General features: G+C 39.1%; 9 protein-coding genes across 13 annotated transcripts; 4 read left to right on the forward strand and 5 right to left on the reverse strand.

Moving 5' to 3' along the window:
* Positions 1–10,937: 10,937 nt before the first annotated feature.
* On the forward strand, positions 10,938–33,598 carry dsg2l (desmoglein 2 like). Its single transcript, XM_066681860.1, has 14 exons — positions 10,938–11,062; positions 15,568–15,690; positions 18,169–18,324; positions 19,380–19,521; positions 19,840–20,006; positions 20,764–20,898; positions 21,141–21,326; positions 22,129–22,394; positions 23,127–23,269; positions 23,782–24,003; positions 25,393–25,623; positions 25,987–26,114; positions 26,303–26,650; positions 27,345–33,598. Exons 1-14 carry the CDS (start codon positions 11,015–11,017, stop codon positions 28,338–28,340), a joined length of 3,291 nt encoding a protein of 1,096 aa, XP_066537957.1. The 5' UTR covers positions 10,938–11,014; the 3' UTR covers positions 28,341–33,598.
* A 4,079-nt stretch (positions 33,599–37,677) lies between these two features.
* On the forward strand, positions 37,678–55,305 carry prkacbb (protein kinase, cAMP-dependent, catalytic, beta b). Its single transcript, XM_066681861.1, has 10 exons — positions 37,678–37,988; positions 45,861–45,922; positions 46,040–46,168; positions 46,714–46,812; positions 46,904–46,986; positions 47,072–47,198; positions 49,373–49,468; positions 49,580–49,702; positions 50,645–50,809; positions 51,998–55,305. Exons 1-10 carry the CDS (start codon positions 37,943–37,945, stop codon positions 52,121–52,123), a joined length of 1,056 nt encoding a protein of 351 aa, XP_066537958.1. The 5' UTR covers positions 37,678–37,942; the 3' UTR covers positions 52,124–55,305.
* A 924-nt stretch (positions 55,306–56,229) lies between these two features.
* exosc4 (exosome component 4) lies at positions 56,230–58,789 on the forward strand. The gene is made up of 3 exons (XM_066681808.1): positions 56,230–56,506; positions 57,319–57,525; positions 58,357–58,789. Exons 1-3 carry the CDS (start codon positions 56,336–56,338, stop codon positions 58,714–58,716), a joined length of 738 nt encoding a protein of 245 aa, XP_066537905.1. The 5' UTR covers positions 56,230–56,335; the 3' UTR covers positions 58,717–58,789.
* A 2,888-nt stretch (positions 58,790–61,677) lies between these two features.
* Positions 61,678–70,765, reverse strand: sharpin (SHANK-associated RH domain interacting protein). The gene is made up of 8 exons (XM_066680312.1): positions 70,351–70,765; positions 69,457–69,631; positions 67,743–67,832; positions 67,132–67,273; positions 66,932–67,022; positions 66,416–66,731; positions 65,506–65,606; positions 61,678–64,445 (listed from the first exon to the last, which is right to left on the reverse strand). The coding sequence occupies exons 1-8, from the start codon at positions 70,501–70,503 to the stop codon at positions 64,317–64,319; spliced, it is 1,197 nt and encodes a 398-aa protein (XP_066536409.1). The 5' UTR covers positions 70,504–70,765; the 3' UTR covers positions 61,678–64,316.
* A 2,015-nt stretch (positions 70,766–72,780) lies between these two features.
* On the reverse strand, positions 72,781–86,460 carry gpaa1 (glycosylphosphatidylinositol anchor attachment 1). Of its 3 annotated transcripts, none has more exons than XM_066680173.1 (13): positions 86,324–86,460; positions 84,507–84,596; positions 83,594–83,773; positions 83,359–83,470; positions 80,939–81,086; positions 80,575–80,676; positions 78,388–78,584; positions 77,449–77,645; positions 76,896–77,049; positions 75,322–75,393; positions 75,014–75,210; positions 74,720–74,890; positions 72,781–74,394 (listed from the first exon to the last, which is right to left on the reverse strand). In XM_066680173.1, the coding sequence occupies exons 2-13, from the start codon at positions 84,578–84,580 to the stop codon at positions 74,151–74,153; spliced, it is 1,848 nt and encodes a 615-aa protein (XP_066536270.1). In that variant the 5' UTR covers positions 84,581–84,596; positions 86,324–86,460; the 3' UTR covers positions 72,781–74,150. The 3 variants fall into 3 exon arrangements, with proteins under 3 accessions (XP_066536270.1, XP_066536268.1, XP_066536269.1); XM_066680171.1 differs by having other exon boundaries at positions 86,384–86,421; XM_066680172.1 differs by lacking the exon at positions 86,324–86,460 and adding an exon at positions 85,450–85,578.
* A 3,520-nt stretch (positions 86,461–89,980) lies between these two features.
* On the reverse strand, positions 89,981–95,246 carry LOC136707633 (lactose-binding lectin l-2-like). 2 transcript variants are annotated; one of them, XM_066681819.1, is made up of 6 exons: positions 95,125–95,246; positions 94,798–94,824; positions 94,152–94,297; positions 93,213–93,287; positions 91,375–91,483; positions 89,981–91,296 (listed from the first exon to the last, which is right to left on the reverse strand). In XM_066681819.1, exons 1-6 carry the CDS (start codon positions 95,183–95,185, stop codon positions 91,226–91,228), a joined length of 489 nt encoding a protein of 162 aa, XP_066537916.1. In that variant the 5' UTR covers positions 95,186–95,246; the 3' UTR covers positions 89,981–91,225. The 2 variants fall into 2 exon arrangements, with proteins under 2 accessions (XP_066537916.1, XP_066537914.1); XM_066681817.1 differs by having other exon boundaries at positions 93,213–93,347.
* A 4,472-nt stretch (positions 95,247–99,718) lies between these two features.
* On the forward strand, positions 99,719–110,032 carry LOC136707686 (alanine aminotransferase 2-like). Its single transcript, XM_066681902.1, has 10 exons — positions 99,719–99,806; positions 102,421–102,529; positions 102,873–103,003; positions 103,109–103,352; positions 103,615–103,694; positions 104,753–104,886; positions 105,756–105,930; positions 106,165–106,320; positions 108,335–108,447; positions 109,921–110,032. The coding sequence occupies exons 1-10, from the start codon at positions 99,774–99,776 to the stop codon at positions 110,009–110,011; spliced, it is 1,266 nt and encodes a 421-aa protein (XP_066537999.1). The 5' UTR covers positions 99,719–99,773; the 3' UTR covers positions 110,012–110,032.
* Positions 110,033–110,096: 64 nt separating this feature from the next.
* Positions 110,097–124,624, reverse strand: dhx30 (DEAH (Asp-Glu-Ala-His) box helicase 30). Of its 2 annotated transcripts, none has more exons than XM_066681996.1 (20): positions 124,450–124,624; positions 123,354–123,481; positions 122,888–122,998; positions 122,237–122,400; positions 121,038–121,152; positions 120,732–120,881; positions 120,263–120,415; positions 119,018–119,503; positions 118,530–118,913; positions 116,906–116,981; positions 116,572–116,676; positions 115,750–115,925; positions 115,251–115,457; positions 114,949–115,030; positions 114,187–114,380; positions 113,666–113,816; positions 113,340–113,497; positions 112,249–112,352; positions 111,898–112,037; positions 110,097–111,304 (listed from the first exon to the last, which is right to left on the reverse strand). In XM_066681996.1, the coding sequence occupies exons 1-20, from the start codon at positions 124,616–124,618 to the stop codon at positions 111,045–111,047; spliced, it is 3,513 nt and encodes a 1,170-aa protein (XP_066538093.1). In that variant the 5' UTR covers positions 124,619–124,624; the 3' UTR covers positions 110,097–111,044. The 2 variants fall into 2 exon arrangements, with proteins under 2 accessions (XP_066538093.1, XP_066538092.1); XM_066681995.1 differs by having other exon boundaries at positions 116,906–116,984.
* Positions 124,625–127,202: 2,578 nt separating this feature from the next.
* Positions 127,203–143,961, reverse strand: wrnip1 (WRN helicase interacting protein 1). The gene is made up of 7 exons (XM_066681568.1): positions 143,248–143,961; positions 140,447–140,641; positions 136,457–136,698; positions 129,273–129,487; positions 128,424–128,579; positions 128,180–128,259; positions 127,203–127,955 (listed from the first exon to the last, which is right to left on the reverse strand). Exons 1-7 carry the CDS (start codon positions 143,821–143,823, stop codon positions 127,674–127,676), a joined length of 1,746 nt encoding a protein of 581 aa, XP_066537665.1. The 5' UTR covers positions 143,824–143,961; the 3' UTR covers positions 127,203–127,673.
* Between the last annotated feature and the right edge of the window lie 218 nt (positions 143,962–144,179).

The raw sequence follows: 144,179 nt of genomic DNA on the forward strand, positions 1-144,179 counted from the left end.
GGAGGAAACCCACGTGGACACAGGGAGAACACACCACACTCCTCACAGTGTTATTAGAACAGCTGTTGGAAAGTCTGCTTGTCCCAGCACTTTGTTTGTTAACCTACTCTGTTGTGATCTGTTCAGCTAGGTTAGTATCTCAACTCCTTACATAAAAAATCACAAATAAATGAGCATATAAATACATATAAACACCTCAAAACATGTTAAGAGTCACCATGGTGGTACATAATAAACATTAACAATAACTTTTTTAATAATAATTTCCTTCATTTTAGTTTACCTGTACCTGTCCTGATATTAGATTTGTTTCATTGTTGTTGTATAAGCCAGTTTTTACTTCCACTGTCATTGTTTGCACGGACAACAACAGATTGACACATTAAATAAATTGCGTGTATGTAATATCTTCATTAATTTGTTTGTTTGTTTGCCCATTGTACATACACTAGATTGCCCAAAGTATTCACATCTCCCATCCAAATCATTGAATTCACTGACTACATTGTGCCAAGTATAAAATTTGGTGGCAGGGGGAATTATGGTGTGGGGTTGATTTTCAGGCGTTGGGCTTGGCCCCTAAGTTCCAGTAAGGGAAGTCTTAACACTTCAGCATACCAAGAGATTTTGGACAATTTTGTGCTCCCAAATTTGTGAGAAGAGTTTGGGGATGGTCCCTTCATGTTCCAACGTGACTGTGCACCAGTGCACAAAGCAAGGTCCATAAAGACATGGATAAGCGAGTTTGGTGTGAAAGTACCTTTGGGATGAATTATAGTGGAGACTGTGAGGTAGGCCTTTTCGTCCAGCATCAGTGTCTGATCGGAAGTTCTACAAGAATTCCCATAAACACATTCCGAAACCTTCTGCGAAGCCTTCCCAGAAGAGTTGAAGCTGTCATAGCTGTAATGGGTGGGCCGACATTATATTAAACCCTATGGATTAAGAGCGGGATGTCACTCAAGTTCCTGTGCGTGTGAAGGAAAGCAAACAAATACTTTTCGCAATATAGTGTATATAAACATCTTAGAGAAATTTGCATTCAGCCATCACAGCAACAATGAAGTTGGGAGGTGATGTTGCGTGATTCGTTATGGAACACTGTTATAATTCAATGAAATGCAATTATACTGATCCACAGTGCGGCTGATGGAGAGTGATACCCCTCTGCCTGACACTTAGCCTTGGGTGTGGTTGGCATTTCACTCTATTGGTAGAAAAATAAATGCTTCTCTAAGGAGATTATACAAACTATGTGTGCGCATTTGAACACCTGTGTCAGCAATGGATGCACCTTTCATTATGTCAGTCACAAGATAAAAGGAGTCCCCACAAAATCTGGATGTTGTACGTAATATAGTTTGTCATAACAGCCAAATAATCAGTCTAAAGCACAATCGTCAAGTCAGTCTAGAATTTAAGAAGTTGAAAGTTTCTTTGCCTTTCATAAGAAGACAAGGCAGGGAGTGGCTACCGCTTGTGTTTGATCTGCAAATATTTTCGTGTCAGTAGTAAAGCAGCATGACAGATGAAAACAAAACTGCACTCAGTGTCCTCACATAAACTTCTACAAAGTTTAAGCTTTTAGTAACCTGTCTACACTGGAGGTGCTTTAACAGATACCTTCTGTGTTCAGACACCTATTGGACATGATGAAGCAGTCGTCAAACTAAAATCATGACAAATGCTTGAACAGAACTTCAACAAACAACAAGGTATTTCTAAAGGCATTCATTTAATGGTATGTTATCATGCTAGAAATGTGTGTGTTGGTAGTCTCCTACCTATGTCTTGGACACATTCCAAAACAACTTGGCAAACCTCTGTCTAAATGTCATCAGACTCATTTACATGTAGCATTTTTTCCCACAACAACTGGCATAAACTATTATGTTTTTCAGTAAAAGCAATGATAAAAGGCATTTGAATGCTTAAACGTTGTATGCGAGCACCTTTCTCCCCTGTCTGAACAGTCCTGTTCCGCACGATTAGTTTTAGTTCTTGTTCCATGAAATAAAAATGAGCTTTTTATTTAAAATACATTTCTCAGTCTGTTTGTTTATTGAGTGGGCCTTCCTAACTTCACGGCAAGTGGCTCTTGTGTCCTGTCAGTACTACAGACAAAATGGGGACCTCCCAGCAGAGACATAATGCAGCACAGTAACTGTTTTAAACAGGACAAAAACTATATCCATGCGTTTATCCACACACACTATCCACAACAGAGACTTTGCTAAATTTATAAATGATGTTGAACTTGAAACACCACTGGGAGGAGAGCGGAGATGAACACAACCCATGCCACTGAGAGACTTTGCTCTTCCTGTCTGTCTCAAACAAATCATCTGTCTTAATAGTCTTAACTTCAAATGAATGAATTGAATGTGTTAAAGTGTGGATAGAGTTTTTACCCTGTTTAATACAGCCACTGTGCTGCTGTACGTCTCTACATTCTCTGTTGGGAGGTCCCAATTCTGTCAGTAATACGGTCCAGAAACAAGATCCACTGAGCTCTTTACTGGTTTGCCAAGCTGAAAAGTCCTGGTTTACAGTAAAATTTTCACAGCTCTCTCAGTTAATATACAGATGCAGAAATAATAGATAATAATAAATGAATGTATGAATAAATAATATGAAATTAAATAAATGTTGTACTGTGGAAATACAGAAATAAATTAATTTGTGATATATGTCTCTTTTCTTTTTCACTCTAAGGAGGTGGGAACATTCTTAATTGTTTGCATTCTACTAAAGGTGTGTCACAAAATTCAGACAACTCCTTTCATCCTATGTGTTCTGATCTAGGCAGACTACAAAAAAGGGACTGGGGTGTTTTAAAACACATATTAAACGTTAAAGCTGTCTCCTATAGGACCTATATGTTTAGTAATATAGTCTTTTATTCTCTGATTATAGATTTGAAAGCATTGATGTGGGTATTAAAAACTATACGTACAGTATTCATTAGAGAGCAGTGTTAAGTGTTAAGTTTTACTGAAAATTGCTATTTTTTACGATGTTTGGTTCCAAAATACATATACATACATTCTGTGTGCCTTTCAGTTGCAGTGCAACAGGTATTGAGGTCACGAATATTGAGTCACTTAATGGCTAACCCTTTTTCTAGAGAATAATAACTTGTTGATGACTACGGAATTCCTTTTAATGAAAGTGAAGAGCAGGAAGTGATGTGTTTGTGTGTGTGTGAGTGTGTTACTCTGTATGTGTGTCTCACCAGTGAGTAACTACAGGTGTAAATCAGCAGCTCATTCAGCAGATATTCAGTGGTCACCCACGTCAGCGATATTGAGACTGTTGGGAGTTATCTAAATGCGTACATCATGCACGTCTAATGTGGAATCCTGTTTTTGCTTTTACTTTTTTTGTTTGTTTGTTTTCAGTGTGTATTCTGTTAGTTGTTTGAAAACATACAGGAACTTCACACATTACACAATAAAACTCATCATTTATAATTATAATTTCAACACATTCATTCATTCATACACTTTCTGTAACTGCTTCATTATTTTTCAGGGTCTTGGTAGTTACAGAGCCCACAACCCAAGGACCCTGGAGCTGTTTGATAGTGACACTACCTGTAGCTCCAGCATGTCGCCCAGTATCCAACCATTACTCAAGAAAAAGTCAAAACAATCATGGTTATACTTTAGCAATCCTGTTTAACTGCCATTGTTTTCCTCACATTCATGTGTTTCTTCTACTTATGGTTTGTTATTTATATTGGATCATTTTAGGTAGAATGGAGGCACCAGAATGTAAACACTGCTCCACTTAAAGTGGACAACAGAATGCAACTTTACTTAAAGATGGAAAATTTGAATAAGAACGTGTAGAATAAAAAAGCAATTTGAGCTTCATTTATAGATAAAATCTGCATAAATAGTAACTCTATGCTGAACGAGTCATAAGCTGGTAGATTTAAGTTGCATTTCTGTGAAACTGCCACTGAAATATAGCCAAGAGTCCACTACACACCAAGTACAATCTCATTGTGTACAGAATTAGTTTTATTTTTTCACAGCCAGTGTTCTGTTAAATAAAAACCCTCCCACCTACAACTGAATGCTGACTAGGCCTTCTATAGATGTTAATCTAATTTTGCTTGAGGCTTTTGATCCCCAACATAAGGTGAAAGTTAATTGATACAGCGCATCTAGGAAAGATTGAGGTTTTGGGTGAGGTTTCTAATAAATTACTGTGAATGTTATTCATAAACAGGTTAACCACATCTGTCAAACTACCTGGAGACAGCAATTTATTTCCAGGCAACAAATACAGCAAACAAGCCCCTGATATATTTCAGTCCGTTTATATATTATTCCTCAGAGGTTGTTACTGCAATTTTGCTGTGTAATTAAATTGCTTTGATGTAATCACATCATACCACAAAATCACATATTATACTATTAATATGATGCACAAAAGTGTTTTCTGCCTGCTATAAAAAATATTAGGGACTCCTTCACATTTAATCCATTCACTGTTTTAAAGGGCTCATAACGTCAGAATTTCAGTATTGCTTTCTCTTTTGTTAAAAGACAGATGTGGAATATTAACATTTTTCATCTTTTCAAAACTCCTTTCCATAATATGGAATATAAAATGCATAATCAGCCAGTAAATTTACTCTGAATAAATAAAGAAAAGAAACACTGTAGTACAAAATGCAGCATGCTTCTCTTTCAAATCCTGTCACTCATTCACTCATGGACTCCTCCAGCTGTATCCAGGCAGTGCCAGTTTATTGGGAGGAGGGGCTTGGGAAGGAGGGCTGAATGTGTACTGGTTTTCATTGGATATTTTCAATCAGCATTTTACGCTCATTGGTCTTTACTGAATTACCTACTCCAGACTTATATATATATATATATATATATATATATATATATATATATATATATATATATATAGTAACCAAGTAATGTGGAAATTGAAAATTGAATGTTTTGAAGCTGCTTGCTTCACCTTGGACGCTAGGTTTGCTGATCTATTCTTAGGAATTTCCTGTTCCCAGCACTGTGTTCTATGTTATTTGATGCTGCGGAACATTAGCCGTTTTTTTAAGGTCTCATCGAGTTCAGGGGAATGTTGAACCAAAACTGATAATAACAGCTGTGATATGAGCACGTATTACCTATTTATTTGTCCATCACTAAAGGATACTAATGCCAAACACAGCTTGTACATGCTACAACCCTCACAAGTCATGTTTCAGATTAACACATTGCTTTTATTTGTTCAGCATTTTGTCTCCATGGCAAAAAGGTGTGTTTTTCCTGATAAGACCTTGAATAGACTATGAGGCTACCCAGAAACTACAGTATAAAATATTATCCCACTCTCATAACACCAGGGTGGGGCAGTCCTGAGCAGTGGATGATCATTAACCCTGAAAAGTGCAGATGTATTAGAGTAAATGTACTATAGTAACTCGCTATAGTGAATAAAGTTAGTAAACGTAGCTTCTTTTGGGTGACTTACAATAAATGAAGTTATGTTTACTGCTGACTACTGCATCAATGTGCACTCACAGTGTGTATAATATTCATAGAAAAACATGAACATGAATGAAGGCCCTGGAGCCCCACATGAGCCAAATTCATAACGCTGAAAAGCAAATGCTTAAACAGTTAAAGAGAAATTATAATCAATTAAAACTCCACAGAAGTGTTTCAAGATGTGTATGCCATCTGGGACTTTGGAGAGTTAATCATTTATTACAGATTTTATGACAAGGGCTCTACTGTGCAGTGTAGATTTTGATTAAGAACGCTAATTTTGCTTCATTCAGCAAATGACAATGCTGTGATTGTGCAAGAGCTTGACTCTAATCGCAAACTCTGCATTATTTAAAAAAATGTAAAAACATGTCTGTTTTGCCCTTCATCGTGGAAATGGATCTTTGGCCATGTTGTGTTTACTGCAACAGTTGAGTTAATCATTAAACCGAAGGCAGGCAGACATACAAATGCTTTCATAACTGAACACACCTTAGTCAGTACCCTCATGTGAGTAATAACTGACCTGCTGGAGGAAAAAAAACACAGAGTAGACGACGAAGTTCAAGATGAAGTTCACGATTGTAAAAAAAAACAAAAACACTTTTTTATAAAATTCAGAAGATGTTTCCTCACTGTTTGCTAGCTCTCCAGTCTGTTTGCGTGCTCGAAACTGAGTTTATGAAGCCCCAGTGTCTGTAAATTAATTCAGGGTACAGGGATTTGGAGTTTTTAGAGAACTGAAAGAATTCCAAATGTTGAAAAGCATAAACTGAAATGAGGATTGCTCTATTCCTGCTCCATAGGTGGGCTATATTTACTTACTTTTGCTGTTTCAGATCACTTAATGTGGAGATAGCTAACTGTGTTACAAAACTATGCAACCCGAGTTACAGATGAGCTTCTGTGATAATTCAGACAATGAATAAACGGTTACCCACAGGTTAAACTTCAGCGACATACAAACAACAGTCATTTGGGCTTTTAAAGCCCATTCAAGACTATTTTTTTTCAACTGGATGAAAATCCACAAAAAGGTTCGAAAAGGTCAATTTTCATACAATGCACCAATGAGAAAATATGATACATTTTTAACAATACATACAATTGCAATGTTGTGAGACACTTTCCACAGTGTATTGTAAAATAAATTACTTGTCAAAACATTTCATTTTCAGTGATTTCATAGAAAATGTGTCCCCAAATGGCTATTCATACAAAACTATTTTACGAAGTATTTAGGAAGAGCATCCATAGACATATCATTGGAGTTTCATAATGAATGTTAAGCCTGTCAAATCAGTTTAGCCTCTATTGAGTTGTCCATAATTTCCCATTTATAGCTTTGGCCAAAGAAGCAGCATCTAAATGATCACCTAGATCTGACTTGAGATGCTGAGAGAAAGCTATCTAGCTATTAAATTTACGCCTATAAGATTTCACGTACCAAAATTGATATGCTGCCTCAGACTCCTGACTGGAATAACATTCTGAAGCTTCATAAAACTTGAGTAAAGTACACAAGAGTTATAAAAGTGGTCAATTAAATGAATCTCTGGAGAGGTTGATTTGTATAAGGTGGCCATCTTGTTTTTAATTTTTTTTTTATTGAATTATTGAACATCAGACAACTGTTGACATTTTGACACTTAGATCAAGAAAGGGTGAAAATCCAGGGAGTAGTCTGCAAAGGTAAGTTTAATAATAAGTAAAAGTTTAAATAATCAGTGGCACAGACAGACACTCTCTATCTATCTGACTGTCTCTGTCTAACATGTCCCTTCACCCACCCACATATTCTCACTGGGCTGTGAAAGAAATGGATGACTAAATTCCAAGTGAAGCCTACCTTTGTGTTATCTTACATCCACACCCAGATAACAATTCCTATCACTGTAGAGCTCAGACATACACCCAGGAAGGAGAGAGTGAATTTATTACAACAGACTCACCAGCGAAATGACAACATGCCCGCATCATCCACAGACACACACCCCACCCCATTAACACACCACGTCTTTACAAACTCACACACACTTTGTAGGTTCTCATGAATTAAACCTCCACCCAGGCCCTGAGAGCATTTGTGTATTTGTAGCAAAAATATATAAAGTGTGGTTTCACAAAAAATCATATTCTTCACAGGATACTAAAGTTTCAAAAATGGAGTCGGTCTCAGACAGCCTGGATTAGCATGAGAAACTGTATCTGGTAAAAGAGATAACACACCTGGGGTAATTTTTGGCACATTATTGGTAGGGATGGCACTGCACAATGCTCCATTGGAGGTCTTCAGGGCCCTTGTACAGGAGGCTCCATGAAGCATGAAGAGGTGAGCTTTCCATGTGGAGTCTATTCATCCTTCTAACACACACACACACCCAAAAACACATACAAAAAAAATCTGTTTTGAAACAGCCCTGGTACAGGACCCTCTTTCAAGCCCTAAAAAGAGGATTGTTCTGAGGACCCTCTACAAAAAAGAAGACTACCCCTCCCCCCATCTCTGGCCAGATGAAGTTTTTGATGTAATGTTCAGTTCTGGAAAGAACAAACCACTCAGCTCCACAGATAAGTCACTCTCTTCAAAGAAAAAGGATGACCTTAATGTATTCAGTAAGACGATTGTTGTGTGATTTCCCAAATGCAGAGAAAAAAGAGAGAGAGAGAGAGAGTCCAAATCGTTTTTAAATTGATTTACAGTGCAGAGACAGTGAAAGATGAATGAGACTCTTGTGCGAGAGTAAGGGAGTGAGAAATAGTGAAAGAGAAACTAACAATGACAAACAGTCAGAGAGAGAGAGATGGGGGTCCTGTTCAGTGGTCAGTGTAGAACATTTGGCCCGTATTCACTTTCCTGTTAGCAGCTAACTGAGCTGCAGGAATGTCTCCAGAACTGGTGAAGTTTGACACCCAAGTGAGCAAAATCTAGTCTGATTTCATCATACAGGGTCTGCCGATGAGTAATAGATATCTGTTTCTGGAAGTTGTGTATTTCCTCTGATACTCAACCCTCTTTATTTCTTCAGCTAGCAATAGAGGCTCTACGATAATGACAAATCTCTGGAGGACAATAGGTGACAGGAGAGGGAATAGCACAAAAATGGTAGATAGGTATAAACATATCCAACAAAATACAAATACTACACAATGCATCCAAACATCAAGAAGCAACAATGGACGCTTGAAAACCCATATCATCAGAGTCCAAACAAAAACACGTATCTCCGTTATTGTTGATTTTTTATTTTACTACAAATCAGCTGTTCATCACATTGTGTGAAAATGCAATGAAGAATGGACCAATAGAAATGCTCTGAAATGATCCGGAATAAAAATGTTTAGTTACTATTTTGGAGATACTTTTTTTGACACCAACAATATGTAGCTGAGTGAGATAGCAGCAGTGTATCCTGGGAGCTGTGCATTTATAAGCTGTACTCCCCTCCCTTTTCTCCCACGCACATAAAAACACATGTAAACACACACACACACACACGCACAGACCCACAGAGCTCAGACAGTGCTTCTTAACAGCCATGAGAGTGAGAGACACCACATCTTTCTCACTTCTAAACTCCACCATACTGTATACAATATACCCCATACACTCTAAAAATAAATGTGCTATGACAGGTTCTTTGAATGATGCCATAAAAGAACCGGTTTTGGTTCCACTAAGACCCATTTTTTCTAACATGCTTCATTAGATAAAGAACCTTAAGATAAGTTTCTTTACACTCATACATGTCTTAAATAAACAATACTGTTTTTCCTGAACGAGTCTCTACTGGTAAAGAATGAGGCAGTATCTTCTTGTTTTGGAAGCCGGGCAACAGCAACATATCTTTCTTAAAATCATACTGAAGCCACATGCATTTCCCCCTTCGCTGAAATTCGTTTTTATTTCATTGTTACTATTGTTGTCCGATTATTTATTTGTTTATTTATTTTAATGTATGTTTGCATGGAAATTAAGCTGGTTTGGTCTGGGCAAGAGGCATCTCTAGCAAGAGTCTTGGCATTTTTATTGGCTACATTGTTACATGACATGGCCACGGGCACCTGACAACAGCAAAGTTCAACTTCTGGCCACAAATGTAAGTATTTCACACTCTTAAACAGCTAATATCATCATAACATTCTGTTCCTTTAGAAACGTCCAACTGAAGAGACCGGATTTAAAAGCTAGCATGTTTCTGTGGTCTTTATTGTCAGATGGGTTCGGAATGCTTTGCAAAACAAACTCTTATTTTCTTGCATTTGCAAATTGATGGTCAAGAAAATGTGAAGCCATATGCCAAAATGGACAAGGGTTCAACTTTCAAAACTGGATTAAATTAGTTATGTGTCCCCAAGTCCCTGCATCATTACTAATTATTATTGTTAAAACAAAAGGTGAAATAACAATGGTAAATATGTGCCAACTTTATCCATGTATTTTTGAAAAAACAAATCGACCTACTGCAAATATTTCTGACTTATTACTGCACACTCGCACTTATAATTATTTTACTCTGGTTACATTTATTGCATTTTTTTTTTTTGTATTACTGTAAGTATTTTATTTACTTACTGTATGTGTTTTCCCAGTAAACAAGGAACGTCCCTGGACGTTCAAAATAGGTCTAAAAGTAGTCTGTCTCTCAAGGACATATTTTAAACATCAATGGACGTCCAAAATACGTCTAATAGTCGTCTTTTCAATGTCTGTGTTTGGACGTCTTCAACTTTCATTTTCAACCTTAAGAGAACGTTGATTAGGCGGCAGTCATTACGATGTTGAATCAACGGCTAAATGTTTACTGGGTTATTGCAATTTTGAAAGTTCCACCACTGACTTCATTCATTCATTATATGTAATATAATGCTTATCCAGTTCGCGATCGGTCCAGAGGCTGCCTGGAATTATTGGGTTCAAGGTGGGAATGCACCCTGGAGGGGGCGCCAGTCCGCTTGGGTTTCCTCCCACGGTCCAAAAACACACGTTGGTACGTGGATTGAAGACTCAAAGGTGTGTGTGCTGCCCTGTGAGGAAACCGGAGCACTCGGAGGAAACCCACGCGGACACGGGGAGAACACACCAACTCCTCACAGACAGTCACCGGGAGCGGGAATCGAACCTACAGCCTCCAGCCCACAGGAGCGGGACGCTACCTGCTGCGCCACTGTGCCGCCCCCACCTCACATTATAGATCTGTAATGATTTTGCCTTCCTTTCTTTTTTAAATTATTTACTGTGCTGCTCTAACAAGTGATTTTTCCCCTCGGGGTTCAATCAAGTTATGGATGGATGAATGGATGAATCTTTTCATAATTTGAAGGTAGAGCCATTTCTGACCTAGCAGCCAATCAGAGCGTAGGAGGGCGGGGCGTGTCTGAAAACGAGTGGAGAATGAACCCAGTTTAATACGGACCTACAGCGGAGTTCAGCAGTCAATAACTCAGAGGACGGAGGAGTACGGAGAGAAGTTGGATATATTTTGGAGAGTTAAATGGCGACGTTGCTTGTGTTCATCTCTGTAGTCGTCCTCACAACGACGGTGAGTAACTACAGTGTTTACTGTGGGAATGGGGTTTCGTGAAAGTTATTTGATGAAAATTCTGTTCGTTTTGGGACCGTTCACGGCTGAGATCGACGTGGCCGTTTGCTTGTTTGTAACTTTCTATCGTAAGTGGCTCGACGTTTCTGGGGTTGCTCAGCATTTCTCATGGATTATAGCATATTCCAGTTAGCACCGTTATCAGAGCAATATTAGTCCTCAGGAGAGGGCAGTGTTTCCCGAGTGAATCGTTTATTTGACTGTTTTCGCGCTGTAACACACCCATTTTTGTTTTTCAGCTCATATTTTTTTAAAATAATTTTGACATATTTCAGTCAATATCTGTATGTATACAATAATTTTAATACATTTACAAAAATTATATGTACTGAAATCCATGGCTCATGTAGCAGTTCAGAGCTATGATATCGCTTTATTTTTCGTCAAATTTTCTAACATTCTTTATTTCTTTAACTATTATTTAAATATAGAATTAAATTTTAAAAATGAATAAAAATAATTCTCAAGCTCTTATGATGTTAAAATGGATTATATTGTCTTTTTTCCCCCTCAGTAAAATTAGGAATATATTATTAAAGGTGTATCTTAGCAACTGTAATGTATTCCAATTTTAGTCCATTTCATTGGCCCTCGCGGTGAGTCCTAAATGCTTGATAAACTTTTAAATGATTTAAAATCAGTCAGTGCCTCTATTTGAAAGAATAAGATTTTATCTGCATTTTGGGTTGTTTTGAGATATCGAGCGTCAAAGGACCGAGTTAGGGTTGGACATTTTTATGGTAGAAACTTTTTTTTGTTTTCTAGCAAAGGTGAGTTCAAAAAGTAAAATAAATAAAATAAAATGTTATATTAAATTTTAAATAATATTTTTTAAATTTGACAGGAAATGTATACGTTAATAAAAAATAACTTAGTAAAATGTGCAAACTTATAATTCCAAGGATGTGAATAATATAGAATCAGTTTTATATAGGTATAACAATAATATAGAATAAAAATTCTGGCCATCAATATTATGTCTGTACTGCTTCTGAGACTTCAGTACAATGCCAAACTATTAGGCAACTTCTATTTTTTAAATTTAAAATCATTCAATATTCTATAATAAGTATGCTTCTTGTATACAATTATATATAATTACAATAAAGACAAAAACATAAAAACAGTAAAATGAATTATTTTCTAAAAAGTATTAATCTGTTGTGAGCGAGTGTGTAAAGTTTGCTTGATCGTATGGATTTGTTAAACCAACAGCACACTTGATTTAACATAATTAAGTATTTATTAACCAGTTTGGGATAATAACCTCAAATTATACTGGATTTCCATGAGGAGAGATTTGGAAAATGTTAAATCACAAATTTTTTGTTTTTCTTATTTAATTATCTCTTAACTGCCCAAATAAATTGCTATTTAAATGTAATATTCTCAAGTGTCTAAAACTTGTGTACTTTATTTTCTTTAAAACATCCCAAACACACAACAAAACACAGAGTGTAATTGATGATGTTCCTAAGGTGTGGTAGAGTATGAGTAGTTGGGAGCATGATAATCTGTTTTAAATTCTCAAAAGTTGGTATGGCATAGTGGATAACACTACTGACCTCCTTAGAGCAGATGTGTGATTCCTCACTCAGGCATGGATGCCATGCTTTACCAGTAAGGACATTGGGTAAGACTCAAAATGCTCCTAAATGTTTGTCTGTGGCTCTGGATAGGCCATAAGCTGCTATAAATATACATCAGGATTTTGTACAGTTATTAAAAAAGAATTAGAAAAGAAAACCAGTAAATGCCCGTTTGATTAGGTGATATCTGAAATTGTACATGGATCATGCATGAGAGCCATTGTGTTAGAATAAAAACAATTAAAACTGGATTAAAAAAAGAATCAGTTTGAACCAGGTGTTACATGGTGCAGTGAGGGAGCAGATAAATTACTATATTTTCCTGGACTCTGACCCGACAGGATCATAGGTGAGTAAACCGGCATGGCATGGCTAGTATTGTAGCAGTACAGAGAAAATCTGAGCCGTGGACAATAATATTTTTAGTCAGTGTCAGTAGAAACTGATTCAGAGTCACCCTCATATCAGTATATTTTCTGAATATGTTTATTTTATATGTTATCTCCATATGATCAGTATGGTGAAACACTGCTCATTGTCTACAGAAGATTACTTAATACTTACGGAGTGTAAAATGTTTTTAATTGAATGAGCCTGTTATCGGCTCTGCTATAACCATTTATGATCGTTGCTACTCAATATATCAATGTGCATGATTTTTATTGTTGTGATCTATATCTTACAGGAAAGTAAGAGTTATTTTTTATACCGATTTTAGGTGTGTGTTCTTACACAGAGTGGGCTACAAAAGTCCTGAAAACCTGAAAATAAACAACAAAACCATCAAAATATTATGTTATTTTATATTATATTATATATTATATTATGAAATTTTTATAACAGAACGTAATATAATGTAATATAAATTGGTGGTATGCTGGCACAGCAGGTAGTGTTGTTGTCACACAGCTTCAGGGACCTGGAGTTCCGGTGTGACTGTCTGTGAGGAGTTTGTTGTGTTCTCCCTGTGTCCACATGGGTTTCCTCCGGGTGCTCCGGTTTTTTCCCACAGTCCATAAACATAGTTGGTAGGTGGATTGGCGACTCGGAAGATTGTCCATAGGTGAGCATGTGTACATAGCCACTGGGATGCATCGTGTTGCAGTGCCAGTTCCAAAGCCAGGATAAATACGGAGGGTTGTGTCAGGAATCTGGCATAAAAACTCGATGGTTGATCCATTGTGGTGACCCCTGATGGGAGGGATAGTGTTAGGGGGATGGAGCAGCCGTATGGAAGCAAATCTGTCTCATCAGACTTTGAAATATTACCACCTTTGAATTTGTAGCACTGAATTTTCCTGCTTTTGAATTTAAGTCTTCCGATTTATACCTCTGAATATTTTGCTTCGAAATTATGCATCTGAATATAATTGCTCTTGAATTGAACTCGTGAATTTTCAAGAACACGTTTTCACTGTTATTTTTCAAGGTTAATAAGTTCAGATAAAAAAATTCAAACAATATATTTCGAAGTTGCTCAAATTCGGTAGACGAAATTCATATACCAAAATACGAGTTACAAAAAATTCAGGGTACACATCCGGGACACCAAGGATGAGCAATCAATTCATTAGGATTTTCGCTTTCACCTTAAATGCTGCACTAGTTGGATTCTGTCGCCGCTAGATGGCAAAATACAAACACAACTTCCATACCGTAGAAAATCTACACGTTTAGCTTCCTTCTGCGGATATTATCTCTTTATTTCAATGTGTCTCAAAAATCTGAAAGGCTCATTTAAGGCACAATATAACAGACTATTGATATCCTGAAGATGAAGAAATTTTACTGTGGAATTTTTGTCATGGCCCTGTGAACATAGCATGTGATATGACAGAATATGTGGAACCATGAACTTTGGAGTATAGTTGTAGTGTACCGTGTAGTTTTTCCACGGTATGGAAGTTGTGTTCGTATTTTGCCATCAAGCGGCGACAGAATACAACTAGTGCAGCATTTAAGGTGAAAGCGAAAATCCTAATGAATTGATTGCTCATCTTTGGTGTCCCGGATGTGTACTCTGAATTTTTTGTAACTCGTATTTTGGTATCAGAATTTTGTCTACCGAATTTGAAATATATTGTCAACTTCGAAATATATTGTTTGAATTTTTTTGAGCTTGAATTTTTTTATCTGAATTTATTAACCTTAAATAATTACAGTGAAAACATGTTCTTGAAAATTCATGAGTTCTATTCAGGAGCAATTATATTCAGATGCATAATTTCGGAGCAAAATATTCAGAGGTGTAAATCTGAAGACTTAAATTCAAAAGCAGCAAAATTCAGATGCATCATTTCAGTGCAAAAAAAAATTCAGTGCTACAAATTCAAAGGTGGTAATATTTCAAAGTCTGATGAGACAGATTTGCTTCCATACAGCCGAAAGAAGAAGAATATAATATAATGAAATATTTTTGTATTAAAGTTTAAATATCAATCAACATTGACCTGCAAATTGTACAAAAATGTTATATTTTATTTTATGAACATGTAGTTTTTCTTGTAAATATATGCTTATTCTAAATTGATGTCTGTGCCATATTTAAGACTGTGTCACATCATCTTTCATTGTAATGTTTATAGAACACAAAGGGCTCTTTAGTGGGGACTACATACGTGAACATGTTTTATGTGACCCTGGAGGCATTCCTTTTGTACAGTTAAAACAAAAAGTAGTAGCCTACTGATCAATGCACATTTTATTTGTTGCCTCCACAAATTCATCAACTAATCCATTAGGAATTCATCCTATTGTAAATCAGTCAAAGTATTGAAATCTGTTCCCATCTGATTAAAAGTCTGCTTAAGTAAAAGTCCTGTATTAATGATTGTACAAATGTGCCCCCCCCAACAGATAATCCAGGTTGAAAGTAATGGAGGACAGCAGATACTCAAGAGACAGAAAAGGGAGTGGATCATCCCTCCAGACAAGCTGCTAGAGAATAAGGACTACACCAGAGATAAATCCGTTGCCAAAGTAAGATCTTTATGACTCACTGGACAATTGTGTTTATTAAAATGGTGACTTCTGCATGAGGCTAATGAGAAGCGTGTCATGTTCCTTCACTTTTATTCTTACAGAGAAGCACATTCAGTCAGAACATTTAAGGGGTTCTTTAAAATTAAAGTGGTCTTTTGTTTCCATCAATGTTTTCAGAATTTCTGCATAATTTAGTGGCTGATATATGAACAAACTAAAATGGCAACCAGGGGACATGTCAACACAAAACCCTGTAGCAAAACTACCATAAGACAATTTCTGAAGCATCCAACTCCATATTTAATAAACATTTCAGGATAATTATTTTCTGTGATGTAACTGTTAGAAGTTTTAATCACTTTGGATATCAGCTTCATGTTAAATTTACTGTGAAATTTTCTGTCTTAGTAAGCTTCTCTACAAGGGATCATTTCAGGTCAAACCACTATGGCATTGTTTCATTTTTAGCCATTAAGTTTTCCTGACATTTTTGAAACATACTTTAAAGATATAGCCCTGTGCAGTCTCAAGATTCTGAGCTCAGAAGCTAAAATAGCTCACGTCATGGTACAATGGTAAACCTTAGCTATGCTAACATTTAGCATAAACAAGCTTAAAAATATCCTTCGTCAACTGCTTTTCCCACTTAGTTGTTTTTCCAGCCCAACAGCTTACAGCACATCAAGCTAAACAATGTTATCAATGTTTAATCTGCTCTAAAAAATATATATATATATATATATATATCTCATCTCTAACTTTCACTTCGTAGCAGAAAACCAAGGCTGAATCTCACATATTCTGCCCTCACTCAAGCAAATAGTGTTTATATTATTTAATCTTAATTTAATTACACACTTATTAGTCGGCTAACTCAGTTAAGGGGTAAAACAAAATGAAAACATACCCTGGAGGTGTGGTTTTGAGACGGAATTGATGCATGTTAGATAAAGCCACGTATGACGAATTATGAGTCAGAGACTAGCACAATTTGCTGCTGCTGCCTTGCAGTAACCTTTGGAAATGCCTGCTTATGATTTTGTAGGTCTGTTGCATGTCCTGATATATATTTGTGTGATTATATGTTAGAAATAAAATGTATACCTTTGGAATATTTAACTTTGCAACACTACTAAAATAATGAAATAACGAACAAAATAAAGAGTGATTAAATATTAAAATTTAGTCAACAGTGCCCTTGTGGCTGGTTAATAACTAAAACAAACTGAGATTACAAATACAGCTATTGCACACCTTTACTTTTTTTTTAAATGACATACACCAGATTCAAAAAATCAGAAGTTGGGAGTTAACAGATGAGTTGAATCAGTGTTGCCCCTGGAGTTCCCCCTAGTGTAATCCATTTTACAACACTGTTCCAAAATCAATAGGGACAGGAAGAGAGAGGGAATGGTTTCCTACCCGCCTCCAGAAGTTACATAGTGCAGTTTCTGCAGTGCTAAACTCAGGGTAGCAATGACAGAGACTCTGTTCTCCCTATTACAGCTCAGTGGAGCATCACAATGATTTTGAAGCTGTAATTTTAAGGTAAAAATATATTACTTAATGAATAAATTGTGTTTGAATTAGATACGTTTGAGCATGCTTAGTTCAGCCAGCTTTATATTTAGACTTGACTGCTTCCTTAACTACACATACAAAGTCATTGTGTCCCAAATTACAGGTGATATCAATACAAGCTCAATAGAACAACTACCAGGCACTATTTCAAGAAAAAATGTGAAACAAGAAAAGTTTTTACTAAAAAAAAATTTGTGTGGTCTCACAAATAACAAAGCAGTACACCAACAAAACATGAAATTTACCACCACAAAAATATAACTGCCTGAACAAGTAGGATTAAAATAATGAAATTTTTGCTCATTACTATATTGAAAAAAAATAGTAGAGGTAAAAGTGTTATGATTTTAAAATTCAGGAAGGTTTACATATATTAATGTTTAGGTCAGATACATTTATCCAGATATATACATGTGCTTGAGGAAATCTAACGAGTTAATGAAATAAACTGTGCATTTATTGGTCATTGTATAATATATAATGAAGTGTGCCTTTCACAATTAAACACATCTTTGGCAAAGAACACACACATGCAAGGCAGTGGGCAGCCATCCCTGGCACCCAGTGGACCGTTGCTGTGGTTTAGGGAGGAAGACTGTACTGTTTCTTCATTCCACTTCATTCCCAATTTTCCAGCCAGTGAAGTGGATCTTTATATGTATCATTATAGATACACTGTGATCTTCCAGGCCCAAGCCCACTTCTCTAACCATTAGACCACAGCCCCACCAAAGTTAGATTGTTTTGAGATATGAACTCTGATCGCTGGATTCAGTGTCCAGAGTTTTAACCATTGTTATCCAGCTCTGTAACAGTGATTTGTCTTCTGTTCTAGTCCTTTTGTGTGCAGCTAATATGTCTAGTAGCTATGTAAGTCCATGTATTCTATTTCAGATCCGATCGGACGAGGAGACCAGGACATCTATTCGGTACTCTCTAAAAGGACATGGAGCAGACAAAGACCCAGTGAATTTGTTCATTGTGGATACAGAGACAGGCTTAGTGAGAATCACCGGACTCTTAGACAGAGAAAAAATTCCTAATTACACCGTAAGTGTCTCTTATCTATTACACAATGGCCCTGATTTTTTTATTGTTTTATTTTTTTTTTTTTTTTACATTTTAAATACTGTAATACTATAATGTGGTGTATTGACCAAATTGGGTAGTGAGTATAGGTACTTAGTTCTCATCCAAATTTTATATATATATATAAACATAAACAAACTGGACAAAAGAAGTATTAACAAAACTAGATGGGTTAAAACTGCCTTGTTATGAAATGTTTATTCCAGTAATTGTCTCTGACAGAAATTTCCTTGTACCCATATCAAATGCCACAAGTTGCCATGTTGTATCCTATAATAATGAAGGAATGTGGGTCATTCATTTTACTTCATTATGAAAATTGTGTACTAATATGACACGTATTCCTTCATTATTTATAAGTCACAATATGCAGCATGTTTTCACTCTATAATGTGACTTTTACAAAAGCTCTTCGACTTTTTGTACAAACAATGTTTACCCTTTAAGTTAACACTTTCAATGAAGTGCAGTTATATGTCTTTGTAAGCATACATATAAACTCTAATAATGCTTTAAAAGGCTTTTATAAACAGCTATAATTATTTTGTGACTATTTTGTATAGAGGTTACGTTCCATGTTCCAAGAGCCAGTTTAGCCTTTTATCACTTTATTTGAAGCACTCAGTGATGGCTTTTGAAACATTCATAATATATCAGTAATTGTTAGTACATATTTTAGGCGTTTTATAATTATGCGTAGCTTATTATTCATTTAAAAGGCTTTATAATGAATAGTGACACTTGTGTATAAGTTAAAATATATTTAATTATCGCTCATTATAAGAATTTTACGAGGCATTATTAGAGTCTATGAGTACACTTACAAGCATTATTACCATTATTACAAATAGTTATAACCACATTTATAAAGACTTAAATAAAGGTTTCTTAGAATGTGTTACCACATTGAATTTTTATACATTTTGCACCTAAACAGCAATTAAATATAAAAAGTGTGTTCTCTGTTTAGAAGGAAATATGTAACATATGTAAAAATGCTGTGTGTCCCTAATTAGCTCTGGGGGGAAGCCAAGTTCCTGAATGGTAGTTATGCTGAGAAGGACATTTTGCTGCGAATCCAAGTCGTGGATGTGAATGACTGTGATCCCGTGTTTAATATGCAACCCATTGGTGAAATCTATGAATTGAGTCACACAGGTGGGAGGATTAATTGTTTGATTTATATTTACATTTATGGCATTTTGCAGATTTATTAGACTTTTTAAATTACATGTTTCAGATGTGAACATTCATATGTAATTTTAAAGAAAATGGGGGAATAAATATAACAAATATATAGAAACTTTTAAATTCATTCACTTAGATTAAGGGTAAAATGCCATTTTATAAGTTTGTTTCCTGTAGATGATTAGGTTAATTTATTTGTATGTGGAAAAATAAGGACCAATGCTATCCAAAATTGTGAATACAACTATAGGACAGTTTTGTAATTGCTCATTTTTTGTTTCTTCCCAGATACCTATGTCATTAACATCACAGCTACTGACGAAGATGACCCTAATACAGAACATGCAATGATAGCCTATAGCATTGAACAGCAGAAACCAACTGGAGACATGATGTTTAAGATTGATCAAAGCTCTGGCAGGATCTTTGTCAGGAGGAACACTCTAGACAGAGAGGTGAGAGCATCCACAAAAAAACAAGAACAAACAAACCACTCTTGTTTAGTCAGTGTCGACATTCTAGTTTTCTAATGAGTAATACTGAGGGTTGACGTAAAGAAGCATTACACTAAACCCACAACAAAGGAGAACATTGGGCTGAATAGTTGAAGGGCTGGAAAAGGTCTTCAGTTGGGGTCTGGGGTCAGAACCTAATGAAGGGCTGAACCCAATAAACAGATTTTGGATCAGATTTATCAGATCTCACTACTACAATTCCTATTATTAACTTGATTAGTATCATAAAAATAATGGAGGAGATATGGATTCAAAGAAGCCTTTACTGAGAAAACTAAATAGATTAAAGAATATAGAAAATGTCAGACCAAACAAGGAAGTTGCCGGTATACAAAGTCTAGGCCTCAACATCATGTTTAGGTGGTGCAACAGGTTGTGGGTTCGAGCCACGCTCCGGTTGACTGTGAGGACTTGTGTGTGTTTCTTCTGGGTTCTCCGTTTTCCTCACACAGTACAAAAACACACGTTGGTAGATGGATTGGTTACAGATGTGAGTGTGTGAGTGAATGTGTGAGTTTGTGGCACCCTGTGAAGGACCTGCGAACGACCGTGACCCTGGATAAGTGGATAAGCGGTTACAGACAAAGAATGAATGGATCACGTTAATTCTAATTTTGTCTATTACTCTATGGGTTAATATTTAGATTCATGGCTGTGTTTACAAGGTTTGTAAAATATGACTTCTCTCATTTAACAGTTACAGGATAGATACACACTTATCATTAAGGGCTCAGACATGAACGGAAAACCAGGGGGAAGGACAGCATCAGGCACAGTGATCATCAACATTCTGGACGTCAATGACAATGTACCCACTTTGAAGAAGACCACTGTAAGACTATTATGCTGTTTTCTAAAACACACACCCACAAGAATTGTTATCAATTTTGGAATTGATATCTGAACGTATAAATTCCTAGATATAAATATTGTCATCTGTTCCTTTGGCATTCAATAACTCTACAATAAACAAAACTGATGTCATGGATAAAACTATCTGACACACCAGAACAGCTTTCCACTAAACAACTGAAATGTCTGTGTGATGATGTGGGATATGTTTTGTGTTTGCAGTATGAGGGCAGTGTGGAAGAGAATGTCATGAATGTGGAAGTGCTCCGGATTCAGTGTACTGATCTTGATCAGATTAACACGGATAACTGGCGAGCTGTGTACAGCATAATCTCTGGGAACGAGGCTGGTTACTTCATCATCACCACAGACAACAAAACTAATGAAGGAGTTCTGACTATTACAAAGGTTAATATTTTATAATGCAGATCAACCAAACGGCAATATGTTAGAGATAAGCCGTAAGTGAGTGCACATTACTCTGATTATATCTCACAGAACGGATGTTTTAGGTACACAACAGATACATACATTTGTACATCATCTTTTCCACTTTTCCATTTCAGGGTCGCGGTTACTGCGTACACAACAGAGTTCAAACTTATTACCTGTGATAAAATCAATATAAAATATGTGCGTTCCATGATTTATTGCTATTACAAGACTATTAAATATGATTAAACACATCACTTATTTGATAAATAATTCAAGTTTTATCAAGTTTCTATTGAAATTCTCAATAAGTTTGATGTGTCACATGACCCTCTTCCCATAGAAAAAACAAAAGTTGGATCCAAAATGGCCGACTTCAAAATGGCCGCCATGGTCACCACCCATCTTGAAAAGTTTCCCCCCTCCCATATACTAATGTGCCACAAACAGGAAGTTAATATCACCAACCATTCCCATTTTATTAAGGTGTATCCATATAAACGGCCCACCCTGTATTTAACTTTTTATAAAAATATAACACACAGTTCCTTCCTCAAATACAGGCATCCCTAGTAAAAGTCAAAATATTTATAAACGTTTCAGAAAATATTTATATCATTGGATGATTGAGTTTTTTTCTTTAAATAATTAAACTTTTAAAGTACACACATTAAAAAGATCTAATAATGCTGAAATGTATCTTTAAACAAGTTCTGTCTGTGGGACGTACTTCCTCTTAATAAAACATTTCTTTTTGTTTTTTCTTTTTAATCAAAAGCAAGTAGACTACGAGGAGCTGAAAGAGATCAACCTCCAAGTTACAGTCTCCAACAAAGCAGCATATCATTCCTCAGTGATAATTAGAGAGCCCCAGACTTACCCGATAAAGATCAAAATTACCAACCAGCCTGAAGGTCCTCGCTTCCAGCCCACGGTCAAAGTCATCTCACTGTCTGAGGACAGCACCACCATCAACATGAAGAAAGTCATAGCAACCTATACAGCTATAGACAGCGATACACTGAAAACTGTTACCAACGTCAGGTGAGTCAACGATGGCTGACAGTAACTGGGTATAGAAATAACAAGACAAGTACATTGCAACTGTGCACGTTTTAGTTGTTGATTTACAGAGTTTAACAGAGTTGATTTCTAATTAAATATTATGTCATGAAAGTTAGCAAATAACGTTTATGAAAATGATTGTTTGTCATTTTAAAATGGGTTCTATAAAGAGCAAATCAAATAAGATGAACAACCAAACTGTTTTAAGTTGCAGAAATACTCATTTTGTGTTTCATAAAGCAGCTACCACAAATAGGAGCAGCCAATTTTAAAATAGGTTTCTTACAGAATCTCTGATACATCAGAGCCAGTAGGTGTCAGTTTAATGGGGTTAAACTGAAATGGCTGGTTGCACATTTAATATATTTTAAATATAAGGAATGAGTAAGAATATAAGTCAAGCAACAATTACATTTTATAATTACTTACTTGAGTGATCTTTCAAATCACAGTGCATCAACAATAAATGCAGATTTGTTCATCTTCTATGCAATGTTAAAAAACATATGCACACAGATTTTTTATAATTTACACAAATTTAACTGGACATCACCAGATTCTCAGAATGGCTCCCTGATGAGAGGTTCAAAAAAAGGGATATTTTCTTGAGAAGTTGTTTACATTTTGTATGATCAAGTTGATAATTTGAGAACATGGCAATAACTTTACACTAAATCTAAAATTGTAACTGATATCACTGTGTCATTGTAGGTATGCAAAAGGAGGAGACATTGACAACTGGTTGATCATTGACGAGAAAACAGCTGAAATCAGACTCAACAAAATTCCAGATCGAGAATCTACATTCCTGGTCAATGGGACATACTACGCCAATATCATTTGTATCACAAATGGTATGTAAGTCAATAATAGGATATATAAGATACATGTGGATTGAATCTGGCGACTTGACTGTCTTAAATCATACTCTGGAATAAGCAAAAAAAAAAAAAAAAGAATAATAATTCAACTCCTTTCAATTTGTAGATTTGATCAGTGTTTAAAGAAATAGAAGTAAGGAAATGATCAATGCTATAACATCGAGATCTACATGCACAGTATTGTTTCAGCTATGATTACTGCACTTTGTGTGGTCATTCATTTCTGTTGAATTTTGAAGTTTTCTGAACGTTCTTCATTTTGGTGTAAGTTTGTATGAGGACAAATTTCATCTACATCTACATTTAGGAGAATCTCTATTTCTTCCGCTATTATTACACATTCAAGAACGTGCATCTCCTGTTCAGAAGTTTTCCTGGTTTTCTTGGTATTTTTGCACAGTTAAAACATTATGTATGCTTAGCAATTGTGAATATGAACACTCTGTCTTGTCTCTTGTCTCTGTCTGAATATGTATTTCCTATAGATCATCCAATCAAAACCGCAACAGGGACCATTGCGATTCAAGTTGAGGATTTTAATGACCATTGTCCAATTCTGACCAACTCTGCTCAGAGAATTTGCTACAAAGACAGCGTAGTGTTCATCACGGCAACTGATGCTGATCTGTACCCCAATGCAGAGCCTTTTGACTTCAGAGTAGTCACCAAGAGCACAAAGGAGAAATGGAAAATTGAGCATGTCAATGGTAAACACAAGAACTTTTTAATCAAATGCATTTTACTATTAAATATATTAGCCCTAGGGGCAGCCGTGGCTTAATTGTCAGAGGAACAGCCTTGGGACCGGAAGGTTAACAGGAAATTGGGGGTGGGGGAGTAAAAGAATAGCACTGTCTCCTCCCTCAACATCCATGGCTGAATTGCCCTTGGGTAAGACACCCAATGCTGCAGTGCATTTGTGATTGTCTGCTACAGATGGGATAATTTCAGAGGACAATTGTTGTTTTTTCTTTTTTTTAATTAGCCAGTTGTATGTTACAAGATAACTGTAAAGTTACGGTTTGTCCAAAAGCATTCAGCATTTGTGCAGCAGACAATTAGACTAATATTTATCCATGTTTCCATAGTTCAGCTTGAGTTTCATATTTTAACATCTAAGTAATCACAAAAACATATTTTGAACCATCAGTTCATAAAACCTTCCTCTAAGTCTCAGATACCTAGTTCTGTTTTTCAATTAAAAAATACTTGTTTTACATTCCAAACTAAATTCAACCTTTGCATAGTACTCTGATCTTTCTTTTTTTTTTTTACTACAAATTTTGTTGTATTAACTACGGTTTAACACATTTTCACTGAATCATTTATTTACTTTTAAATAAAGCTAGTCCTCTATATATGAGTGAGTTCTCCGCATTGTAGTCAGCCGACAACAAAGAGCACTGTATGTTAATAAACATTGGACTGGCTTTGAGTGTTGCTACGAAATGAGTTACTGACTGAAGGAGGAGTAGATAGTGGGAGATGGTGGAGATGGATTATCAGCAACAGGAAATAGAGGGCAAGCTGTAACACGTCATGTAAATGGCACTGGTTCAGGTTAATGGCAAGATTCATGTTTATACGCCCTCTTGCGGAACCTATCTAGTGATATAGTGTCTACTTTCTTTTCGTCACAGATGAGACTATGACACTTCATTGCCTCATTTAAACAAATGGAAACCAATGTTTGCATCTTTGAAAGTTTGCAAGTTGAAAGTTCATATGTAGAGGGCTTGCTGTAGTTGAAAGCACTTTATGGTTGGTGACTAACTAGGCCAAAATATATATCACAATATATAATTACAGTGTCGATAAGAACAATATAAAATCCACAGAAAAACTGCCACGAGCAAACAACATGGCATCACGGTCACACACAGACTTCTTGGCTTTATTAATATTAATAAAGTAAAATACATTTAAAATTGGGTGCAATGAACCTCAGTTAGTGACAAATGCTGTAAAGAATGTTTACTGAAATATCAAAAATGTGTCTAAAAATTGTATCGCTGTGATTGAAATATTTTATATTGATATTAAATTATCGTCCAGCCCTATGATTAACCAATACATTCCATTTCTCTCAATTTTAGGTACAACAGCCATTTTACGGTCTGAGGAGATCTTGTGGCCTGGGTACTACACTGTGGAGCTGGCTATTCGGGACCAGCAGGGGAAACAGTGCAGTAACCAGATTCTCAATGTGGCTGTGTGCATGTGTGATGTGACGAAGGTGTGTCATCCAGAGGGAAGGACAAGCACTGGTGTTAAGTTTGGGGCAGCTGGAGTTCTCGTCATGTTGCTGGGATTACTACTTCTGCTGTGTGAGTGTACACAATAACTCTAATCAGAGGTGATCTTATATTCAATATTGGTCCTGGGGTTGTGGGTTCAAACCCCACCTTGGGTCAATATCTATGAATTTGGTGAGTTCTCCCAGTCTGCTTGGGTTTCTTCCGGGTTCTCCGGTTTCCTCCCGAAACAAATCCTGGTTTGTGGATTGGCTGTTCAGCAGTGTATATTAATACAGTTAATGGAGGAATATTACACAAATATTGACGGAACAATATGAAGTGGCTCTAACAGTAATGAAATTCTGAGGGTAGGTAGGAATTGAATCTGCTGCAGATGAGAAAACAAACCTTATATACCCATAAAGAAGTTAACATTTTTTATTATACTTGCAGTGATCCCTCTGCTCCTGCTGTTCTGTTTGTGTGGAGGACCTGCAGCTGCCGGAGTCTTCAAAACCTTCCCCACTGATCAGACCCAGCATCTCATGCTCTACCACACTGAAGGCCAAGGAGAGGACAAGGTATCGATTTTAGAGCTGTATAGAGCATATAGTGCAATGCATTACAAATTTTACATTTATTCTCTCTTTAATTGATCCATTTATGATTAAAAACTATATAAACACGCCAAAGTTGACATGTGACATGTCAGGCTGAGAAGTGTAGTATTCCACTTGAGTGACTTATCCCTATTTCTTTCCTCAAACAGGAAATTCCACTGTTGCAGATCCCCACAGAGGTGGACGCTGGGGTTAAAGGGAGTCAATTGGGACAGGGTGGGGGCAAAGGGCAGTGGAGTGGAGCTTGGGGTGGGGAATTGGGTGGAGCAATGTATCAGGGTTGGGGTGGGGAATTGGGTGGAGCAATGTATCAGGGTTGGGGTGGGGCATGGAGCGGCATGAAAGAAGAAGGCATTTCGAGTACTCTAGAAGATGGGCAGCATTTCAAATACTTCAAAAACAACATGAAATACATGGGCCAGTCTGGACTTCGTGCATTGGGCACCTACGAAGATATCGCACTTTCAGAAGCTTTTCTGGGAGACTACTATTCAAAGGTTGGAACATTTGTTTTATTCACATAACTGTATATATTAGTGTATAACTAGAGTATAGTTTTTTTACTTCATTTTCACTGTATTTTATTGCTATACAGTCTGTTATAGATAATTAATATTGAATATGGTATTATATGAAACATTTGCTGATACAACAAGGTAGTAAAACATGTCTAGGTGGCCTAGAGAAAAAAAGTTACCGAATTCATACCTCGCAAATGATAGTATCTGATGTTTGGCTCTTATTATACTGTTTTTGTTTTTGTTGTTGTCTGTCCACTGAAGGACTAATGAACAATGTGTAATGTGATCCTAAAAAATGAGGTCCAGACATGTCATAAGTTTTTTGCAGCTTTAAGCTGTCCTTTACATTGTGATATTTCATGAAAAATGCGTAGACTTAGGGCTAAATTCAAAGTTTTTTCATTTATTTATGATTTTTTTATTATTATTTTAAAATATATCCACTGCATGCTAATTCAGTCAAAACAATCAGGCTTTTGTGGGTTTCAAATGTAGGACAACACTTCTAAGTGGCTTCAATTTAGGGTTAGTTTTTTTTTGTGTGGTTGAGGACAATTATGGTGTTTAATTTATTTATGTTAAGAAACAAAACCCAATGTAAAGTGTAAATATAATTTATTCTTGTGAGTTATGTGACCAACATTATAAAACTGTGGGTTTTTTGTTCTAGAAGTCAAGATTCATGGCAGAAACGCATGCTTCCTGTGATAGCCTACTGCTGTATAACTTAGAAGGTGACGGCTCTTCTGCAGAACAATTCGATGACATCTGCTGTGACCTAAATGAAGGAGACGACCTGGCCTTCCTCAATGATATTGGGCTGCAGTTTAAGAAGCTGGCTGAGCTGTGCCATGGGTCAACCATTGACATTACGGTTAGCACCGTTAAAAGGCCACCAGCACCTAAATCAGTCCATTCTGGAACACAGCTGAATGTGAGAGAAGAAAGTACCATGGGCATGGGTGCTTCACATGCTAGAGAAAGCAGCACTACCTCCGCTTCTGCTTTCGCTTCTGGATCTGCTTCGGGCTCATCCACTCATATTACAGCCACTGATTATCACCAGAGCAGCAGCACATCAGCAGCGGGTTTGCTAACCCATAACATTCCTAGCCAAACACTGCTGATCCAACAGCCGGCTGTGTATTACACCTCTGCTCCGCTGTACATGGTGGACTCAAAGCCTCAAAATACTCTTCTGGTTGCTGCTAGGCCTGTTCTTGGCATGCGGGAAAATGTGGTGTTGGTGGAGCAAACGGGAGCAGACCTAGGCCAGGGAGCATCTACACTGGGGCTAAAGCAGACCCACACTAAAGTGCTGGTAGAAAAGTCCAGCCAACCAGCCAGAGAAGCTGCAGTAGTTGAGGCCAGTGGTCCACAAGTGCTTCTGGGCCATTCTGAATTTGGTTCCGGGAGCTTTCGGATTATGGAAAGTGAACGATTGCAGACTACTGAGCCATTTCTTGTTGGACAGAGCTCGTTACACTCCAGTATCAGCAATGGTCACAGCATGCAGGTCAGTAAGGAGCTCCCAGGGTCCCAAAATGGACTCACAATGATGCAGCGTGACCTGCCTCTTTTGACTGCCCCTCATGGTGGTACTCATCAAAAAGTTTGGGAAGAGAGGATTGTAGAAAAAAGCTTCCAGTCCAGTTCCACCACCTAATGTTATGGAACCCCTCACACATAACTCTAGACTCATCTAGGGTTCATTACCTGGCAATTACACGGAAATAAGGGCTAACTGACAAAGATATTACTTTTTGTAGGAGAAAAGCATTGAAATTATTCATTCATTTATTATCTGCAAGTACTTATCTTGTTCAGGGTCACGGTGGGTCCAGAGCCTTCTCTGAATCATTGGGCGCAAGGTAGAAAATCCCCCTGGAGTGGGCGCCAGTTCTTCACAGGGCAACACACACTCACACATTCACTCACACCTACGGACACTTTTGAGTTGCAAATCCACCTACCAACGTGTGTTTTTGGACTGTGGGAGGAAACCGGAGCACCTGGAGGAAACCCATGCGGACACAGGGAGAACACACATTGAGATTATTGTGAAGTTAAATGGCTTATTCTGTTATAAAGGCAATTTAACCTCTTAAATCTCATTTCCTTTTCCATTGGCTTATTATGAATTACCTGCATCAAGATATAATATGGTTAAGTGCTGTGGGATATATGATCATTAATGGAATACCAGTTTATTGTTAATCCATGCATGTATTTTAGCACTAATAATAACCTCCATGTTAACTGCTATTATAATTGTCTAAATTTGTGCACTCAACAAAACAGTAACCAGTTGCTGACATTTTATGGCAATGTATGTTATTTTCTGTGCTGCATATATATGACATATGGAGGTCTGTACCCATCATCAGATTTGTGAATGTAAATGGAATTCAAGAGATTACAGGGATCCATAGAAGATGAAATAGCACTAGTTAAATTAGTCAAACTCCCTGCATATTTGATTGATTTACTGCTTCATCACACATATATAAGAAGATTTTAAACTGTATATTTTGGTGCTTTTTTAACTAGTAGAGACTGTACAGATTGAAACCTAATTTCTTTAAATAAACAAGGGAGCTTTCAACAGTGTGAGGATTCCCATGGTTGGTTTCCCATGCTGTAGTCTTTAGTGTGCATCCAAGGGCAGCTTAGGGAAAGTGTACTAAAACATCACAGCTTTGCTATTCAATTGGTTCAGAACGCATCATCAATACTAAAAAAAAACGTGCTTTTCTCAACCATTTCATGGTTGAGAAACAACAAAAAACTATTACTTTTTTCAAAGTGAAAATGCTTATGACTGCCAAAATTTAGGAAAATAAGTTGGCAGCAATTGAAAATATTTTAATTTGTTTTTTAGTTTTTAACCTTAACAAAATTATTCCTGTTTTCAAGCGCTAAGCAAAGTAGCTCATCTACTATATTTTAACATGAGATACAGTTAACATACAGTAAACATAAGAGCATGCTTATAAATGTCTGAAACTTTGACTGACACAGCTTTGTTTCAAAACTACACATAGGCGATTTTGTGCAGAATTTTGAGCCTCATACAAAGTTAATGTTTTGTTGAAATCTAAATGAAAACAAGTAACTAAATAGACATTTTACAAAAAAAAATATGGACTAAATTTGCAGAGAATGTCTTCTGTGCAACAAGTTATAATCAAAACATGAGACTGTCTTGATCAGGGCCCAAATTTTTGCATATGATGTGTATTTTTCATTTCAGGTTAAATTGAGGAATATTAATAGAGGGATAAGTTAAATTGTTTATTTGTGTTGTAAAAGAACAATACACAACTTTTGCCCTCCAAAAAAAAAATCTCTAAATCTCTTATTTGTACTGAATGTACGTTCATTATAAAAACTTTCTGTTTTAGTTGAAGTGCACATATACACTGTCTTTGCTGTTATTATTGCATGTCAAAGACTTACACTGGAATTTAAACAATTGTAAATACGTTTTTCTATTTAGGTTTTGTACTAATACTAAATTCAAAGATTGGTGCTGTACTTTGTCCATATTGGTCCATGTCATTCTGTTTGTATTTCAAAAACAGAAACTGAAAAATGGACATTAATTTTACATTAATTTCACATACAAGAAACATATACATAAGTATTATTTTTTGTCAGACAATAAATATCAAAAATACCAGTGGCACCCAAGTAAAAGCCAGCTGTAATTTTTTCCCTTCTTTGAAAAAACAATATAAAAAGTAAGTAAATGAAAGACAGTAAAGGGTCTGACTTTGAATTTTTTCAAAACTTTACATATTTTTTGGGTTGTTATCAAGGCATATATGTGTGCACTGCTGTGTGACTCCGCAGGACAAAACTTGTTTTCACTTACAGTGCTCCCTAACCAGTTACAGATGTTATCAATCCACCAGAGAAAGTTTGTCCTGTATGTCTTTCTGCTTGTTTAAGTCACAGTGCAGGGCATTTTTTTGTTTCACTCACTATCAGCGTCTTTTATGTTGTCTGACATTTTTATCTACAAGGAGATTGATGGAAGTTGTTAAGAAGCCTCATTCCAATGGGCTTACACTATAATTCATACTGCACACTATAAGTATTGTGTGGACTAGAACACCACTCTCATACAATACCACTCCTTTACTTCACTTAAAAACACATGATGAATGCACAAATAGAAATGGTCCAGAATATCCTGGATTAAAGTTTCTGATTCAGTGAAAACATATGTTAAACACTTATACTGTCCACATTAAGAGCTTTTTAAATCTAATGTTTGGACATTTCTGTCTGAGAGATAAACCTGTTTGATTAACAGTACAGTGAATTTCCGCGAAGTAGAGGAAATATACATTTATTATGTATTTAACAAGTATTTGGACTTTTAAAACCCTCCCTGTGCTGTTAACAACCCACCCTTTGCATTAAACAGTCATTCTATACTGTTTTTCAGCTGGAACTACATGTGATATCCTACCAGTTTCTTTAAGAGTCATTCCTAAGCTGTGATTTAGCGTAAGTAACTTTCACTCGGATGTGGACATGAACAATACATGTACTGTACGTAAGAAATACTTGTAAATGATATATATTTGGATTTAATGAAGTATTTGGGCTATTCATCTTTCGCGGTTTTCCCTCAATATCCGCGATATAACGGCCATAAGCCCCCCTTGAAAAAACCCGCGAATCTGCGAAAGGGGGGGGGGGGTGATGAGCTCTCACCCCTCGCTGCCGTTGTATGCTTAGCTGAACGTATGTGTGTTTTTAGGTCCTTTACACATTTATTTGCTACACAAAACATGGGAATTTCTTTTTTAATTCATCCGAGAACTTATATTTACGTTTCGGCATAGCTGCTCGAGATGAGGGTGGGTACATGAGCTTTGCCTGACGTAAACAAGGACTACTGACGTGCAGACTGACCAATTAAATGTTTACAGAGAAGGTTATCGACCAATAACAGTAGCTCTACAGTCAGACCGTCCAATCAGAAGATTTTAGGCTACTTCACCACGCCCCCTTCTCACTGAAGCGAAGCAATCGAAGTAGGGGAAGGCGGGACTAGTTTGTGAACGAAACGCTCCTCGAAGTTCTATGTAAGCTCTAAACAAAATCCCGGACGTTTGTGAAATTCCGCCCGGACATTTTTTTAAGTCTAAAAAGGAGGAAATGCCCGCGTAAAAGAGGACGTCTGGTCACCCTACTTTATTTTGTTCTGAAATGTGGAAAACTTTCCATGAGTAGGTTTCTGTCAAATGTGACCAGTAACGTGCACCAGTTGCATTTTCAACATATGTTTTCATTTGACAATGAGAATAAGCTGATGTACTAATTTCACATGGTGTGGGCTAAACCTGGCCATAAGTTTCTTAAAGGTATAAATCTGTGTTGCTCATTTTCATATACGTTTTTCTGTCATCATAGATGTTTGAGTGAAAAAAAGGTGAGAAATATGACAATTGTTTATCGTAGCATGATCAGATGCAACATTAGTTCTACCCCTTTAACAAGCACTGTACTGAGTGATGGGAGAGGGAAGGCCGTAGTTCCCACCCAGAGAAAAAGGCTAATTATTCAGTTTTGGATCACATCTAGTGACGATGAGGCCAAAAATATTACTTAATGGTGCTACAGTTGTAGCGCACAACGCTTAGATTAAAAACACTGGACTTTTTTATATCAATTATAAACATTTTATTATAATTCATATAATTCTAAACATTTTAGAAAGACATGTAAACCTATGGAGTCAGATGACTGTTATATTTTGTATGACACGACTGGAATTGGGCGGCATGGTGGCGCAGCAGGTAGTGTCGCAGTCACACAGCTCTAGGAACCTGGAGGTTGTGGGTTCGATTCCCGCTGCGGGTGACTGTCTGTGAGGAGTTGGTGTGTTCTCCCCGTGTCCGCGTGGGTTTCCTCCGGGTGCTCCGGTTTCCTCCCACAGTCCAAAAACACACGTTGCAGGTGGATTGGCGACTAGAAAGTGTCCATGAGTGTGTGTCTGTGTTGCCCTGTGAAGGACTGGCGTCCCCTCCAGGGTGTATTCCCGCCTTGCGCCCGATGATTCCAGGTAGGCTCTGGACCCCCCGCGACCCTAAATTGGATAAGCGGTTACAGATAATGGATGGATGGACGACTGGAATTTCATTGTCTGATGTGCTTTTTCAGCTATTGTAATATCAAATTATTTTGTTTACTTCGTCGTCCTGTGTCGTAAAATGGTGATTTGTTGACATAAAGTGGTGGGTAATTTTTGTCATGTATGGACATTTTTTTTAAGGGAAAAACATTTTTATTCTGATTCTATGTTGAAATGAATGAAACTTTGTTTATATAACAATGGATGTGATGATACACTATAAATGCACAAGTTTGTCGACACCTGCTCAGCTTATTTTTCTTATGAAACCCGGTGTACTCAAAGATGATGCCTTAACAGCCTCTACTCTTTTTGGGAGGGCCATGCATGAAAACACTGCTTTGAGGATTTGATTGTATTCAGCCTTATAAACATTACTGAGGTCAGGTAATGATTTTGAGTTATTAGTTCTGGATTGCAACTCCACCACTGCTCAAAGCGATGAGATTAGAGCTCCTTGTCTCCGGAGAATGCAGCCGACACTGGCCAAAAAATATTGCTAATAGGCCAAGCTTATGTTGCGCATCTTGAACTACTGATGGCTGTGAAGTAACGAACTGGTTAATACCAAATACTAAAGACACTGATATTGTCATTGGTATGTGCTGTGTAGGCGATGTCTAAAAAAACCAAACTGCTTTTGTGCATCACCAGCAGTTTGCATTCAATTCATCATTGGCCTTTAGATAGGAGTGGTTTGTGTGGTGTATTGTATATGTACTGTCTAAATGTGTGTGTTGTCTTATGTCCAAATTCAAATGTGTGGTTTAATATTAAATGCAATTAAACTTCCATTAAACTCGTCCATTTCAAGGTCTTAACAAGTCGTTTGTTTGCCCAGGAATATTCCGTTACAAAAGCCATTTCAACTCATCCTCAAAGATATTGGATGGGGCCAAAGTAGTAGCAGTTCCACTGCTCCAAAACCCAATGTAAATCTCTCTAGCTGAATATATCTGTGTTCACATTGGGAGCATTTTACTGCAGCTGATTTCCAGGGGTGGCAAAAGAAAAGAGGCCTGGCTTCTCTAACAATCTCAACCCAAATATTTTACTCTCATGATTCCATTTGTTATAAATGAACACTGCAAACTTTCTGATATATAGTGAATAATGCAGTTGTGCTGAATCTCCACTAAAGTTCCACTACTGAGCAGCCTATGGCAAAGTCCAGTGATCAGCAACAGATGCTGATGCAAACTCCTCTAAGGTGTGTTATTTATTTAAAAAGAGGTTTTTTTTGGCAATATCTTATTATTTTTACAACTATTAAAGACGCCAATTTTACTCCTTAGAAAAAGCTTTTGACATAATATTATGAAAGATTCTCATAAACTAAATGTATTAAAAATGGAAACTGACAAGTTTGCAGTTTGTTTTAGACTGAAGGGCTAAGAGAAGTAATGCTATACAAATAAGAGCCATTCCACGAGACTCCTAACTCTATATTCACCATCCACTTCAACTGTAACTCATTTTAGACAAGAGCATGTAACACTGTTATTCCCAACTGGTAAGAAACCAAGGGTGACCAGACGTCCTGTTTTACCCGGACATGTCCTCTTTTTTAGACTTAAAAAATGTCCGGGCGGAATTTCACTAACGTCCGGGATTTTGTTTTTCTAGAGCTTACATAGAACTTCGAGAAGTTTCGTTCACAAACTAGTCCCGCCCTCCCCTACTCCGTTTGGTTCACTTGAGTGAGAAGGGGGCGTGGTGAAGTAGCCTAAAATCTTCTGATTGGACGGTCTGACTGTAGAGCTACCGTTATTGGTCGATAACCTTCTCTGTAAACATTTAATTGGTCAGTCTGCACGTTAGTAGTCCTTGTTTACGTCAGGCAAAGCTCATGTACCCACCCTCATCTCGAGCAGCTATGCCGAAACGTAAATGTAAGTTCTCGGATGAATTAAAAAAGAAATTCCCATGTTTTGTGTAGCAAATAAAGGTGTAAAGGACCTAAAAGCACACATAGGTTCAGCTCACATGTGTAAATGACCAGGAGCCCAAATATATTTCACAGAAAAATAGACCTCTGCCCTCGAGTTACAAGGTTACTGTTACTCAATGAGTTTTTCCATCTCCCTCTGGGGAAGGGTGCATTTACCATTCTCTAACAAGCAAGGCTTAAAAGGGTTAAGTTTTTAAAAAGTGGTCAAATGTGACAAAAAGCGAACCCAAAGAAAAACTTGGCGACGTACCAACACTGAGCACCAGGATACGGAAGTGCTGTTAAGACTGAGACTCAATGACTGCCATTAAACTACTGAAAAGCAACTCTGTCTTCATCTGGTGGTCGAGGCTGGCTTAGTAATTGGTCCCAAAAGCTCAAAAGCGTCGTTAAATAATAAAAAAAAAATGCTAAAATATTTATTTCCTGAAAAAAGACTGTGTTGCTTTACAGATAAACAGTGAAGGATGCTGATAATATACTTGTACGATCGGTTAGAAATGTGTCAAATGATATTCTGTGTCTTCAGTGTATGTGAAGATTTATAAGGTAAATAAAAAACGGACAAATGTAAACCTACCGAATGCCCAGTAGAGGGCACACCACAGCTGTATTTGGTATAATCTGTACCAGACTTTTCAAGAACTTCACATTCTCTGGTCTCCCTGTAGTGCCCTTTAAGTGAGTTTAATTCGAGGTCACCAGCAAAGTAACTCTTGTTTTGACTGACATTTATGCAATGGCTCCGTAGAAACACTCACGGTATAAGCAGCTGGTTTTTGTCCGTTGTTATTCTCATGGACTTTTGCACACTCTGACTCATGTTTTGCGGGAATCGCTTGGCCGTCTTCCTGCAGTCTGCCCATTGTGTCTATGTCTGGACATTGTGGTGCTGGAGGTCCCTGTGGAAGACGTAACAGTAGGAGGTTATTCGACAAAGCAGGGTTCCTCACATATTTCTCATCTCAGAAATCCTAAGCCCAAAGTCAAGCCTGTTTAGAAGCAGGAGATATCAGCACGTTTTGAATTCACTGTTTTCAAGATGTCAAAACAGCCAACTAATTTACATACTTCCAAATGAGTTTCCATTGCATACTATACACTACTTAGCATCTGACATGAAAATATCTTTCAGTCCATAATTTCACAACTATCGTGACACTATGTCAGGGGCTGCATTGGTGAAAATTAGCTCTCGTGATTTGTTTTAGCTAATTAGAAATCAACAACATCCAACTAAAACATACTCTTCCAAACCTTTAACGTTGTAAAAACATTCACAACCATGTAATAAGGCTTTTGGGTAGCATTTAAAATAAGACTACACTTATAATGATTTATAAACGGTTTAAAAATCTGTTAATACATGGTTATTAATTAGGTTGTAAACACCTTAAAAGTCATCAATAATAATTTGTAACACAAATTGATTGGTTAATTGATTAAGTTTGGTTGTTAAATGGTTAAGCTTATTAACAAATATGTGCTGAAGATCACAGGCTTAATGTCAAGAGATAGATTTTGGCAAACAGTGGGTGAGTTTAACAAATTATAAAATGCAAAATTCAAATGTTAAATTACCTCAAAAAATATAAAATATCAAGTTGTGAATTAAATTTTGAAATCTACATCTATTTATTATGACATAATTATGAGTGTGGCCTAAGGGCATATGTTTTGATTCAGCGGAAAGGTATTTTTAATCAGTTTTCCAGCCAGATAAACCAGAGAGATCTTAATACTACACATAACTTATTCACTTTCATTTTACTGTCACTGTAGTAATAAATACATTTTGAAGTATTTAATAACAATATAAGTTAGAGGCAGCTCAGTAGCTTTATAGGTAGTGTCTAATTCACACAGCTCCAGGGTCTTGTGGTTGTGGGTTCAAACCCAGTCTCAGGTCACTATCTGTGAGGAGTTTAGTGAGTTCTCCCTGTGTCTACATGGGTTTCCTCCAGGTGCTCAGGTTTCCTACCACGGCTAGCTATTCAAAGAGTCCATAGGTTCTGTACACACCACTACCCTGATCTGGATGAAGAAGTTACAGAATATTAATTTATTTATTTTTGCAATTCCTAAACAAATTTTTCGAAACTTCTCATAACTTTTTTAATGTATATTTATTTCCTAGTTTTTTGCCTTGACCTACCTGGCTTCCCCTAGCTTCAAAACAAGGTTTAAACCTATAACTTTATCATATTTGGGATTTTGTCATGAATTGACTAAGATAGATAGCATCAGACAGATACACACTCATTCATATCTAGATCAAGTAAATATGGATGTGTAGTTCCTCTTAGCATCACTGCAGAGGCACACAGGCTGAGCACATTGAGTTTTATAAAATAACCATCCGGTCACTGATTAAATCAATAAAAAACTATTTCTGTTAAACATGTTAAAACTCATGTTTAAAAGTTATTTCTTAAAAGAAGAAAAAAAAAAACATTGCCATTCTCCTGCAGCTCAAAAGCCCCACCCTGCAAGATGATGGGATTGGTTCCTAGGGTTTATGACGTAAGAAACCATTTTAAAGACCTTCTAAGTGTCTAAGTTGACGTTCCTATTGTGCTGACTGGTTATTTAGGTCAAAATCCTTCTTCTGGCATCTAAATAAAACACTGTACATATATGTTAACAAGTTTACAATCTTAATTTCCATGTGAGGGCGTATTTAGTCATTAAAAATTACAGTAATTTGTATGAAGGGACAAAGTGGGAGAGGTTAGAACGACACCGAGAGGCAGAGGCAGAGTCTGTCGAGCTTCACTGTATCTGGAAGATGAGATCAGATTCAGCTTTACTGTAATCACTGGCCGTACGAAGAAGGAGAGACGAAGGCAGAGAGGGGGAGAGAGAGAGAAAGAGGGTGGAAAGACACAGAGGACACGGAGAGCGGGGAAGATAAGAAAGCGGGGAAAGGGACTTGTGTAGGGACTAGTGTAAATCCCCATCTCCCACCCCTCCCTCTGTACTGTAGTTTGCGGTCGGAAGAAGAAGTTAATCTGTGATAGTGAGGGCGGGAGGGGTGAGGTGAAGAATCGCAGCCGGAGACAGGGAGAGGGTCCACAGACGAATAATAACTCTCCTTCTTGTTGTTTCTCTCCATCATCCCCGTGTGTGAGAGACTGTGTGTGTGTGTTTTTTTTTCTTTCTCACGATGGGAAACGCTGCTGCCGCCAAGAAAGGCAACGAACTGGAGAGTGGTAAGTGAGCGGGTAATATCGTTAACATAGTTCATAGTAACTGGAAAAGCTAGTGTTTACATCGCTGCAGAAATAAACACCACATTCGCCTTTAAAGCGCCAGTCGGCTTTTGTCGTTTAGCTCTGTTTCACAGCCTGTTCGCCTGGGCTAATACAACCATTAAGCGGCTAGCTGAGCTAAATAATCTAAAATAGATTTATATAGTTTTTTTCTATACACTGACTCGTATAGTTTGCTAGCTTAGCTTAGCTTACTAGCGTTGTTTAGCAGAGTTAAGCTTCTCACAACAAAAAACAGCTCCACCGAGCAAGACATTTTAGGTCAATTCGCTCTAAACCGTTCACTTGATCAACGTTCAAGGCGTTGATGAAGTTTGCAGCGATTTATTTTTTTTAAAAGATTACTACCTAAATGTATGCTAGCTTAGCTTAGCTCATGGTGGCCACATGCATAAGTGGAATTTACACAAATGCATTACAAAAAGTCAAATGCCTAAGGTTCAGTCGGTTATAAGTAACGATAAATATACCACATACAATGTGGTAGCATGGAAAATACAGACATTTAAAATGTTCGAAACGTCATTTTAGCTCATATAAACGCTGCTTTAGCTCAGAAAGCGAGGCAGCCCGGTTTAAGTTAAAACTGCACCGGTTAATTATAAGCATATTCAAATACTCTATGTAAGGTTGGGAATAGTTATAAACATGCCGATAATCCAAATAAACTATAGAATTGTTTCCTTATGTGTGTTTTTAATAAATGTTAAAACCTAACGGTATGCTAGCTAACGTTAATGTTATCTTACTATAGCAACACGGCTAAGTTAGTGAAGAAGCTGACTTTGAATTGGTTATTATAAATCATTATACATTACAAACAGTTCAATAACTAACGGCCCGAAGCGTACTAGCAAATGTCGGTTTCAGTTAACCCAAAGAAAACCGTTTGTAATGCTGCGGTTATCTCTAAACGTCTACTATTTAGCGCAGTAACGTCGAGGTTAGAGAGACTCTGTGCTAGTTATGAGAGCCGCTTACTGAGCATCAACGACGACACAGCAGAAACTACACAATAATGACTATAAATGGTTCATTAACTAACGATGAGAACTGTCGATACGATGTGAAGTCAAGGAAAAATACTTGTATAACGGTGTTTGATGAACTGGCTCAAGCACGAGAGCTAAACGTTTGATTCATAGACGCTACCGTTAACTTAAAAGAGCCGCTCGCTGTGTCAAGTATAAACTGTTAAAGTAGGATATTACAAATATTAACGGTCGCCCGTGACTGTGTAAATGTTTGGAAACCAAAGTAAAAACACAGGGCATTGAATACAACGACGTTTTCCAGATATGTTTTAGTAGTGTGTGATAAACCGCTAGCTTTGGTCACTATGTTAACGGCTGAGGGCCGAGGAAGAGAAGCTGCTCCAAAAGCGCTTTAATATATCCAAATTAGGACGTCGTTTTAGAGGAACGGGTCTCTTCAGCAAGCGTAACCTAGCTGTGTTAACGTCACTGTCGCTGATAACCGTATAAAATCTTAAACTCGGTTAGAATGCCCCCAACATTGAAAAGCCACATCATTATATACTGCTGTAGATATACCAACACTTCACTGTGGCCAAATATACATTTTAAATCTTATGACAAAACTAGAATTAAGATTCAGGCTAAGTCCAATGTGTAAAGGTCTATTTGGTAGGAAAGCAGTTTGTTTGGCCTATGAGGCCAGGGTGTCTGTAGTTGTTCTAGACTCCACAGTTTGCGCTTGACCATGTGTCTAAACTAGTTTTTAAACTTCATGTACTGTATCTGTTTTTATCCTGCTAACCACAGGACAGATAACCCTGACAGTAACGATATATTTCCAACTTGAAGAAGCAACGAAGAAGCTGCATGCCTTTATACGAAGCTAGCAGAACCATTAACCAACATATCTGATTAAAAGCTATGCATTTTACACTTTAAATATAAGCTTCTTTTCCAGAAATGTTGAGACATATATATATTTATCAAATTGTTCAGTGAAAACTGAAATAAACCTTCATGAGAATGAACAAATCAAATTATTGTTTTTTGTTGCTATTTTTACAAATTGTCCCAACTTTTCTGGAAATGGGGTTTTTACTTTCCATTTAATATCAGAGTTATTGTTGACATGAAGTTTTTGTTAGCTACCAATATCAAGAAATGGGGCTGTGTCAACTATACTTTTCATGTGCAAAAAAATCTGTTCGTACCAATACATTTGAAGCTCATAAAATATAGAAACTGAGACACATAAAAAAAAAAAGAATAATAATAAATAAAAGACACTTCCAAATAGCTATGAATACAGTAAAATGAATCAAATATTTTTGAGTAGTAGCCAGGCATTGCTTAAACATTTGCATTTCTATACTAACTGCATCATTGAAATATCTGTTTGTACTGCAAATTGTATTTTGGTTTTGGTCTGACTTCAGCTGCTAGCAACATTCACAGTTCCCCACTAAAAATTGTGTAAACTTAATATATCGTAGCAACCACCATGTAGCACATAACCTTCAGTGTGAAATTATCACACTTTTCCTACAGAAACCCAAGCCCAATTTCCCTAAACCCTAACTCAGGTCCTTATCTCATTCTGTAAACAACTATGGGTTGAACTGGATATGGTGAAGATATGACTGATGCCCATTCATAAAACAGACTCCAAACACCAACCCAGCTGTGATTTTTATTTGTTGTTTTTTTGGGTAGGCTCACTCCCCCCTCCTTAATCTGAATATCATGAAGGCCCCCCTTCACACACACACACACACACACTGTTTGTCATTGACTCGAACAGCTTGTCATCAGGCCTTCGTCAGAGGATAAGTGTAATTACGAGCTTTGAACGGCTTGACGCAAACAGCTCCAGGCTTGTATTAGTTTCAGTGTGACGCTTTGACGCGTGCTGATAGTGGGTACACACAGCATGGTGTGATGGCACTGGGTGAGATTTCCATAAACATTTTTTGGTGTTAAGATTAGAAATGCAGTCATTTGCACTTAGGCTTAATTTATAAAACAAAATGAATAATTTCCTTCTTAAACCCTGTCCAAATAAAAAAGTTATACGTCTCCTCAGTGATGAAACTCATGCATTTGGTCCATATAGAAATTACAATAGGACGAGCAGGTTTCTGGTGTGTTGTATTTTATTTTATGAATCAGAATGTTTTCATCACATGATAACATGCCTTCAGGATCTTGCTTTACTCATTGATTTTAGTTTATTGTTTTCTTCTGCATGATGCTCTCCAAATAGAGATTTGCTAAATGATTTACTAACACTACACTACACTACACCCAGATTTACTAAATGAATAGGTGACTCCTCAGAAGCATCTATTTCTTAACAATTCAAGAGGTTATGTGGTACAGTAGGTAGTTGGGCCTGTAATAGTCTCAGGGTAGAAGGGAGAAAAACACAACTGTAGCTGAAGAAATTACCCCAGGACGGAATGTAAATTTAATCCCATCCAAAGAAGGCTTTATAATCTGTGCCTTTCAAAAGAGACAAATATTAAATGTATGGCATGTTCTGTGTTGTTTTTCTATTAAAGGAATATTCCACTTATTATTTGAAATTGCATGTGTAATTACACAGTAATGATTGAAAACAAATTGTTGACCATCATGCTTATATGAACCAGAGATCTGAAGAGTGTGCCTTTAAATATTACATTAAAAAAAGGAGGGCTGGACAATTTGGCCAAAAGTTATATCACAATATATTTCTTAATAATGGTCGATACGATATAATTTCGATATCGATATGAACAATATAAAATCTACTGAAAAGCTTCCAAGAACAAACAAGAAACATGACATCACCATCAAACATAAACCTATTGGCTTTGTCAATATTAATATATTTTTTTATTATAGTTTAGTGCCGTGTAATGAATGTCAGTCTGTGAAAGATAAATAACGTATTGAAATATTGAAAATGAGCGTGTGAATGAATGTGTGAGTGTGTGTCGCCCTGTGAAGGACTGGCGCCCCCTCCAGGGTGTGTTCCCGCCCTGCGCCCAATGATTCCAGGTAGGCTCCGGACCCACCGCGACCCTGAACTGGATAAGCGCTACAGATAATGAATGAATGAACATTGGAAATGTGTTTAAAATCATATCATTGTTATTGAAACATTGAAATATTTTGTTTGTTTTGACTGATAATTTGATAGCTTCGAAAAGAGGCCCTGCATATCTGAAGCCTGTATGACCTCTCAGGACAGTGTCTTAAGAGTTTAACCCTGTGGTATCTCACACTACAGCGTTTGGTGTGCCCTTGGCATGTGTAGGCTATAGTAATCATCTAGAACTGTGGACACATTATAAAAATGAAATGCTTTTAAGAAAGCTACAAGTTATACACATTTGATGAGTTCTCAGTGGTGCCCCATGTGTCAGGTCAATAAGAACAAAATGTACCAACTCATATCTGACATTTAGCATCAGTTAAGCTGCATTGTTTTGGGACAGTGGTCTTATATGAGCTTGAATAATAAAACTCGAAAATGTGTCAAAGTGTTTAAAGTCAAGGTGCAGTGCCAATCTGCATGGGAGCATATAAGCTGCAAAACATTCAGTGAACAAACACCTCAGCTCAAATTATGATAAATGATAAACAATGATCGTAATAATGATAATAGTAGGGGTGTGCACAGATAATGGTATCAGTAATGGATATCAATATTGGATGCTTCTTTACACTCTGTCACAGAAAGTTGGTAAGTAAATATAACAGCTAAAAGTTAGTTACAATGGTGTTAAATTTAAGTAGGATTGTACCGACAAGTACTTAATTTTGCGCATGTTTACTATTAATTAAGCATATTTTACATTATGACTACAAATGTACCTTAGAAGAGAAGAGGCTTTTTGTATTGAAGATAACAAATCATATTTTTCTGCTGCAGCCAAATAGAAATGTTAAAAGAGAGAGAAAAAGCATTTATTAGCTACTTAGTCTGCTTCATATTTTATAGATTACTCAAATAAGAAATGTGGTCAAAATGCACGTCTACTTCATATGAGAAAACACGTGATCATACTTATAGCAGGAAGAAACATTTTTAACTTACTTCTCTTATATTGCTCCAAATTAATTTGAATTTGATTAGAATTGATGATACATTTGTTAATTAAACCTGGTGCTTGGCTGATCTCTGAATCTTAACAAGCTGCCAAGAGGGCTAATGGAAAAAAAAACTGCATGTTCCAGTTTCCAATACCCCACTATTCCTGAATGCTAAGACACACCAAGGATCTTCATCAGTGGATAGCAAGTTATTTTGTACTAACATGTCTTTCAAATCCAATCCTTAATATACCCAGTCGTAAATTAAGCATTGGGACACTGAGTGTAAACATTAGGAATGCAATTCAGAAACCCCTTTTTGCTGAAGCTCTTGAAGAATGTAGCTTGTATATAGGGAGTGGTCTGCAGCAGAAAAAAAAATCTCTCCATGTCCACACATGCTTCCAGAGAGAACACACCATAAAAGGAGGTCACTGTGAAAGGAGTTGTCTTGCTGATGTTGATTAGTTCAGCACATCTTTTTAAAAGGAGCTGTATTTATTTAAATGGTGATTGGTTGTATGATGGTAATAAGCAATATTTAATAGTATAGGTGGAACAGTAACACATTTATAAGTTTGATATGATTAGCAGTTCTGATGTAAAAGGTCATGAAAAGTTTAGTAAAAAATAAATACATAAATAAAATCAGTCATTTTCCTTGGCAAGTGTGTCCATAATTATATACCATGCCTACATTCTGTCACAGGATTGAAGACAAGAGGCCTAGTTTTGATCACTGACAGTGGTTTCTACTAAAGATTGTAAACGAGATGTGCTTGGGAAAGACAGTTTCAGACAGATCTCATTGATCATTCATCATTAGAAAAGTACATATTGGGACTAACATATTTAGTTTGTGACAGAAATTAATATTTAGTTTGTGACATATGACAGAAAGTTCACATTTTGGCTCTAACATACATTGCCTCAAAATTAGTATATTTTACTTAAACAAAATACAGTGGGACCTCAAGTTACGAATTTAATTTGTTCCAGAACCGAGTTCTTAACTGGAACGAATTTTCCCCATTTAAAATAATGGAAATTGGATTAATCGGTTCCTGCCCTCTGACAAGTCCTCAAAATGTCCTAAATTATGATAAAAAGGAAGGTTTTTCAAAATGAAAAGACTCACACAAAACACAACAAAATAAATAGATGAAAGAACATATACAAAATAGATTAAGAAACATGTATAAAATACGGTACAGTAATCTTACCTTGGCGACAGATGAGCATAGCTAATGGAGAGAGGAGAGGAGGGATACTGGCACAGAACGAAGCTTTTGATTGCGTCTTTTTGTTTCAGTATCGTATATATCGTCGACGCACTTCGGTCATACAGCTTGCTCAGTTCATTCACACGCATGCCTCGCTCACACCTTTCTATAATTTCTTGTTTCAACTCAATTGATATACTATGCTTCTTCTTAATACTGATGTACTTTGCTTTACGGTCTTCTTGGAGGCCATGGTGCACAATAAAGTTTGCAAAAACTACTAAAAACACTTGTAAAACCTTATAACGAACGAGATACGACTTAATACTGCGTGGTCAAACGTGAGAAGAATGTGGTGGCTGGATGCGAGAGGAATCTGTGAGCGAACACCACGCCAACTATCAGTCGGATCCCAAAGATCAGCTCTTCGTAACTCAGGAAAACATTCATAACTGGATCAGAAATTTTGCTAGCACCTTTACTTGTAACTCTTATATTTGTACGTATTCGGAACACTTCGTAACTCCAGGTTCCACTGTATTTTATATGCTTAAATAGAAGCTATATAGTGCTCTACTGAACTTAAATAAAAAATAAAAGCATTACCATTTAAGCATAAATATTTTCAGTAGCTATATAATTGGAATATATTTGGTAAATATTTTGCTGCCATGGTCTGTTGGGAAAATTAGACCCTTGATTTTTCCAATGCATGAAGTGTAGTTTATTTTTCAATAATCTTTCAAACTGTCTTTCTGCTGTCATTCTTTGTCTTGCTCTGTCTTTGACGAACTGAAACTATCAGCTGTACGTTTTGTCACATCTGATTCATGTCTTGTATTGATGATGTTATTGTTTCATATGAAACTCTTCTGCTTTTTCTTCTCTATCTGTCTCTGTCTGTCTTTCCTGTCTCTCGATCATCATGTGGGTGAATGCTCCTGCAATCCTTGGTGATTTATAGAGACTTTTGGTATGACCACTATTTCATTAGATGACCACAATGATTGAAAGCATCCTGATTGGCCCAGTCAGTTTCTGTACGCCAACTGAAAATAAAATGTAATCGTTAAGACCTAGCCACAAGATTGCCTGCCATTTTTATCACAAATATTTATATCATTGGGTCATCTAAAGTCTCCTGTTTTTATTCTGTGTGATGTGGGTTTGTCTTTGATTATACCAACAGTGCTGTGATTTTAATAGAACCCCTATTATTTATAGAGTTGCATGCATTCCAACGGCACCTTTTTTCCCCTGACTTCTCTTTTTTCCTGAAAATGACTGCCTGAGTTTGCCGTGTAGCCTGACAAATGGAATTTGATCCCTTTTAATCCTGTCTGTAAGGTAGTTTAGACAGTGTTCAGTGTACATTGGTACTGTTGTGCTATGTTACACTTGCACTTGTAGATCTACAAACAGATCTATGTTTTTTCTATGAATATAGCCTTTATACAAATGTTTATTCAAGATTTATGAGTGTTTTCATGAGGCTTTAAATGCTAACAGTTATCTCCTCTTGTTCTTTACAGTAAAAGAATTTTTAGCCAAAGCCAAAGAAGATTTTCTACGAAAATGGGAATGTCCACCTCAGGTGAACGTCAGCACATCAACACATACCTTATATACAGGAGAATTAAACTCCAATAACAAACTCCAGTATGGTTTGAATGACTTTTGATGTATTGATGTGAACCTTGTTTTATTCCAGAGCACAACTACCCTCGATGACTTTGACAGACTGAAGACTCTTGGCACAGGTTCCTTTGGAAGAGTAATGTTGGTAAAACACAAGGGAACAGGGCAGTTCTATGCCATGAAAATCCTGGACAAACAGAAGGTTGGTTCAGTAGTGGATACAAAACAAAACTGCACACCCATGCTTTGACTTGGCTGTCAGATGTGTTTATGCATTTATAATATTTTAGGATATATTGGGGGGGGGGCATCTTTAACAAGATTAAACTCAAGGTTTCTGAGTGCTGCAAATCTATGCAAAAAAGTCTTACAAACTCTTTCTGTCTTGGAATTTGTCACTAAAGATACATAGACGTTAACCAGAAAGAATGCAGTGACTTTAGTAAATAGCTTTCCAGCAAAAAAAAACAACAAAAACTTGTGTATCTACAACATAGATTGCACTCAGCTGTCAGGGCCTCAGAACTATGAAAGTGAATTCTTGGAGGAACACTGAGAGAACTACTACTACTCTTTTATGGACAATATATATATATATATATTTTTTTTTTTCTCTATAATCTATGTAGTTAAAATGTTCCTAAATTGAAAAGTAACATAACTGTGGCAGCAGTACAATATCCTGTTATATGTCGAATACTGGCCAACGCTAATGAATGTTGTTTTTGTTGTCGTATGTTTTTGCAGGTGGTAAAATTGAAGCAAATAGAACACACACTAAATGAGAAGAGAATATTACAAGCGGTATCGTTTCCCTTCCTTGTCAGACTGGAGTATGCCTTCAAGGTCCGAATTTCTTCTGTGTTTATTCCCACAATGTCAAACCAAGCTTAACAACAACAACAACAATAATAATAATATATATTTTTGTCATCAGGATAATTCCAATTTGTATATGGTGATGGAATATGTACCAGGTGGTGAGATGTTTTCACATCTAAGAAGAATCGGAAGGTTCAGGTAAGTGTGTTGGAGCTCAGACAGTTTTGTGTTTGTGTGTGTGTGTGTGTTTGCTCTCGTTGAGACTGTACTCTTTCCTATACAGTGAACCACATGCAAGGTTTTACGCAGCACAGATAGTCTTGACATTTGAATACCTCCACTCGCTAGACCTCATCTACAGGGACTTGAAGCCTGAAAACCTGTTAATCGATCAGCACGGCTACATACAGGTAACCAATGGCACATTATAAAGGGGCACATATTTCTACTGGGGCTTGACTAAGATTTTTGTTGCCTGCTAATACCAGCAAATAGTAGCAGCCCTTGGTTACATCAATATCAACCAAGGCAACACTAGACATAGCAACAGTTATGTTCTTCATTTATTTCATTTGTTTAAGTAAAATATGTACATCTGCTCTTGATTTGTGTTCCCCAGACTAGAATTCAGCTTTCGTTTCATAAAAAAGCGAATGATCAAAATATAGCCCTGATTTCGGCTCTGTAGGATCACTCATGTGAACACTGTACTTTGAATTGTTCATTGTTCATTGCGCCTTGCTTCAATGGTACAGAGTGAGTACCTGACTTACTCTCGGTTCAGTCTGAGGGATTAGTGGCTTATGATTGATGCGATGATGGATGTCATCATAATGCATTTACAGCCTCCTTCAGGGGTTAAGTACCTCACGGTTTGCTTTCATCTGATTTGATCACACAGGTCAAAGCACAGCATCACATTTTATACTCATCATTTTATTCTGTGGCACACTTCCATTGGTATTAGCAGTTTTGTTTTTCAGGTGTTTCTGGTATCTGAATAAGTGGTTGAATAAGTATTGTGGCCACATGTTAATGTTTATTTAAGTACATAAATATTTATGGAATTTCTAAATTACAGACTTAATGACAGCTGAAGAATATGTGGCTCCATTGTTGGTTCATAATAATTATTTGTTCATAAAACACTTTTGATAGAATAAATAAGAAGGAGCCATCTATCATTTCCAAATGCACTGCTTGATGAAGCCCAGTGGTTACTGTTGCCATGTAATACCTCTTTATTTAATTTAAATTAGAATTGAACTAATAGACAATGGCTGAAGCACAGCAAGAAGGAACCAAACACATTTTCTTTTTTGTATAGTTAAGCAGCCAACGCAGTGAAATAAAACCTGGCATATAGGAAACGGAAAATTTTCCTCTTTCAAACCTGTAGCTGTGGATGACTCTGTGCAAGCAAGAACTTTTCACTTTTGTTACTTTCACTGTCTTCTTTGTATTCATTTTGGGGCGACCAGACGTCCTCTTTTACCCGGACATGTCCTCTTTTTTAGACTTAAAAAAAATGTCCGGACGGAATTTCACAAACGTCCAGGATTTTGTTTTTCTAGAGCTTATATAGAATTTCGAGAAGTGTTTCGTTCACAAACTAGTCCCGCCCTCCTCTACTCCGATTGGTTCGCTTGAGTGAGAAGGGGGCGTGGTGAAGTAGCCTAAAATCTTCTGATTGGACGGTCTGACTGTAGAGCTACCGTTATTGGTCGATAACCTTCTCTGTAAACATTTACCTGGTCAGTCTGCATGGAGACATGTCCTCTTTTTCACCATCTCAGATCTGGTCACCCTATATTTAGTGGAATGTTTATGGAAGCAAATCTGTCTCATCAGACTTTGAAATATTACCACCTTTGAATTTGTAGCACTGAGTTTTTTTGTAGCATCTGAATTTTGTTGCTTTTGAATTATAATTCAAAATTATAATTATAATTGCTCTTAAATAGGTACAAGATACACAGATACAGATACACATCTGGGACACCAAGGATGAGCAATCGATTCATTAGGATTTTCTGGTCCACCTTAAATGGTGCACAACCTCCATACCGTGGAATAACTACACATTTAGCTTCCTTCTGCGCATATTATCTCTTTATTTTCAAAGTGTCTCAAAAATCTGAAAGGCTCACTAAAGACACAGACTATTGATACCCGGAAGATGAAGACATTTTACTGTGGAAATTTTTTGTAATGGCCCTGTGAACAGAGCATGTGATATGACAGAATATTTGTTATGTTTTGAAGGGTAACGTCGAGTGTTGTCACCCAGTACTGCACATGAAATAAGATTATACATAAACCTGTGTCTAATGCTCCTCATTGGAAACTGTGAAATAGTTCCACGTTGGTGACATTATTCTGTTGCTGCTCAGACTCTTTTAATGTGTGAGAGCAGAAGGAACAATAATCTCACATTTTTACACTTAAAAACTGAAAAGATGAAAATGGCCTACAACAAAGTCTTGGTGTCTGAAATTGAAGCGCATTTCTAAGATCTTCGTTGATTAATAGTTATATAACGTTTATGAATCTTAATCTAACTACAAGATCTTCTACATTGCAGGTCACTGATTTTGGGTTTGCAAAAAGGGTGAAAGGCAGAACCTGGACGTTGTGTGGAACCCCAGAGTACCTGGCACCAGAGATCATTCTTAGCAAGGTCAGACCTGCAGGCAGAATTCAGCACTTGTCTACTAATTTCATCAGGCTGTGAAGGAGTGGCTCAAACAGTCAGATGCTCATCGGAATGTTTTCTCACTGTCTTTTTTAGGGATACAACAAAGCTGTGGACTGGTGGGCACTAGGAGTGCTCATATATGAAATGGCTGCTGGTTACCCACCCTTCTTCGCAGACCAGCCTATTCAGATCTATGAGAAGATTGTGTCTGGAAAGGTATGGACACACGTCCTGGTGCTGTGTTTCAATTTGTTATGGAATATTGTATGGAACTTTGTACATTTTTATAGGGTTATTATGCTGTTGTTTTTATATATAATTAAATATATCAGGTGCAATTAGCTGTTCAAAGAGGTATGCTATGAAATGCTTTCCATTGAGTAATATCATTTTAGCAAAGGGCAACACAGTGTTACAACAGGTAGTGTCTCTGTCACACAGTTCCAGGGTCCTTGGGTCCCTGCCTTTGAGGATTTTGGTTGGTTTTCCCCAAGTCTCCGTACTTTATCAATATTCACATCAAACAAATTGATATTGCAAGGAAACGAATTTTTACTGGTGGGTGAAGATTCAACAATGACATAAATCACTAGAAATATATCACTTCCTAATGAATCACTGAACTTACTGTTTCTCCAGAGGCCATTATAAGTGTAGGTCATTGCCACGAAGAAGGCCAAAGCCCTGCCGACCGAGAAAGGGTCAGAGCCCTTGAGAAGCAGCTGCAGCCCCATCTACTTCTCAAGCAGTATCCTAGTTTCCCAGAACTGATAAAAAAAGAGCAGACAAAAATCTGATTCTTCTTTCCAGTCTAATGGAAGGCAACACTCATGCACACTTGTGGGCAGTGTTACACAGCCAATCCACCTACCAATGTTTCCTGATCTTTGGGTAAAGGTCCATAGCTGGAAGGCTTCACTAATATGCTCTGTATATTAAGACATATGCAAGTATATTAATTATAATGAGACAAAACAAAGTGGGGAAGATTTCAAATAAGTGTTAGAGATGAAATAAAAAAACTAGCTTTTATTCCGCCTTGAAGGAAGACTAGGAAGTCTCACGAACTAAAGATCTTTCAACACTAGCTATGGCTTTAACTTCTGACGTCATTATTCCTGTTCCTATAAATAGATGTAACCTTTGTCTTTCCCATAGGTACGATTTCCTTCCCACTTTAGTTCAGATTTGAAAGACCTGCTGAGGAATTTGCTTCAGGTTGACCTGACGAAGCGGTATGGCAACCTCAAGAACGGCGTCAACGATATTAAAAACCACAAATGGTTTGCTACAACAGATTGGATCGCCATCTATGAGAGGAAGGTAAGATGACATCAACATTTTCTTTCATAAAGGTTTCTGAGCTGGCTCATTGTTTTCATATTGATATTTCGAGATCAGGTTGAATTCGAAAGAAGAGTTGAAACATTTGGGAAACATTACCTAGTTAAGATATTCATTTTCATTTCATTCATTCATTATCTGTAAGCGCTTATCCAATTCAGGGTCGCCAATCCACCTACCAACGTGTTTTTGGACTGTGGGAGGAAACCAGAGCACCCGAAGGAAACCCACGTAGACATGGGGAGAACACACCACACTCCTCACAGACAGTCACCCGGAGCAGGAATTAAACCTACAATCTCCAGGCCCCAGGAGCTGTGTGACTGCAACACTCCCTGCTACACCACCGTGCCGCCTAGTTAAGATATTCTGACACATATTGCATTTACAGTTTATCTGCAACTAGGCCTGATTTGGTATGTATTAGGTCAGCAAACCTAGAGTTACGGCACAGTGGCACAGCAGATAATGTCGCTAGTTTAGTGTGTTCTCTCTGTGTCTGCGTGGGTTTCCTCCGGGTGCTCGGGTTTCCTCCGGGTGCTCCGGTTTCCTCCCACAGTCCAAAAACACACATTGGTAGGTGGATTGGCGACTCAAAAGTGTCCGTAGGTGTGAGTGTGTGAGTTAATGTGTGTGTGTGTGTGTTGCCCTGTAAAGGACTGGCGCCCCCTCCAGGGTGTATTCCAGCCTTGCGCCCAATGATTCCAGGTAGGCTCTGGACCCACCGCGACCCTGAATTGGATAAGCGGTTACAGATAATGAATGAATGAATGAATATCCTGCAATAAAGGGACATTGCCAGAAGACATGTACATACGTCCCTTTTTCCATTTTACATTTGAGGCAAAGATCTGGATGCTCAGGATTAATTTTATATAGTTGTACATGTGGGAAATATATTCTGTTGAAACATTTTAATTAAAATGGTTTACCCCTGTAGATGTACACCTGGGATATACAGGTTTCAACCAAACCCATATCTTTCGCCCAAGTGATTTTCAGTTCAACCAATGAACGTTCACAATTTGTACGTTTATTATTAATCCTTGAAATCAAACATGTAATTTCCCCGTGATTCTCGATCTGCTCATCGTTGATATTCTCCAACATTTAACCGCCGGTTACAAGGCCAGCTTTTAAATATAATAATATCCCTCTTCCTCACAGGTGGAAGCTCCATTCATACCAAAGTGCAGAGGCCCAGGAGATACTAGCAATTTTGACGACTACGAAGAAGAGGACATCCGCGTATCTGTTACAGAGAAATGCGGAAAAGAGTTTGCAGAGTTTTAGAGTGGACATATCAGAGCTATACGTATGCATATATACGTATATGTATTTAGTATCTACATATATATATATGTATATATAAGAGTGTGTGACTGTGTGGGTGTGAGTGCGTGTGTGGGTGTGCGTTTGTGTGTATATCACACAACAAACAAAATATGGGGATCTTTGCACTCTAAAGACATGGAGATGGAGCAGAGATATCACCAGTCACAGTTCCTGCATAGTTCCTTCATTCCATCTGGTACACTAAGAGGTCTACAAGGCCACTTGTGCTTCAGCAACACTTATCATTACGTTACACTGCATCACTGTCATATCACACTATCTTTTGACAACATGTTTGAATGTCTTGTATGCCGTTTTCCCAGATTTGTTTTTAGGGGAATCGTTCTCTGAAGATGTAACTGACAAAAACTCCCTCCCTCCCCACACCCTTAACCCGGAAATAGTCAATCAGCCAAAACAGGTTCGGTGTCTATAATTTGCTTCTCATGCTGAGCTCTAATACTTATATAACACAAGTCTATGGCACAGGACGTATCTGCATTTAAAAAAAAAAATTTTAATCAACATTTGTTAGCTTTTCAATTCTATTTTTGCTGTTTCAGATCGTTTAAGATGGAGATGTCTCCAAACTCATTACTGAAAGTGCTAAAATTACAAAAAAACTCAAGTTATAAATGAGTTCCTGTGGTAATTCAAACAGTGAATAAAAACGTACAAACTAGTTCAATTTCAGCCACGTACAAACAAAACGTTTTTCTTTCACCTTAAAAGACATGGAGCTTCTGAATGTAAACACACCTGAGAGAACTGTGTTTCCCCACACTCGTAGACGTATCCTTTAGCATTGAAGCTCAGTTGCAAAAAAAAAACAAGCAAACTTCACACACCAGCCTGCCTTGGCTTTCTGACTATATATAGACTTATATAGTACAAAGTGCACACGTGATTTTTCACTGAATCTTTTTTGTTTTTTTATTATTTTATGTGAAAAATGGTTTTGTCCAGTGTTTGAGTGTAGGAAAGGCCAACATGACCGACCTTGTGATGTGTCAACGCGGTAAGGGTGTCAGGTTTGTTACAGGCAGTGTCACGTGGTTGTCATTTCAAAGATAGATGTTGCCTCTAGCACCCAACAGTTTTGTCTGTTACTTTTTTTGTGTGGTTTTTACTTTACTTTGAGTACTGACATGATGTTCTCTTACCTCACACTAGACCTCTGACCACTTTGTGGCCAACTTTTTTTTTTTATTATTATTTTGAGGTACTGCTTGTTGCTTATTATTATTTGTCTTTTGGGGGTTTTAAAGTTTTGTTTTTCTTTTTATTTTAAACTTCAGCCAATGAGGGTGTTGAAAGCATGACCAAAATTCTTGAGCAGTGGGTGGCAGAGTTGGAGAACCTCCATCATTTGCCTCAGAAAACCCAACACAACTAAGTCAACTGAAGAATGCACAGTGATATCAGGGGGTCAGACAAATGTTTAAATTTGATCTTTACTGATATATGAAAGTTATGATATATAATTTCTATTAAGTCCCAGTTTCTACAGTGTTTTCACTGGCATATAAGCACATAAAAATATCAAATCTTAGCATTGGCCCACAATTCCCACATCGGTGCATCGTGGCACATGAGACATTTCTTTGTTACAGTAATCCTTGAGCACCCTTCTGTTACAGAGATGAGCCAACACTGAAACACTCAATACTTACAGACACTACTTAACTGTTTGGCTTATTTTACAAAAGGATACGGTATGTTTTGACATGTAAATAAGGCTACGTAACACATACACAAACCTTTAACCCTAACGAAACTTTTACAAAGGACTCCAAGAAGCGTCAGTTGTGCTAAACCTTGCTGAGGTATAATTACACTCAAAATTGACAAAACCAGAATTCTGCGACTGAAAATGTGGTGGAATCAGCTTATACCTGTTTATTTAAGTGTCATATAGCCTTGCAAATGCTGCCTTAGAGTAAAGTATTACTCTTTTGTTGTGTTTCTTTTTTTTTTTTTCCTCTTAAAACATTTATATCCTTAAAATTAGGCTTAAAATTGGACGTATTCAATATTTGCAAAAATCAAGTGGTGCAACAAATTGACTCCTCTTGGATTCATGGAAGTAGTGTAAACTATGATCATCCCTAATCCATTCCTTGTCTCTAATAATAATCATAATCAGAACAACTAATTACTCAAAGCCTGCTGTTTCTAGCTTGGTAATTTAAAGCTGTCAAATAATTAAGCGGTTTTGCAAAGAACTCTAATATGAAACAGTTGTATCACTCATAATTCATTACCTGTGGCTGCAGCCCATGTGGCCCACTTGTTTCTCGCTGTTTAAATTCTGTCCATGTTTATTTCATTATCTGACAGAACTAGAGTGGCAACTTGTAGGTATGCGTATCTTTGCAAAGCTTGATTTCCAAGGTACATCCTCACAGATGCACATACTCCAAAAGAGAGAGAGATGTTTTGAATAAAGCTTACAGAAAAAAAGTCGGGTTTGTTAGCCTCACCTCATTTTGATCACATAATACAGTTATTGATCTGCTCATAATGCACATATGCATTGTTTCTTATATCGGTTTTTATTTATACACATTAGAGATGCTAATAAATTTTATTTTTAAAATTGCATTGTATGTTTTACTTCTGAAGTTTTGAAGTGTGTAGGTAGCGTATTCTTCACTTTGGAGAACTTGTTAGATGATACTCAGTACTGTACAGGACTGTCCCTGAGGGTTTGAATCTAGAATCTACTCATGCCCTTGTTCGCTTGGCTTTGCCTCATTATAAACAAAGTTTCACTGCGTATACACGTTCTTGGGTGAAGTTCATGATATTTATAGTTCTAGGCCTAAACCCCAGGATTCAGGAGCATCATCTGAAGCACATTTCACCAAAACGAGAAGCAAACTTTAATGTGAAATTCTATGCAGTGTCTGTAATAGAGTTTTATCACAATGTTACTTTTAACCATATGTTTGCCAGTGTTTTAAATTACATGCGTATACTATGTCAATAGTAATTAATAAGTAGGGGTTGTTTTTCCCTTTAATCGCTGTTGAAAATCTGACTCTCATGTATCATACTGTCCAAAATCATTTACTACAATCATCAAATGTGTTCACTATGGAAACCATGGTTTTGCATTTCTGCTTTAATCAATTTTACACTGATAGCAAGTTTAATTGATCAAGATCTCAAAATAATTATTTCAATATCACACCATAAATAAATAATACAGCAATATCTCAGAAAAAAATTTTTTTTTGGTATATCAATAAAATGACTGTTATCTAAAGAGCATAATCTGTTTTGTCTTGATAATGAAATTATCATTGAAATGATCTCCAGAAGACAAATAAAATCATCTTGCTATCATGGTAAAACATTCATTCATTGCCTGTAACCACTGATCCAGTTCATGGTTGCAGTGGGTACAGAGCCTTACCCAGAATCGCTAGGGCGCTAGTCCTCAAATTTATGGACACTTGTGGTTTTGAACCATGGGACGAAACTGGAGCATCCGGAGGAAACCCACGCGGACACGGGGAGAACACACCAAACTCCTCGCAGACTATCACCTGGAACAGTGCTCAAACTCACGACCCCAGGTCCCTGGAGCTGTGTGATAGCAGCACCACCTGTTGAAACTTTTTAACTGGTTTCATACCGCGACCCTGAACTGGATAAGCGGTTACAAACAATACACGAATGAACTGGTTTCATTAACAAACTCACAGCAGAAGACACCTTGTAATGAAGGATCATGGGCTTGGTTTGTACTTTCCGTTGTCTGCAGAGGGCGCACTACACTGAGTGAAGCAGGTTTGTCCCCTAACGGGGACCCGTAGTCGGATTCAGTCTCCCCGGTAATGAGCGAACCGGGGTTTTCTGGAGACGACTCTGAATCCCGACTCCTGTGCAGGAATCAATAAAGTCGACTCCTTTTCTCCGTTTTAACCAATAAAGCACCAGGGCGTTTAATAAAGCTTATTATCGTATTATGAGTTATATTATAATGTACATAACGATACAGGACGTTGAGCCTCTGTATCGATGCCTAAACAGTCATTACGGCGATTCAGAGTCGAATAACTGACTCTATTTGAGTCGACTCTACCACCAATTCTCCCTCCATAAACACGCTACTGATAGTGGGTTCGCTGTTGCGTTTTTAGTGTTTGTTTTGAGTCTGTAATGTCGGGCCTGGAGCTCTTGTCTGATGAGGGTTACCGTGTAGACGGTCGGAGGGCCACGGAGTTGCGGAAGGTCCGGGGCCAAATGGGGGTGTTTAACCAAGCGGACGGATCCGCTTACATCGAGCAGGGAAACACGAAAGCCCTCGCCGTGGTCTACGGACCTCACGAGGTAACTTTTCGTTTACAGCATTCTGGCAAATATCTTATCCGGACAGTCTTAAAATAGTTAGCATGTTACACATGTAACGAATGTAGTTAATGCAGTGTTAGGACTTTTCGCAGACGTAGAATAAATAGTGTATGTTGCCTGAGCTGAGCATTGAAACAGCAAACCACGCTTTTCAATACTCCACTAAGCGAAAGCGTTTATGAGAAATAATACGGTGGTGTTTATATAGGGTGACCAGACGCTCATCTTTTACCCGGACATGTCCTCTTTTTTTAGATTTAAAAAAATGTCCGGGCGGAATTTCACAAACGTCCGGGATTTTGTTTTTCTAGAGCTTACATAGAATTTGGAGAAGCGTTTCGTTCACAAACTAGTCCCGCCCTCCCCTACTCCGATTGGTTCGCTTGAGTGAGAAGGGGGCGTGGTGAAGTAGCCTAAAATCTTCGGATTGGACGGTCTGACTGTAGAGCTACCGTTATTGGTCGATAACCTTCTCTGTAAACATTTAATTGGTCAGTCTGCACGTCACTCTAGTTTATAAGTGTACATACCCCTGGTCCATTTCTACATTTTCTCACGTTTTAATAAATTCACATAATATTATGTTATATAATATTATTATTATAATATTACTTCAGCCGTCCTGCACATTGTAAAAAAAAAACAGTTGGTGGACCAATATAGATGCTCCATAATAAAGCCAATGTGGCAATCAGTCAACGTTACAGTTTAGATTTATCTCTTTATATTAATTTGCACTAAAATATTTCACATTGACTGAAGGGATATCTCTTTGTGGTTTTCTGTTGTAGGTCCGAGGGTCCCGCAGTAGAACCCTACATGACCGTGCAGTGATAAACTGTCAGTACAGCATGGCCACGTTCAGCACAGCAGAAAGGAAGAGGCGTCCACATGGGGACCGAAAGTCCAGTGAGATGAGTCTCCACCTCAAACAGACCTTTGAGGCTGCTGTTCTCACTCAGCTCTATCCACGCTCCCAGATTGACATCTATGTGAAAGTATGGGAACAATTCTTCTTGACTCAAAGCATGTTCATTTGTCCTTTTGGCAATTTGATCCTTATTTAACCTTTAGAATATACAGTTTATATATATATATATATATATATACATTCATTAATTCATTCATGCATTGTCTGTAACCACTTATCCAGTTCAGGGTCACGGTGGGTCTGGGCGCAAGGTGGGAACACACCCTGGAGAGGGTGCCAGTCCTTCACAGGGTGACACACACACACTTATGGACACTTTTTGAGTAGCCAGATCCTCCTACTAATGTGTGTTCTTGGACTGTGGGTGGAAACCGGAGCACCTGGAGGAAACCCACACAGACACAGGGAGAACACACCACACTCCTCACAGACAGTCACCCGGAGCGGGGCTTTAAGTATAAATTTTAAACATTTAATTCACACCTTCCACACTACTTATTAATTTAGGGTATTAATAGGTAATTTGTCTTTTTTGCTGCAGTAACAGCCCTGTAAGATTTAAAGGCATTCAGGCACTAGAACATAAGTTGGGCCAGGTGCTTATGTTTCTCCAGAGAACACAGTTGCATTGCTCTACAACAACCCTGTATGACACTGAAGCAGAAAACATGTCCAAGCACAAAATGGGGGGTAAAAAACATTGATCTTTAAGTGGTCTTAAGAACTGATCTTTAAACAAATAATGAAATTTAGCATAGAATATATTTTCTATTTTGTTTCTTTAAATGCTGAAATCTTGTGATTCTGTTTTATACTTTAAGGCAGGAGAAACAAGAGAGCCTCCTAAATGCCATAAACGAGCCACTGTAATTAAATGTAACCCCATTGTTTGGTGTAGATCCTGCAGTCTGATGGAGGGAACTACAGTGCGTGTGTGAATGCTGCGACTCTGGCTCTGGTGGACGCTGGGATCCCGATGCGGGACTATGTTTGCGCGTGTACGGCTGGCTTTGTGGAGGAGACGGCTCTGGCAGACCTGTGTCATGCAGAGGAGAGTGGAGGTAGCTCCACGTTGGCCCTGGCACTTCTGCCCTGCAGCCAGAACATCGCTCTTCTTCAGATGGATGCCCGGCTCCACCAGGACCACCTGGATACACTGATGGAGGCGGCCATGAAGGCTTGCAAGGATCTCAGTAAAGTCCTGGACAATGTGGTGCGCCAGCATCTGCAGGAAGTGTCCGTGTTGATCAGAGATTGAGTGTTTTTTTTTTATTATTTAATAAATTTGATTTATGTAAACATTAAAATTTGTGAAGATAAGCATTCTTATATTCAGCTTAAAATGGCTTTTAAGGACATTTTTAATATTTCATGCCAGTGCTGGTGGGCAAACAACAATCATTGTTCATTATCTGTCAGTATCTGAAATATTACAGGTCCAATATTGACAGTCAAGACACCAGATTAAAGCTTAGTCTACGCTTTTCATTAATTTTGCCATTTTTTAAATATATATTTTATGTAATTCCACTCAAATTTAAATTGAAAGAAAAGCTTATTCCAAACATAGCAGAACCCAAAAGTGACTCAATCCCACACCCACAGTAAAGCACCATAGGTTGTCCCCATCAAAAGGACGCCAAATTTGAGACTTTCCGTCAAACCGTTCGTTAGTAATGCTCCTGTTTGTGTAAATAGTACTGACAAAAAAAAAAAAGTACCAGTAAATTCAAAATCCACACCAAACTAATGTAACTCAACTTTCCAATGACAATCTGTAGACAAATCAGGGCCAAGTTATGGCAATGCACAACCGAGAACGAGGGACAAAGACAGACAGACTTCATTTATCTATGATCTATGAAGGGTATTTATGGAAAATAAGCTGTAAAAATAGCGTAATTTGAAATTAATTGTTTTGTGATGTCACACAAACCAAGAATTCATTCTTAGCTGTTTCATACCGAAATTACTTAAGGCTGTTTCAGCTCATACTGTACTCAGAACTCTGAACAGGCTACAACACACCAAATCAGAACTGAAATGGTTTGTACATACTACTTCACACAGGTTTAAGGCAGCAATAATAATATAAATGGAAAAGTAGTGTAACTATGGTAGGTATTAACACATTTATTTACAAAAAAGAGCTAGTGTGGTACTTGAGGTTCACTTCTTCATATGAAAAGCAATTGCCAAATAGCTGTTGCCTCAATTTACAATTTGTCAGACCTAGAGGTGTTGGCCAAGTTCCTTAAATCTTTGTGATAAACTGGAATTCCCATCCATTAGAGCTTCACAAAGGGCCCACCACACTGTTCCTACCTGCAGCCACCAAAATACTTGTTGAATCCTACACCTCAACACAACCGTTTATGATCCGATCAGCAAGCAGCTATCCTTAACAACCACAGTTGAGTACCCAAACCACCCACTGTATCACTAGCTCCTCACAGGGATTACCAGGCAGGCAAGTCCTGTCATTGGTTTTTCACTGAATTAAGCCCACAACACCTCCAGGAGGCTCAATGGTGAAGTCTGGCTTCTCAGACCCTCCCCACTCCAAGCCAGCTTTTACCATCAACAACCGTAAATCCACACTGGCCTCTCTGGTGACTAAGACTGTGCCTAGCCCCACTGGCACCGTTAATGCATGCTCAGTGCCACCAGTTCCATGTGAACTTTACGTGCCACATCACAAATAAACCCAATAGCATCTCTACAGTGCATTTCCCCAAGTAATCTGTGGTCTCCTTATCCACAACCACTGACTAGACCTTTCAGCTGTTTCTGATAACTCCTTCACAGCTGCCCTTCTGCCTTTCTGGCCCCTGATGCTGAACTGCACAAGCTGAGATGTGGCCAATTTGGCTACAAATCCTCTTACTCTTATCTCAACCGGTCTTACATGTGCCTGCCACTCGCGGTCCCTGACCGCAGCCGCCAGGTCTGTGTACTTCATCTACTGCATCCTGAAAAGGAACCGTTAAATCTATTTACTTTCAGAGTGAAGCACCATGTCTGGCCTCAGTGTAGTTAGCACAATGCACTCTGGGACTTGCAGCACACGTTCTCAAAAACGTTCCCCCTCACGCACAAACCTAAAGATTTTATTACTACATCCACATCTACATCTACATCAATGCATTAACCTCTAGCCGTTTGCTGTTCAACAAACGTGCTAAATTGCTTAGCACCTGATTACATCTCCATGTATACCGACCCTGTAACTTTACAAGCTGATAGGCTGTGCTTCAGCATGCCAACCCCTGTACATAATCCACAACAAGGATCTTCACCTACCCACTGTCCAAGATTTTGTGGTGTTGGAAGGACGTCATAATTTGCTCCCAGCAAAAACTTAATACAATTTCTTTCTTCTTCCCCTACTCACCTCAACTGCTTTCTAAAAGCCCTTAACTCCAGAATTAGTTTGTCTATTTCTACTTGCCCTCTTGACCTTACTCTGTCTTGTCGCCTTTGCTTTTTCTGCAACATACCAAACCTTGCCATTCCATATTTGTAAATAACTATACCTAAACTACTCAAACCAATCAATATACCTTTTAATCATCATTTATACACTTCCACTCTACATTATCTACTACAGCTGACCATTTTACCTGTATTCTCTGCTCAATAGTATAGTTTAACCATGTACAGAAATACCGTCATAACACATAAACAGGTCATTATTGATGAATACTACTAATAAACACAACTCATCTTTTGCTACAGTTTGTGTTGGTCATCCTTTTTTCCCTTCATCAGACATCATTTAGCCACATAGCTGTTAGCAGGATATTTTAGAATGGTGGATTATTTTCAGTTCAGCAGTGATACCGAGGGGTTTAAAAATGGTCAATGACAATGTCACTGTCATTTCAGTGCTGAGAATGATCATCCACCCAAATCATACCAGCTCTGTGGTGGTCTCGTGCCGTTTCTGTCCATTAGTAAATGGTGAAAAGGGGTGGAAAATGTGTACAGAGCAACAGATACGACTACCGCCTGTAATTGAAGAAATACAAAGTAAAACCAAGGGGTAGGCGGAGCTAATAACGTAGACAATTGTAGAAACAATGTCATTTTAATGTTTTGGTTTGTAAAATTACAGAAACCTTATGTTATTACTTTCAAATTAAGAGCATGACTTAAAAAAAATTAAAAATCAAAATAATCCCAATTGTTTAATATTTCATTATGCAGAAAAGTGGGATTCATTTGTAACAATATAAACTTTACATCAATTGAGAGCACATTCATGAGCAATAAAAGGCATTTGAATAAAGGCATCCTTTTCAAATGTAACTGAAGCCTTAGCTTAAGCCCTCGAAACAAAGAAGCATATATCAGCCATTTCCATTTTTGAAATGAAATTCAAGAAATGCTTTAGTGATTGCTATCTTAAATAGAGGGCATTAAACCATGTCACATCAGACTTAAGAGGTTTTTACAATGAATTACATGTATTTGGTTCTTCTTTGCACTGGCTGAAATAATATAAAAATCAGAGCACTTACTATTTACACTGTATGTGACTTCAATAGAAGGTACTGGTGAAAATGCTTCAAGACTTTTCCAAGCAGTGGAAATGACAGCAACAAATCTCCAGGTTGATATCAATTTTATTGTCTCCAAAACAAACACAGAATGTCATTTATTACCACAAACGTATGTCTTATGAAGTCAGAAGCCTGAGGCAAACACTGGAAAAGACGCCGTTTTGTCAGTATGTCATTCTCAACAGACCGTGCTAGTTTTAGCTCAATGTCCTTGAATTTTACCGAGGTGCTACATTTGCTTCTTGAGCTCCACTAATGACAAAATAAACCTATGAACTGGCATAAGAGTGGACTGAGTAAAACCTGAAGCACCTCTATGGTTAACGCTGCTCTGTGTCACTTTGGGGCATTAGGAGACCTCTCTGACGGAATATGTGACTGAACACTGAACAAGTGTATTGTTACACAGTTTCATTTTCAAATGAATTATCTACTATTTCCTCAGTATTATTTTTATATTAATACATAAAGCAATAATGTAATACCAGCAAATTAGGTTCTACATATCTAGGGTGACCAGATCTGAGATGGTGAAAAAGGACACGACTACTGATGCGCAGACTGACCAATTAAATATTTACAGAGAAGGTTATCGACCAGTAACGGTAGCTCTACAGTCAGACCGTCCAATCCGAAGATTTTAGGCTACTTCACCACGCCCCCTTCTCACTCAAGTGAACCAATCGGAGTAGGGGAGGGCGGGACTATTTTGTGAACGAAACACTTCTTCAAATTCTATGTAAGCTCTATAAAAACGTTTGTGAAATTCCGCCCGGATTTTTTTTACGTTTAAAAAAAAAGAGGACATGTCCGGGTAAAAGAGGACGCCTGGTCACCCTATACATATCTGACCTTTGAATGTTGACTACGTTTGGTTTTACAGAGAGACTCTCAGTTGTGTGTGTTACCCCCATGGGTCAGTAACCGTAATACTTTCAGTTTACCACAAAAAGTAGAGAGCGCAACGTTGAAGTATAACAAAAAAATATGAATCACTAAACAAAACGGTTTGGAAAGCAGTAAGGCGAGAATCTATTTAATTGTGTCTTTCAGATATATAAAGATTTTTGTCGCATTTGTTTCCTCATCAAGTGGGCATCATACATTTTGGCAAATCTTTTCAGTAGACAGACAGTGAGAACTTGGAAACTTACCTGTAAATCTGCTGCTTGTATAACAACAATACATCCTCCAAATCCCTCAGTCAAATTACCTCAGTCAACTCCCAGAATTAGCATCTAACCCCAGTTTGCTTGTGAAAAGAATCATTACAAACGTACTGTATTTACAGCTGAAAAGAGGACAGTATCCATTATGTAGTTGTGGTTTAAAGCTGCATTAAACGTTTTATAAAGATCCTGGCTGTTCACCATTTGCTAGCCCTCCAATCTGTCTGCATACTCAAAACTGGTGTAAAGTGTTTATGAAGCCCTGGTGTATAGTATCCTAGGCTTTCTCTCTCTGTTCTTGGCAAAGCAAAGGCATCTGGAGTTTTTAGACAATGGAGAGAACTCCAAACGTCGAAAAACAAACTGAGGTGAGGATATTGCTCTATTCCTGCTCCATAGGTGGGTAATATTGACATATTTTTTGCTGTTTCTGATCACTTAAGGTGGAACGTCTCCAAATTCGGGAGATGGCTAACTGCATTACCGAAAGTGCTACAAAACTAAACAAGCTTCTGTGGTAATTCAAACAGTGAATTTTACAGACAAGATACATTTCAGCCGCCTACAAACTGTCACCCCTGCCCCCCACAAACATACCAGTCTACCATAAAAGAAGTGGAACTTCTGCGCGTAACAAACCAGAGAGAACAGCATTTCCCAACAATCGTAGATGTCCCGTTTATGAGAGGTTAAAATTGCTAGTGGAGAATCTGGACTCCAAACTATGAACTGCCACCAAAAACCTTTTAAAATTTTCCATCTTCATGTTTCATGCTCTGTGCCGCCTCCTCTTCTGGTTCATCGTGATGTGACCAGATAAAAAAATTTGAGGAATAGTGGTTTCATTCAGAGAACATGGCACGCTGCATGCAAGAGAACATCCTTCATGTGGTCCTTAAGAGTCCAGGAGGGTATTCCTGCCTCCTCATGTGCACATTGAACAGATCCAGTGCTGTGTATTTTAGTCGAGCTAGAAGAAGGTGTATGAATTAATTTTCTTATTGTTTTTGCATTCTTTTTTGTGGGTTGTCGTGTATTACGTTTGCTTGTTGCTTTTCCTGATAACAGTTCAGCTCAATATACAAATAGTACATACTTTAATCACAGTGTGATTTGCTGAGCTCCTATAAATGAAGAGTCACAGGCTGAGAGCCGCTAAGCTGTGGAGCGTTGGGTCTTTCTGTGCTGCAGATTTCACAGCCTGGCCTTGTGGACTTGTTTATGAATGTACAGGAAGGGCACGACCAACCCGCCTAAACAAGGAGAAATACTGTTTAGTCAAATTGGTACAGCAAGTACATAAAAAAAATTTCACTGTAAGGGTACTGCTAATACTTGAAGTACTGGGAAACATATCTAATGCTGCCAATACATTTGTGAATTTATTGTACATTAATAAATGTGTCGACACAAAGTAATTAAATGCAGTAATGAAGTCTCTGTTAAAAAAATAAAGTTAACAAATAAATAAAATGCCACAATCACGCACATTTCTTTATTTTTCTTGTCTTGTTTTTTGTTGGTACTTATTTTTACTGTCCTTGAAACATTTAATGGATGTATTAAAATATTAAACAATTTGTACAAGCATCTTGGTATATACTACAGAGCTAAACACATTCCAAGTAGGTATCACATCATTTTCTACCCATCCATTATCTGTAAACTCTTATCCAGTTCAGGGTCGCGGTGGGTCCAGAGCCTACCTGGAATCATTGGGCGCAAGGCGGGAAAACACCCTGGAGGGGGCGCCAGTCCTTCACAGGGCAACACACACTCACACATTCACTCACACCTACGGACACTTTTGAGTCGCCAATCCACCTACCAACGTGTGTTTTTGGACTGTGGGAGGAAACTGGAGCACCCGGAGGAAACCCACGCAGACACAGGGAGAACACACCACTCTCCTCACAGACAGTCACCCGGAGGAAACCCACGCAGACACAGGGAGAACACACAAACTCCTCACAGACACTCACCCGGAGCGGGAATCAAACCCACAACCTCCAGGTCCCTGGAGCTGTGTGACTGCGACACTAACCTGCTGCACCACCGTGCCGCCCTCTTGCTATTTCAGTGAATAAGTTAATTTTTAAAAAATGCATAGATTGAAGGCCAGCTACTGCAAAATATACATGGGAGGTTGATGTTCTTAGACTGGATTCTTGACTGGTTCCTGTGTGTGTTTCATAATGCTAGAGTTTTTTCAACTATATTAAATGATGGAGACATATTTTTACAAATATGACTAAACAGAACAAATTACAGTTTAAGAGCAAAGCATGAGTGCAGAGCAACTCTAAATGGTACCTGTACATTATTCTGTCTCACACCAGGGCCACCCAGCTGCAGCATCTCCAGGTTCATGATGTCACTGATGCTGTGTTTTTCTGCTCCTCCACCACTGTTGCCTGTTCAGAAAAAAACAAAATCAAAAATGTACTGACAATCACCTCCACTGAGGCTGCAAAATATACATTTTGTTGATGGCTGTCATTTCCCTGAAGGCATCGATATCTAAATGAATTGTCAGCAAAATCCTAAATGTTGTTTGCTGCACCCCACCCCTGGAATAACTCAGTGGAAACCACTGGTATAGTATATTAATTATTTAAAGCAGTTTATCCCAAAGTGTATTGGAACACAGGCACAGCTTATGTAGAGCATCAGATATTGTGCTTTTGTACTATTTCTTTTATATCATACACCTAATTTAGTAGTCACTAAATGTGTTCGTTCATTCATTCATTCATTCATTCATTCATTATCTGTAGCGCTTATCCAGTTCAGGGTCGCGGTGGGTCCAGAGCCTACCTGGAATCATTGGGCACAATGGCGGGGGCGCCAGTCCTTCAGAGGGCAACACACTTCCACACCTACGGACACTTTTGAGTCACCAATCCACCTACCAACGTGTGTTTTTGGACCGTGGGAGGAAACCGGAGCACCCGGAGGAAACCCACGCGGACACAGGGAGAACACACCAAACTCCTCACAGACAGTCACCTGGAGCGGGAATCGAACCCTCTAGGTCCCTGGAGCTGTGTGACTGCGACACTACCTGCTGCGCCACCATGACGCCCTTAATGTGTTTAATTTCCTTTTACTTTTTCCTTTTCCATTTGTCGTAGGGACTGTTATATTATAGATACGGCCAAATATATCCTCTTTGTAATGAAATGTAAAGCCGGCCCATGTGTTTGTGAGAGAAGAAGTAAACCTGTGCTGGAGTGATGTAGTCTGGGAGGCAGCGTGCTGTAGCCCCTCCAGTCCTGACTGGCAGGTCCGCTGCCACCTGCTGTGGCTGGTGTTGGGGTATGTATGGGTTTGGGTGTTGGTGTGAGGAGGGCGTTCTCCTGATCCTGTTGACACTGCTGTCTGCTGAGGCGAGCATGTCGAGCAGAGAGGAGGTAGAGGAACGCTGTGTCACCGTTCTGACACACACCATAGGATGCCAATGAGCGCTGGTCAGAACACAAACACTGACCAATGACCCAGCGCTGCACTCGTGGGTGGAACCCATACTCAGCAAACATCTGAAAAAAAAAAAAAAGAGCAGGGTGAACAAGTGCCTTAAATTAAATTGCAGGTCTTATGTGCCACAGAACCCCAACTGACTCAACAAGATGCTAGCCAAGGCAGACATTGGTTAATTAAAAGGGGCAGTTATTGTTCTCCTGCATCAGTTGTTCAGTGACACTGCGTTTTGTTTTGCCAAGGCTTGAAGTTGACTCACCTGCTGCTTGAGAGAAGCAACAGTCATGTGGGGGGTAACTTTAACAGTAACACAACATGATGAAGTGGCATCTTCAACTGCAACAGCTAAGCTGCAAAGAAATAACACAGACATTATTGACAATTAATTAACTGTGCACTGTAATGAAGTAAAACTGTGGTAGGAACACTGAGAAAAGCTGCTTAAACAGACTCCCTCACCTGATCTCCCCATCCTCAAAGTTCTTCAGAGCTGGCTGAATGGTGAGTGACATCTGATGGTGGGCCAGCATTGTGGCATGCTGCACTGCGGCCTGAGTGTCTCCAGCTTCTATGGCTCTAGACAGATCCGCACACAGCTCCTCTATATAATCAACAGATAGAGAAATGCCATCATGGAACCAGTAGACAATAGTACATTCAGTCATTCTGCATCACATACAATATTCCAACTCCTTCCAAAGGTATTGGAATGAGCTTTACTCTAGGGAACAGTTCCACTGCTATGCAGCCTGGCATGGGGTCCTTAGGCTCTTGTGCATCTGCTCAGCTGAGACTAACTGTGTCACATATAAAATGAGACACACTTTTTTAAATGGAGATTATACAAGGACCCAAAAGCCTGCTCTGAAATCTACTAAAACTCTACACACTCCACTCAACCAAACATGCATTACACCAGAACTGATACACGCATGAACGTTTATGTAAATTATACAGGTAAGAAATACTGAGCTTTATAAACTGGTAAAGGATGACTGGGTATAAAGAAGAATCTGTATTCCCCCCCCCCACCCCCAGGAACGACAGAGAGAAGACAGAATATTACTGACCTTTAGCTGATAAGGACAACGCTGCATTTTGTTCTATGGGCTTGAGATAGTGTAATTCGTCATCAGTGGGTTGAGAGGCAATGTTGGCAACTAAAGAAAGAGCAGGATTTCATTTAAAAACAGCAAGAGTCTGAGCTGCAAAGAAGATACAGCTGATATTGAGCATGCCTCTAAATGTATTCTTTCATATCTACCGTGGCACGATTAAATAGGTTTTCTTTTCCAAACAACACAAAGTGAAGATATCTACAGGGGTTGGACAATGAAACTGAAACACCTGGTTTTAGACCACAATAATTTATTAGTATGGTGTATGGCCTCTTTTTGCGGCCAATACAGCGTCAGTTGGTCTTGGGAATGACATATACAAGTCCTGCACAGTGGTCAGAGGGATTTGAAGCCATTCTTCTTGCAGGATAGTGGCCAGGACTCTACGTGATGCTGGTGGAGGAAAACGTTTCCTGACTCGCTCCTCCAAAACACCCCAAAGTGGCTCAATAATATTTAGATCTGGTGACTGTGCAGGCCATGGGAGATGTTCAACTTCACTTTCATGTTCATCAAACCAATCTTTCACCAGTCTTGCTGTGTGTATTGGTGCATTGTCGTCCTGATACACGGCACCGCCTTCAGGACACAATGTTTGAACCATTGGATGCACATGGTCTTACTGGTGCAATGTGCAGTTAATGAAGACTGGCCACCAGGCTGCTCCAATTTAGCCATGAAACCTCCCACACTACAATGACAGGTGTTTCAGTTTCATTGTCCAACCCCTGTACATTTAGAGTGTTTTAATCAATTAAAAATGTATTTATTTTTACATGAATGTGAAAGATTATAAAATTATGGAGATAACAACTGACATGTATATTTATAGTGTAGGGATTGGTGTCCCAAATTTGCTCTCAGCTCTGACTCCTCGAACACTTGAAGGCTTGCTACCAATATACGTCACCAAAATGCAAACTCTCGTCAAGTAGAATAACAAATACATGCATGTGAAACATCACCCTGTTAAGATAGTGTTGCTATACGGCTAGACTTCCCTATGCATATTTTTGCTGTGATGTTTGTATATACTGCAAATACACAGGGGAAAGTAACGTCAGTAAATACCTTCATTTACTGACATACCACAGGTAACTACTGCCATATTGCAGTAGTTGGTGTAGGGCATGATATTACCTTATCTAGCTAGCAGTGTAAAAATATAAAGCATGTGATATGTACTGAAGTGCTACATCACCCTATCAATCTTTTTCCTTGCTCAACATATCTGACTCAACAATGAAAAGGTTAATAATTAATTAAAGTACTAAAGCAGGTGCGTTTGAGTAAGGAATTGCGTGTAGTGCGGTAACTCTCCAGTGGCTATGTTCTCAAGAATAAGGTGGGTCACTAACGGCAGCTGTTTTAATGGACTTTACTTCCTCTTTAACACGGGCTGCTCTCTTAAGGGAGATTGACAGTTGGCCGACTACAGTCCAACAAGACGACGAAGTATAACAGACTTCAAAAAGTGACACATATTCACCTTTTATATATTTAACCCTAGTATGACTGCGGAGGTGGTCCTTAATTTTACTACAGTACAATCATGTGATGTGTCCCCCAGTTTCTAAGAGTTTTTAATGGGTTACGACTGTCCTGAGTGATTCCAGAACCTTGCCCCAGGACTTGAAGGGCAATGTGTGCGAAAGAAAAACGTTACCTCTGTGTGCTTCTCTTAATGAAGACAGCATGACGGTAGCCCACTCCTGAGCCTCCTGCTCACTGCGAAACGTGAAGCTGTAGGTGTTGTGTGGCGGCTTGGTGACACTCAGCTCATGACACCGAGGCGATTTGATCTCATACTTCACCATGCGCAGATCGAACTCTGCTACAGACTACGAAGATAAAGTTTTTAATAGTTTATTATAATAAATGTTGTGACCACAAGAGTATCCAATTTTATTCCACTTCCATACTCCAAGACCTTTCATTTCCTCAGATGTAAACACACACACACACACACACACAAGTCTGACATTAACAAAACAGTAATAAATTGAGCTCAGTTTTCTAAAGCAAGTTTCTAGTCCTCTAAGAAGTGATAAATAAGTGATCAGTGGACTCTGTTGGCTGGATATTTTGGGTGGTGGATTATTCTACAGTTATAATTCTCGGTCTGAGGGATTTAAAAACTCCAGCAACACTGCTGTGTCTGATCCACTCGTACCAGCATTATACACACTAACACACTGAAGCGCTGAGGATGACCCACCACCCAAATAATAACGGTCCTGGGGTAGTCCTGACATTAAAGAACAAGGTAAAAGGGAGCTAAGAAAATACGCAGAGCAACAGATTTAAACAGAAGAAGCACTTACTTGTATAGTAAGTGGAGCAGACAAAATAGACAATTTTAAAATAAATAAATAAGTAAAAATAAAATAAACTGAATTGTAATGTTTAGGCTGGTCGGCGTATAATCACGTTTACCGTGCTTTACCCGTCGCTGTGAGTGTATTTGAGGCTGAGGGTGAACACATCTCGTTCATATAGAGCCCAGTGTGTTGTTTACGTGTATAATGAAGCTGTATGTGATTTGTTTGTGTTCCTTTACCGTGCTGTACCCGTCGCTGTGAGTGTCTCTGAGGCTGAGGGTGAACTCTCCGGGCCGCTCCGGGTTCATACTGAGCTGAAGCCGCTGAGAGAGAGAGTCGAAGCCCGCCGCCCGCACGCGGACCGACATCAGCACCGTCACACTCCCCGACATCCTCACAGTTACCGTGTTAACTCTGCGTTACCGTCTTTATCAGCATCATGGTCATCGTCATGCATTCAGCGTTCAGTGTCCTCATCCTCACCGACTTTCTCCACACCGAGGAACCACAACAGGAAGAGAGTGCCTCCGATATTTACTTCCCCCCTCCGCTCTCTCACAGCGCCGCCGGTGTGGACCCCGTTACTAACGTCTTTATTCTCAGACACTCTGTTAGAAAGGAGGAACGTCTTAGTATTAATTAGTAATTAGTCGTAATAAACTAATATACACCATATAACCTCGTTTTTGACAATGTAATGTGTTAGGAACCGAGTTCATGTTCAAGCAACGTATATGACGTCAGAGCGGGAGGCTGTCTCACCGCGGCCTGCTCACTCCCTGTGGCTCCATTGCCGTGGCCAAGCACACCCTCCCCTTCCCTTTACTCTGATGTTGTCTCTCATGGAGAAAATGTCCTTGTTGAAACGGTTTATTAAGTTGTAAAATAAATTAACTTGTTACCGGTTTTTTTACATAATAAAGAACAACATCTAAAGAAAATGCCACAGAATTTTGTCAATGGCCTAAAATTGATAGGGTGACCAGACGTCCTCTTTTACCCAGACATGTCCTCTTTTTCATACTTAAAAAATGTCCGGGCGGAATTTCACAAACGTTTTTCACAAAAAAAAAAAAAAAAAAAAAAAAAACAATTTCTAGAGCTTACATAGAATTTGGAGAAGCGTTTCGTTCACAAACTAGTCCCGCCCTCCCCTACTCCGATTGGTTCGCTTGAGTGAGAAAGGGGTGTGATGAAGTAGCATAAAGTCTTCTGATTGGACGGTCTGACTGTGGAGCTACCGTTATTGGTTGATAACCTTCTCTGTAAACATTTAATTGGTCAGTCTGCACGTCAGTAGTCGTGCATCTTCACCATCTCAGATCTGGTCACCCTAGACATGCTGTTTAGTTGTTAAAAAGTATAATCACATAAAGGCATACCTGTTAGAACAGACTTTAAATATGACCATTTTATGACATGTGACAGGCTTGATACAAAGTGTTTACGCACGCTCTACTTAAGTTCCAACACTAATCTGCTTGGTTTACTTACTCGTGTGTCCTATTACAACCGCAAGCATCAGCCAATATCACTACACTTTTCACACCACTTAATTGCATTCAGCTAGCATTCACACTTATGTTTTGTTAACGTTTCACATTATGACATAAGCTGAGTTTCTATCCATATACACTATATGCCATACATTTCTCATTCATTCATTCATTATCTGTAACCGCTTATCCAGTTCAGGGTCGCGGTGGGTCCAGAGCCTTCCTGGAATCATTGGGCGCAAGGCAGGAATACACCCTGGAGGGGGCACCAGTCCTTTACAGGGCAACACACACACTCATACATTCACTCACTCACACCTACGGACACTTTTGAGTCGCCAATCCACTTACCAACGTGTTTTTGGACCGTGGGAGGAAACCGGAGCACCCGGAGGAAACCCACACAGACACCCCCCTCTCACAGAACACACCAACTCCTCACAGTCACCCAGAGTGGCAATCGAATCCACAACCTCCAGCTCCCTGGAGCTGTGTGACTGAAACACTATCTGCTGCGCCACCATGCCACCCTAAATTTCTCATGATCTTGTTTATCCAACATTTAGTTTGAAAATAAGAGCCTGTTTACTTTCCTCTGCAGTAACAGCTTCTACTCTCCTCCAAAGACTTTACACTAGATGTTGGAACTTTTCTGCGAGAGCATGCATTCACAGCATTGATAAGTGATTTCCTTATAGGGCTAGGATGATTGGTTCCGAATCATGAACACCACTCTAACTCACCCTAAAAGTGTTCAATATGTGCTCCATCACTGTAGAGAATATCCAAAACCGCTATAAAGGTCAACAGCTTAGTGCAGAGGGATTTAATAGTCCTTTAGCCCATGTTTGGCATTGGCATATTGACTACTACTCAAGCTACTCAAGAGCATCCCATTTAATTTCATACTTTTCTATGGAGTTTACACAGCATGTGGATGAATGGCTGAAAGTCTGTATATTAGAAAAGTGAATTAACTAATAAATTTATAACTATTTAAAAATGTTTGGGAGCTGCTGTCCTGGTCTTCCAGTAAGATGAGCTGTTCACCTGAAAGAACCTGGTTCTTCTTGGATATAAAGCCCACCAAGTGGAACACAAGGATGGGAACAAGCAAAGGGAGATTTCTGCTTTTGTGGGAGTTTATTGTTGTTGGTTATGGCTTGAGGTTTGTTGTTGCTAGCTTAGGTTTACAGAGGTTGCTGCTATTTTGTTTGATCTTTGCTGCTAGCTTCAGTTGAGGTTATTGTTGCTGTTAAGGTTACTTCAATACATTCTCTAGCTAGTGCTTGAGGCCTAGTTGTACTGCTACTAGCTTAGCTTTAGCCTAGCTTCATATTAGCCATTTTGAAAACTGTTGATTGCTTTTCCCCTGTTAAAAATCTCTACCACCACTTCTGGTGTGGACAGGCAAATACAGGGCGCCTATACACTTCCATGTTAGGATCAAACCTGTATATATACACACTAGGCAAGGGGTGGGTTATTTGTTAGGGAAGTGGAAGTAGGAAGTTTATTTGTTTGGCACCATCCACAGTCCACCCAGTAGTGGTTGGTTGGTTGGTTTTAGCATGTTGGATTGGTTGACTTCTACTTTACTTCTATAACTACATCACACACTCCTTGTTATACCCATCTCTTGATACCCCTAGATGCCATCATACAAAATAGAGGGTGGGATGTAACAGTCACATACTGGGGGACATTTAGTCATTTAGTCATGGGTGCCCGTATCTTCCTGTGTAATTTATTAGTGTACAAATGGATATTGCCAGAACATAAGAAAAGAGAAATATGACAGTAATTAAATTATTATTAGGTACAGTATGAGGATACTTTAAGGAAGAGCTGGATGATGTTAGCACAATGTTTAGAGAAGGTGTCTACTTAGCTAACTGGCACTTTCAGGTACATTTTTGTTTATTTTTTTTTATCATAGCTGTCTATTTTTGGAATGCTTTTCCAACCAGTTCAACTGGCTCATGAATTATTTCTCTGAGCATTTACATTAATATTAATAAATCGGTAAAGTACACAATATGTTATTTACCAGGTGCTGTTTGTCTTGTGGATGAATAGACAGGTATACACAAAAACATACTTTTTCTCAAACTCGGCTCCCCTGTTCAGAGGCTTCTAGCACATGCAGCGATGCAAATATTACTCCTACTGAAGATTCATTCCAGTGTCAAATAATGTTCCTTTGTTTAGTCACCTGCCACCTTTTTTCATATGATCAATTAGCTCAAAACATAAGCACTCCGTACTGAAAAGGCTCATGAAAACATACAACAAAGCACTTGAGGGGCGGTACAAAGTTTCCTCTTCTATAATTCCCATTTTGCCACTTTTTCCATTCTTGTTCAATAACAGAGCTCATAACAGAGTTTATGTTCCTCAACACACACTCTTTGGATTAACGTTAAGACCCTCCCCTTTCTTCTTTTTCCTTTCTAGTTGGCACATAGTGGTTTAGGGTGAGAGGGTTGGTCCAGTGCTGAGCTGATCCAGTTTTTGTCGTCCCCCCCTAAGAGTTAAACAATTTACTTCCAGAACAAGATGTTCCAGAACAGCAGCCAACAGGGATAAATTAACAGTGCCAACAAGGGGTACACCAGAGAGCCATAGAGAGCATGGTCCAGGATGCCCTGAGAGATGACAGACAGAAAGAGCATCCAGGCCTCTGGCAGAGTGACCGGTGCTTCCTGAAGTTCCTGGAAGATGAAGACGCAGTACAGGATGGTGCAGCCGGGACTGAGCAGCACCATTGCCAAAGCACTCAAAGCCCTGAGAGACAGAGAATCACAGGAGACATGGGTGAGCTCTGATCTATATCAGGAACAGGCAATTCCAGTCCTAATGTGATGTGTCATTCAACTATGTATTTGGAAATCTAGATGTAAACACTTATTCACAGCATTTTGACTAATGCTTTTTCTAGAAAAACTTGTTCACAGTGGTGTTTAATCTGAACTAGACCTCTGAAGCATTTACATTTGTTTTATAGCAGTTTTATTTGATGTTATTACATAACACTGACAAAATATGCATTTTGCATATTAAATAAAAGGGCTACGTTTTGTAACACGTGTCTTGTGTCTTGTTTATTTACTTGGGCAGATGTGGTGTGACGCAGGCAGCAGCCGGCACCAGTGTGATGGCTAAGATGAAGCCCAGGGAGAAGTTGATGAGAGCAGTGCAGCCCAGCAGCACGGCTAAATACAGCAGAGCCACCAGCTTCAGTACCCTCCAGCCCTGCTCTGTTCCCTCTCCAGAGATAAACCTGAGATTAAAGTTGTGAAAGGAAGAAATAATCAAAAATAAATTTTACATATACACACAGAGAGAGAGAGAGAGAGAGAGAGAGAGAGAGAGAGAGACACTGACTATCAGTGAAACACAGCACCTGTGTGTGTTATGTGGCAATGCCAGGCCTGCCGTGTAGATGGCTATAGCTGTGAGAACCACAGCCTCAGTCTCTGACACAGGAAAGTGCTCCACAGCAGTCTCCTGAGAAAGCACCGGCAGAGTGTACAGAGCCACCCCTGTCAGGTGACTAATCACCACTGGTGTTAGCACAGACAGAACCCCTGGACTGGATGGCTGTAGGGAGGAAAGATCAAAAGATTAGAGCTAGGCTGCACAAGGTCCATTTTATGAATAATAAAACTGTGTAAGACAGTTGTAGCATCACTATAGCCTGGTGATACTGACCGGTTCCACCTCACCAGCTCCATCTTCAGTTACTGGAGTTGGAGTCCCCAGCTGGACCCACAGATCTAATGCCTGTCGTAAAGTCAAGGATCCTTCGGTATCAAACACGTCATTTAACATACTGATTTAGGTTTTTATTTTTTTTATTCTTCAAGACAAATGCTTTATATTTCAGTCAAGACGACTGTAGAGTTCAAGATTTCATTATTTATCACTATATACACTGATCGGCACCAAACTTCTTCAATTTCTTTTTTCATTAAAGGCTAAGCACCAGCTCTACGAAAGTGTCAAACAAATAAATACAGTGGAATTTGAGTTCCTAATTTGTGTTTATTGATAGTCAGAAAACATGTTATTTCTTACTAATTCAAGGAATAAAGTTTAAAAGACCCCCCCCCAAAAAAAACACTTTAATAGGTGTCTTGCCTGTGACGTAGATGGTGGACAACAACTCTAAAAGTTGCACTTAATTTAATGCAAAATGACGAAAAGGTGTGTTGTTTTTGGCTGCAATCATTCAATGTACAGTGGGACATCTGCACAAATGGCCCAAAGATCCCAAAATATCCAGAAAATGGACTAAGTTTGTCAACTTTAAACGGGCACTTTGGAAAGGACCCTCCGCTCACTCCGTTATCTGTAGCTCATTTCACTGGCGCTTTTCCAACAATATGGGCATGTAAGGACACCAACGAAAGGTGTTCAAGAGCCTCTGTAACATGGAGGTAAACAGGGTAAGGACACTCACTTCGCCTGTTTTAGTTGGTGTTAGTTAACGTTAGCTTGACTCGCTAAACTCGGTGTCTCAGATTATACTCGGCTACGTAGCTGCATTACGGAGGTTTATAGTGTCGGATGAATTCGAGTTCGATTTACAAGAATAACGATACCTCTAAATTTGAGTTTAGCTTATTGCTAGGCTACTGTCATGAATAATGTTGGTTATTTAGTTATCGCTAGATACTGTCATAACAGTCAGTCATAACGGTGTTTTACCGCAGTGTTGTTCAGCTGTTGTCCACCAGTGACATCACGGCTGCGTTCAAGAATTTCCGCAGCGAGCTCGGGTTTTTCCGTCAATTTAATAAAATTGTCAGTTTTAAAGCAAATTAAGCTGCTATTTTCATTTTAATTCATACTTATATATGTCAGTAACTAAAATAATGTGAAATATTCATGGAGGTCCATTAAGTGGTGCTTAGCCTTTAAGATAATTAAGATTTAAAATATTTTGAATGATATGTAAATTTGACCAAGACTTTCTCTTCCATGTCATAGGTTATGGACCAGATTATGCTGCGATAAAGGCAAGTCCAACAAAAAATATTTAAATAAATAAAACTTCCTTGGAGCTTGGTGTCTTTTTTAAGATCTACAGTAAATCTTGTGTGTTGTCTTGTGTTTTCACCTATTATTTTTGGCTTTGAAATTTTTTACTTGTATCTGTTTTTATTCTTTATCTTACATGAGACTGACATTATTCCATTTTATAGACAGCATTTTGGACAATACTTTATCTATTAAAAACTCTGCAGTGAAAAACGTGGATGGAGCAGGCAGTGTGAGGATACGCGCAGCAGCAGGATAGCGGCTAGTAGGCCAAATGCAGGCATGTAGTAGCCGATGGAGACAAACCGAGAAAGTGAAGGCATGAGGTAGAAGAAATATGACTGATGGAGCCGCTCCAGGAGATTATTCAACTTCCGGAACATTCCCTCCAACAACCTGGTAGACAGTGAGTGAGCAAAGATCAGGACAGCATTTAAAAAAACTGACAATATATATTTCATTAGACACAATAAGAACGGCATTCATTATCCAAGAAGTTACTGAATATGTTGCTTTTCTTCAGAGCCACAACCGCATGAGTCGAAAGCGACCTTTACCACATGCTCACCCAACATTTCTTCTGAAATCAAGGTTAAAACAGATATACTGTCCCCATTTACTGCTGCATCAGCTTCTACACCTCTGGGAAAACTTACACCAGATGATGGAATATTTCTGTAATGATGTGATGATAACATCTGAGAGTCAGGTACCAGTGCTGGATAAATAGATTTGATTACTCGTCCCAATGGTACTGAATGAGTGCTGCATCACTCCAGAAAAAACAATGCACACCTGCCGACTGTAGTGGCATCAGTCTTGTATTGTCTGAAGCTGTTGACACCACGGACGGATGCAGCTTCAATGTGGTATCGGAGGAAGAGTCCATGGTCACCCCAGGGACGCCCACTTGCCTGCTTCAGTACCATCAGCATCATGGTTTGGACAGCATGTGTGTAGCCGTCTGCAGAATCCCAGTCATTCCTCTGGAGCTGAGAGATGCCAAGAGAGTCACAAAAGTAGCCAGATATGTCCAGGCAAAACTAGGAACATGCACTACATCCCAAAGTATTACAAAACCCATTTCCAGAAAAGTTGGGACATTTTCAATTAAGTATCAATTAAGTAATTTTAAAAGTGTGCTTTTTTCTGTAGAAAATGACAAAGAATTTAAATCTTTTATTGTATACTGTACTTAAATGTTATGAAATGAATAAGGAAATCTGGTGAAATACTAGTCCACATAGGGCAAGACATGACCCCAAAGTTGAATGAGCATGATGTTCAAGCCCTCAGATGGCCCTGCATAAGAAACTCATGCCAAAGTGATAAATAGTGCAACATGAGCTTGGGAGTATTTATAAAAACTGTTGTCAGGTGACAGAATTTGCCAGTGCATCAAGAAATGCAATCTCTTCAAGAAACCATACTCTTTCACAAAAGAAAAGAGCACTAAATCAATTCTATATGAATCCACTAACAAGTTCTCTGGGCCCAAGAAATCTCAAGTGGTCCAAAAGACCGTATAAACAGGTGCTGTGCTCAGAGGAGACCATGTTTCAGATTACTTTCCTGAAAGAATGGGTCTGTCCCAATTGTTATCAGTCATAGGTGAAAAAGCCATCTTCTCTCAACTTGTTTGAATAGTGAATGATACAGTAACCTCACATTACAGATGCTACAAGAAACTTCTTGATATTTTCTAGGATTATTTTATATTTTAATTTTTCCTACCTTCCCCTGAATGGTGCAGAGGACTCCTATCTTCTGGCAGAAGGCATGAAAGAGGTTAGCCAGATCCAAGTTAGGGAGTTGCCCATTGAGACCTTCCAGAACCAGGTCCAGACTGGTAACGACATCACTGCTGAGTTCCAGTGAGATAGCAGCCTGGATGGATCCTGCCCGGCCCTGCAGAGGGGAGAAGTTCATACCTGAAATACCAAAAGAAAACAGGCATGAAAACACATCTAGTTAAAGAACACCAGACACTGCATTGTGTCATTCAGAAAAGCTTTACATCATGTGTAGCATCATTTAAAAAATAAAATAATATCATTGATTATTATACCAAATGATTGTCATTAAAATTGGGAAATGCTGGATTTATAAAACGTTTTCTCAACATCCATTATATAGCTTATTTAGTGGACATCACTATCAAAAAACCTACAAACAAATGCAGACAACTCAGAGTATATACACATTATAATCATAAATGTCTGTTAAAATAAATGAGTGGTTACATAGTTCTACATAATTACAGTATATGAAAAAAAAATCATGTTTAATCAAAGGGTTTCTTTATAAACTGGGATGCATGTGATTTTTTGTCAAAAGTCTTGGAGAAGGTTGTCTTTCATCAGCTTTCTTATTTTTTAAATAAACATAAAACCATAGACACATTTCAGTGAGGTTTTAGAGCACACCACAGCACTGAGTCTGCTCTTCAAAAGTATTAAGTGACATACTTTTAGTTGATTCAGGAAAATGTGTTGTTTTAATTCTCCTGTACCTAAGTGCAGCTTTTGAAACAGTTGACCACACCATCCTGTTAGATTGCCTGTTGTGTGGTGTTGGCATCCAGGATATTGCGTTGAAGTTTTTTGCCTCCTACTTGGAAAATCAAACTTTTTCCTGTTAAGATGGGAGAGTCTTCCTCTTGCTTTCCTGCATCTATTACTTACGGTGTACCTCAGGGCTCTATCTTGGGACCCATCCTCTTCTCTTTGTACATGCTCCCTCGTGTCAATTTTTCAAAAATATTATATTTCATATCATTGGTATGTGGACAACACACAGCTTTATCTTCTGCTGAAATCTAGAGAAAATTGTTCTCTGAAACTTATGTTGGAGGGCTTGAGGGACTTAGAGTGCTGGATGTCTAAGAACTTTCTCAAACTGTACCAAGATAAGACAGATGTGATAATTTTTGGAAATCCCAACTTGAATGGAACCATGGCCAATGAAATGGGGCATCTGTCATACTGTCTAATGTGCAAAGCCAAGTAAAAAAAACCTTGGTTTAATTTTTGACACTGATCTTACATTTGAAAAGCAAATAAGCACTGTTGTGAGAGGCAATTTTTTTTAACTCCAACATATAGTTTAACTTTAGTGAATACTGTCTTTTAAAGACCTGGAAACAGTTATTCATGCTTTTATCTCCTCTCGAATCTACTACTGTAATTTTCTGTACCTGGGGATCTCTCATTCGAGCCTGTTACGATTGCAGCTGATCCAAAGTGCAGCTGCAAGGCTTTTGACTGGTACTAAGAAAAGGGATAGTATTACCCCTGTGTTGGCGTCGTTGCACTGGCTTCCAGTGAAATACAGAGTTGAATTTAAAGTGTTACTGTTCGTCTTTAAAGTTCTCAATGGCCTGGCTTTGAAAAATATATCGGATCTTCTTTGTCTTCGATCTACCCCATGTGCCCTACGTTCCCCTAACCAATTGCTTTTAGACACCCCTAATTCTCGGTTGAGGTTCAAAGACGAGCATTTGCTGTAGCTGCCCCAAGACTTTGGAGCAGTCTCCCACTCTTCATAGAGAAATCCCCTACAATAGTGACTTTTAAGTCCAATTTGAAACCTATTTATTTTCTCTGGCATTTGGGTCTTTTTAAATTATTTCAGCCATTTTTTCTGCCTTGGTTTATGTTGTCTTGCCATCAGTATCTCTTCAGTATCAGTATCAGAATCTAACAACATTTTGTTGTTAGATTCTTTTATTTGTTTTATTTCATTTATATGTATGTTTTATAATTTTACCTGGTTTTGTTTGTTAGTTGATTTTATTGTGCAGCATTTTGGCTGACATTCACTGTTTTTTAAATGTGCTATGTAAATAAATAAATATGACTTGACTTGATGTGATTGATTGTTTCTGTTTCTCCTCAAAACAGCAGAGAGAAGACAACTCACCGGTGATGTTGGTGTGATGGTATCCCTCTAACCAGGCTTGCATGCCAATGAGATCATGTTCATTCACCAGAAATATGATGTCTTTTGCCCAGTAAATCTGATCTGAGATAAGAAGAGGGAATTATATTTTTATATTTAAGTGCAACATAGCAATTAGTCTGGCAGCTACTACCAGACAAACATAAACACAACATCCCATCTTCAAAAAATGGAATGGCATCGTTGTTATTATTTTTTGCTCACAGCATAAAAAAAATGAAAATAATTACAACTCAAAATTAACAAGTACTTTAAATGCAAAAACTCCAAACTTATTTTCAGTGCAAGCTTCGTGCATTTAAACTGAAAGTATAAAGCATCTTACTTCTAAAGTACTGAGCTAGGCCCAGTAGGAGGCCCACTGCCTGATTGTTCATGTTGTCTGGACTGCAGGGCGCACTGAGCACCAAAGCTTCTGTCCGTGGGGCTCGAGGAGCACGCAAAATCCCATAAACATTAGTGCCTTTAACCATCTGAAGGAAAAGACGGTGAAACAACAACCAATTAATTATATTAAATATACGCAATGTTTATTATGATGGGTGAATATATATTTGAGTTTCAAAGATATTGATAAAGCCTGCTTTTAGGGAAAAAAAAGCTAGTTTAATGGTGCATCATCCCATATATTGTAGCTTTATGCTTAGGAATAATAAACTTCCTCACTGTAATTAAGAACTATACTGAACTGTCAACCTCTATCATGACCCTGAGAGCAGCTCAGATGCACATTTTTAGCTGAAAATGTATTAAATCCTAGTCTTTCGGTAAAAAGGTGTGTGTGTGATTAGACAAACAAAAAGCGTGTGATTAGACAAACAAAAAGCGTGTGATTAAGCAAACAAAAAGCGTGTGATTAGACAAACAAAAAGCGTGTGATTAAGCAAACAAAAAGCGTGTGATTAGACAAACAAAAAGTGTGTGATTAAGCAAACAAAAAGCGTGTGATTAGACAAACAAAAAGCGTGTGATTAGGCAAACAAAAAGCGTGTGATTAGACAAACAAAAAGCGTGTGATTAGACAAACAAAAAGCGTTTGATTAGACAAACAAAAAGCGTGTGATTAAGCAAACAAAAAGCGTGTGATTAGACAAACAAAAAGCGTGTGATTAGACAAACAAAAAGCGTGTGATTAGACAAAGTGTGTAATTAGACAAACAAAAAGCGTGTGATTAGACAAACAAAATGCGCGTTATTAGACAAACAAAAAACGTGTGATTAGACAAACAAAAAGCGTGTGATTAGACAAACAAAAAGCGTGTGATTAGACAAACAAAAAGCGTGTGATTAAGCAAACAAAAAGCGTGTGATTAGACAAACAAAAAGCGTGTGATTAGACAAACAAAAAGCGTGTGATTAGACAAAGTGTGTAATTAGACAAACAAAAAGCGTGTAATTAGACAAACAAAAAGTGTGTAATTAGACAAACAAAAAGTGTGTGATTAGACAAACAAAAAGCATGTGATTAGACAAACAAAAAGCGTGTGATTAGACAAACAAAAAGCGTGTGATTAGACAAACAAAAAGCGTGTGATTAGACAAACAAAAAGCGTGTGATTAGACAAACAAAGCGTGTGATTAGACAAACAAAAAGCGTGTGATTAGACAAACAAAAAGCGTGTGATTAGACAAACAAAAAGCGTGTGATTAGACAAACAAAAAGCATGTGATTAGACAAACAAAAAGCGTGTGATTAGATAAACAAAAAGAGTGTGATTAGATAAACAAAAAGCGTGTGATTAAGCAAACAAAAAGCGTGTGATTAGACAAACAAAAAGTGTGATTAGACAAACAAAAAGCGTGTGATTAGACAAACAAAAAGCATGTGATTAGACAAACAAAAAGCGTGTGATTAAGCAAACAAAAAGCGTGTGATTAGACAAACAAAAAGCGTGTGATTAGACAAACAAAAAGCGTGTGATTAGACAAACAAAGTGTGTAATTAGACAAACAAAATGCGCGTTATTAGACAAACAAAATGCGCGTTATTAGACAAACAAAAAACGCGTTATTAGACAAACAAAAAGCGTGTAATTAGACAAACAAAAAGCGTGTGATTAGACAAACAAAAAGCGTGTGATTAGACAAACAAAAAGCGTGTGATTAGACAAACAAAAAGCATGTAATTAGACAAACAAAAAGCGTGTGATTAGACAAACAAAAAGCGTGTGATTAGACAAGCGTATGATTAGACAAACAAAAAGCGTGTGATTAGACAAACAAAAAGTGTGTGATTAGACAAACAAAAAGCGTGTGATTAGACAAACAAAAAGCGTGTGATTAGACAAACAAAAAGCATGTGATTAGACAAACAAAAAGCGTGTGATTAGACAAACAAAAAGCGTGTGATTAGACAAACAAAAAGCGTGATTAGACAAACAAAAAGCATGTGATTAGACAAACAAAAAGCGTGTGATTAGACAAACAAAAAGCGTGTGATTAGACAAACAAAAAGTGTGTGATTAGACAAACAAAAAGTGTGTGATTAGACAAACAAAATGTGTGTGCAGGAGCAGTGCCGGCCACAGATTTCTGGAATCTAGCCCGTTTCTCCCTGCTGCATTTGTTGTAGGAGGTGGGTATCAGCAAGAACCACATGGTCTTCACTGGCCTCGCCTTCATTAACCTCCAGAGTTTTAGATTTGTGTTACAGCTTTACAAAGCATAATGCTGATAAACGAGAATCTTAAATTAATGACAAATAAATAAGGATGTATGTGAATGCACATCAGTTAAGAGACTCACATATCGCTCCTTGTTCTCATCAGGAAAGGGCAGAGTGCGGGAGAAGCTTTGAGTGAACACTTCCAGCCCTCTGGCCTGCATAGTTTTCACTAGCCAGTCTACTGGCATTCCCCTGCAGACAGAGAGACAGGTAGAACATATGGGTACTTATAGGTGCATAAATAGTTGGAAATTCATAAATAAACTTGAAGCATGTACTTTATGTAAACTCGAAAGCACCTAGAATTCTACTTACCCAACCTTCTTTTTGTGAGCTGCAAACTCCCTCCCAGTGGCCAAGGCTCTCTCTCCTGCAGGGAACCGTTCCTCCACCATTGTGGACCCCATGGCATTCTCAGATATATATGTACGTAGGGTGAAGGGTTCAAAAGCTAGGCCCATGAACCAGGCAAGCCCAGCCAGGTAGCACACCAAACTAGCAGGCAAAAAAAAAAAAAAGTAAGAGAGCAAGAACATGAGTTTTCTCTTCGATTACAAACACACTCCACTCACATACTCATCTGTTCTCATCAGTTTAACATCTGATATGTCCTGTATATATAAATTAACCCATGAAATGATGACAGAATTTTAAACATATGATGCTTTCCCACTGCATAGTATCTGCTCTACTTGACTCACTTGGTCCCTTGTTGGTTTTCCAACTGAAATGTAGCCAAAGAGAAAACCCTCTAACTGGAACCTCAGGCTTTGTAAATCACAACAACGGCAGCAGTAATGTTAAGCGGTGTTTACTCATTGTGTATTCACTTGTTGATTTTCATTCTTGTTCTTGACTGAACACAGCTCCTTGCCCCAAAACCCTTCAAAACACCATGGTACACTTTTATGAGCCGCCATTGTGAGTCAGATAAAACATGCTCGCTACTGTAGTAGTGGCTAGTTTGTGCTGGAGGTCTGCATTTTGCCCTGTAGACAAATCTCTCTGATCAATCAGCATGCTAAAATTTACACGTCACGTTTAGTCACTACTCTGCTGCTTGCTGGGTTGGAACCAGGTGTGAACAGGGACTAAAAAAGTACCCATTTGCAGAGACCAGGTACAAGATTTTCCTGGTTGATCCGAGCAAGCACCATGCAGTGGAAAAGCACCAATACATTCCCAAAACAGTAATCAGATTACTTAAGTGCAATGAGTGGCAACTTACCATATAGGAGTGTTGAGACGTGTGAGGAGGCTGGTAAGTGCCTTCCTTCGATTTGGGTCAGACAACAGACCCATGGTTTTAAAACTGTCACTTCATGTAAGAAAACAAGAGACAATACTTAAATTGTTGTTAGTATAGTGAATGATTTACCTTCAGCAGTATACCTGGTAACACTTTAAATTAAAGCCCGCTAATTACGGGGTAAGTACAGAGTAAGTACCTATAAAATAAGGTGTAAAATAAAAAATATATACTGAGTAAGTAAAAGGTATGATACTAGAAATATGTGGTTATTACTGGGTATCTTACAGATACTTTACAAATAAGGCATGTAACTACATTCCGAATCCATTTGTATTAAGACATTACATGTACATAGCTGACTAATGATGAAATGGATGTTTCTCTTATGCTCTTTCTTATTTGTAAAATGTGTGTACGATACCTGATATTAACCACATATTTCTAGTATCATACCCTTTACTTACTCAGTACTTACCCAGTAATTAGCGGGCTGTAATTTAAAGTGTTACCAGGTATACTGCTGAAGGTAAATCATTCACTATACTAACATAACTAATGTTAGTAATAACTAATCACACCCTTTTTTATGCGTTGTCTATACTGTGTTCACTAACATTAATTTCTCAAAACATCTTCATTTTTGCTCATTCTTTATGGTAAATAAAAATTAATACAACAAAATTATGCAAAATATGATAGATATATTTTAGGGCCAGTTTCATCAAATTGTGCAGTGTCAAACAACATTGAAATTCCAATTTTGTTTCATCATTAAAATCCTATTAACTCTAGCATTAAGCTTTCATCTGAGACTAGGAAACTGACAAGTAATGTATACCAAACTAATCTGCGCCAAAGTTAGTATAATATGACAACAGGCTGAATATAAGACCAATCTCAACAACACCACCGAAAGCACCTCATATATCCAGTGAAGGGTGTATTTGAGAAGACTGTAAAAGGCGTGTGTGTGAGCAGGAGCAGTGCCAGCCATAGATTTCTATAATCCAGCCAGTTTCTCCCTGCTACCTTTAATGTAGGAGGTTTGTTTCACCAAGAGCCACATGGTCTTCACTGGCCTTGCCTTCATGAACCTCCAGAGTTTTAGATTCGTTGCTGCATTACAAAGCATAAAGGCTACAAATAAATAAATAGATCAATAAATAATTAACTAATCAAAACTTTACACAGGTAAAGGTTAGTGGATAAAAGGTTTAGACCCCTGTAAATGAAAACAGGCATTGAGCATGGTCTGTATTTTGCTAAATTTGAAAAGCAGTTCAGGCTGAAATTTCAACATGAGCGATTGAGGCTTAGCTCATGTAGGTTGAGTAGGTGAAAATGCATCAACAAAAAATACTTACACCATAATCTCATGTTATATTTGAAGCAATGTATCGTTACATCAAATTCTTTCTTATGATATAGTTTTATAATATTGGAGGGTGTTTCGGTGGCACAACAGATAATGTCGCTACCTGAGAGCTCCAGCTTTTTGCGCCCATGAATACTACCACGACCATAATCTGAATGAATGAATTAATGGATAGATACGGTTTACTGCATTGTTGTGCGTCATTGCATTGTTTTAGACCACACCGTTTCATTTCCCCCCCTTGTACTATAATTGTATTTTGCTTTGTTTTGTTTTATGAAACGTTCAGTGTTCTGGTAGTGTACAGCTTTGTATTCTGTGCTATTGTATCTTGTTGCATTGTGAGAAAATGAGGCAGCGTGGCCAACATAATAAAAAACCCCCACAGCAAACACGTTTAAGAACGACGTATTCTTACCTTAAAGCCTAGAGGGGTATTAATAAAATAACGAAAGTGTACAAAAACGCAGAAACACACCCTACATTCATTTCAGCCCGCGGTCACAGGAAGTAAACCAGCGCAGCAACTTCCGGTGATTCGTCAGATTTACAAACACCACTCCAGAGAATTTGAGTGAACATATGATTTACAGATCAATGATTCGCAGAAAACCGTCAGAAACCGACAGACCGTGTGCAGCAGTAAACAGGACTCTGACAGAACTTGAAGTGGTTACATAATTGGTCCGTGTGGTGAAGGCTACCTTTTTAGTGAACTACAGAGTGAATGAATCTATGAAATCTGCGCTGATTAAACGTTAGTGTTGGTGTGTGATTGACAATATCTAGCTATATACAATAAATTGAATCCACTGGGTGTAAAAGCCGACTTTTTATTAGTGCACTATAGGGACATGAGATTAGTAAACTATTTGAGATTTTCCAATTGTCCTAAACTTTTCTTTCTTACCATTTTCATATCTTTTACATATAGAAGAATAATTAGAGAAAAAGTACTTCCTGTCCAGTAAGGTTGTTTTTTCATAAAATGATATTGTGATTATGCCAAACACAGTGAGTATAAACCCAATATGGGCTTTATTTCCACAACAATTCAGATTTTCTTTGCACATTTTTTAGTTAAATAAACTCCTTTGCAGGGCAACACACATTTACACTTTCACTCACACACCCACACCTATGGACACTTGAGTAGTCAGTCCACCTACCAACATGTGTTGGACCGTGGGAGGAAACCCATGCAGACAAAGGGAGAACACACCTTTGACAATTGCCACTACATTTAAAATGAGAGTATGTTGTTTGGGAGTTTCAATGATACTTCTATACAGCCCTTAAAAGGTTATTAAAATCGTCTTGGCCTGTGTTGCACAACACTGAACTACTAACAGTGTGTTTCAACCAGATGATATTCCACAACTCTGAAGACACGTATGTAGTGCAGATTTAACCTAAACACAGAAATTAAACTTCAGGAAATTGACTCTATTTTATATGTTGAAGAAAATAATGAAACTTTTATGAATATTTAAGGGGTTACATGAGTGCTGGGTATTTACATCACTTTTTTCAATGTATCCACCACTTTTCCTCAGTGCATATAAATGTTAGTGTGTGCTGCACTAATATGAGCGGATCATCCAGTGATTGCCTTCTAAATCCACAAAGCATTAAACCCATGCCAAATGAGTCAGACATGTCCATGAACTCGTCATTTACATTGCACCACAAATATACAGTAAATGTACATCTCTTATCTGTTACTGTATATATGTTGTAAAGTAATTTACCCTTGAGATATCACTGGTGTGGTTGACTAAGGGAAAGGCCCTTTCTGGATTGTTGTACAATTCAGAGGAAATGACTATATGTTTATATTGTTTGTGTGAAAAGGATCCAGATAGTGATCAAGAGAGAGCGAGGTAAATATTGTAATGATAAATTGGGTTAGGAAAGCAATTTCTCCAAGAGTGCCACATCAAACCAAACTTTACCTACTGCTATATCAATAACTACCTGTAGGAGTCAGCACTTTTACTCTGCCTTTATTGATACTCAACAGTTTATATTTAAATTTACTCTATGTAAGCTCTAGAAAAACAAAATCCCAGACGTTTGTGAAATTCCGCCCGGACATTTTTTTAAGTCTAAAAAAGAGGATATGTCCGGGTAAAAGAGGACGTCTGGTCACCCTATTGTTGCTTAAACAAATCAGTCCAGAACAACAAAAAAAAGGCCTCTGAAAGACTATTGTAAGCCCATATGTCTATACAGCTGGGTGAAATTTGATGGACGCTGCTTCAGCTACTTTAGCAAAGAAATGGACTGGACTTCTTACATCACAAATCAGCATACCGGTATCTTAGTGACTCTTATAGAGCCACTTATGAAAATGCTAGTTTGATGCATTGCATTGTTGGGAATCTCAGCAAATGTCACAGGTATTCAGTAGGTAAGTCTGGCATAGCATATTAAGCCAACGCTTTGGACTGCTTTTTTTGGTCAGCAGCGTCTACAAATATGTGACCACTGCCCATAAAACTAAAACCAAGCACCTGAACCACAACTCCCAACAACACTTCACCACAATAACAAAAGAAAGCTACACCTTGCTGAACCCAGTACACAATGGATGTACAGATGTGCTCTAACCATCAACTTACAAGTCACTTATCCTGCAACTATTATAGGGACAGGCTACCAAAACTGGAAATGCTAAAACCCGGATGGTTCCGATGCCCTAATGTCTAACCAGTTACATTTTCAAAACCTCTTTTCCTCATGGGAAAAAAAAGTATATATATTCATGTGCTAAAATAGTAATTTTTGAACCACTAATTTGTACTAAATCACTACTAATATGTCATTTAAATTATATTAAGTTAAATTTAACTGTGCATACTTGTTGTATATTGTTCTGCTACTCGTAAAACAATTTAAGGAATTTAGACAGCGTATATTGAAGTATAGCTTTGTACCCTATACTTTCCTGTAAGTAACCGCTCGGTATAGTGTTAGTGCTAAGTAACTTGTGTTGTAACTTGCTTTTAATTGAAGGGCTGCTGCCACTGCTGAAGGACATCCTAGCAGAGACACTGGCAACTCTAGCGTTGTACCCTGTATACCATAACATGTTTTTATACCATAAATTTACAGGACACGTGCTGTAAATTGAAGTGGCAGGAATTTGAATTTAATTTGGTACCCTCTCTGTAAGTACATGCTAAAATGTGCTGATCATGAAATAAATATTACCCATAATAAGTTGAAGGGCTACACAGTTTGAACTGGTATAGGTAAACACATCACAGCTCCACGAGTTGCCTTTAATTCAGCAGATGAGGGTTTTGATATATGAATTGTGATTTGCAGAGTTGTTATTATAATTATCCACCTGTTAGCTCCAGAAACAATGCAATCAATTTACATGGTTATTTTGGCGACGTGTGGTCCAGGGGCATAGCCATGGGTGGGTATTTACTTCTTACTTTGCTCATTCACTTCTTACATTACTGCTTTATACTGAGTGGCAGAGACTGGTTTAAGTTTTCATAACTGTTATCTTTCCAAGTGTGTCATTTTAAATAAAAAAAGTTAGTTTCCATGTTTTTTTGTATTGTTGTTTGTGTCAAAAGATGAACTTTAAATACCTGAAAATGATAAATGTAGGTTGAAGACATTAGATTTTAACTGTATTTATATTAATACTGTTAATACAAAATGATGTAATATTTATATTCAGTATATATACTCAGTGGGCGGCACGGTGGCGCAGCAGGTAGTGTCGCAGTCACACGTTGGTAGGTGGATTGGCGACTCAGAGATGTTCATAGGTGTAAGTGTGTGTCACCCTGTGAAGGACTGGCGCCCCCTCCAGGGTGTGTTCCTGCCTTGCGCCCAATGATTCCAGGTAGGCTCTGGACCCACCGCGACCCTGAACTGGATAAGGGTTACAGATAATGAATGAATGAATGAATGAATGACATTAGAAATTTACATAGAACTGGGTTCATATAGAAATCTTGAATGATTGTACATACGGTTGTGTTACAGGATTGCTGATTGGTGGTTGAAAAACTGACGCATAACTGGTAGTTCAATGAAATAATGGTTTATTTTCATCCCAAGTGCAACCAAGAGTGCCATAGAAAAAAAAGACCCAAAACTAATCAGACAGAAAAAAATATATTTTTGCACATTCGCACTAGTGATTAGAGGCAATGAACACACACACACTCAAACTAGTGATTAGGGGCAGTGAACACATACACCCAAAGCAGCCATTCTCGGTGTCCAGGGAGCGTTTGGAGCTTAGGCCTTGCTCAAGGGTACTTCAGCCATGGATGTTCCCGCTGCTCTTTGGGATCGAGCCGACAACTTTCCGGTACTAAACCCTGTCCTCAGACCATTAGAAAATGAGCTAAGACCATTGAGATTCATGTAGGAATAAAAATTTACTTGTAAAAACGGGTCAATTTGACCCTGAATATCATACAAGGGTTAAGAAAATTCTACCATGATAGAGAAAGCTAACTCCACAGACTAAGTATCAGCAGAGAATGCAGACCCCCCTTTTCAGCCATTTCCCAAAGCTAAGCTCATCAGTCTAACCCTACCCTTTCGCTAGGGGACTGGTGTGGTGTTACCCATTTGGAGAATAATCTCATTCTCCTCATTCTCCATTCTCTTCTGGGGACAGTATGTTGGCTAGAGCATACCTGCAGTGGGTAGTCCCACTGGCCCTGCCCACACCAGGTAGAGCTTAAGGCATGCAGGCAGAAGGCTCACCTAAAACAAGAATAAGCAATAAATGTAATAAGATACAGTTTCTTAATAAATGACTAGGGTTCTTATAGGGTAATTATAACTAAACAATTATGAAACTTGGAAAGAGGAACATATAAATCAGATATTACAGCATTGAAGAAATAGCTCATTTAAAACCCCAAATTACACATTGACTGGCACTGTGTTAAGATTTTCTATAACACATTAATGTAGATGTTTCATTAGACTGTGTAAGACTGTTATGACTGACATAAGGCTATAAAAATCTCTGAAGGCTTATTCCAATAAGCTTCAGTTTTTAGTACACCCTCTATGGCGACTTACACTGCTTTTGTGACATCTTTATAGACGTTTATGTAGGTTTATGGTAGTTAGATATGAAAAACTTTTGTAGGTGTAGACTTATGAAAATTAACCTACAGTAAAATGTTACTGGGATTTCTTTTAAACGTTTCCAACTCTACATTGTTAAACTCTTATGAAATATTCTGAGAAATGAGATTTGAATTAGAAAATGCATTTAGTAAATGGAAATGCTCTTATGCTGTCCATTTCACTGGCGGTCAGAATTTCAGGCAAGTTTCTTCACACAGACGAAAGGATGTTTAAGTGTGCATGGAATGTCATTCCAGTCTTTCGTTTCTGAAAGCAAAGGAAAAAAAAAACTCTAAGAAAGAGAGGAATGTTATAGTATGTTTTAAGCTGTGAGCTTTAACTTACCTCCAAAGTTAATATGCACACAACACTCTCCTTTAGAGAAATTCGGTTCATCTGGGTTCCACTTGGTGTAATTGAACTTGGAACCATCTGACCAGATCCACATTTTTTGCTGAAAGGCCAAACAGTCAGTTATTTAGAAAAACATGCAATGGGTAAATGTATCTGTAAAGTTTAATGAAACTGAAACATACCATTAAAACTTTTTAAACATTTTTCTACATTCACTGCCCATTGATCAAATACAGTAGGTGCAGTTTCAAAGTGTTAAATAATATATATATATATATACACCCCATGAAAATCTTTGTCTTTTTGAACATATTTAAACATATGGACATAGGAGCTTCTTTTGAACAGTACTGAGAGATGGAGCTTATGTAACTAAACAACTAAATCTGAAGAAATTACTTATAAACATAGGTTCTAAAATGTAATCAAGAAAAATGCACATTTCCTGTGAGGAAAAAGTCAGGACACCCCCACATTTATTACTGTTTATATTTAAAATGTCTATATTTAGAATCAGGTGCACCACACCAGCTGCAAATGATTAGACCATCGTTAAAGAGGACATTGAACCCCAGACATTAGTTTGATTTGCCCTTGATTCTTGAAATGTGTGGTATCATCATGCCAGGATCTAAAGAGATCTCTGAGGCATTCAGAAAGAAGGTTATAGATGTATATGAGCCTGGGACGGGATGTAAAAAGATCTCAAAACAATTAGAAATCAGCCATTATAAACACTACCACATGTAGCTCTTACCACAGTTGATGTCAAGGTAAATATGTTGATTTGATTTGATTTTCATAGATAGATTTTCAAGGAGGAAACCCATGCTGTCAAAAAGACATCAGGGCAAGACTTAAATGTAAGAAGATCTTTCCAAACACTGAAGCTGAAGTGGACATGGACCATGCAACATGACCACGACCCAAAACATTCTAGTAAATTCACAAGTAATGGCTCAAACGTAAGAAATGGAGAGTTCTGGAACGGCCAAATCAGAGCTCGGATCTTAATCGTACTGAGATGCTGTGGGGTGATCTGTGCATTCAAGAAACCCCTCAAATATCACACAGCTAAAAGAATTCTGCATGGAGGAGTGGGAAAAACCACCTCCCAGTCGATGTTGGAGACTGGTAGATGGTTACAGGAAACATCTAATGGAGGTCCGGGGGAAATACTAGATATTAGGGCATAGGGTGTCCTAACTATTTCCTCACAACAAATTTACATTTTTGTTCATTACATTTTACAATTTATGTTTATAAATAATTTCTTCAGTTTTATTTCTTTATTTACATAAGCTCCATCTCTTAAGCTCTCTCATATATATATATATATATATATTTTTTTTTTTTTTTTTTTTTTCTATTGATTTTATTAGTGTAATTGCAGTGTATAGGCTCTTACCATGTATGTGTAAACTGACAATGGTTTTATATTTGTTGTGGGCAGAGTACCAATTTTCCTACTTATTTAGCCATTGCCAATTCCATACCTTCCATTCCCCAGTCACACAGTGTTACCAAGCTGGGATAGCGAAGACCAATACAGCCTTCCTCTGACATGAAAAGCCATGAAAAGCCAGTCATCGCATCTTTTCAACATCATTGTACATCTGTACACACCTGGAGTAGAACACTAACTCAATACCCAAACTTTTTAAGTAAGATTACAGAGGGCTGTATTGGCTAGCATCATGTGCTAAGTTATGAGGGAGCAGTAGGGCCAATTGCTTTTGGGACGACTGGCCTCAGATGCACTGAAAGCACTGCCACAGGAAGGAGCCCCTGAACATTTATTTGAGTTTGTTCCACTTTCATTACTTTACCTCCTGACAGTCTGAGAGTCCAATCCACGTAGGATTCTCCTTCGAGTCGTGAGCACGGATGAGGGCCTTCACCATCTGATAATCATTTTCATTGTGTATTGAGATCAAATTGGCACTCATATTTAAACAATGATTCTAGACAGAGAACAAAATATATCAGCTGTAAATGTTTATCCCATGTAATGATTACTTTTTTAAGATTTAAACAAATGTTATATCTGGTTCTATAAGACTGTTCTTTAGGTATTTCTTTTTTCTTGTACATTTATTAAAATAGATCAGTGGGAAACCATTACTATTAGGGTTAGACCTGTTTGGGTAATAAATGTCAAAACCCACATTTAGTAATCAACAGAACCTCACTGAGTGATTCCACTATTCATTGATGCATTTATTCATTTGAGTTGTTTTAAATAAACTGTATTTGTTTATTGTTTCACGGTGGAGTGATACATGTAAAGGGTTTTAAGACAAAATAGTTTAAGAATAGTTAAAAAAATGTTTAAGATGCTTACATTTGCAAAATTATTATATTTTCCACATTCTAAATCTAAATAAAGGTTTGCATTTCAGGGATTGTGCAGAAATATAAAAACAGTTGGTATTCCCCTACATGCAGGAAGACTGAACAGATAAGGCAAGGCACTGTAAGTTTATTAAATGTCAGATGTCAGCTACAGTGACAGGATTTCATGTCCTGTTTAACGGTTGTGGTTTTTGCACCACTTCAGTAGACGCTTTAGTAGAGATAAGCATCTGTTCCACTGGAGGTGATATATGAGAATAGGTTTTTTTTTTGTTTTTTTTTTTGTCTACCATCAGTTTTCCTGTCTTATATATCTGTTTTTATTATAATTCCTTGGTCTTAATTTTAAGCATCAATTTTGACTTGATAGCATTTCTTTCTTTCTTGGACCAACAAAATAGGATAGGGCTTACCTCAGCAGAGGCCCAGGCCATGGCTTCGTTAACGTACTTGATACATCGTTTGCCATAAGTGACCCATCCTGATGGGCACTGAAGTGAGCATGAAGACTGCTGCACGATAAAATACTCTTGTTCCGAGTGTTTGTCTTGCTTAGAGTCTAAAAGGAGTATGAAAACCGAATAAAACCAGTTTAAGTAACAAATTTCTTTAACAAAGTACAATAACCATGACCTGTCAAAAATGATATTTTAGAAATAAAAGTATTTAGAAATTTTTGAGAAATAAAGTAAAATGTCTTTATTTTTCATTGAAATTACTATCACCACAACACCCAACTGCAATTAACAAATGTAAAATAAACAAATATCATGAATGACCACCCTCTAAATTTTTTATTAACAAACATTACTTGTGTTAACAAACATTAAATATTTTCGTTTTTTTTTTACTGCAATCATCTAAAAGTGTTATGAAGAGAGAGACGGCAAATAAACAAACATAACCCTCAGCCGTTCTGTAAACGTCTGAACAAACAAGCAATTTTGTAATAATTGTGACAGGTCAAAAATAATCATTTCATTAATTTCATTCAACTTTTGCGCAATTATTTGTGATTTTATTGACCATTGAACTAAAATTGGCAGCATTTCTTCTTACCTTTCATCAACTGATCCCAGAATGAGTCTGAAAACACACACAAAAAAATAGTGTTAATGAAATTCAATACATTGCTCTGGAGAATAAGAATACAAATTACAATATAAAGTCAATTCATTACATGGTGCAGGTGTCAAAACCAGAGCTTAAAGGTACGAAAGTAATAAGGTTTCCGTCTTAAACACGATTAAGTTTGTAGAACCCCTAGTATAAATAATCCAAGAGGTAGGATTTAGGAAATCCATTGTTTTAACGACCTATTAATCCAGAGTTAAAGGTTTCAGTAGTAATTCTCTATTGGTATTTCACTGAAATCCAATAACTTACCAAATGTAGCTGAAACCATGAAGATTACAAAAAGCAATAACAGTTCCATTAGATGAGCCATATTTGAGCTGTGATTTTATTCAGAAATATGCACCGTGGTGTGGATGAATGCCAAGTCAGAGCCCAGAATAAGCCGAGATAGAGCGAAATAGAGTATATCCACCCTCAGTTACAGCTGGTCTCCTCCCTCTCTGCATATCAGGCAAACTGTCATTCACATGTATAATTGGAACACATCAACACTGCCTGAAATTTCAGACAGTATACTTAAATTTCCCAGTAGATGCCAAAAATTAAGAAGTTGTGGACACATGCTTGTACACTTTTTAATCTAAAACTAATTCATCCTGCTATTAATAGGGAATTTGTTCCCTTTGCTGCAACATAGCTTCTACTCTTCTGGAAAGGTTTTTGGATCATTAGTTATTTTTAGATAGAAGGACTGTGAACTTTTGAAATAGTAATGCCATCATTAAGACAAATTCATATGGCAGAATCATCAGTAGCAGAATTATGATGAAAATTCAATATCCAAAATGTCAATGTAATCCTAAATTTGTACATGCAAGTTAGAGTTATACATTCAAATTACGCATTTACATTTGCCATTTCATACACTTATACTGATACTTCATTTACTCTGGGATCTGAATGCTTTATTAGATGAGCATCCTTATTTAAATGGAAATGTATCTCCAAATTTTAATTTACATTTTCATGTGATCATGCGAAAAACTGTGTCAAAATAATCATTAAAATGTTATTCACCTGATATGTATTTGCACTCACATGACGATGTGTTTTAAATATAATTTTCAAACTCACCACCATTGGCCCTGATTGGCTGACTGAGGTAGAATGCTGTGAAAATGAAAATATAACCTTACATTACATTAAATTTTAAATGCACTTTCATGTCACTTGAGTGCAAATGCATACTAGGTGAAAAACTTTTTAATTATCATTTTGACTATTGTTGTTGTTGAATTGTGAACTCAAACCTGCATGTATGAATGGGGCATTTATATTCAAACTTCGCATTTTAATTTTAATTTTGCAAATGATACGCTTTCATACGGCCATGGATTGCACAGCATAAAGAGGTCTGACAGGTCTTTTTCTTCCCCCTCCCAGCCACTAACTAAAGACAACTCAGAGTCATTTGATCGTTACCATAAATGTCAATGGTCTTCTTAAATGTGTATATTTTGTTTATACTTTTAGTTTTGAAGCTGAGGGAGTTGCAGTTTTATTTTTACGCATATTCATCTGTGGAAACCCCCAAAGTTTAGGACATGACTTGTAGTGATAGAAACTGATATTTAGTGACCTGAACTGTACAGTTACTGTATAATGTTGGGTTTCAATATTATGTCTGCAGTTCCAAAGTAAATAATCTAGGGTTTATAAAGAATATATAATTATTTCCAGCTACGAACCTTATCGTAGCTAACGAATCTGTGATTTGTTAATTCAACCTTTATTTAATGGACCAACTGGAGTTTGTTTTGTAAAAATAAACAAATTTAGAATCTGATGCTGCAACACACTCCAACAAACTTCAAGATGGGACAGGGGCACAATAAGTGAGAAAGGTTTAAAGAATACATTGTTCTAAAGCGTTACACTAGATGCAGGTGAATATAAACGGCAGTAAAGGAGCATTTACCAAAGGCTCAGACTTTGCAGCAAAAATAGTTTTTAAAAATAGGACACATTCGTGAAAGAATTGTCAAGCGGTTTAAACAGAATATTTTTCAGTAAAGATTGCAAAGGATGTAGCTCTTTCACAATCTACTGTTCAGGTAATCTCATGAAAAGATTTAGGGGAAATCAGGGGAAATCTATGTGTGTAAATATCAAGTGAAGAAACCGCTGCTGAAAATGTGTAACCATTGAGCTGTCAGGTGGTATTTTTTAGGAGACTGTCATGCTACGGGCGTAGCCACATTGTGGTAATATACATAAGTATTCACAAAATACCTGGAAGCAAATTTCATTCATCGGTTAAAAAGCTGAAGCCTAAGAAGCAAATGCCTTCTACCACAGTGTAATGACCCAAACTTAAAATTCCATTAAGAACTATCTAATGAGAGGTTTTGAAATGGTCAGCACAGTCCCCTGACATAAATATCATATAAAACTTAACCCCACTGCAAGATAGCCCTAGGGATCTTCTAAAATGAAGTGTGAGCAGCAATTCACACGACAAAACTAAAAAGTCTTAGCTGCTGCAAAATGGAAGCTGTGGTTTCTATCAAAGAGATCTGAAACTTGACATTGGGACAAAAAGCATTTCTCTGTGAACTGAGGCCTTGTATCATTTACCCGTTCAGTGTCTGGGAGTTATGGGTTATGGATTATCCATAAAGTAGTGGCTAAAGAGTTTCAAGTCAAACATTTACATCAGAATATATTACGACTTAAAATCAGTCAAGAACAACAAGTGTTCTTTGTTAATGACTTAAGAATTCACACTTGAACCTTTAGTATTTTACTGTCAGGTTCATTGCTCATTTACAACCAGAGCACTGAAAGCGAAACTAGAAGCAGATACATAAACAAATCTAGTGAATCATAAATCTTGTAGAATTTTTCCATTGACCTTGGACAGTGTTATTTAAGAGAAACACAAATCAAAGTGAATTATCAGAGACACAGAGAAGCATCGAGACACAGAACTGTGCTGAATACAGCTCCAAAGCAGTAAAGATCCTTCAGTCCTGAGTTGCATCAAACTGCATCTTCGTCTCTCAACCGTCGAAAGATACAAACAAAATTCCAGCTTTGTTTTTTAAGTAAGAACTATATTAATCGGACACGTAAGTAGAAGTAACTTGAAGATACCTAAAGAATGTTTTCCCTGAGAGATATCAATCCATATGTGAAAAGCATCCAGGGCACAAGGCAGGATATCCTACAAGAACGAGCTACTAAAATCCAAAAGGAGATTCAGCAGGTAAGATTTTGTCGCTTTAAACTAGATCCCAGAATTTTTGTGAGGTTTCTATAAGCAGATCTCTTCATGTTTTCCCAAAGTTCTGCTTGGTGCTTTGTTTTCTCTCAAACAATTTTAAAGTTTGGAAATGGCATGAATAAAAGTACTGACAATACTGAACTTTGAGCACCGTAATGACTTGCGATGACACTGGTATTTCATTACAATAATCTGAGCATTTATTTTGGATTTTATATATTAGTATTCAACTCAATTTAATTTAATCAATTGAAATATTAGCTAGTGTTGCTGTAACAGAGCTCCAGGGTCTTGAGTTGTGGGTTTGAGCCCTGCTCCAGTCTGTGGGGAGTTTGGTGTGTTCTCCCCGTGTCCGCATGGGTTTCCTCCGTTTCCGTCCCACAGTCCAAAAACACGTTGGTAGGTGAATTGGAGACTCAAAAATGTCCGCAGGTGTAAGTGTGTAAGTGAATGTGTTAGTGTGTTGCCCTGTGAAGGACCGGCACTCCCTTCAAGGTGTGTTCCAGCCCAGTTATTCGGGATGGGCTCCGAACCCACTGTGACCCTGATCTGGAGAAGTGGTTACACAAAATGAATGAATGAATGAATGAAATATTAGCACTTCTACTCAATGATACTCCAAAATATAAACATCCTTTTTTATTTTAAACCCTCAAATTTGTCATTAGAAATATGAAACCTGATTTGGTTCTGTTGGTTTATTGTTTAAGAAGCAGCTAGTACTGGTTTGTAATATTTTCATCAAATGAATACAGGTTGTGGCTTACAGATTAAAACCTGATTATAACGATAAGCTCTATACGCGAACATGTTTGTTTGTGCACACACACCTCGTACCATCCCCAAGAAAAGAAATGGGATGCTCTGAATCAGCTACACATGCTCTTAAAGACATCACACTCAAATCCAAATGTGAGAAAGGAATATTGGTAATGTAACAGAATAAGTCTAAATATATAAAGGGTATTAGAAACTTTGTATTCATTCTTTGTCTGTAAGCGCTTTTCCAGTTCAGGGTCGTGGTGGGTCCAGAGCCTATCCAGAATCACTAGACACAAGACAGGAACACAGCCTGGAGGGGGCGCCTGTCCTTCACAGGGCGACACACACTCACACCTACGGACATTTTTGAGTCACCAATCCACCTACCAACATGTGTTTTTGGACCGTGCGAGGAAACCTGCCACCCAATCTTAGTATTAATATGTAAAATTTTATTGTGTTTCATTTCTTATAAATACATTTTGCTAGAAGTAAACCTACTAGAGGTTGCTAATAAATAAAACAAACATCCATCAAAAGAGGCTTAAGTAAATGTAATAATTTATTTCAGTACACAGTAATATAGTTTAATAGAATCTCAGACACACCATTAAATTTAAGTTCAGCTTGCGCTCTGTCTTGTGTTTAATAACTAATATCTAGAAAATCAATGGATGTGCAAACTTGTGCATCCTGTATTTATCTGCACTATAGATACATCTATTAAATCAATGTAACAGATGTAACTTTTCTGCTGAGTGCATCTACTGTTCCTGCCTGAGAATACAGAAACAACCACACACACACACACACATATATATATAATTCTCACTATGTCACTAATATTTTGCAGGGTTCAGTAAAGCACTATAAAGAAGTGTTGGATGTCACATCTGGTGATCCTCAAGGAATGGGATTCAAACCACTTACTTTCACCCGCCAGGTAAGCTCTGCTCTATCATTCATTCATTCATTGTCTGTAACCAGTTATCTAGTTCATGGTCGCTGTGGGTCCAGAGCCTACCTGGAATCACTGGGCGCAAGGCAGGAACACACCCGGAGGGGGCAAGCTCTGCTCTATTCAGAGGAAAAAAGAAAATCCATGCACTGAAACAAATAAGTTGATTTTTAACCTTCATGTTGAGTCAAAAGTTTTAAAGAAGTTAAAACTAAACTGGACACCCTGGTTATTCAGCAAGGTCAGTTTATGATTTTTTTGTCAGTTATTTTTTATCACCAAAAATGTTTATTACTTTCACAAGTTCTGCTCATACTCGACGAAGGATGCAACTGTCATGCTGTCCCTGAATTAACCAGTATATGCTCTTTATGATGGCTCTTTCATAACGTAAATACTCATTGTAGTGAATGACTGCACTTTTAAAAAATAAATTATATAACAAAATATACCGTGGGTCCAGAGCCTACCTGGAATCATTGGGTGCAAGGCAGGAATACACCCCGGAGGGGGTGCCAGTCCTTCACAGGGCAACACACACACTCACACATTCACTCACACCTACGGACACTTTTGAGTCGTCAATCCACCTACCAACGTGTGTTTTTGAACTGTGGGAGGAAACTGGAGCACCCAGAGGAAACCCACGCTGACACAGGGAGAACACACCAAACTCCTCTCCGACGGTCACCCGGAGCGGGACTCGAACCCACAACCTCCAGGTCCCTGAGCCGTGCCGCCCTATATATATATGCATGTGTTTGGTCTTCACGCCGTGTAAACATTTTTGTCTTCAGATGAAGAATTATAACAAGTGTTTTTAAGTTAGAAGAAATATCACTTTGGTTTGTGTATAGTAACTGTGTCAAGCCAAAGTAAGCTAAGGGTAAGGAGATGGAAAAGAATATATATATATATATATATATATATATATATATATATATATATATATATATATATATATAAAAGAACAGACCTATCTGGATGTTTACTCAGATGCCTTATGGCAGTCAGAGCAAGATTTCTGCCTCCAAGACAGTGCTGCCGCAATGAACCATTTTGAGTTGTGATTTTGCTCATACGTGCTTCAAGGGGCATGTCAAGCTTAAGAAAGTTTAGAAAGAGCTTCAAGCCTCAATTAAAGTATTATCGCTGTGTGGAGTCAGACAGTGTAATTTACAGTTAATTTACAGTGTGTTATGTAAATAAACATAACAAGGCATTTTCTCTGCTGTTCACAAGCTCAACAGGACAGATATATCTCACTGTGATCTGAATATGCTGTAAACAAAGGTAAACAATGACTCTGCCATGTCTCTTTCCGTTTATCTATGGCTCTGGCTCTGTATTCAGCCACAGTGATGCTGGAAAACAGTGACTCCACAACAGCCTCTTCTGATGACGTATACTTAGTTCCCTTCTGGTGGTGGTTGTGGTGGGGTGGTGGGGGTGAAATAGTGATGAGCTCTCGCCCCTCGCTGCCGTTGTATGCTGTGCTTTTAGGTCCTTTACACCTTTATTTGCTACATAAAACATGGGAATTTCTTTTTGAATTCATCTGAGAACTTATATTTACGTTTCGGCATAGCTGCTCGAGATGAGAATCATAAGATTTTAGGCTCCTTCACCACACTCCCTTCTCACTCAAGCGAACCAATCGGAGTAGGGGAGGGCGGGACTAGTTTGTGAACGAAACTCTTAGCGAAGTTCTATGTAAGTTCTAGAAAAACAAAATACCGGACGTTTGTGAAATTCCGCCCAGACATTTTTTAAGTCTAAAAAAGAGGACATGTCCGGGTAAAAGAGGACGTCTGGTCACCCTAGGTAAAGCAGGCCCACGGATCAGGAACAGAACGGGTTCAAGAACCACAGTTCAGACACAACACCAAACCAAAACAAAAGCAAAGCAAAGATACCTGACATCTGACAACCAAACATGACTCAACTTTGGGCACTTGGCTAGCTAACCATAAAATATCATTTACATTTATCTGCAAATGAGCATGCCTTAGATATTCTCACATTTTACAGCTAAGAAATAAACACCTAAATTAGGGTGACCAGACACCCCCCCCCCATCCCCCCGGAGGCGTGTCCTCTTTTTCACCATCTCAGATCTGTTCACCCTACCTAAATGTGTATTTTGAAGATTTTCTTTCTTGTATTTTTAAAGTCGACAAGTAGCAAAATGGCCCAAAAACACTAAACTGAGCAGTAAATGTAAAAACAATGTTTTTATGCCGTGTCTCGCCTTAACACTGACTTAAAAGTGACTGCTTCTTTTCCAACTGCTGCTAACACAGTGCCAGTGGACAGCTAAGTGCTAATTGACCTGTTCGGTTATGTTAGTAGAGCATGTGTCCTTTTTGGCTAGCTTTGTGCTGAAAAAAGGAGGGATGGTTTGATCATTCACAGGGATCAAAGTAAAATGGGTTTTGATAAAGGTTCTCACCTGAATATATTCTCTTCTGTTAATCATTAGTTATGATTTATATGTAATAAAGGCCACGATCACACTGGTAACACTGTAACTTGAAATGTCTGCAAGCATTTAGACTGTAAACAAATTGAATTATTATACGTGTGGGCTGTGCTGCAGGTCCTAGCCACTTGCTTCTATCCCTCACTTCTGCTGGACCAGCAGTTTCCTCTGGACGTAAGAGAGAGGGCACAGAGGCTTCTGGAAGAATGTGATGGAGGGAGTATAGGTGATGTATTTAAAATAATATATATCATACAGATAGGTATTAATATCAGTTAGCCTCATATTCACTAGACTCTTCTGCCAGGAAGAAAATAAAAATCTTGTCTCGTTCTCATTCTCAGTTTCTGGCGGCAGTATGTTAAGGTATAAGTGTAAATTTGCTGTAAGGTGGCTGTTCAGGATGTGTTCCTGCCTTATGACCAGTTACTCTGCCTAGATACCAAGTTCTCCTCAAAAAGGACTTCCGCCAGAAACTGAGAACATGGGTTGAACAAGTCAATGCATATCAAAGATGAATATTTTCTTAGAAATACATAGAAAGGATTTAATGTGTTTTTATTTATTAGGTTCATACTCTGAATTATGTGGAATTAGAAAGGTCCGGCACTCTATATCCGAATTCATCACGAGGAGAGATGGCTTTGCGTCCAGTCCTGACAACATCTTCATCACAAATGGTTCCCAGCATGGCCTCATAGTGAGTCAAGTGAAAACAGAAAATAATTGCACTAAATATTGCAGGATCAGATGGACAATATTTAAATAAATAAATAAATGAATAATAATTGAACTCTGTTCCTAGCTGCTGCTGAAGCTGTTGATTCAGACTGAGGGCTCAATGAAGACTGGTGTCCTCACTCCTGTGCCCTGTTACCGCAGTTTTAATGTGGCCATGGCTGCCCAGGGAGCGGTCTTTGTGCCCTATTACCTCTATGAAGACCAGGGCTGGACGGTGCAGATTGCAGAGCTGCGCAGAGCCCTCCATGCAGCTAGGGAGCATTGTAACCCACTGGTGTTATACATCATAAATCCAGGGAATCCATCTGGTAACTGAAATCAGATTCATGAGATTGTTCAGAAGACACATATAAATTGTGTAGTATAAGACTGAATTAAATCAATTTTCCTTGATCTTTTGCGTGTATAGCTTTTGCAATTATTGTATTATTATAATTAATAATTGCAGTCATGCATTCAAGGTTAGGAATTTTGCTTAAATTGTTGTTGCTGTAAAACATTTTCGCCTGCCTCACTTCCATTGTCACTCAGTTTAACTGAAGTTTCACAACTGTTTCCTGCTGTCATCAGGTCATGTGCAGAGTAAGGAGTCTATTCAAGAGGTGATTCGCTTTGCTGCAGAAGAGAGACTCTTTATAATGGCAGATGAGGTGAAGCTTTATTACTAACTTTTTTATGGTGATGCCACACTGTTCAGTCTGATTTTACAATTGAAGGTGGGATACATTTTGGGAAATAAATAAATAATTAAATAAAACAATCTAAGGGTGGGCTTTCAGAATTGTGATTCTTCCCCTGCTACTTTTAGGATGGAATATTTATGTAATTGTAAATAAGTCGATAGTTATAGGTGTAGTTTATAAGTCTATTGGCTCCCTACATGTTAGTTTTACCTTAAAATTGCAGCTACAGAATCATTGTGATGAACCACTGACCTGTAATAAGGAGAATGGTGCTTCTTTCTTTGCTAATCTGGGCTCTGCACTATAGAAACTGCACTATGGAACTTTAGATGGAGGGTAAAAAAACTAGTCCACACTTCCTCCCTCCCCCTCCACACTGATTTCAGTACAGTTCTGTAAAAATGAATTACACTAGGGGGAACCCCAGGAGTAAAATATTATTCATTCATTCATTATCTGTAAGCGCTTATCCAGTTCAGGGTCGCGGTGGGTCCAGAACCTACCTGGAATCATTGGGCGCAAGGCAGGAATACACCCTGGAGGGGGCGCCAGTCCTTCACAGGGCAACACACACTCACTCACACCTACGGACACTTTTGAGTCACCAATCCACCTACCAACGTGTGTTTTTGGACTGTGGGAGGAAACCAGAGCACCTGGGGGAAACCCAGGCGGACACACCTACTCCTCACAGACAGTCACCCGGAGCAGGAAACGAACCCACAACCTCCAGGTCCCTGGAGCTGTGTGACTGCGACACTACCTGCTGCACCACCGTGCCGCCCCCTATTTAAACATATTATCAAAAATGGTTCTTTATGGAACCAAAAGAGGTTCTTCTATGGAATTGTTCAAAGAACCTTTTGCAACACCTTTATCTTTTAGAGTGTAGTGTTCCTTTAATTTCAGAACTGGCTTCCCATTAATATTCACAACCTGTCTTTAATAGTAACACCATACTGGGGCTACAGACATTTATTGAAACGTACTCCTAACCTCTCTGTTCTTTTGTCTAACCACTCCAGGTGTATCAAGACCTTGTGCATGATGAGGTAAAGGAGTTTTATTCATATAAGAAAGTGCTGTCTGAGATGAGATCACCGTACTCTAGTGTGGAGCTGGCCTCCTTCCACTCCATCTCCAAAGGAGCCATGGGAGAGTGAGTTCAGTTTGAAAATATCTAACACCCTTTGTGAACAGCTACTTTATGTTACACATGAACTCACACAACCTACAGAACGTGAAAGATTGAGCTGAGTTTGGACCATTTCTAATGCTCCGTTCTATATATCTATATTAATATATATTTATCATCCTTACCGAGTTTTTTTCCTCAATATAGTCATTGCCAGCTTTACCCTTCAGACAAGACTCTCTGAGGTTTTGGCAAGAAAAGACCACCTCTTTTTTTCAACCACTGGATGGCTGAATAAACTTGGAGGAGAACGGTTACTGCACAGATCTGCTATGCCAGCTAACAGATGCCCACATGACTGTTATTGATGAGGGGAGAATTGGGGCTAAACTTATACTTACTACATTAAAATCTTTATTTCATAAAAATGTGAAAAGATTGGTTGTACGTAATATTGGGGTTCTCAAACATTTACGTTTGATGACTATTCATTAATTCATTATCTGTAAGCGCTTATCCAGTTCAGGGTCCAGAGCCTACCTGGAATAATTGGGCGCAAGTCGGGAATACGCCCTGGAGGGGGCGCCAGTCCTTCACAGGGCAACACACACACACATTCACTCACACCTACGGACACTTTTGAGTCGCCAATCCACCTACCAACGTGTGTTTTTGGACTGTGGGAGGAAACTGGCGCACCCAGAGGAAACCCACGCAGACACAGGGAGAACACACCAACTCCTGACAGACAGTCACCTGGAGCATGAATCGAACCCACAACCTCCAGGTCCCTGGAGCTGTGTGACTGCGACGCTACCTGCTGGGCCACCGTGCCGCCCCGTTTGATGACTAACCTTTGATAATGCTCATTCTATGCTGCCCTCTGTGGTCAGGTGTGGTCTACGTGGAGGTTATGTGGAGCTGGTGAACCTTGACCCTGTGGTGATGAGATATGCCTTCAAACACTTCACAGCGAACTTGCGCGTGTCCATCCCTGCACAGATCGCACTGGACGTGATGACTGACCCTCCACAACCCGGACAGCCTTCATACTCTCTTTATATGAAAGTGAGTTTACCGTTTCTCAGGGCTGTGGTAGCATACATATGCAAATGTATGTACATGTATAAACCCTATATTAAGGAAATGTGTATTTAATGAATGAAATATAATTAGTATAGGTTTTAAACGAATATGAAAATGCATATGATCAAATCTTGAAGTTGTCTGATTGCAGACGTTTATACTATGAAGTGTATTCTGGAAAACATTTCTTAATATTAAACTCTGATTTCTTATAAGGAGGTTAAAACAATTAAGAGAGCAATAACGAACAACGTACAGAGGATTCTGGAGGTTATTGGGAGTTTGCCTGGTATCACATGCCAGTCACCACATGGAGGAATATTTGCTTTTGCACGTCTGCATATGTCCGAGTCTGCGATAAAACATGCCAAGGTCAGTTTTTTTCACAAACCACTGAAATATTCAAACGCTGCACGGTCAAACTATTTAGGCCCAGACTGTTCTTTCAATTACATTCATATTCTGCAATCCAAGCCTTCAAATCTGGACTTGGAGGCTTCAGACTGGGATTTTAAAATGGCTGGCTGGTATTGTTACCAGGGCAGTCAGGTACATTATTCAGTACGGGACGGCCATTTTGATAACCGTGACGTGGAATCTGGATCCAATCTGTTCTATAACCACTTTATCCTGATCAGGATTATCCAGGTGGGTTAGGACTTTATGTAGGGTGACCAGATCTGAGAGGGTGAAAAAGAGCACACGTCTCCGGGGCTTGAGGGGGTGGACGACTACTGACGTGCAGACTGACCAATTAAATGTTTACAGAGAAGGTTATCGACCAATAACGGTAGCTCTACAGTCAGACCGTCCAATCAGAAGGCTTTAGGCTACTTCACCACGCCCCCTTCTCACTCAAGCGAACCAATCGGAGTAGCGGAGGGCGGGACTAGTTTGTGAACGAATCGCTTCTCGAAATTCCATGTAAGCTCTAGTAAAACAAAATCCCGGACGTTTGTGAAATTCTGCCCGGACATTTTTTTTAAGTCTAAAAAAGAGGACATGTCTGGGTAAAAGAGGACGTCTGGTCACCCTACTTTATGCAAAATCAGAGGGCAGTATTCTTTCAGTCATTCAAAAATCTGTAGTAAAATCCCCACATGTCAAACACATTTAGGTGCAGATTTTTTATATATGCGAAGTTCTCACTTTATAAGACACATCAACGTACCTACATTCACTGGCAAATTCACCAGAAACACTTTTATAATATAAATATAAAACTGTACATTTATTGGTGTATAGTTTATAAGCCCGCTAAAATACATTCATCAGAGGATAGGGCTGGTATAGGACCATCACTGACCAGAAACAAACTTTTGCACAGTTCATGGTTTCTCCATCAAATATCGTAAATGTAATCAGTTTCTTGCTATCAGTACCAAACCTATTTGTAGACATTGGTCCAAGGAGCCCAAAACCTGGACCAGGAATAAAAAAAAACAACCTTGGAATAGAAAGCAATTTGAGTTTTCATTTTTTGTAAGTTGTATATGTATATATATAAATTTTATTTATTGGTAATTGATTTTACTTGCTAAACTATTGGTTAAAAACTTACCTGCTATGTTAAATTCAGCAATAACCTTTTAACTTAGCATTAAAATGAGTCTTGTCTGCAATGGATGTGTACTTATTTTTATTTCCAAAACATTTTTTGACCATATTTGTCAGAGGAAGTGCATGTGACATTATTCAAGGGTCTGTTAAAATGCCCAGTGAGTATATGTGCAAGACATATTTACCACACCACTGCTAGCTGTCAGGAAATATAGATAATTCCATTCATCCATCCATTATCTGTAATCGCTTATCCAGTCCAGGGTCACAGTGGGTCCAGAGCAGGGGTGGGCAATCTTATCCGCAAAGGGCCGGTGTGGCTGCTGGATTTAAGTCCATTCAGGCTCAAGCACACCTGATTTCACACCTTTAATTAGTTGGCTTGAGTAAAACAAATGATCATGTGACCTCCTAGTTGGTTGGAACAAAAACCAGCAGCCACGCCGGCCCTTTGCGGATAAGATTGCCCACCCCTGGTCCAGAGCCTATCTGGAATCATTGGGCGCAAGGTGGGAATACACCCTGGAGGGGGCGCCAGTCCTTCACAGGGCAACACTCACACACTCACACATACGGACACTTGTGAGTCGCCAATCCACCTACCAACGTGTGTTTTTGGACTGTGGGAGTAAATCGGAGCACCCAGAGGAAACCCACGCAGACACGGAGAACACACCAACTCCTCACAGACAGTCACCCGGAGCGGGACTCGAACCCACAACCTCCAGGTCCCTGGAGCTGTGTGACTGCGACACTAACCTGCTGCACCACCGTGCCGCCCAATTTAGGGAATTATTGGTCTAAATTTTGCTATTCATTTCCTCAGGAGAAAGATTTGGAGCCGGATGTGTTGTATTGCCTGCGTTTGCTGGAGGAGACTGGTTTGTTTGTATCACCAGGCTGTGAATTCGGGCAGGCAGAAGGGACCTATCACATCAGGTGACCTTCATTACATCACACAGTATTAATCACACAGCAATAGGTCTCATCCTCTCAAATGAATGAACTGAAAGGCTTTATTGGCTGGTTAGGTGCCTTGCTCATTTTATGATCCACAGCATCCAAATTTGTTTTCTACTTTTAAACACACTTTGAATACTAATGTCTAAAATGGTATCACGTGAATGTAGCTGAATTCTCTAATTACATATTGTAGGGTGTCTACAATATAGGGTAATTATAGCTTATATATTGTCACTTCTAGTTTAAATGTATGTTTTCCCTGTGGTAAAACACCGAATTTAGCAGATAAAGGCTTGTGTTTGCAAGGTGTAACCTTAATACTTGAACTGGAAATCATTTTACACTATTTTAATGGCATTATTTAAATAAAAGCATAACTGAAAGTAACCTTGAACAAAATATGTGACATAACACTTTGCAATGAGTGGATTGTATTAACTATAATTCATTCATTCATTCATTATCTGTAAGCTCTTATCCAGTTCAGGGTCGCGGTGGGTCCAGAGCCTACCTTGAGTCATTGGGCGCAAGGCAGGAATACACCCTGGAGGGGGTGCCAGTCCTTCACAGGGCAACACACACTCACACATTCACACCTACGGACACTTTTGAGTCACCAATTCACCTACCAACATGTGTTTTTGGACTGTGGGAGGAAACCGGAGCACCCGGAGGAAACCCACGCAGACACAGAGAGAACACACCACACTCCTCACAGTCAGTCACCCGGAGGAAACCCACGCAGACACAGAGAGAACACACCACACTCCTCACAGTCAGTCACCCGGAGGAAACCCACGCAGACACAGGGAGAACACACCACACTCCTCACAGTCAGTCACCCGGAGGAAACCCACGCAGACACAGGGAGAACACACCACACTCCTCACAGACAGTCACCCGGAGGAAACCCACACAGACACAGGGAGAACACACCACACTCCTCACAGACAGTCACCCGGAGGAAACCCACACAGACACAGGGAGAACACACCACACTCCTCACAGTCAGTCACGCGGAGCAGGAATCGAACCCACATCCTCCAGGTCCCTGGAGCTGTGTGATTGCGACACTAACCTACTGCATTATCATTTTTATTTTAAATATATGAGCTGTGGCAAGTCATTTTTACCATCAAAAATAGCAATTTTTTAAAAATAATGGTAATTACTTATTATTTTTCTTTTTTTCTATAAAGTGTATCTCCCTTAAGATGAAAAAATAATTCCTTGTTGCCCCTGGATGTGTCAGATTACATTCCACAGAGCAGGACCCCCATGAGTAGTGGCCAAGTTTTAAAATACGTCCGGTATCTCATATCTAGCATCACCATCCGCTGATGTGAAGAAGAATCATTTACATGTATTTTGCGCTCACCAAAATGAACACTTGTATAAACACTTGTTTTTATAGTGTTCTCTGCCTGAATGTATGTGTTTTCTCTTCAGAATTTGTATGGCAACACCAGAAAAGACAATACAGGATGTGCTGCAGAGGCTGAAGAGTTTCCATCTCCGCTTCGTAAAAGAGTTTCCTTAATCAGTTTAAAATATTAAAGGCTTCTGTAACTTGCACTGAATGTATATGGACAGGGTTTGTCTGTGAATTCCTTGAAGAAAATTGTTGCTTACGTTTATTGATTACATTTTACACCATAACTCTGATATAACGTCAGCATCATTAATTACAAACAAATGACTATAAATAAATGCACATTCAGTGTGGCTTTTCCTGATCACAACATAAACATAAAGTTTAATGTTATCGAGGGTTTAACCTTTACACAGTCGATTATAAATCATAACAAGCACTATCCACATCCGGTCATGCTCTCAAGACAAATACATCTGGTCTTTGAAAGAAGAGCTAAAGGGGAGCCCAGAAAATATCACTTTGTTTGTAAATGAATTGGTAATACATTAATTTCACACACTGAACAAATGCTCTATACAAACTTGTACTTTAAGTCCTCATGGTTGTAATGATGATGTAAAACAGGAGAGCAGACCCCCATTTACTCCCTCCACAGTCATCCATTTTGTATATTTTCATTCAAGCTCAATCTTGGCCATTCTTAATAGGCACCATTATGGAAAGCAGCAAACATTTCTCCTGAAATCACTGGCATCATTAGGTAGTTTGCTACACGTTTTAGCAACAGCTTCTGTTTCAGATTTTTGACTAGATTTTGGTACATTTCTGTGAGCTTTTGATTGCATTCGACTATGAGAACATAGGTGACGTCAGGTACTGATATGGAATGATTAGGTCTGGATCATAAATGTCACTCCAAACCATGTGTAAGGTTCTGGACCAAGTACCATCACTTCTGAGAGCACAATCCCACAGCTTCCATTCCAGTGCATTTCCCCAGGAGCTTTATGTTCCTCTAGTTGATGCAAGAACCCGCTGCCTTGTGGGAAGCTCAGGACCTTCATCTTTTTGAGAAGGTCCCTTTTCAGTTCATGCTTTTCTGTGGAGATGCTAGTTATGCGTGCAGCATTGCAAGACTGTATTCAACATGAGTGCAGCTCAATACTGCAGAAAGTGCATGAGTAGTGCCAATTGATCTTCATTCTCCATCACTGTTGTCATCGCTATAGGCATCTGGCTTGGTGTTATTCAGAAGGTCCACTAGTAAAGAGATGAGCTGGTTATCTTGAGCACTACTGACTTCAGAAACAGAGTCGGATGTTGAGGCTCTGAAGTTACGGTGGATCATGGCCTGTAGAGATGTGCGAAGTTCCCACAGTAACTCCCAACTCTGAGCAGACAGCTCCCATCGGACGAGAGATCGGCCGGGCAAAGACACCTCCACCTGATCCCCACTCACTGAGAGAGAGAGAGAGTTCACAATGTCATCTGTTAAAATGGGACATTTGTATATTTAAAAATACATTCCAAACCTCTGAAGCAAGACAGCTTTTGTGGGCGGGCTTCCTAAGAATATGAATATATAAATAAATAAAATAGGCAGTTCTGACTGTTCTAATTCTGATGCCAAGTGCAGAGACTTTAGAATTGTACCGCCCCTCAGTATCTCCATTCACAACCCTGGACCTGGCTGTTCTGATGAGAGCTGTTTATTTGGGGTGCTATTATGATTGATCCTTGTGATATTTTGACCAAAATACATCACAGACATTTCATCTGAGACACCAGTGAATATTCATTCATTCATTCATTATCTGTAACCGCTTATCCTGTTCAGAGTCTACAGTGGGTCAGAAGCCCAATCAAACACAACTGGGGATGGTGGGACACCAAATGGCCAAGTATAGCCACATAAAACGCCACTGTTTTTTCCTTTTTGGCCCCTTGCATTGTATTTTTTCCCCCTGTACCTACATCATCAGCTCAATACGCATTACTAAAAGTGTCAAAGCTAAAGAGTTTCTCTCAGAATGTGAACACGACCAAGGTACCTCTCTCCACCAGGTCACAGTCTGTGAGGAGGAGAAGGGAGAGTGGGTGGACCGTTGAGGAGTCTCGGATGAAGATGTTGCCATTGGATTTAACAGCAGAGAAGAATGTGAGCCAGCGGCTGGGGAGCTGCCGTTCACCTCTGGGGGAGAAAAAAAAATTATGCAGTAATAGATTTTAAACTATCACAAAAATAATTACACAAAATATAGTCACAGTTACACTTTCAGAATACCAGAGGAGGAACAAACCTTTGCTTTCTGCACAGAAGGCAATGGTTTTTCAGCTAGGCTACGTCTAACTAGATGCAGCTGACACGAACATCACATATTGCGTAATGGCTAAGTGTATACCTGTTGACAGAGGAGCGGTGGAGTAACACAGGTCCACTCTGGGTCCGATAGGAAAGATTATCGGGACGAAACCTTCCCCCTTTGGTTACAGTGCCTTTTTTCACCTGAAAACAACAACAATAGTGTCACAAACCTTAAACTAATCAGTTTGGGTAAATGACACAGGCTTTGAGCATCAACTCCTCACAGACTAATAAATATAAATGTTTTAAAATTTGGTGTGTTCTCCCTGTGTCTGCGTGGGTTTCCTCCGGGTGACTGTCTGTGAGGAGTCGGTGTGTTCTCCCTGTGTCTGCGTGGGTTTCCTCTGGGTGACTGTCTGTGAGGAGTTGGTGTGTTCTCCCTGTGTCTACGTGGGTTTCCTCCAGGTGACTGTCTGTGAGGAGTGTGGTGTGTTCTCCTCGTGTCTGCATGGGTTTCCTCCGGGTGACTGTCTGTGAGGAGTTTGGTGTGTTCTCCCTGTGTCCGCGTGGGTTTCCTCCGGGTGACTGTCTGTGAGGAGTGTGGTGTTTTCTCCCTGTGTCCGCGTGGGTTTCCTCCGGGTGACTGTCTGTGAGGAGTTGGTGTGTTCTCCCTGTGTCTGCGTGGGTTTCCTCCGGGTGCTCCGCTTTCCTCTCACAGTCCAAAAACACACGTTGGTAGGTGAATTGGCGACTCCAAAGTGTCCGTAGGTGCGAGTGTGTGAGTGAATGTATGAGTGTGTGTTGCCCTGTGAAGGACTGGCGCCCCCTCCAGGGTGTGTTCCCGCCTTGCCCCCAATGATTCCAGGTAGGCTCTGGACCCACCGCGACCCTGAGCTGGATAAGCGCTTACAGATAATGAATGAATGAATATTTATTAGTTATTTTTGGAAGTATAAAGTAGTTTCATGATTACAGGATTATTACTGTATATCATAAATAATGCATTCTGTTCATCCTACAATCATTTACATCTCCAGAATGTAAAAAAAGGCTAATATGAAAATAAAATAGCGTTTTGAAATTAATGTGAACAGAAATTCATTAATTCATTCACAGACCGTTATTCTTTCTAATGAAAACTGAGTGTGTGTATGTGTGTGTGTGTGTGTGTGTGTGTGTGCCCTGTACCTGTATGAGGTTAGGGTAAAACCCTGCCAACAGCAAAGCTTTAAGAAGCTGCTCCTGGTGGCTATGCTGGTTGAGCAGAGATGAGGCACGGAGACAGTCCACAGATCGAGACACTACCTCTGCCTCCGCCAGATTCTCACTGAACTGCTGACTTAGGCCTGCTCAGGAAAACACAGGGAATCATGTTCAAAGTACACAACATCACTACTACCTCACAAGACATACACAGAGCGATGGATGTACACATAAGTCATCACTAATCTCAGCCCTAATCCATCAAGCACAACTATGCTAGAACTAGATTAGAGCCAAATGAAGCAACTTGCCATAAATGAAACGCAGACTGGTTCCTGACAGAGTGTGAGTGTCGAGATATTCCTGCCGACTCTGCCGGTCCCCCAGCTCCCTCCAGCCCTGCACTGCTTTGACGAACACCATATAATCACTGCAGCTAGAGCCACTCAGAGCCTCTTTAGCCTGATAAAGAAAGTAAATGACAAAGACATTATTACAAATAAATCTTTGTATCTATTACGCAGCACTGGTAAAATAGATGACAGGTCATTGTTAATGCCATAAAAGAAAGACGTGGGAAAGCTTTATGAAGACAAACATTTTTTCCGCCACATATCTATATTTCATTTACACTTTTGGCAGATAATAAATACTGAGATTTCATTTCTTCAAACTACAGGAGGTAGGCAAATGCACTGTCAGAAGTCTCGCCAAAGTGCTCTATTGGTATAGCATGATGTTCTTGCCCAAGCTGGGAACAGAACCAGAACAATAACCTCAACAAATGTTCAGACTTTGTCCAAAATCAAGGAATCCTGAAGGGTTATCTGACCTTGGTGACGAGGGCACGATTCTGCAGGCTGTTGTGGAAGGGGTCTCGGGTCAGACAGGCTGCCACAGAGAGCATAGGCAGGACACAGCGGAACAGAGCCGACAGAACCAGAGCTTTCCCCAAGCGAGGGTCACAGGATATGCATGCCACCCGCTCACCAAGAGGGGTCAGACACTCCAAACTGTCCAGTACACCTACCGAGAGAGAGAGAGAGAGAGAGAATGAGGAAAGGGAACTGAAAAGAACTGTGAATGCAGACAGAGCTAGTGTACATACACTTAAAATACACAAGATTGCCACTCCTAGACAGTACAGACAATCTACTATTCATTCATTCATTTGTTATCTGTAAGCGCTTATCCAGTTCAGGTGGGTCCAGAGCCTCCCTGGAATCATTGGGCGCAAGGCGGGAATACACCCTGGAGGGGGCGCCAGTCCTTCACATGGCAACACACACATTCACCGACACTTTTGAGTCGCCAATCCACCTACCAACGTGTGTTTTTGGAGCACCTGGAGGAAACCTACGTGGAAACAGGGAGAACACACCAAACTCCTCACAGACATTCACCCGGTGCAGGAATCAAACCCACAACCTCCAGATATCCAAATATTTCCGCCACTTAAGGGCCCATGGTTCTTTTATTATTAGTTAAGCAATATATGATAGTTTTTTTTCCCGTGATCAACATCAGTGACAATCCAAACAGCTTGAACTCTACTCCAAATAAAAACGTCTCCTCAGGTGCTGTGCAGTCTCACCAATGTCCTGCAGTGTCTTTACTGCATCTCTCACTGCTCCTGGTTCTGGAGAATCCAGCACCTGAGACAGGAAGTCCACAGCCTAAAGCACACGACACACACAAATATTGCACATAAACAAAACAGCAAAAGGAAGCTACATATTTGCATAAGACCAATTCACACCAGACTACACAGAAAAAAAAATGTCTGCTTAGTGTCTCGTCGATACTTACTCTGTGCATGGATTATTATAATATTAACCTCAGAGGACCAAATTTAGTCCTCAGATTTCCCTCCCAGTGTAAAACAACTCCAATTACCTTAATCTGTGGACTATGGATCTTGGCCTGGACTACCAGGCTCTCCAGAGGTGTCCGCAAAATTTCAGGGATGGGAAACGTAGTCATGGCCTCCAGCTGTTGCCGGGAAAACAGATGATAGGCATGGCCTGGCTGACATCGGCCGGCCCTGCCTCGTCGCTGAGTGACATTTGAGCGGGAAATCCAGACTGTATCCAGACATGACACCTGAACATCATAATACATGTAGAAATTAGACAGATTTTCCCAAACAGTTACTTTCTATATCTAAGTCACATCCAATTTTTGATGAAAGTACATTGCAGAGCTGAAAACTGGAAATGACCCTTTAATATATGTTAATGGAGTCAGTATTTTATTTGCACAAGGGTCCTCCAACAGTCTTGGTTCATGTGTTTTCTCTGAATGTGATGAAGACTTGAGTGTCTAAATTCCACAGCAAGCTGTTTGCGACCAAGCCATTAGTTTAGAAGAAGGTTTAGATAAATGTCACCCTCACCTTGGTCCTGGGGTCATAGCTCTGCTCTTTCTGAGAGCCCACATCCACAACGTGCACAATGTCATCAATGGTGATAGAGGTTTCAGCAATGTTGGTTGCCAGAACAATTTTACGTTGACCTTCTAGGGAGCGCTGGAAAACATCTTGCTGATCTGCTACTGACATACTGGAGTGCACTGTAATATATAAATAGATAACATTTTTTAATGATCAAGGTTTTTTTTTTTTAAAGTTTTAATATATACAGGGGTTGGACAATGAAACTGAAACACCTGTCATTGTAGTGTGGGAGGTGTCATGGCTAAATTGGAGCAGCCTGGTGGACAATCTTCATTAACTGCACATTGCACCAGTAAGACCATGTGCATCCAATGGTTCAAACATTGTGTCCTGAAGGCGGTGCCGTGTATCAGGACGACAACGCACCAATACACACAGCAAGACTGGTGAAAGATTGGTTTGATGAACATGAAAGTGAAGTTGAACATCTCCCATGGCCTGCACAGTCACCAGATCTAAATATTATTGAGCCACTTTGGGGTGTTTTGGAGGAGCGTGTCAGGAAACATTGATCCTCCACCAGCATCACGTAGAGACCTGGCCACTGTCCTGCAAGAATGGTTTAAAATCCCTCTGACCACTGTGCAGGACTTGTATATGTCATTCCCAAGACGAATTGACGCTGTATTGGCCGCAAAAGGAGGCCCTACACCATACTAATATATTATTGTGGTCTATAACCAGGTGTTTCAGTTTCATTGTCCAACCCCTGTATCTGATTCCAAATAAATAAGGAATAAGCCTGTTTTTAAAGCTTCTTACATGGCAGGATGATCTGGGAGCCTGATTTGAAAGCTTCCTTCTCCTCCAGCTTCTGTTGAACAGCCTTTATGTCCTGCCACCCAGGCAGAAAACACAACACTGCACCTGTACAAGAACAGAGGGAAAAACACAGAGAAGGGTTGTGAATACGAGCTACACAAGATTTGATGACACTCAAATTAAAGGTGAGGAAATCAGTACAAAAAGTAGGTGTGGGAGAGGAGAGCATGAAAGGTAGTGTAGCACTGTCTTGAAATAAAAAAAATAAAAGACCAGGGAAGCTGTAATTTTAAAGTAGAAATACTACCTGGCGTTCCTTTAAAGTCAAAATTACCTGGCTCTCCATGTCTGTGAATGTGGTTGATCACATCAGCCACTAAATCAAGGTCAGGACTGGCATCATTTTGTCCCTGCTTAGAGCAAATGAATACACATTTTTAAACATTTTTTAACTATTTGAAAAAGCACATTTACTCTGCTTAATACACTAACACATTTAAGTCATTACGTATTGTTTCAGAAAGCAATTAGATGAAGCACGTTCATACATTCATTCATTGCCTGTAACCCTTATCCAGTTCAGGGTCGCAGTCAGTCCAGAGCCTACCTGGAATCATTGGGTGCAAGGCGGGAATACACCCTGGAGGGGGCGCCAGTCCTTCACAGGGCGACACATACTCACACATTCACTCACACCTACGGTCACTTTTGAGTCGCCAATCCACCTACCAACGTGTGTTTTTGGACTGTGGGAGGAAACCCACACAGACACAGGGAGAACACACCACACTCCTCACAGACAGTCGCCCACAACCTCCAGGTCCCTGGAGCTGTGTGAATGTGACAGTACCTGCTGCACCACCGTGCCACCCCACGTTCATACAGCAGTAGGCTAAAAGACTGTAGTACACCGGTTGCTCTGCAGACTTTTTGTTAGCCCCTTCAGTGCTAACAATGATCCACTACTGAAATAATATGGGTACTGACCACAGGTAAACAGGGTTAATAATAATAATAATAATAAGTTACACTTAAAAAGCACATTTCATAAAACAAGGACGCCTTACAATCAATGAAAAACAAACTTTATAGACAGTGAAAGAAAGTAGAGAAAAGGTAGCTTTTTAAGTGGGATTTAAAGACAGAAATAGAGGGAGATAATGGAAGAGAGAAAGGCATGGCATTCCAAAGGGTAGGGGCAGCAACACTGAAACACCTGCCACCCATATTGGACAGCGTAAATCTTGGAACTGCCAGAAGAGCACAGTCAGAGGACCTAAGTGAGCGTGGAGGAGCATAAGTCTGTACGATAAGCATAAGGATGAAGCTAATCCATGCCTTATAGGTCAGTAGAAGGATTTTGTAGTGGATGCGTTCAGAGACAGGTAACCAGTGAAGCTGATGGAGTACACGGGTGATATGAGCTGATTTGTTAGATCAGACTACAATTCTGGCAGCAGAATTCTGAATACACTGAAGAGGGTGGACAGTTTGGGCAGGTAAGCCGTAAAAAAGAACATTACAATAATCCAATCGTGAGGTAACAAAAGCATGCCCCAGGATCTCAGAGGCTTAAGAACAGAGCAAGGGGTGGAGTCACCTGATGTTGCGAAGGTGAAAAAAAAAATGCAGACTTGGAATAGGCAATAGGTAAATGATAAATAGCAGGGGACCAATGACAGAGCCCTGGGGAACACTACTTGATTCGTTCTTTCAAATAAACACAAACACGAGAGACAAGACATGAGCATTTTGACTGACTGTATCAAACACAACAGTATTAACAACAAAAGGTGGACTACAGCCTTTACCATCTATTCAGTAAGAGGAGCTGATAAAACGGACAATGAGGTAATTTTATGTTATGGCTGATCAGTGTATAACAATTTCATAATTTCCACCCACTTTCTCAGTTTTTAAAGGATGATCTGCAGCTCTCAACAGCATCCCTTCCTCACCTGTGTTTCTCCCTTCGCTTGAGATACCAGCTTTGGTCGGCGTCCCATCTCATTTAGCACGTCCTCCAAGTATCTCTCCTTCACTGGGAACATGAATCCTGGCACGTGCACAATGGGGCAGCTGTTGAAGTACTGTGCCAGCCGTTGCGTGTCCCCTGTGGCGCTCATGAGGACCACTCTCAGCTCGGAGTTCTCTCTCAGAGCGGAGCGCAGCAGGGCCAGCAGCAGGTCAGTGTTCACGTCCCTCTCGTGCACCTCATCAACCAACACGTGACTGACCCCCTGCAGTGAGGGGTTACTCTGCAGCTTCCGAAGGAGAACACCCACCGTGAGGAAGAGGAGGGCACCACCGCTACGTTCTGGGGGCCGGGATTCTAGTCGGACCTGAATTAAAGGAGCAGTTGGTCATTAACTGCATGACACATCATGAAACAGCAATTATACTGACATCTAGTTGCCTCTGAAGAACTGTTAGGACAGGGTATCACCTGGTAGCCCACGCACTGCCGGAGATTTGGGCCCATCTCCTGCGCGACACGATGTGCCACTGACACCGCGCTGATCCTTCGTGGCTGAGTGACCAGGATATTACAGTGGGCTCCCACCCCGTCCCTAACACGGTCCTCCAATAAGAAGCGCGGGATGCGGGTGGTCTTCCCGCAACCCGTTTCCCCAGCAACCACCACCACCCGCGAGGCCTCCACTGCCTGCACCAGACGCTGCCTGTGAGAGTCAACGGGAAGTTCAGCTCCCTGGGCTGGCCCTGCCCTCTCCCACTGCCTCAGCAGATTTGCACTCAGAAGCTCCGCCTCCTCGGAGTTCAGGGTACGGTACGGCCGGCCGGTGATGGCATCTAGGACTGGATCATCATCATCATCATCTTCGTCTTTCTCTTCCAGCGAGGAACACTGCCGCTGAAGCACTTGCTCTTCCTCTTCATCGTACAGCTTCTGCATCTCTGCTTCTACTGGATACTACAAAACAAGCAGTCTGGTAATGTGAATTTGTCTATGAAAACTACACCAGTGGTGTTCAAATTTAACATCAGTGTCCACAAGTATTAGAATACACTAATTTTAAGAGGTATCCAAGTGAGATAATTGTATCTACGTTCATTATTTATTTTATCAGCTCCACTGACCACATAGGAGTTCTAAATTAGTCCAGATGTTTCTCTGCATACTTTATTATCTCCATTACACCCTACTATTCAATGGTCAGGACCACCACAAAGCAGGAATGATTTGGGAGGTGGTGGATCATTCTCAGGGCTGCAGTGACTTGGATATGGCGGTGATGTGGTAGTGTGTGCTGAACTGGTACGACTGGATAAGACACAGACCTAGAGGACAACCAACAGAAGAGCTACTGTCTCTGACTTTACAATAAACAAGGTGGACCAACGAGGTAGGTGTGCCTAGAAGACGAGACAGTGAGTGGAAAAACTTGAGCAGCACTGCTGTGTCTGATCCACTCATACCAGTACAAAAACACAGTCACCCATCACCACCACGTCAGTGTCACTGCTGCGCTCAGAACGATCCACCACCAGAAACATACCTGCCCTCTGGTGGTACTGTGGGGGTTCTGACCATTGAAGAAAAGGGTAAAATAGGGACAAGAATGTATGCAGAGAAACAGGTGAACTACAGTCTGTTCTCCTCTATGGTCAGCGGAGCTGATGGACAATGAGTGTAGGTGTTCCCAATCCAGTGATCATTCAGTGTACTGACCTGACTGAGGTAGTCCCTAATTCTGTCCTGCAGATTTTCTGGTATTTCTACCCAGCACGGTCTCCTCTCCCGCTCCCCTGCCTCTCGCACTTCCTCCTGGTGGTACTTGGCATGAGTGAGGGGTTTATTCTGTTCATCCAGTAGTTTCAACTCCTAAAAACAAAAGTAGTGACCAAAAGCTAGCCTCCAAAAGTAACACATTGCAGTTTCTGCAGTGCTGAGCCCGGAGTAGCATTAACAAAGGCTCTATTCTCTCTGTTACAGTTTAGAGGAGCATCACAATGATTTGAAGCTGTAAAATTAAGGTAAAAACGCTATATATATATATATATAGAATGCACGTTATTAGTCACCCAATCTAATGGTTAGACTTGGGTATGCTTACTTTGTCATAATTATCATTATTTATATATATATATATAGATAATTATGACAAAGTAAGCATACCCAAGTCTATACCCAAGCATACCTTGAGCTTAAGGCAGGCGAGTGCGGCTGCTCGCGTCTCAGCCTCCAGTCTGCGGTGGCCAAAGGCAGTAAAGGTCATCTCTTCGGGCCATCGCAGGGTCAGCTGACACTCCTTGACCTTCCCCCCAACAGTCCTGTACTGCAACAGCTCCTGATGACCAGGACCAATTTGAGAAATATGAAGTATGAATGGTTTTGAAGCCATGAATAACGCATTACTGTGTGTTACAAGGCAACATCATTTGAGGTTAATGAGGAAAGTTGTTTATATCTGTATTAAACGATGAAAGATTGAAGCAGCACATACTCTGATTCTTCCAGAGGATGTGGCCACTTGAATGACATTCACTAGCAGTGCCTTTGGTTTTGAGAAGAGGGCAAGTGCCTCAGAGGCCTTAAGATCTTCCTTGATGACTCTAGGACTAAAATGTATCAAAAAACATTTATGAAACATGAAAAATTATTAATACATTTTTATTTTTATAACAACATTCATTCATTAATTCTCTGTCTGTAATCGCTTATCCTGTTTTAGGGTCGCGGTGGGGCCGGAGCCTACCCGGAATCACTGGGCGCCAGGATGGAACACACCCTGGAGGGGGCGCTAGTCCTTCACAGGGTGACACACACACACACACACCTAAGGACACTTGAGTCAGCAATCGACCTACCAATGAGTGTTTTTGGATTGTGGCACCTGGAGGAAACCCACACGGACACAGGGAGAACACACCACACTCCTCACAGACAGTCACCCAGAGGAAACCCACACAGACACAGGGAGAACACACCAAACTCCTCACAGACAGTCACCCGGAGGAAACCCACGCAGACACAGGGAGAACACACCACACTCCTCACAGACAGTCACCCAGAGGAAACCCACGCAGACACAGGGAGAACACACCACACTCCTCACAGTCAGTCACCCGGAGGAAACCCATGCAGACACAGGGAGAAAACACCACACTCCTCACAGACAGTCACCCGGAGGAAACCCATGCAGACACAGTGCTGTCCCTGATTAAAGCAGTTTACAGTCCCTAGAGCAGTTCCTCTACATGTTAGCAGCTATGTTTAAAATACATTCAGTACAGAATCTCTGACACATACACCACTAGTTGTCAATAGGTTTGATATTTCATAATAATAATCTTAAGATTATGAACAAGAGTAAAGTAGCTGTATTACCAGCGTTCACACTAACAGGCGACAAAGTTACAAGCGTCCAGTAGTCGTGATTCAGCGTCAAACAGCAAACGACGCAATGACAGAGCAACAAATCAAGTTGAGATTTTATGCAAATGAGTTATGACATGCGACATTCTAAATGATTGGCTGCAAGAAATTCTTTGAACCAATCGTAGACACAGGGTCTAAAGTTCGGCCAGCGTCTGCTCTCTGTTGTTAGGTGGTAATGTATTAAGGCTTAATATTAGGTTTCATCTAGGAACTAAAATAAACTTATAATTTTGTTTAAATGTTAAGGACCTTTGAGGACCTCACCTGTGGCTTCCGGCAGTTCCTCTTGTCCTGCTCTTCTGAGTTCTCAACAACTCAGTTCTGGTCACGTCCTCCTCCTCTTCCTCCAGAAAAGATGACTGCCACCCTGGCCGTGTGGCCAGCCTTCGCCTTGGTAGCTGGTTCCCTGGACCCAAAACTCCCAGCTCCTGTTCATGTAGAACACAGCACAGCTTATACATCTATATAAATAGACTTGGAGTGTTACGTGATCTGAAACTAAACATCTAACATCAGTACCTGACCTCACTAATGCTTTGGTTTGGTTTGGCTTTGGTTATATTGAGTAAACTTGTTTGTTATGAATTATGAATTATATATTGATTCATTCATTATCTGTAACCCTTATCCAGTTCAGGGTCGCGGTGGGTCCAGAGCCTACCTGGTATCATTGGGTGCAAGGCGGGAATACACCCTGGAGGGGGCGCCAGTCCTTCACAGGGCAACATAGACACACATTCACACCTACGGACACTTTTGAGTCACCAATCCACCTACAAACGTGTGTTTGGACTGTGGGAGGAAACCGGAGCACCCGGAGGAAACCCACACGGACACAGAGAGAACACAACAAACTCCTCACAGACAGTCACCCGGAGCGGGAATCGAACCCACAACCAAGCAAGGACTACTCACTCTCAGTCTATGGCAGGCAGCTGCAGCGGCACGTCTTTCCGCTTCCACTTTCCGAGAGCCAAACCCCTCCACTTCAATCCTTTCAGGCCAAAGCAACGTAACTGTCGCTCTCTATGACAAAAAAGACAATACAACTTCAAATTCTCATCTCTGTGTAGGACTAGGCCAGCCTTGCTATCTATCTGTCCTTTAATCTGCCTGTCTGTGTACACACACATATATATATATATATATATATATATATATATATATATATACACACACACATCGTAGCTAGATTATCAATTTACAAATCATAATCAATAATAATGGGCATGAAATCAATAAGTGGAAAGTATTTATTTTATTTTCCTACCCTGTTTGTGTGCCTTAGCCCTGTTTTAACAAACCAAACTGTGATACGTATGGTGACTACACTGCTTTGTCATTGTGTGAAAATAAGAGTGATGTACACAGTGTACCACACCTTAACCTCTCCATCCGTGCAGTGATACTGAATAAAGCGAGACACATCAGAACGCCCCAGAGATCGAGACAAGGTTGAGTGCAGCAGACTCTTAGCCCTAGGAAATTCCATAAGCATGTCACACTGACCTGGTGAAACACATTAGAGACATCGGTGATGATTACCTTCATAAATTAAACAGAATTAACTTCACAACTTCAAAGTAATGCTATGTTCTGGTGTAGGGTAGTACAGTGCTATATGAATAAACAATCCTTTACTAAAAAAACAATATTAAAACAAGTATATAATGTATAAAAATTAGCATATTTAGTATTCAAAAGAGGGTGGCACGGTGGCACAGCAGGTTAGTGTCGCAGTCACACAGCTCCAGGGACCTGGAGGTTGTGGGTTCGATTCCCACTCTGGGTGACTGTCTGTGAGAAGTTGGTGTGTTCTCCCTGTGTCCGTGTGGGTTTCCTCCCACAGTCCAAAAACACGTTGGTAGGTGGATTGGCGACTTAAAAGTGAATGTGTGTGTGTGTGTGTGTGTGTTGCCCTGTGAAGGACTGGCGCCCCCTCCAGGGTGTGTTCCCGCCTTGCGCCCGATGATTCCAGGTAGGCTCTGGACCCACCGTGACCCTGAACTGGATAAGGGTTACAGATAATGAATGAATGAGTATTCAAAAGAACAATACAGGGGAACTAGATTGGCTAGAATCCCCCTTATATTCTTGGTATGTTTTTATGATCAGAATGCTTCTTCTGTGACCTGGTCACATTTATATTACTAATGATTTTCTTCTTCTATTGTATTTCAGGGGTGTTTTGCGGTATCCCAGGTTGTGGCTGTGGTCCTGGGTGTTTGTGATGGGGTTGCCAAGTTGGCTCTGTGGCCAAAATGCTTCGCCAGTCACCTTGACATTTCTAATGTGACCGGAAGAAAAAGGGAGTAGGAAAAGAGACAGAGAATCCTTGCTCCTTTCAGGAATGCCCAAGAGACTTAGAGCACAAAAGCAGATACAGCGGTTGTGTTGTGTTTGTATGTATTAATCATTTTAAATAGTAAAACCTTAGCTGCGGTGAGGTTAGTGTAGACCGGGGACTTTTATCTTACCTCCTCCCGTGTCTCTCTCAGCGGGCTGTTCTCCTTGATCCTGGGCTCTGGTTCTGATGGCGTTCACACTGCTCCAGCTGGTCCTGAGCCGAACTCCAGGCTGTAAACTTTCAGACACGAGTTTAAATAGAGTCCGGACCCGCATGACACCGGCACAGTGCGCCGCCATCTTCACTTAAACAACACAAACTGCTTTAAGGCTCAACAGGGCCTCCTAGTGGTCAGACTGGCAAACACACGCAGCGGAGGACTGTGGCTGCGTCCCATTTGTTACACACTACATAGGGCCCTGTATGGTACAATTCCAAATATGGCGTATACGGTCAAAATCTGTACTGAATGCATATTTACTACAGCCTACATTTAGCATTGATACCGAATAGAATGCATTATTTGGTGGTAATAAATAATGCTACATTAATGCTAATTTGGACCTCAAAACTTTATGGAAATTCAACGTTTTAATTATTTTTTCATGTTTAATTATGAATGGGACATGTTAAACATTTTAAAACTAATTTCGTCAAGCTCAGGCAGCTACTGCTAATGTTAGCTAGCATCCAGTTAGCATACAATTTCTTCTCTTAGTCCTTAAACAGAGTGACAGTTGTTTTCTGGTGAAACAATAACAATAAGTAACTGCTTCTGAAAATTCCCCTATAAATATGAATTAACATTTAGCTAGTCTTGCTATGACAGATTATATACACATACATACGTGTTTGTTTTGAAAATAACATTGTCAATGTGTTTCTAAACCATGTTAAGTTTGATTTAAATATGTAGGCTTTTAATTGAATAAATGGATTGTAATTGGAGTTGTGTCAGTATAACACTTCATTTATGATTCTTACTCTTTATTCCAGATTGTAATCATATGTTCCTGCACTTTTTTTAAGTTGTTTTTTTGGGACAGTAAGTATATTTGATTGTTAGCCTGTTCACATGAGCACACACACAATTAAATTATACTGTAGTCAGTATTTCTCTTATGTAATATTATATTAAAAGGGTTCTATGTGTAGAATGAGAAAGCATGTGAGGTTTATTATCTAAAAGGATTAGTCAGAACAAGGGATGGTGTTACCACTTTTTCATGCAGTAAATACTATAGCATTAAAAATGTTGTACTATGAACATTCGCTTTATCCTTCTATCTACAATTATTTAATTTCACCTTCAGCAGGATCACATGACCCACTCAGACACACCCAAACATCTATCATCCACTCCAGGCCAGCAATGCTCCACCCTTCTGGATGAAAACTGATAAGCTCATTTTTTTTTAGAAAATCATTGATAACCCAAAGATAAGTCTGGGTTCTCTGCTGATATTGAAGGCAGTGGAACTAGTTTTCTCTAATGTGGGATTTTTTTTACTTCACCACGAATGAGAACCCTATTCATGTGATAGGATAGCCAGAATCATATTAAATTTGTACATTAGCCAACCTGCCACTTCCTTGCCTTGTTCTCAGCCCACTCCAGGCCAGAGTGCATTACTGGTCCTGTGTGGACCAGAAGGTGTCTCAAGGCTGAGCGAGAATATGATGTTTCTCCTATTCGGGGCCAATGTACTGTACACCACAGTACCCTGGATGAAGATTAGAGTCTTGACAGTTGAGCTCAGCTTCTGGGAAATGGTTGAAAAGAGGTGTCTATGTTCTCTGTTATGGGACTAGTTTTCTCTGTTGTAGTAGAATTTTTCCCCTTCACCATCAACGATTGGAAAATTCACTCAATGTTCAACCTTATAAATCCGGGACCCAAAGGAAGAGCAGCAGAGTGCTGAGGGTTAATTGATTTTTATGGAAGCAAATCTGTCTCATCAGACTTTGTAATATTACCACCTTTGAATTTGTAGCACTGAATTTTTTTTGCACTAAAATTATACATCTGAATTTTGCTGCTTTTGTATTTAAGTCTTCAGATTTCCACCTCTGAATATTTTTGCAATTATGCATCTGGCGGCACAGTGGCACAGCAGGTAGTGTCGCAGTCACACAGCTCCAGGGTCCTGGAGGTTGTGGGTTCGATTCCCGCTCCGGGTGACTGTCTGTGAGGAGTGTGGTGTGTTCTCCCTGTGTCCGGGTGCTCCGGTTTCCTCCCACAGTCCAAAAACACACGTTGGTAGGTGGATTGGTGACTCAACAGTGTCCGTAGGTGTGAATGTGTGTCTGTGTTGCCCTGTGAAGGACTGGCGCCCCCTCCAAGTTGGCCAGCCTTGCACCCACTGATTCCAGGTAGGCTCTGGACCCACCGCGACCCTGAACTGGATAAGCGCTTACAGATAATGGATGGATGAGTTATGCATCTGAATATAACTGCTCTTGAATTGAACTCGTGAATTTAAGAACACGTTTTCAATGTTATTATTCAAAGTTAATAAATTCGGATAAAAAAAATTCAAGCAATATATTTTGAAGTTGCTCAAATTCGATAGGCCAAAGATATTATCAAAGGTGGTAATATTTCAAAGCGTGATGAGACAGATTTGCTTCCATAGATTTTGTCACAGATGTTTTTTTATTACTGCTTTTTTCTGGTTTGCGAGGCTTTGGCCAAGTAACATGTGAATCTACAAAGGGTCTATCGCTCAAATTATACTTGCTTCTGTAGGAGTCTTAACCACTAATGGTTGAGAGGGGGCTAATAAATAGCAGAGCAACAGATGGACAGAGTGACTGCACATCTTTAAACTTCAAGAATAAAAATTTTATTAAGTAGTGTATTGCTTTTTTTATATATAAAACAAAGCAAAGAAGAGAGCACAACTATTTTCACCACATTAAACACATCAGGTTTAACTTAGTTGCTAAATAATCTAATCTTGAATTACATGTGCATGAATGAAGAAAACACTAAGACATACAGTGCTTTGGATCACCATTTCTGGAATTTGGAGAGACAGCTTTAAAACAAACCCATAACGTTTGTCTTGTGCACAACAAAGCTAGTCAGACACTTGGGTACTTGTGCATATTATATAATTAATATTCCTTACAATTACTAAGTAATACCTGACAAAAAGACCAGATACAAAAATCTAATCTGATCATAAGTGACAAGTTTTTGGGTCATGAACAAAGACCAAACATTTAAGTTCAGTAAAGACCAGTCCATTTAAGTGCATATTTTTGGATTAGGAATGGTATGAGCATTGTCAAAACCATAGAAGCAGCGGTTAACCTTTCTCAGAATGTCATCAACTTCTAACGAGGAGATCAAGAGTCGGATGGGTTCCAGGTGAAAAAGTTCATCCTGTGGAGTTCCTTGGGAAGGTATTCTTGGTCCACTGGGCCATTGAAGGCTGGATTGTATTTGTAGCCTTTAGCATAGCCCAGTTCCTTCATTAGCCTGGTAGGGGCATTGCGAAGGTGAAGAGGAACTGGAGGCAATGGACCTTTGTGGTTCCTTAGACAGACTTTTACGTTGTTGTAAGCTTTATAGACATCTACAGACTTCGGAGCCCTGGCCAAGTAGACGGCACACTGGGCTAATATCACCTAGATGAGTTTGGGGGGAAGGGGAATGTGTTGGAATATTTAATTTAGTATTTACATTTAAGCAAACCATGTGTAACATTTGCTAAAGTAAAAAAAAATATAAGCCAACAGCAAGAAACTTGGTCAGTACGTCTGATGACCCCTGACTCAAACACTTATTTTAATTTTTGTTATTAACTCATGACACACTCAATGAGAAACATACTACTGCAACCGAATCTTACCTCACACTCTGGCATGCCAATAAAGTGACAAGCCTGAAAAGCAGCCACGGCCTGAGGGAGTGCTGCAGGATCAGCCAAACCTTAAAGAAGAGTCAGACACATTTTTAATCTCCTACAAGCCTTATTTTGAAGAAATACGCTGGGTTCCACTGTTAAATAGCTGTGAACTGTAGAACGACAACACACAGCACAAACTTAGCATAGGCATACAAATACTGGCCATCTGAACTCCTCAGAGACTCACCCACATCTTCACTAGCGAATCGGACCAGTCTGCGGGCCACGTAGAGTGGGTCTTCACCTCCTTCCAACATCCGTCCCAACCAGTAGAGGGAAGCATTCTCATCAGAGCCCCTCATAGACTTGTGAAGTGCTGAGATACAGTTATAGTGCTCTTCACCTACAGGTTTGACACATGCCGGGAAACATTATATGTATTAACAAAAATAATTATAATGTGATAGTAAATCTGGTACTTTATTAACGTCGGTGCCAATGTCTTTTGAATGAATTAAAAAATAAATGTAAAAGCTCCCTTCGACTGAAGTACTAGTTTAAATCTGGTTCAGAAGATAGACACTTGTTTAAAAATAGCCATTTCCTGTACAAAATTAGATTCAGACATTTAAAAATGTTCATGGTCATTTTTGTGCCAAAACCTTCTGACAAGTATAGAGAGACTGGGGACCACTTTGTTCAGTACAGGGGGTCCTCCACTTACGACGTTGATCTGTTCCTACGTCGCGTCGTAAACCGATTTTCGGTGTAAGTCGGAACATACTTACATACTGTACGTAAATAACATACTGTAAGCACTTAAACTATCCTAACACCTATCCTCCTCGGTCCCGAGCCGCGTAACCGTGTATTCTTCTGCCGCACACACCAAACACGAAGTTCACGTTACTACGTTTACGACGCAAAACCACTTAAGTCGAAACAAGGCTTTATACAGTAAATGAGAGATGTGTCGTAACCAGAAAACATCGTAAATCGGGACTGACGTAACCCGAGGACCTCCTGTATTTTGGAGTTAGGCATTAAGTTCTCTGGAACAACCAATGATAAATGTTGATTTAGATGTTGTACTCACCTGCTTTATCATAGAGGATGTGTGATCTCTGTAGGCCTTCTTTGACATGCTCCTCTTGGACCAGGATTTGCTGAGGAACGTCTGTGTGTGTGGAACGGGCTTTGACCACACATGCCTGAACTGCCAGCTGCAGCCCATTAAGACCCGCTCGAGCGTCTCCGTCGCACAGGTGAGCGATAGTGTCCAGCGCTTTCTGTTCAATACAAACCTGAGGCCTGCAGACAGAAAAACACAGAATATATAAAATATTAATCATTAGATAATATTAACTTCATAGTCACTCATTACCATCATGGATTTTTAGCTTTACAAGGCTTCAAAACAGGCACTTGTGGGTTAACTCACAAGTCATCACAGCAGATGGGTGGGCTACTGTGCTTGTGTCCCTCCCTACATTCACACACTCATGGGTCACTTCCCTTGGCATGGGCTTGTTCCCTTTGCACTTTTCAGGTATACAGAGTTCCACTTCATTCAGAAGTTGAGGGAGCAAATTAGATGGAATAAATAGCACAGAATGTTATTCAGAACACAGATTTAGAACATATAGGAATGGCTGGCGGATGATGTCCCTTTATACACAGCCAAGATAAGCTACTTGGATGGTATTTTGATATTCCCTCTGTCCTACTCCAAAATAAACGGTTGCCTATGAACACAATGTAAACAAAGGACATATTTTACTTGGAGCTTTGGAAAACCCTTAAATAGCGTTTTTTAATTATTTCTCTATTTCCACAGACTTTATTCGTACTTTCCCTTCTTTGGCCCATACTTCATTAGTAAAGCACATGTAGGTATTCGTACCAAACTCGCATTCAGTCAAACAACACTGTACAACATTTAGAATTTGACGGCTGCTATCAGATGTCTCTGGACTGTGGATACATACAACATAATTGACAAATCCATCCTTGACAAAGAAGAGACCTGGTTTCTCAGCACATTTCTGCTGAAATAGAGCCCTGGGGATCCACTGGACTCCTTGGCACTGCTTTAGAGGATAATGTCATGAGAAGGTTCCCTGAGTGTTGGGTAGCTCTGCCCTTGTTACAAATACTGTTCTCTTTACACCATGCCAGTGACTATATCCGTCAGCTTACAATTAACAATAAAATGCAGATGGCTTTAGATACCTGTATTCTATATTCCAAATATAATAGTAAGATTTCATGGCAGGACCAGGCAACGCTGGGTAAAATCCCAAACCAAATATTTAATCAAACTTATTAATTTGGTTGGTACACAGAGAGGGTGTTTATGTGATTAAATGAAATGAGATGCCCTACCAATGTTCCTGATCTAGCCTGGACATCCCACGACATTTTGACAAATGAGGGTGAAAATTAGTTCACTATACTAATTGGACTTCTTGGATTTGCTTGTTTCTTATTTGTTAAAAGTAGGTACGGAAGCCCTAAAGGGCACAATGAAAGTAAAATGTTCTTGAGATTTTTTTAATCTTAATTTTACTAATTAAGGGGAGCCTGAAGGGTATTTAAAAATGTTTTGGTTAAATTTGTACAAGTGATGCTAGAAATAGTTTCTTTGACTTTTTTTTACTCGTGTTCTCCCTGTGTCTGCGTGGGTTTCCTCTGGGTGTTCTGGTTTTCTCCCACAGTCCAAAAACACACGTTGGTAGGTGGATTGGTGACTCAAAAGTGTCCGTAGGTGTGAGTGTGTGAGTGAATGTGTGAGTGTGTGTTGCCCTGTGAAGGACTGGCGTCCCCTCCAGGGTGTATTCCCGCCTTGCGTCCAATGATTCCAGGAAGCCTCTGGACCCTCCGTGACCCTAAATTGGATAAGCGGTTATAGATGATGGATGGATAGATGGACTTTTTTACTCTATAATCTTACTTCTTTGATTTTTGAAGACAGTAAATGCATTCTGTAAAGGTAATTCTTATTTTAAGACAGAATTGTGTGTTATTTAAATGTGTTTCATTTGTTTAAAATTACTGTATGTATTTATGGGATTTGTCTTCTGGATCCATGCTATTAGAGTACAATGAAGTTGGGACATTGTGCAAAACATAAATAAAAACAGAATAAAAGATTTGTAAATACTTTTCAACCTATATTCAATTGAATACACTACAAAGACGAGATATTTAATGTTCAAATGGATAAACTTTGAGTGTCATGATTGGGATTAAAGGGAGCATCCCCGAAGGGCTCAGTCGTTCACACGCAAGAATGGGGTGAGGTTCACCACTTTGTGAACAACTGAGTGAGCAAATCCTCCAACAGTTTAAGAACAACGTTTCTCAACGTACAATTGCAAGGGATTTATGGATTTCATCATCTACAGTCCATAATATTATCAAAAGATTCAGAGAATCTGGAGAAATCTCTGCAAGTAAGCGGCAAGGCCGAAAACCAACATTGAATGCCCGTGACCTTTGATCCCTCACTGCATTAAAAACCGACATCATTCTGTAAAGGATATTACCACATGGGCTCAGGAACACTTCAGAAAACCACTGTCAGTGAACACAGTTCATCTCTCCATCTACAAGTGCAAGTTAAAACTCTACCATGCAAAGCAAAAGCCATATATCAACAACAGCCAGAAACGCCACTGGCTTCTCTGGGCCCGAGCTCATCTGAGATGGACTGATGCAAAGTGGAAAAGTGTCCTGTGGTCTGACGAGTCCACATTTCAAATTGTTTTTGGAAATCATAGTCGTGTCCTCCGGGCCAAAGAGGAAAAGGACTGTCCGGATTGTTATCAGCGCAAAAGTTAAAAAAACAGCATCTCTGATGGTATGGGGGTGTGTTAGTGCCCATGGCATTGGTAACTTGAACATCTGTGAAGGCACCATTAATGCTGAAAGGTACATACAGGTTTTGGAGCAACATATGCTGCCATCCAAACAAAGTTTTTTCAGGGACGTCCCTGCTTATTTTAGCAAGACAATGCCAAACCACATTCTTCACGTGTTACAACTGTGTGGCTTCATATTAAAGGATTACGGGTACTAGACTATCCCACCTGCAGTCCAGACCTGTCCCGTATTGAAAATGTCTGGCGCATTATGAAGTGCAAAATAGGACAACAGAGACACCGGACTGCTGAGCAAATGAAGTTGTACAGGTGCTGGTCATAAAATTAGAATATCATGAAACAGTTGATTTATTTCAGTAATTCCATTCAAAAAGTGAGGATTTGTATATTATACTCATTCATTACACACAGACTGATATATTTCAAGTGTTTTCATCCATCCATTATCTGTAACCGCTTATCCAATTCTAGGGTCGCGGGGGGTCCAGAGCCTACCTGGAATCATTGGGCGCAAGGCGGGAATACACCCTGGAGGGGACGCCAGTCCTTTACAGGGCTATTTCAAGTGTTTTATTTATTTTAATTTGATGATTATAACTGACCACCACACACAGACGTACAAACCGGATTCCAAAAAAGTTGGAACACTTAACAAATTGTGAATAAAAACTGAGTGCAATGATGTGGAGATGGCAAATGTCAATATTTTATTCGTAATGGAACATAAATGAAAAATCAAAAGTTTAATCTGAGTAAATGTAACATTTTAAAGGAAAAATATGTTGATTCAAAATTTCACAGTGTCAACAAATCCCAAAAAAGTTGGGACAAGTAACAATAAATGGCTGGAAAAAGGAAATTGAGCATATAACGAACAGCTGGAAGACCAATTAACACTAATTAGGTCAATTGACAACATGATTGGGTATAAAAATAACTTCTCAGAGTGTCAGTGTCTCTCTGAAGCCAAGATGTTAAGAGGATCACCAATTCCACCATTGTTGCTCAGAAAGATGCAGCAATACCAGAATGGTGTTACCCAGCGTAAAATAGCAAAGGCTTTTAAGTTATCATCATCAACCGTGCATAACATCATCAAAAGATTCAGAGAATCTGGAACAATTGCTGTGCGTAAGGGTCAAGGCCGTAAAACTCTACTGGATGCTCGTGATCTCCGGGCCCTTAAACGTCACTGCACCTCAAACAGGAATGCCACTGTCAAGGAAATAACAGAATGGGCTCAGGAATACTTCCAGAAAGCATTGGCAGTGAACAAAATCCACCGTGCCATCCGCCGTTGCCAGCTGAAACTCTACAGTGCAAAGAGGAAGCCATTTCTAAGCAAGCTCCACAAGCTCAGACGTTTGCACTGGGCCAGGGGTCTTTTAAAATGGAGTGTGGCAAAATGGAAGACTGTTCTGTGGTCAGATGAGTCACGATTTGAAGTTCTTTATGGAACACTGGGACGCCATGTCATCCAGACCAGAGAGGACAAGGATAACCCAAGTTGTTATCAACGCTCCGTTCAGAAGCCTGCATCACTGATGGTATGGGGTTGCATGAGTGCTTGTGGCATGGGCAGCTGGCATGTCTGGAAAGGCACCATTAATGCAGAGAACTATGTTCAGGTTCTAGAACAACATATGCTCCCATCTAGACGTCATCTCTTTCAGGGAAGACCCTGCATTTTTCAACAAGATAATGTCAGACCACATTCTACAGCATTCACAACATGCGGACATTTGGCGCATCATAAAGAGGAAGGTGCGACAAAGAAGGCTCAAGACGATTGAACAGTTAAAGGCCTATATTAGACATGAATGGGAGAGCATTCCTTTTTCTAAACTTGAGAAATCGGTTTCCTCTGTCCCCAGACGTCTGTTGAGTGTTGTAAGAAGAAGGGGGGATGCCACACGGTGGTTAAAAATGGCCTTGTCCCAACTTTTTTGGGATTTGTTGACGCCATGAAATTTTGAAACAACATATTTTTCCCTTAAAATGATACATTCTCTCAGTTTAAACTTTTGATCTGTGATTTGTGTTCTATTCTGAATAAAATATTAGATGTTGGCACCTATACATCATTTTTTATTCACAGTTTGTTTAGTGTCCCAACTTTTTTGGAATCCGGTTTGTATGCAGGACATGGGTTCCAGCTGTCGCATTCCTTGTGTCAAGCCTCTCTTGAACAAGCGACAGTGTCAGAAGGGTTGCTTTCAAAAAGGACTGGACTGCTGCTGAGTGATCCGAAGTTATGTTCTTTGATGAAAGTAAATTTTGCATTTCCTTTGAAAGTCAAGGTCCCAGTGTCTGGAGGAAGAGAGGTGAGGCACAGAATCCACGTTACTTGAGGTCCAGTGTAAAGTTTCCACAATCAGTGATGGTTTAGGGTGCCATGTCATCTGCTGGGGTTGGTCCACTGCGTTTTCTGAGGTCCAAGCCGACGACCAGAAATTTTAAGAGCACTTCATGCTTCCTGCTGCTGACCAACTTTGTGGAGATGCAAATTGCAGTACCAAAGCCTGGTTTAAGGACCATGGTCTCCCTGTCCTTAATTGGCCAGCAAACTCGCCTTACCTTAACCCCATAGAAAATCTATGGGTTATTGTGAAGATGAAGATGAAATATATCAGACCCAACAATGCAGAAGAGCTGAAGGCCACTATAAGAGCAACCTGGGCTCTCATAACACCTGAGCAGTGCCACAGACTGATCGACTCCATGCCACGCCACATTTCTGCAGTAATACAGGCAAAAGGAGCCCCGCTAAGTATTGAGTGCTGTACATGCTCATACTTTCGATATTGATATTTTCAGCTGACCAGCATTTCTAAAAATCCTTTTATTGTATTGGTCTTAAGTAATATTCTTATTTTTGTGAGATACTGAATTTGGGGTTTTCATTAGTTGTCAGTTATAATCATCAAATTAAAAGAAATAAACACTTAAAATATATCAGTCTGTGTGTAATGAATGAGTATAATACACAAGTTTCACTTTTTTAATGGAATTACTGAAATAAATCAACTTTTTCATGATATTCAAATTTTTTGGCCAGCACCTGTAGATCAAGCAAGAATGGGAAACAATTCCACCTACATAGCTTCAACAATTAGTTTCCTCAGTTTCCAAATGCTTATTGAGTGTTGTTAAAAGGAAAGTTGATGTAACACAGTGGTAAACATGCCCCTGTCCCAACATTTTTTGAAACTTTTTGCAGGCCTCAAATTAAAAATGAGTGAATATTTGCAATAAAACTATAACGTTTATCCGTTTGAACATTAACTATCTTGTCTTTGTAGTGTATTCAATTGAATGTAGGTTGAAAAGGATTTGTATCATTGTATTCTGCTTTTGTTTATGTTTTACTCAACGTCCCAACTAGCATCCATAATAGGCATAAGTCATATATTTTTATGTAGATTTATAAAATTAAAACTCTGGACACACTAAAAAGCTTTTTAAAGCTTTATGAATTTGCCTATTTTGGAATTCTTATAATCTATACCCTGTCAGAGGCAGAGCAGTTTTGATTTAAACTATTTAGTCAATTTCACTACAATGGCAACTGCGGTCAGCTAAAGGCAAACATATTAGATAAATTATGTTCCAGTGAAAAATCATAAAATAGGTCATAGTAAAATGAGCATGATCTTCATATTCATTGTTCTATCTACTCATATACATTTTAAACAAGAAAACCTTAAACTATTTAGTCAGTTTATTAGGTTTTATACCGGCTAGCTCAAAATTAATGACAGTCTTGCGGTAATCTTTGGAACTAGGACACTACGTATTGGAAAAAGTGTTATACAAATAAAATTACTGTGAATCTAACTGAACTAGGGCAATTTAATGCGTGCATATATATTTATAAAAAATGATGAATAAATAAATTAGCAAATAATTAAATCAAATTCATAACATTTCATCAATAATAGGATATATTGGATATGTTTCTGGGAGCCATTCTCAAACTCATATGCCTACTGACTTGGCCCTTGGTCACTCAACACCAGCTCCAAACAGTGTTTCTGTTTACCATTCCGTGGGGGTTTTGTGGGGGCCTGGAACTCATAGATCCTAAAATCTGAGACCTTCCTTGTACATGCTTGCCAGTAGCTAACAGCTGCCCCTCTTCACCCACACATACACACAGAGAAACAGGGAGGAGCTTGGCAAGCAACTTATAGTCCCTCAACCAACCTAAAGTGCACCAAGGTAATAAATTACCAAAATGAGGCCAGTTGGGAGGGCTTAAGAGCATTTAACCCATCAGAGAGCATGGAAAATTTTCCAGGTGCCTTGCAGGCTGGCTTGATTCCATGTACTCTGTGATAACAAGGGTGCATTCCATGGCAACAAGGCATACACTTAACACTCACACACAACGTACTCTGCACATTGATCTGCAGATGTTAAGCGCTCACGGTCCGCAGCATCATCTGGCAGCACGCGCAAGCCTAGAGAGTCCACAGCCCGCTGTAGGATAGAGCCCATTGCAGCTACGGACAACTTCTCCAGCACCAGTACTCTGCAGCGGCTCAGCAGTGCACTGTTCACCTGGAACGAGGGATTCTCAGTGGTGGCCCCTATCAGAGTGATGGTCCCACACTCCACGTGTGGCAGAAACGTGTCCTAAGGGAAAAGCAAGAAACAGGGTCAGAAACATGGGAGGCAAACAGAAGGTGGTCCTGGGAATCCCAAATGTGGACAAATGTCAAGGGTGAGTGCTCCAATGGATGCTTTAGCAGTTCCAGCATCTGATAGAGGAGCATAAAGCTCCCTAGGAAATGGGCTGTGGAGCTGGAGGAATACAAGTGATGTCAAAGAAAAACTTTGTGTATTTTGTGTAAAGCTTTTCCTGATGAGTAGAGAAGGGAACAAACCACTACTTAATCTTTTTGATATCCTGCATCATATTTACAACCATACATTCCTGTTAATGTATTATTTAAACTGAATATTAAAGACAACAATGCTATTTTGAAGTACCGTTATCGCGTTTATATTCAGCTTAATATGAACCATACATTGACAGAATTGCATGGTTGTAACTAGGATGTTGTATATTAAGGATATTAAGGGGTAGTTTGCCTTCTGACTTTGCTCTTATAACTTGTAGGATTTATATATTGGCCACAAATTTATTTGGACACTTTAAGAATTTTATTATAATAAAAAAATGTAATTCTTCAGGTCATCATGCAATGTTTAAGAAAACTAGTCATTGTTTTAGAGTATAACACTTTCAGTAAAACTGATATATATAACTGATGGTAGACCGTGTAGAGAAGCACATTGTCATACCAGAGAACACTGTGGATACTTTAAATTAAGGTGGTGGGGAATGTATATTTTAAAATATTAGAGATGTAACGATACCACTTGTCCCCTTCCGATAACGATACTTTATGTTCAAGTATCTGCCGATACCATGTCTTAATTACTAGACAGGTGCTTATAAATCCAGATATTTATACTTACTTACTTGCTATACTTACATATTTTATTTTGTTAAAGCAGTATTCTGTATTGCTAATAAAATATAATGAACATTTGAATGAACATTTACTTTTTACATTAAAATTTGAATGTTTCAGAGCCATGAAAAAATACACTGTCATGAGTATATTTGTCACAACTAAGCTATGGCGTTACTTTTGTGCCACAATTCTGTGCAGATATTTTGAGGCAGCAAGAAGGTTTCTGAACAAATAGGTTTTAACCCTGGAAAGCTTTATTGAGTTTATCACAAAAAGAAAAAAATATATTTTTTTACATATATACATAAGTTTGTAGGTCGTGTAGTGAGAGTCTGGGGTTGTGTAGTAAGAAAAACATGTGTGTCAGTATGCTTCATGGGGTGTGTCCCAAAAGTGCCTTGTGTACTACATGTAGGGAATAGTGCGTAGTGGACCATTTCAAACACGCCTATGGTATCGGTGCCCTCTGTAGTGGATACTGATGCTGTGTTTACGTGCCAGTATCGGTGAAACACTAAAATATATTGTTAAAGGCTAAGCACCAGCTCTATGAAAGTGTCAAACAAATAAATACAGTGGAATTAGAGTTCCTAACTTGTGTTTATTGATAGTGAGAAAACATGTTATTTCTTACTAATTCAAGGAATAAGGTTTAAAGACCGTTGGTCCCCCCCCCCAAACGGTGTTCGGAAACTCTAATAGGCGTCTTGCCTGTGACGTAGATGGTGGACAGCAACTCTAGAAGCTGCACTTAATTTAATGCAAAATGACGAAAAGGTGGGTTGTTTTTGGCTGCAATCATTCAATGTACAGTGGGACATCTGTGCACAAATGGCCCAAAGATCCCAAAATGGAAAATGGACTAAATTTGTCAACTTTAAACGGGCACTTTGGAAAGGACCATCCCCTCACTCCGTTATCTGTAGCTCATTTCACTGGCGCTTTTCCAACAATATGGGCATGTAAGGACACCAACGAAAGGTGTTCAAGAGCCTCTGTAACATGGAGGTAAACAGGGTAAGGACACTCACTTCGCCTGTTTTAGTTGGTGTTAGTTAACGTTAGCTTGACTCGCTAAACTCGGTGGCTCAGATTATACTCGGCTACGTAGCTGCATTACGGAGGTTTATAGTGTCGGATGAGTTCGACCTCGATCACATTTACAGGAATAACGGTACCTCTAAATTTGAGTTTAGCTTATTGCTAGGCTATTGTCATGAATAATGTTGGTTATTTAGCTAGATACTGTCATAACAGTCAGTCATAACGGTGTTTTACCGCGGCGTTGTTCAGCTGTTGTCCACCAGTGACGTCACGGTCGCGTTCAAAAATTTCCGTAGCGAGCTCGAGTTTTTCCGTCAATTTAATAAAATTGTCAGTTTTAAAGCAAATTAAGCTGCTATTTTAATTTTAATTAATACTTATAAATGTCAGTAACTAAAATAATGTGAAATATTCATGGAGGTCCATTAAGTGGTGCTTAGCCTTTAAACAGCTTGTGTTCACTTCTGGAATCCTGAACTGAAGTGTACAAAGGCATTCTGGTTGCAAACTAGAACAGAAGATAACATTATGAAACACCCAGTCCCCTTTAGAAAACAAAATATCAAATAGGAAATTAAAATTAGTTTCAAATAAATGCCACTTGTTTTGATTTTGTATTTCCTAATAAAATAAACTGAACACATTTTTAAAAACGACTAAACACTTTTAAAGCCACTAAATCAGGTATGTCCCAGCTAGACCTGCAATCATAATTACATTATTGATTTATTTTACTATATATATATATATATATATATATATATATATATATATATATATATATATATATATATATATATATATATATACACATTTCCTCAATAATTTTTGCTGTTTTCTATATTGCCCATTGTGATTAACTGTGTTTGTTACATAAGAATTAATGTCACCAGTGTTTTAGCCAGTCACTGTTGTGCTCCCTGGTTCTTCAGCCTCTCTATTCCGGGGCCTGTTCCTTTAAATGAAAAGGAGTCACAGTTGACTTTAATATGAGTGCATGAAAGTGATGCGCGAGGAATAGCTCCTGTTATTAGCCTTTTTCGTTTGGTTCTCTTACTGCTTTCATTTTTGGCATATTTAATCAGTACACATTTCTCACATGCATTGTGTTTATTTTGATTTGTTTTACTACTTCTTTGCACCCTAACATAAAAAATGCTAAGCTATGAATGAAGATATTCAGACGAGGAGGCGGGACTAATCTACAGTGTCTGTAACCTATGTATGAAGTAGCAGAGAAGCCCGTGTTCTGACTCAGACAGCCCTCAAAAACTGACTAGGTTTTCTTATTACAAGAGAAATATATTCCCTTTAAGAATGCAGATTGTCATGTTTTAATCTTGTTCTCTGCCAGATCTCACATGAATACCACACTTACATTGAGTGACATGTACATATAGCTGCTACCACTGACTGTCAATGCTCATCTATTTCACGGAATACCGATTGAAATGCACATGGATGACATTTTTGCTTTGTCTTCTTCTAGTGTCACTTTGGCGTCTTAATGGAGCTATTTTGGAGTTATAAAGCTCTGCAGGGCTTCCTCTGTTCTAACAATAACACGGGTATCTAAGCTCGCCATTGTCGTCGGGATTAATATCTTAACCAAACTGAATAGGTGAGAAAGGTTATCTCCTGGCCTGTTTGTTGTTGGAGACATCCAAAAATATGGATACAGGCTGTGTTCTGTGTCATGTGCCCATGGGCCTTACTCCAGTGTAATGCTGCATGCCAGTTCCTATTTCAATGGCATGCCACCATTCCATCTCAGGTTAAAAAGCAGGCCTGCAATATATCACATACAAATTGACAGTCTTGTTTGTGGTGGCACGGGGGGGGGGCATATGACTGACCTGCTGAGATTTATTAAAGCGGTGAATCTCATCAATGAACAGGATAGTTTTCCTCTTGAAGAGGCGAAGCTCATTCTGGGCTTGTTTAATGACCTCTCGCACATCGTTGGTTGAAGCGCTGGTCGCGGAGAGAGTCACAAAGCGTGCTGTTCCCTTCTTTTTACTAGAGCTGGCAATGATGTGGGCCAAGGTCGTCTGTAAACAAAACCAACAACAAACAGGAAACATACTGAAAAAGACAAAGTGGCCATCGTACATAGTTAAAAACCGGACCTACGACCTTTACCCAGTTAAGGGATCATTTAAATACAGTGGAACCTCTACTAACGATCGCCTATACTAACGCACTTTCCAAGATACGAACCGGGCATTTGAATATTTTTTGCCTCCACCAACGAACCATGACTCTAGAAACGAACCCGAGCCTCCGCCGAGCCGGCGTCTGGAAATGGCCACTGACCCCAATAGGCGAGTCTCCCAGCGCCCAGACTTGAGTGAGCTTTTAAGATTAGCACATTGTAGTTTTAGCAATTTAGCATTAGTGTAAATAGCAGACATCGAAATTCGTGCTAAGTTAAGCCGTATCTACGCTTCGCCTCTCCACATTCACCCACCTACTCTCCGTTATTCCACCCACCCCCACCTCCCGTCATACAGCCAGTGCCTGTGTTACTCTTCCAGCCATCGTCACGTCTTCAAGGTAGCGATGTGTAACCACTTAAAACTTAAATTAGTAAAACAAAAATACATGTAGCGTTACTAAAAATAAAAAAGAAATACAGTGGAAACAGTAATAAAAAAGAAATAGAGAGTGTTGTAAACATATATCAGTGTAAAAAGGGTGACTTTCGGGGGTGGGGGCTGGAACGCATTAATTGCTTTTCCATTATTTTAAATGGGGAAAATTGACTCGAGAAACGAACTTTTCCACTTACGAACCGGGTCACAGACCGGATCAGGTTCGTAGGTAGAGGGTCCACTGTATAAAGTTAACTGCAGCTCAATCAGACGAGTCCTATACCAATACACATGCTATGACCCGGGGGCTCTCATAACTAACTGACTTGGTTTTCTCATTCTTCTTCAGCTTTATCTGATTGTCCTATGTGTAGCGGGATTTAAAACTTGGGGTACATTTTATTAGAATGATAAAACACACTATCATTGTTGTGCGGCCTTCAGTTACAAGACTGCTGCTGTATACAATAGAAATGTATTCTGCTTCTCCTGACTACACATTAGAACTACTATACCTTCAAAAGCCACTGCCTTTGATTTAGTGGTTTAATAATCATTTGGCCTGCTAAATATTGTTAGCCATATTCTGTGGGTCAAGCTGTTAAATACCTGTGTATTTCTGTGTATAGCTCCATATTGAGGACATTTACAATCAGGATCATTAGAGCTTACGTATTGAAACGTTGCCTTAAATTACAGTGCGAGTATGTGCCTGTGTAAACTGAACAGTGATGTCCTGGGTTGTATTAGCACATATTTTCAAGTAGATACTGAATTATTAATTTAGATAATTATTATGCAGAGTAGTATATTTTTATTCACCCCCCCCCCCCCCCCACAGAATACTTTGTGATAAGACTTGTCATCCACTACATTTAATATTGACTTTTATGATCTGGCCTACAAGGTCACCACACACTCTTTGGTTTTGATTCTACATTCTCTGCTTTCACTCACTCTGTCCATGTGCAAAAATAATTTGTAAAATATGGCCACATAAATCCCCACATTTGTTAGGACAAAGCTATAAAGGTTATAAGGTCAAAAAGCTATAAAGGTTATAAGGTCAAAAAGCAGTAACTGGCCTATAAACAGCAACAAATACAGCCTGAAGAATGCCAAGGCCTTTCGAAAGCTCTCTCGCTTTGACAAGCCAATGTACTGCAACGATGGGTTACACAATCCTCAGCAGATGAAGAGGATTTGATGCTGTCAGCACTGGATGCCTGAGATGCATCTGAGCCAGTCTTTTGCTGGACACAGGCTGAAGGAAACAACAAGTGTGCCACAGGAACGTGTATGCACTGGCTAAAAACACAAACAGATCAGAGGCACCCAAAGCTATAAATACATTAATGGTGATTATTCACGGTTTTGTTTTAAATAAAGCATCTTTTTTTATAAAATTCTGAGGACCATTTGCTAGCTCTCTAGTCTGTGTGCTGAAATGTGTTTAATTCTAAAAGTAAAGTCTAATGTGTTTTTTACGAACCCCTTATCAGTAAATAAAAAAACAAAAACAAATGGGCTCAGTCCAATAACCTAGGCTTTCTCTCTTCTCACGGCAGAGAAGTGGATGTGTTTAGACAACGAAGAGACCTCCAAAGCTTTAAAACCATGAACCAAGATGAAGATATTTCTCTATTTCTAATATTTTCTAATATTAATGTATTTTTGCTCTTTCCAATTACTTAAGATGGAACTGAATCTAAATTCCAGAGAGCACCAACTGTGTGAAAGTAAACACAGTCCTTTTTTCCCCCCTCAGATATTCTGTTCCATCTTAAAAGACAAGGAGCTTCTGAACTTAATGATCTAAGACATGGAAAATGTGTAAATACTGAGAATTTCAAAACATAAATCAATCCCATTTAAGTGAGCTGTTTTTGTGATGTCACAAAAATGCATCTGAAGAATCTCTCTTTACGCTTAAGCTGTGATGGATTGACCTTGTGAAAAGTCACATCTTGGTCCAAACCACTTCTCAGTGTGTGTGTGTGTCTATATATATACACACACACACACAACAATCACCCACAGTTCTAATAGCTCTAAGATCAGACCTTGCCACATCCAGGAGGCCCCCAGAAGAGGAGAGAGGGGATTTCCTGAGACTGGAGCAGAGACCTCAGCAGAGTTTGCTCCCCCACCACTTTATTCTGACCAAAATACTCCTGCAGTGATGTGGGTCTCAGCTTCTCAGCGAGGGGCTTATTATCACTGTTCAGCAGAGTGTCCCACTTCATGGTTGGGGTGACAGTACTGCTCGAGGAAGAGGAGCAGGGAGAAGAAGAAACAGAGGCTGTATCTTTAAATAAGGACTCCCTTTCGTTTTCGGTGGATTTAGGCTCTTTACTTTTGGTGCTGAAGAGTGAAAACACGGCTGGAGTAGCTGCAGGTTTCCCTGCTTTCAATGCTTCTCCTTCGCTGAGGCGCAGTTTCTTGGTCGGCGGAGTATTTTCATTTCTCCACTTCTCCTCCTCTCTGTTCGGTGTGTTTTCTCCGCTCTCAGTGCTGTGGTTCAGTAGACACTCGTCCAGATGGGAATTAATGGCACTGGGCTCGAAATACCCCACACAAACCGGACACTGCACTCTTTCTCTATCTGTTTCTCTCTCATCCTTCTTCTTCTCCGCCATGTCTCTCCTTTCGCGCCACTCAAGTTTACGACACTGCGTCGCCGGGGTGTTACACCTAATTCTGTGACCGTCGAATTCTGTGACCCCAGAGGGCGCTACTTCACAGCTTTAGTATAAGGTGGGGGGGATCACAATTTATAATAGCTGCCCTAGAATTTCTGACCCCACTGAATATTTATTACATAAATGTACTTAAACCTCAATGTTTATATGGAGATTCAGTGCGGGTCACAAATTCTGACGGCAGCTGTTAGAAATTGTGACCCCCCCCTTATATCAAAGCTATGAAGTAGCGCCCTCTAGGGTCACAGAATTCGATGGTCACAGGATTTGGTGTAAGAGGTGACGTCAATGCA

Source organism: Hoplias malabaricus, chromosome 9 (genome assembly GCF_029633855.1).
Source record: "Hoplias malabaricus isolate fHopMal1 chromosome 9, fHopMal1.hap1, whole genome shotgun sequence".
Taxonomy (NCBI): Eukaryota; Metazoa; Chordata; class Actinopteri; order Characiformes; family Erythrinidae; genus Hoplias; species Hoplias malabaricus.

Coding starts and splice junctions, on each gene's coding strand:
- prkacbb (XM_066681861.1), top strand. CDS start 37,943: ATGGGAAACGCTGCTGCCGCCAAGAAAGGCAACGAACTGGAGAGTG. Junction 46,813..46,903: donor GACTGGAGTATGCCTTCAAG/GTCCGAATTTCT, acceptor TTTTGTCATCAG/GATAATTCCAATTTGTATAT. Junction 46,987..47,071: donor AGAAGAATCGGAAGGTTCAG/GTAAGTGTGTTG, acceptor TTTCCTATACAG/TGAACCACATGCAAGGTTTT.
- dsg2l (XM_066681860.1), top strand. CDS start 11,015: ATGGCGACGTTGCTTGTGTTCATCTCTGTAGTCGTCCTCACAACGACG. Junction 20,007..20,763: donor GGAACACTCTAGACAGAGAG/GTGAGAGCATCC, acceptor CTCATTTAACAG/TTACAGGATAGATACACACT. Junction 23,270..23,781: donor TATCATTTGTATCACAAATG/GTATGTAAGTCA, acceptor TATTTCCTATAG/ATCATCCAATCAAAACCGCA.
- LOC136707633 (XM_066681817.1), bottom strand. CDS start 95,185: ATGGCTCATCTAATGGAACTGTTATTGCTTTTTGTAATCTTCATGGTT. Junction 91,484..93,212: donor GACTCTCAGACTGTCAGGAG/GTAAAGTAATGA, acceptor TTGGCCTTTCAG/CAAAAAATGTGGATCTGGTC. Junction 91,297..91,374: donor TGTGCATATTAACTTTGGAG/GTAAGTTAAAGC, acceptor CTTTGCTTTCAG/AAACGAAAGACTGGAATGAC.
- gpaa1 (XM_066680171.1), bottom strand. Junction 81,087..83,358: donor ATGAGAACAAGGAGCGATAT/GTGAGTCTCTTA, acceptor CTTTTCCTTCAG/ATGGTTAAAGGCACTAATGT. Junction 74,891..75,013: donor TTGCCACATAACACACACAG/GTGCTGTGTTTC, acceptor CTTTAATCTCAG/GTTTATCTCTGGAGAGGGAA.
- sharpin (XM_066680312.1), bottom strand. CDS start 70,503: ATGTCGGGGAGTGTGACGGTGCTGATGTCGGTCCGCGTGCGGGCGGCG. Junction 66,732..66,931: donor TTGCTTCTCTCAAGCAGCAG/GTGAGTCAACTT, acceptor TTTTTTTTTCAG/ATGTTTGCTGAGTATGGGTT. Junction 64,446..65,505: donor TGAGACAGAATAATGTACAG/GTACCATTTAGA, acceptor CTCCTTGTTTAG/GCGGGTTGGTCGTGCCCTTC.
- wrnip1 (XM_066681568.1), bottom strand. CDS start 143,823: ATGGCGGAGAAGAAGAAGGATGAGAGAGAAACAGATAGAGAAAGAGTG. Junction 136,699..140,446: donor GCTTTAATAAATCTCAGCAG/GTCAGTCATATG, acceptor CTTTTCCCTTAG/GACACGTTTCTGCCACACGT. Junction 127,956..128,179: donor TTGGCATGCCAGAGTGTGAG/GTAAGATTCGGT, acceptor AAACTCATCTAG/GTGATATTAGCCCAGTGTGC.
- LOC136707686 (XM_066681902.1), top strand. CDS start 99,774: ATGGGATTCAAACCACTTACTTTCACCCGCCAG. Junction 103,353..103,614: donor AAATCCAGGGAATCCATCTG/GTAACTGAAATC, acceptor TGCTGTCATCAG/GTCATGTGCAGAGTAAGGAG. Junction 106,321..108,334: donor CTGCGATAAAACATGCCAAG/GTCAGTTTTTTT, acceptor TCATTTCCTCAG/GAGAAAGATTTGGAGCCGGA.
- dhx30 (XM_066681995.1), bottom strand. CDS start 124,618: ATGGCGGCGCACTGTGCCGGTGTCATGCGGGTCCGGACTCTATTTAAA. Junction 120,416..120,731: donor TCGCCTGCCTTAAGCTCAAG/GTATGCTTGGGT, acceptor TTTTGTTTTTAG/GAGTTGAAACTACTGGATGA. Junction 115,458..115,749: donor GCTATGACCCCAGGACCAAG/GTGAGGGTGACA, acceptor TATGATGTTCAG/GTGTCATGTCTGGATACAGT.
- exosc4 (XM_066681808.1), top strand. CDS start 56,336: ATGTCGGGCCTGGAGCTCTTGTCTGATGAGGGTTACCGTGTAGACGGT. Junction 56,507..57,318: donor TGGTCTACGGACCTCACGAG/GTAACTTTTCGT, acceptor TTTCTGTTGTAG/GTCCGAGGGTCCCGCAGTAG. Junction 57,526..58,356: donor AGATTGACATCTATGTGAAA/GTATGGGAACAA, acceptor TGTTTGGTGTAG/ATCCTGCAGTCTGATGGAGG.